The sequence below is a fragment of the Marmota flaviventris genome, chromosome 12, assembly GCF_047511675.1.
Source record: "Marmota flaviventris isolate mMarFla1 chromosome 12, mMarFla1.hap1, whole genome shotgun sequence".
In the NCBI taxonomy this organism is placed as follows: Eukaryota; Metazoa; Chordata; class Mammalia; order Rodentia; family Sciuridae; genus Marmota; species Marmota flaviventris.
In genome coordinates this window covers 7,670,911-7,815,089 of record NC_092509.1, presented here as the reverse complement: position 1 = coordinate 7,815,089, position 144,179 = coordinate 7,670,911, and positions in this window count along the sequence as shown.

Sequence of the window (144,179 nt, the reverse complement as noted above, 5' to 3'; positions counted from 1 at the left end):
GATTAAGGCTAGTCTTAGGGCAAGGATGAGGGATAGTGGTCACTTTAGACTCAGGGCTAGGATTGGTGCTAGGGCTAATATCAGGTGTAGGGTTATGGTTAAAGATATTTTTAGGGTTAGGCTTATAGCTACAACTAGTATAAGGGTTAGGTTTAGGGTAAGGGTCAGGTTTAGAGCTCAGGGAATTATTAGGATTACATTTGGCTTAGGTAAGTATTCAGGTTCTCAGATTAGCATTAGGGTTAGGGTTAGGGTATAGTTAGGGTATGTTTTAAGGTTCAGGTTTGATTTAGGGTAATTGATCCAGTTCACATTAGAGATAAGGCTCGGGTTAGGCTTAGGGTTAGCATTAGGGTAAGGTTTATGGTTAGGGTAATTGATAGGTTTAGAACTATAGTTATGGTTACATATATGCCTTGAGTTAGGATTAGATTTAGTGTTAGAACTAGGTTTAGGGTTATGTTTAGGGTTATGTTTAGCATAAAGTTTAGGTTTTGAGATAGGTTTAGGGCTAGGTTTAGGGTTAAGTCTAGGGATAGGATTACGGTAGGTTTAGGGTTAGGGTGGTGTTTTGAACTAGGATGAGTGTTAGGATATAAGTCAGGAACAGGGTTATTTTTAAGATTATGATTAGGACTTGAATTAGGGCTAGGGTTAGATCTAGTGCTAGGGTTTGGTTTAAGTTAAGGTTAGTGTTAGGCCTGTTGCTTGGTTTTGTTTTAGTGCTATGGTTAGGCTTAGAGCTAGTTTTATGATTAGCTTTAGTATTAGGGCTAGAGTTATGGTAAGGTTTAGGATTAAGGCTAGATTTAAGGCTAGGATTAGGGCTAGGTTTTGTGTTAGGTTTAGGGCAATAATTAGGGCTATGAATAATGTCAGGTCTAGGTTTATAGTTAGTGATATTTTTAGGATGAGGTTTATGGCAAGGTCAAATTAAAGTGTTACTTTTAGGGAAAGGGTCAGATTAAGACCTGGGGTATTATTAGTGTCAGGGTCAGGCTTTGGGTTTGTGTTAGGTTAAGTTTTAGTGTTAAGGCTCAAATTAGCATTAAGGTTAGAAATAGGGTTAGGGTAATGGGTAGTGTTAGGTTTAGGGTTAGGTTTGGTTTAAGGTAATGGATATGGTTAGGGTTAGTGATAGGTTTAGGTTTAGGTCTAGTGTTAGGATTAGGTTTAGGTATAGGGTAATGTGTAGAGCTAGGGTTAGCATTAGGGTAATTTATAGGTTTATACCTAGAGTTAGGGGTAGGATAAAGGTTAGGATTAGGGCTAGAGTTAGCATTAGGATCAGGTTTAGGGCGAGGGTTACACTTATGATTAGGTTTAGGGTATGGTATACGGTTTGAGCTAGGATTTTTGATATGGCTAAGATTAATTTATGGTTTGGTCTACAGTTATGATTATAGTTAGTGTAACAGTTAGGGCTAGGGTTATCATTAGGGTTAGGTTAATAGGTTTAGATGTCAGGTTAAATGTAGTGTTAGGTTTAGGTTAGCATTAGGTTTACGTTTAGAATTAGGGTTATCATTTGAGCTAGCTTAGGTTTAGGGTTAGGGTTAGGTTCACAGTTAGTTCTAGGGTTAGTTTCGTTTAGGGTTAGGGTAGGTTTAACTTTAGGTTTAGTGTCATCATTAGGGTTAAGTTTAGGGTTAGATTAATGGGTAGGGTTCAAGCTAGGTTTAGAGCTTGGGTTAAGGTTAGGATTAGGGCTGGGGTTAAGTTTAGTTTTTGACCTTGGTTTAATGTTAGGGTTAGATTAAGTGTAAGGGTTAGGGATTGAGCTAGTTTTAGGCCTAGGGCAATGAATAATGTAAGAATCAAGATTACAATTTGTTAGATTTAGGGTTAGTGTTTAAGATTATTGTTTATGGTTATTCATTGCCCTAACACTAGCCATAATTCTAATCCCAAAACTAGCCATAATCTGAGCCCTAAACCTAGCTTTAAAACTAACTCTAGGTTTTAGATTAGGTTAGGGATAGTGTAGGCCTATGGCTAATATAAGAACTAGGGTTACGATTAAGTCTAGTTTTAGGGTTAGGTTTAGGGCTAGGTCTAGTGTTAGGGTTAGGTTATGATTAGATTGATGATTCGAAATAGGGTTAGTGTTAGGGTGAGAGTCATGGTCAGTGTTAGATTTAGGGTTAGGGATAACACTAGAAATAAGGCTAGAGTTATGGGTAGGTGTAGGGTTAGGTTTTGTGTTAGGGTTAGGGCAAGAATTAGGACTAGGTCTAATGTCAGGTCTGAGGTTACTGTTAGGTTAGTGTTAGGGTTACGGCTAGAGCTCAGTTTTGTTTTAGAGCTACAGCTAGGTTTAGAACTAGTTTTAGGATTAGCGATAGTGTTCGGGCTAGTGGTAGGGTGATGATCAGTTTTAGGATTATATTTAGAGTTATAAATAGATCTAGGGTGAGGACTTGGGTTAGGTTTAGTGGTTAGGTTAGGGCTAGTGTTAGGGTTATGGTAACAGATGAGTTAGCACTAGAAATAGGTCTGGGGCAAGATTTAGAGTTAGTATTAGGGGTAGGGTTAGAGTTAGGGTTACAATTAGCAGTAAATTAGGGCTAGGATTAGAGCTAGGTTTAGTGTTAGGGTTAGGGTTATGGATAGTGTTAGTGTTAGTGTTGGATTAGGGTTAGGATTAGGGTTAGGGGAAGGGATGTGGTTAAACCTAGGTTCAGAACTAGGGCGAGGGTTGAAATTACAGATTGGACTAGGGTTAGGGTTCAGGTTAGGATTAAGTCTAGGTTTAGGGCTAGGATGAGGGCTTGGGTTTGTGTTAGGTTTAGGGCAATAATTAGGTCTATGTCTAATGTCAGTTAGGGTTCCGCTTAGGGATAGTGTTAAGGTTAGGTTTATGGCTAGGTCTATTGTAAGGGTTAGGTTTTGGAAAGGGTGCAGTTTAAAGTTAGTTGTATTGTTAGGGTAAGTGTCTAGGGTTTGGTTTAGGTTATGGTTTAGGTTTAGGGCTTGATTTAGCATTAGGGTTAGGGATTGGGTTAGAGTAATTAATAAGGTTAGGTTTAATGTTCAGGTTAGTTTTAGGAAATGGATAGGGTTAGTATTAGGGATATGTTTAGAGTTAGGCCTAGGGTTAGCTTTTGGATTAGGCTTATGTTTAGGGTAATGGATAGGTTTAGGACTAGGGTTATGTGATTAGGATTAGGGCTAGGGTTAGGGTTAGGGTTAAGCCTAGTGTTAGTGTTAGGGTTAGGTTTGGGGTAAGTGTTAGGGTTTGCTCTATGGTTAGGGCTAGGACAATCGTTAGGGTTAATGTGACATTTAGTTTTAGGGTTAGGGTTAAGTTTAGAGCTAGGTTTAGCATTAGGTTTGGGTTATGTTTAGGTAAATGGATAGAGTTAGAACTAGGGTTTGGCCTTGGTTATGGTTAGGATTAGGACTAGGGTTAGGGTTAGTTTTGGGTTAGGTCTAGATTTATATTTGGGCAAGGGTTATTGTTTGAGCTAGGGTTAGGGTTAAGGAAAGGGTTAGGGTTAGGATTAGGTCTAGGGTTAGGGTTAGGGTTACGCTTAGAGCTAGGTTTTGTGTGAGGTTTGGGGCTAACATTAGGGCTATATGTAATGTAAGACCTAGAGTTAGGGTTATGGGCTAGGTCTATTGTTAGGGTTATGGCTAGATTTTGGGTTAGCATAAAATTTAGAGCTAAGATTTGTGTTAGAGAAAGGGACAGTGGTTGGGTTAGGGTTATTGCCAGAATTACGACTAGGTTTAGGTCTACATGTAGAGGTAGTGTTTCGGTTAGTTTAAGAGTTATTGTTAAGGCTAAGGCTATGTTTTTGTTTAGGTCTAGAGCTAGAGTTATCATGCTATTTTGGAGTAGGTTTTTTTCTAGTTCGAGTGTTAGGGTTAGGTTTATGTATAGGGTTACCCATAGGGCTAGTGTTAGGGTTCAGTTTAGGGTTAGGGTCAGTTTTAATCCTAGGGTAAGAGTTAGGGTCAGATTAAGGGTCAGGGTTAGTGTTAGTATTTGGGTTAAGGTTAGAGCTAGAATGAGGGCTAGGTTTAGGACTAATAATAGTGTTATCATTTGGGGTAGGTTAAGGATTAGGGTTAGGGCAAGGGTAGCATTCAGGTGAAGGTTTGGCTTATGGTAAAGGAGAGGGTTAGAGCTAGGGTTAGGTATAGGTCTAGGTTTTGTTTAGGGTTATGTTTAAAGCTAGTTTTAGGTCTCGGATTTAGCTAGCTCTTTTGTTAGCACAGGGCTATGGCTAATATAAGAACTGGTGTTACGATTAGGGCTAGTTTTAGGGTTAAGGGTAGAGCTAGGTCTAGTGTTCGGGTTAAGTTTAGTGTTAGTGTGATGTTTAGAGCTAGGGTTATTGTTAGGGTCTGAGTTAGGGTTAGAGTAAATTCTAGAGTTAGGGTTAGTACTAGGGCTAGTGTTAGGGCTAGGTATAAGCTTAGGTTTTAGTTTAGGTTAAGAATTAGCATTAAGCCTATGACTCGGTTTTGTTTGATTGCTAGGGCTAGGGTTAGAGCTAGTTTTCCAATTAGCATTAGGGTTAGGGCTAGTGTTAGGGTGAGGCTTAGACTTAGGATTAGGGTTTGATTGAGATTAGGGTTAGGTCTAGGTATAGGACTATGGCAAAAGTAGGAATGGGGTTGGGGCTAGGTTTAGGTCTAGGGTTTGTGTTATGGTAAGGGAGAGATTTAGAACTAGGGTTAGTGCTAGTGTGAGAGATAGGGTTAGGGTTACAGTTAGGGTTAGGTTTAGGACTAAATTTGTGCTAGGATTAGCACTAGGGTTAGTGTTAGGGCGAGGCCTATGTTTAGCGCTAGGGTTAGGATTAGGATTAGTGTAAGGTATGATGTTATAGCTAGGTTTAGGGCGAGGTACAAAATAGGGTTAGGGCTAGGGTTGGGGTTAAGGTTAGTATTAAATCTAGGTTTAGGGCTAGGATTAGGGCTAGGTTTGGGGCTAGGATTAGGGTTCGGTTTTGTGTGAGGGTTATATTTAGAATTAGTGCTAGCACTAATGTCAGGTCTAGGTTTATGGTTTAGTTTTAGGGTTAGGTTTATGGCTAGTTCTAGTGTAAGGTTTAGGTTGAGGCTTAGGGTCAGGTTTAGAGATAGGTTTTATAAGGTCACTGTCATGATTAAGGTTTGAGTTAGGTTAAGGTTTAGGATCTGGGCTTTCATTAGTGTTAGGGTTAGTATTAAGGTTAGGGTAATGTTTATGTTTATGTTTAGGTTTCAGGTTAGATTTAGGGTAATGGACAAAGTTAGGGTTAGAGATAGGGTTAGGGTTATCCTAAAATTAGCATTAGGTTTAGGGTTATGGTTAGGGTAATGGATAGGGCTAGAGCTAGGTTTAGGGCTAGGATTATGGTTAGGATTAAGGCTAGGGTTAGGTTTAGGGTTATGGCAAGTTTTAGTTTAGGGTTAAGTTTAGGGTAATGGTTAGGGCTCTGGTTAAGTTTAGGAGTAAAACAGGCGAAGGGATCAGATTAGTGCTAGGTTTTGGGTTAGGTTAGGACTAGGATTAGGGCTATGATTAATGTAAGAACTAGGGTTGTGATTAGGGCTACTTTTAGGGTTAGGGTTAGGGGTAGGTGTAGTTTTATGGTTAGGTATAATTTTAGGGTGATCGGAGAGCTATAGTTAGTGCTAAGGTCAGAATCAGGGTCAAGGTTAGTTTTAGGGTTAGGGTAGGATTTGAATTAGGGCTCGGGTTAGGGCTAGGTGTGGGTTAAGTTTTGGTTTATGTTAAGGGTTGGAGTTAGGGCTATAGCTCGATTATTTTAAGGCTAGGACTAGGTTAGGGGTAGTTTTAGGATTAGCATTAGTGTTAGGGCTTGATTTATTGTGAGGTTTAGGTTTAGGGTTGGGGTTAGATTTAGAGTTATGGTTAGATCTAGGGTTAGGACTTGGGCTAGGTTTAGGGCTAAGTGTAGAGCAAATGTTAGGGTTATGGTAAAGGATATGGTTAGAACTAGGAATAGGGCTAGGGCTATAGATAGAGTTAGTATTAGTGCAAGAGTTAGGATTAGGTTTAGGGCTAAATTAGGGCTAGGATCAGGTCTTGGATTAGTGTAAGGCTTAAATCTAGGGTTAGAGTTAGGGTTAGATTTAGGGGAAGGGTTGGGGTTATATCTAGATTCAGATATAGGGCAAGGGATAAATTTAGGGATAGGGCTAGAGTTAGGGTTCGGGTTGGGATCAAGACTAGGTTTAGGGCTAGAATGAAGGCAAGCATTTGTGTTAGGGTAATGGCAAGAATTAGGGCTAGGGCTAATATCAGGTATAGGGTTATGGTTAGGGATAGTTTTAAGGTAAGGTTCATGGCTAGGTCTATATTCAGAGTTAGGTTTAGGGTAAGGTTCAGGTTTACACCGAGGGGTATTATAATGGTCAGGGCAGGTTTGGGTTTGGATTAGGTTGAGGTTTAGGGTAAGCGCTCAAATTAGCATTAGGGTTAGAGTTAGGGTTAGTGTAAGGGATAGGGTGAGGTTTTGGCTTCAGGTTAGGTTTAGGCTTCATGTTAGGTTTAGGTTAATGGATAGGGTTAGGGTTAGGCCTAGGGTTAGCATTAGGTTTATGGTTATTGTTTGGGTAATTGATCAATTTAGAGCTATGTTTAGGGCTAGGATTATGTTTAGGATTAGGGCTAGAGTTAGGGTTAGGGTTATTGTTAAGGCTAGGGTTACGGTTAGGGTTAAGATGAGGATATGAGTTAGGGTTTAATCTAGTGCTAAGGCTAGAGTTAGGTTTAGGGTTAGGTCAAGGGTTCGTGTTAGTATTAGGTTTAGGGCTAGGTTTAGGCTTAGTGTTAGGCTTAGTTTTTTTCTTACCGTTAGGTTAAGGGTAAGGCTCATGGATTTAGTCAGTGTTAGGGCTAGGTTGAGGGTTCAGGTTAGAATCAGAGCTAGGGATAAAGGTAGATTTAAAGTTATTAGAGCTAGGGTTAGCATTAGGTTTATGGTTATGGTTAGGTTAAGGATAGAGTAGAGCTAGGATTTGGGCTATGTTTACGGTTAGGATTAGGGCTAGGATTAGGGTAGGGTTTGGGCTAGGGTTTGTTTACCATAAGGATTAGGGTTTGAGCCAGAGATAGGGCAAGGGCTATGTTTTGGGTTAGGTTCAGCGTTAGGTCTAGGGATAAGATTACAGTAGGTTTAGGGTTAGGGTTAGGGTTAGGGCTACGTTTATCATTGGCTTAGGTTAAGGGTTAGGATAACGGATATGGTTAGATGTAAGTTTAGGTTTCGGTTTAGGGTTAGATTTAGTTTTAGGGTTAAGGTGAAGGCATGGTTAGGTTCAGGTTTCTAGTACAGATTAGGATTTGAGCTAGAGTTAGGGCTATGGCAAGTGTTAGGTTTAGTGTTATGTCTAGGGTTAGTTTTCCAGTTAGGGTTAGGGTTAGGTTTAGGGTTATGGCTAGGGTTATCAATAGGGTTAGTTATAGGGTTAGTGTAATGTGTATGTTCAGAGTTAGGTTTAGGGATAGGGTTAAGTTTAGTGTTAGGGATAGGGTTAGGGTTAGAGTTAGGGATAAGTCTAAGTTTATATTTATGGAAAGAGTTAGGCATTGAGTAAATTTAGGACTAAGGCTACATTTAGGATTAGGATTAGGATTAGGGCTAGGGTTAGGGTTAGTGTTGCACCTAGGGCTAGGTTTAGGCCTAGGATTCACTCTAGGTTTTGAGTTAGGTTAAGGTGTAGGGTTAGGGCTATGGGTAATGTAAGAGCTATGATTATGATTAGGGCTAGTTGTAGGGTTAGGGTTATGGCTAGGTCTAGTGTTAGGTTTAGATTTTCAGTTAGGGTCAGGTTTAGAGTTAGCTTAGTGTTAAATGAAGGATCCATGTTCAGGTTAGCGTTAGGGTTAAGGTTAAAGCCAGAATTAGGACTAGGTTTATGTCTAGGGGTAGGGTTAGACTTTGCATTAGGTTAAGGGTTATTGTTAGGGTTAGAGTTAGTGTTAAAGGTAGAATTAGGGCTCAGATTCTGGCTAGTTTTTGGGTTAGCATTAGGGCTAGGGTTAGGGCAATGAATAATGAAAGAATCAGGATTACAATTAAGTTAGATTTAGGGTTAGTGTTTAAGATTATTGTTTATGGTTGGGTTTAAGGTTAGGATGAATTCAGAGTTAGGGTTATTGTTAGGTAGGAGTCAGGGACAGGGTTAGTTTTAGGATTAGGACTCAAATTAGGGCTGGGTTTACTGTTAGGGTTTGGTTTAAGGTAGGAGTGGTGTTTTAGAGCTAGGGTGAGTTTTAGGTTGTAAGTCAGGGTCAGGGTAAGTTTTAAGATTAGGGTTAGGACTCAAATTAGGGCTAGGATTTGTTCTAGATGTAATTTAGGATTTGTTTTAAGTTGAGGATTAGGGTTAGGTTTATTGCTCGGTTTTGTTTGAGTTCCAGGGTTAGGGTTAGCACTAGTTTTATGATGAGTATTAGGGTTAGGTCTACTGTTAGGCTTATCCTTATGGTTACAGTTATATTTAGAGTTAGGCTTAGATCTAGGGTTAGGCTAGGACTAAGGATAGAGAAAGGGTTAGGTCTAGGCTTAGGGCTAGGTTTAGTGTTACGGTAAGGGATAGGGTTAGAACTAGGACTAGGCCTAGTGTGAGAGTTAGAGTTTGTCTTAGGGCTAGGATTAGGGTTAGGGTTTAGATAAGGGTTAAGTTAAGGCCAGGATTAGGGCTAGAGTTAGTGTTTAGTTTAGGTCTAGCAGTAGGGTTACAGTTAGTTTTATGTTTAGGATAAGGTATAGTGTTATACCTATGTTTAGAAGTAGGGTTAGGGTTAGAGTAGGGATAGGGATAGGTGTAGAGTTAGGGTTATTATTAAGGCTAGGTTTAGGGCTAGGATGAGGGCTAGGGTTGTTTTTTTTTTTTTTAGGTTTAGGGCTGGGATGAGGGCTAGGGCTAATATCAGATCTAGGGTTATGGTTAAAGATAATTTAGGGTTAAGTTTAATTCTACAAATAGTGTAAGGTTTAGGGTTAGGGTAAGGGTCAGTTTTAGGGCTAGGGGAAATTTTAAGGTTAGAGTCAAGGTTAAGGCTTGGTTTAAGTTAGGATTTAGGTTTAGGGCTCGAATTAGCATTAGGGTTAGAGGTAGGGTAATGATAGTGTTTAGTTTAGGCTTCAGGTTAGGTTTAGGGTAATTGATAGGGTTAGCATTAGCAATAGGGTTAGGGTTAGGCTTAGGGTTAGCATTAGGGTAAGGGTTATAGTTATATTAGTGGGTCAGATTAGAGCTTAGGTTAGAACCAGGGTTAAGGTTAGGAATAGGTCTTGAGTTATGGTTAGGGTTAGGTTTAGAACTAGGATTAGTTTTGGGTTATGGTTAGTGTAAGGGCTCGGGTTTGAGCTAGGGTTATGGCTAGGGAGAGGGTTAGTTTTAGGGTTAGGCCTAGGGATAGGATTATGGTAGAGTTAGTGTTAGGGTTAGGGTTAGGGCTAGGGTTATCATTAAGGTTAGGTTTATGGTTAGGGTAATGGATAGGGTTAGATATAGGGTTAGGTTTAGAGTTAGATTTTGGTTTAGGGTTAGGATTAGGGCTATGGTTATGTTTAGGCTTATGGTTAGGTTTAGGGTTTGAGTTAGGGTTAGGGCTATGCCGAGTGTTAAATTTAGGATTATGTCTAGGGTCAGTTTTCCAGTTAGTTTAGCCCCTAATCCTATAACTAGCCCAAATCATAACCCTAGTCTGTACATTGGGTGTAACTTTAAACCTAGCCCTAACTCTAACCAAAACCTAGCTGTAAACTGAGACCTAACCTTAGCTTTAACCCTTACACTAACTTTAACATTAGCCCTAACCCTAACCCTAAACCTAGCCCTAACCCTAGTTCTAACCCTATCCCTTACCCTATGTTAATGCTAACCCTAATGATAACACTAGTCTTAACCTTAAACCTTACTTTAATCCAAACCCTAACCCTATTAGTAGTCCTAAACTTAGCCCTCATTCTAGCTCTAACCATAACCCAAACCTGACACTTATTCTGACCCTACGGTAACTGTAGGTCTAAATCTGACCCTAACCTTAAACCGAACCCTAACACTAGCACTAGCAATAAACCTATACCTTAACCTAATCCTAACCCGAACCCTAGAACTAATCCTATCCCTTACCCTAAGCCAAACTCCAACCTTTATGCTAACCCTAGTCCTAACCCTAATCCTTAGCCTAACACAAAATCCTAACTTTATTACTAGTCCTAATCCTAGCCATCATTCTAGTTATAATCATAACCCAAACACTAACCATAACCCTGACCCTAACCATAAACCAAACTCTAACATTAGCCCTACCTGTAAACCTATACCTAAACCTAATACTAATTCTAGCCATATCTCTCACCCACAACCTAAACAAACCTACCGCTAGCCCTAATGATAACCCTTAACCTAACCCAAACACAAACCCAACATCTAGATCTAACCAATCCTAATTTAGGCTCTATCCCTAACCATAATCCTAATCCAAATACAGACCCTGACACTAACACAACCTTAACTTTAAAACTGACCCTAACCAAAACACAAACCTAACACTAGACCTGGCCATAACCCTAACCATAACCCTAGTCCTTAAATACCCATAGCCCTAACCCTAGATCTAAACCTAACACAAAATCTAGCCCTACTCCTAGGCCTAAACCTAGCCCTAAGCATAACCCTAACCCTAATGGTATCCCTCATGCTAATCCTAACCCTCAACTTAGACCGAAACCTAACTAAAACCCTAACCATAACTCTAAACATAACCCTAGCCCTATTCCTAAACCTAACGCTAACCCTAGCCATAATCATAATGTTAATACTAACCCTAATACGATCTCTATAATTATCCATTACAATAAACCTAACTCTAAACCTAATGATAACCCTAGCTCTAACTCTAACTGTAAACCTAATCCTAGACCTAACCCTAAACCTAATGATAACCCTAGCTCTAACTCTAACTGTAAACCTAATCGTAGACCTAACCCTAAACCTAAATCTCATCATAGCCCTAACCATAGATCAAATCCTAAACTATACTCTAACTAACCCTAGCCCAAATCCTAACAGTAACCCTAAACCTAAAACTACCCCTAACCCTAACTTCACATCTAATCCTATCCATTAACCTAACTCTAAAGGTAACCTTAGCCCTAACCCTAACCTTAATTGGAAATCTAACCCTAGACATAACACTAAACCTAACTCTCACCCTAGCACTAACCTTAGTTTAAAACCTAACCTATATCATAAACCTAACCCAAACACTAACCCTAGTCCTATCCCTAACCCTAACCCTAACTCTAGCCCTAATCCTAACCAAAACACTAGCACTAACCCTAGCTCTAATGCTATCCATTACCCTAACAATAACCATAACACAAATGCTAACCCTAGGCCTAACCCTAACCCTATAACTATCCCTAACCATACCCATTATCCTAATCTTAACCTGAATCCTAAATTTAAATCTATCCATTACCCTAAACCTAACTCTAACCCAAACCCTAATTTGAGCCCTAACACTAAAACTTAACCTAACCCATAACCGAAACCTGAAGCTGACCTTAAAAAACACCTAATTCTAAACTTGATCCTTTCCCTAAACACAACCCTTATACAAGACTTAGCCATGAAACTAACCCTATAACTACCCCTAGCCATAACCCTAAACCTGAGATTATCCCTATCCCTAAAATTTTCCCTAAAACCAACAAAAGCCTTAGTCCTCATCCTAACACCAAATCTAGCCCTAATCTTAACCCAATCCTAACCCTCTCCCTAAACCTAATTCTAATCATCGCCCTAACCCTAAACCTAGCTATAACCCCATCTCTTCCCCTAAACCTAATCCTAAATCTAACCCTAAACATAACCCTAAAATTAGGCCTAACCCTAACACCAATCCTAGACCTATTCCTAGGCCTAGTTTAGCCCTAACCCTAATCCTAACCCTAGCCTTAAGACTAAATCTAATTCTTGCCTGGCCCTATTTCTAGTTCTAACCATATCCCTTACCATAACCTTAGCCTTAGCCCTAAAACATAACTGAGATATAGCACTAACCCTAATCCTTAACTTAAACCAAATCCTAACCCTTCATCTAGCCCTAAGCCTATCCCTAATTCAAGTCCTATCCCTAACCTAAAACTAACCCTGAACCTGACTCTGAACCTAACACTAATTGTAGCTCAAAACATCAACCTAAAATTAAACCTAATCCTAAAACTAGACTTAGTCCTTACTGTAACCCTAAAATTAGCCCCAATCATAACCGTAGTTCTTACATTAGCCATATCACTAACACTAGCCCTAACAAAACCCAAAACCTAGCCCTAATCTGAGCCCAAACCCTAGCTTTAACCCTAGCTCTAAACCTAAATGTAGCTCTAACCCTTACCCTAAACCTAACCCTAACTTTAATCCTTACACTAACCCTAAACCTAACCCTAAACCTAGCCCTAATCCTAACCAAAACCCTAGCCCTAACCCTAGCTCTAACCCTTTCCAATTCCCTAACCCGAACCCTAACCCTAATGCTAACCCTCAGCCTAACCCTAACACATTCCCTAACCCTAACCTATCCATTTTCCTAAACATAACCCTAATGCAAAAGCTAACCTAATACTGGACCTAGACATAACAATAACCCTAAAACTAGCCCCAATTTTAACCCTAGTTCTTACATTAGCCGTAGACCTAAGGCTAACACAAAACATAGCCCTAATCCGAGCCCTAACACTAGCTTTAACACTAACCCTGGCCCTAATGCTAACCCTCACCCTAAGCCTAGCCCTAACCCAAGCCCTACCCCTAGCACTAACCCTGTCCCATACCCTAAGCCAAACTCTAACCCTAAAGCTACCTAGTTTTAACTTAATCCTTAGCTTAACCCAAACCCTAACTCTATTACTAGTCCTAACACTAGCTCTCAATCTAGCTCTAGCCCGATCCAAAACCCTAAATATAACCCTGACCCTTATTCTGACCCTAATACTAACCATAGGTCTAAACCTGACCCTAGCCCTAAACAGACCCCTAACATTGGTGCTACCTGTAACCCTATACCTATACCTAACCCTAACACTAGATCTAGATCTACACCTAATCCTTCATCTAGCAATAACTGTAGCCCTAGCCGAAAACAAAAACCTTGCCCTAGCCCTAACAATAACCCTTAACCTAACCCAAACACTAACTCTACCCCTAGACCTAACTCTAGTCCTAATGCTGGATCTACTCATAAACCTAACCCTAACCCAAACACTGACCCTTACCCTAACAAAAACCCTAGCTCAAAACCTTTTTCTAACCGAAAACCTAACACTAAACTAGACCTAGCCATATCACTAATGCTAAAACTAGCCATAACCATAAGCCAAAGCCTACCTCTAACTCTGTCCATTACCCTAACCCTAACACTAACCCTAATGCTAATGCTAGCCCTGACCCTAACCATGACTCTAATCCTAAACCTCATCCTAGTGCAAATCTTAGCTCAATCCCTAACCCTTAAACATAACCTAAAGCTAACACTAACCCTTGGCCTAAACCTAACCCTAGCCCTAATCCTAACCTTAAACCTAGCCATAACTCTAGCTCTAACCATACCCATTACCCTAACCCTAACCCTAACCCTAATGATAACCTTAACCCTAACCCTAGACATAGCCACAAACCTAAACCTTTGCATAGACATAACCCTAGCTCACACTCTAACCATAACACTAAACTTAACCCTACACGTATCCCTAACACTACCCTTAAGCCGAAACCTAATACTAAACTTAACCCTAACCTGACACCAAACCCTATCCAATACCCTAAACCTAATGATAACACTAGCCCTAATCCTAACACTAACCTTGACGATAACCTTAACTGTAACCTAGGCCTAACCCTAAACCTAACATTCGCCCTCTTGGTAACCCTATCTCAAACCATAAACCATACTCTAAACCTAAACCTAACGCTATTCCTGGACCTAACCCTTGCCCTAACCCTACCTCAAGGCCTCATACTAACAATAACCCTTGTCCTAACCCTAGTTCTAACCCTCTCCATTACCCTAAACATAACCCTTACTCTAATGCTAACCCTAGGACTACATCTAACCCTTTTACTAAATCTAAACCTATCTACTACCCTACACCTAACCTGAACCCTAAACCTAACCGTATCATACCATATCCCTAACCCTAATGCTAATTGGAGCCCTAATCCTAAACCCTAACCTAAACCAAAACCGAAACCTGATTCTAACCCTAATCATACCCCCAGCTTTAAACCTAACCCTTATCCTAGCCCTAGCCATAAATCTAAGCCTCAATCTATCCCTAACTGTAACCCTAGATTTGACACTAGCCCTAACCCTAATTCTTGCCATAACCCTAACACAAACCCTAGCCCTCATTCTAGCCCTAAACCTAGCCTTATTACTAACCCAAAACATAATCCTAGCCCTAACCATAATTCTAACCTTCGACCTAGCCCTAACACTAGATATAACCCCATCCCTTCCCCTAAACCTAACCCTATCCCTAAACCTAAACCTAAGCCTAAAACTAGGCCTAAACCCAGCACAAAGCCTAGACCTAATCCTAGCCCTAATTTAGACCTAAACCTAGCCTTAAGACTAACTAACTCTCACCCTAGTCCTATTCCTAGTTCTATCCCCAACCGTTACCATAACCCTAAAACTTGCCCAAACGTTAGCCCTAACTAAAGCCCTAGCCCTAATCCTACATTTAATCCTAACTCTAAATGTAAGCCTAAACCTAAGCCTAAATCTCTCACTAACACAAGCTATAACACTAACACTAATGCTAAAACTAGCCCTAACCTAGCCCAAGCCCTACAACAAAACAGAGCCATAGCCCTAACCCTAACACTTAACCTAAACCAAACCCAAGGCCTACACATAGCCCTAAACCTAGCTCTGTTTGAGTTCTATCCCTAACCCTAAAACTAACCCTGACCCTTACTCTGACCCTACACTAACTCTAGCTCTAATCATCACCCAAAATCTAAACCGAACCCAAACTCTAGACCTAGCCCTAACCCTAACCCTAAAACTAGTCCTAATAGTATCCCTAGTTCTTACATTAGCTGTAGCCCTAACCCTAGCACTACCCTAACCTAAAACCTATCCTAATCAGAGCCCTAACACTAGCTTTAACACTAACAGTAACTGTAACCCTAGATCTAACACTTACACTAAATCTAATGCTAACCTAACCCTTGAAATAACCCAAAACCTAGCACTAACCCTAGCCCTAATCCTAACAATAACCCTAGCCCTAAACCTACCTCTAATCCTATCATTACCTTAACACTAACCCTAACCCTAATGCTAACCCTAGGATAACCCTAACCCTATTCCTAACCCTAAACCTACCCATTACACTAAAACTAACCTGAACCCTAAACATAACCATGTCTATAAACCTAAACCTAATGTTAACTCCAATGCTAATTTGAGCCCTAACCTTAAACATTAACCTAATCCAACCAGAAACCTTGATGGTAACCCTAGACCTATTCCTAATTCTTGGGCTAAACAAATATTAACCCTATTAATAGTCCTAAACCTAGATCTAACTCTAGCTCTAACCCTATCCAAAACCCTAAACCTAACCTTCACCCTTATTCTAACCATAACACAACTGACCATAACCTTAAACCAAACCCTAACACTAGCCTTACTGGTAACCTTATACCTAAACCTAAACCTAACATTATCCCTAGGTCTAAAAATAATTTAAAATCTAGCCTTATCTTTAGCTCTAGACCTAAACAAAAACCTAGCGTTAGCCCTCACAGTAACCCTTAACCTAACCCAAACACTACCTCTACTTCTAGACCTAAACCTAGACCTAATTCTGGAAATAACCCTAACCCAAACACTGTCCCTTTCTGTAACACAAATACTAGCTCTAAATGTTATGCTAACCCCAAATCTAGCCATAACCCTAACAAGAACTAATTATAACCCTAACTCTAGATCTTACATTACATATACCCCTAATGTTAGCCCCAAACCTCACACAAAATCTAGCTCTAAGCGTAAGCCTAACCCTAACCCTAGACCTAACACTAACCCTAACCCTTGCCTTAATCCTAACCCTAGCTCAAACACTAACCCTTGACCAAATATAAATATAGACCTAACCCTAACCCTAACGCTAACCCTAGTCTTAATGCTAACCATAACCAAGGCCAAACCCTAGTTCTAACTCTATCCATTTACCTAAATATAACCCTAACCCTAACACTAAACCTAGCTCTAAACTTAACCCTAAACCTAGATGTCACACTAAGCCTAACCATTGCCTTAGCCCTGATCATAGCTCAAACCCTAACACTTACCCTAAACCTAACCCTAACACTAACACTAGGCTTAACCCTAACCCTAACCCTAGCCCTAATCCTAACCACATAACCCTAGACCTAAACCTATCCATTACCCTAAACATAAGCCTAATCCAAATACTAATCCTAGGCCTAACTCTAAACCTATCTCTAACACTAACCCTATCCATTTCCTAAAACTAACCTGAACACTAAACCTAACCTTATTAATTATTCTAACCCAATCCCTAACCCTAATGATAAATCAAGCCCTAAACCTAAAGTAAAACCTAAACCAAACCCTAAACAAGCCACTTACCCTAACAATACACCTAGCTTAAAACTGCATCCTTTCCGGAAACCTAACCCTTTCAATAGACCTAGCCAGAAACCTAACCTTAACACTATCCCTAAGCATAACCCTAACTGACATTACCCATAGACCTAATTCTCACCCTAAACCTTACACAAACCCAAGCCCTCATCCTAGCCCTAAACCTAGCCTTAATCCTAATCTGAACCCTAACCCTAGCCCAATCCGTAATTTCAACCCTCAACCTAGTTCTGAACCTAGGTATAACCACATCCCTTCCCCTAACCCTAACCCTAACACTAATCCAACACTAACACTAGTGCTAACCCTAAACCTAAACCTAACACTATCCTTAGCTCTAATCCTAGCCCTATTTTAGTGCTAATCGTAGCCCTAACTCTAACCCTACCCCTAAGACTAACTCTAACTCTTGCCCTAGACCTATTTCTAGTACTAATTCTATCTGTTACCATAACACTAACACTAGCCCTAACCTAACCCCTATGCCTAGCCCAAGTCCTAACCATAAATCTAAACATAACTCTAAATATAATCCTAAACCTAAGCCTGAACCTCACCATACCACTAGCCCTAAAACTATCGCTAATCCTAAAACTAGTTCTAAACCTAGCTGTAGCTCTAAAACAAAACTGAGCCCTAGCCCTAACCCTAACACTAACCTAACAGTAACCTCAGACTTGACATTAGACCTAGCCCTAATACTTGCTCTAACCCTAACACAAAACCTAACCCTACACCTACCCATAACTCTAGCATTATTTATAGGGTTATCCCTAACCCTAAAACTAACACTGACCTTGACTCTGACCATAACACTAACCCTATTTCAAATCATCACTCTAATTATAACCTAACCCTAACACTAGACCTAGCCCTATACCTAACCCTAAAACTAGCCATAATTGTAACCCTAGTTCTTATATTAGCCATAGCCCTAATTTAACCCTAACCTAATATAAATCCTAGCCCTAACCCTTACCCTAACACTAGCTTTAACTCTAACCTAACTCTAAACATAATTCTAACCCTAGCCTTAATCCTAACCATAACCCTAGCCCTAACTCCAGCTCTAATGCTATCATTACCTTAACCCTAACTCTAACCCTTATACTAATCTTAGGAAAACCCTAACTCTATCCATAACCATAACCCTATTCATTACTATAAACCCAACCTGAACCCTAAATGTAACCATATCCATTATCCTAACCCTAAACATAATTCTAACCTAATTTGAGCCCTAAACCTAAAACTTGACCTAAACAAACCCTAACAGTTACCCTGACCCTAATAATACCCCTATCTACAAAAGTGACCCTAACCCTCAAACTGAACCTTACATTATACATAGCCATAAACCTAAGCCTGAAACTATCCCTAACCATTACCCTAGACCTAACATTAGTCCTAGCCCTAATGTTAGCCCATATGCTAAAAAAAGCCATAATCCTGGCCCTAAGCCTAGACTTATTCCAAACCTTAACCCTATCACTAGTCCTAATCCTAAAGTGAACCCTAACCCTAGCCCTTAACCTAGCTATATTATACCGTACCCTAACCCTAATTCTAACCCTAGCTCTAAAACAAGACCAAGCCCTGATACTAAACCTAGCTCTAATCCTAGACCTAATTTAGCCCTAACCCTAAATCTAATCATATCTCTAGCCCTATAACTAACTCTAAATCTTGCCCTAGCCCTATCCCTAGTTCTAACATTATCCCTTACCATGACCCAAAACCTAGCCCTAACCCTAGCCCCAAACTTAGCCCTAGCCCTAAACCTAGATCTAACCCTCACTCTAAATCTAACCCTAAACTGAAACCTATAACTCACCCTAACACTATCCCTAATCCTAATGCTAATTTGAAAACTATACCTCACCATAGGCACAACATTCAAGCAAAACTGAGCTACAGCTCTAATCCTAAATCTTAACGTAAACCAAACCCTAACACTACGCCTAGCCCTTACCCTAGCCATAATTTGAGTCCTAAACCTAACTGTACAACTAATAATGACCCTGACTCTGATGCTAAAACTAAACTTAGCTCTAAACATCACCCTAACCCTAACCTAACCGGAACACTAAACCTAGCCCTAACCCTGATCCTAAAACTAGACCTAATTGTAATGCCAGGTCTTACATTAGAAATAGCCCTAACCCTAACACAAAACCTAGCCTTAATCTGAACCCTACACCTAGCTTTAACCATAACACTAACACTAAACCTAACCCTAAACCTAGCTCTAACACTATCCCTTACCCTATGCCAACCCTCACCCGAATTCTACTCTAGTCTTAACCCTAATCATTAGCCTACCCTAAAACCTAACTCTGTTACTAGTCCTAAACCTAGGCCTCATTCTATCTCTTACCCTAACGCCAAACCCTAAGCCTATCCCTGACCCTTATTCTGACCCTAACACTAACCCTAGATCTAAGCCTTAAACTAACCCTAAACAAAACACTAACACTAGCCCTATGGGTAAACCTATACCTAAACCTAACCACAACATTAATACTAGACCTAAACTTAATCCTAAATATAGTCATAACTCTAGCCATAGCCCTAAACAATAACCTAGCTCCAGCACTAACAATAACCCATTAGTCTAATGCAATGACTACCAATACCCCTAGAACTAACCCTAGTAAAATTGTGCTACTAACCATAAATTCAATGCTAATCTGAACACTGACCCTTACCCTAACACAAACCCTAGCTCTAAACCTTATCCTAACCCAAAACAAACCCTAACACTAGACCTATCCATAACCCTAACCTTAAAACTAGCCATAACCATAATCCTATTTCTTACATTACCCATAATCCTAACACTAGCCATAAACCTCCTCCAAAAACCTAGCCCTAAATGTAGCACTAAAATTACCTGTAAACCTAATCCTAACTTTAGACCTAGTCCTAACCGTCACACTTGTCTAACCCTAAACTTAGCTCAAACTCTCTTACCCTAATTGTAACCCTAATGCTAACCCTAACCCTAAAACTTGCCCTAATCCTAACTGTAACCATAGCAGAACTCCCACCTCAAATTCTTTGCATTACCTTAAATATAACACTAACACTAATGCTAACCCTAGCCCTAACTAACCCTAATTCTAACCATATCCCTGACTTTAACCCTAAAACTCGCCCTAGGCCTAACCATAAACATTTAACCTAAACCTAACCCTAACACTAACCCTAGGCCTAACCCTAACCCTAGTCCTAATCCTAACTTTAACCCAATCCCTAACACTAGCACTAACTCTATCCATTACCCTACACATAAGCCTATCCCAAATGCTAACCCTAGTCCTAAACCTAGCACTAACATTAAAACTAACCCTATACATTACTCTATACCTAACCTGAACCCCAAAACCAATCCTATTCATTACTCTAACCCTAATCCTAATGCTAATTTGAGCCCTAACCCTAAACTTTAACCTAAAGAAAAAACTAACCAGGATTTGACCTGAATAATATGCCCAGCTCTAAAGCTGACCCTTACCCTAAACCTAACACTTACATTAGACCTAGCCATAAACCTAACCCTAACCATAACCCTAGACCTGACATTAGTCCTAGCACTAATTCTAGCCCTTACCTTAACACAAAACCTAGCCCTCATCCTAGCCCTAAACCTAGCCTTAATCCTAATCCAAACCCTCACCCTGGCTCTATCCTAATTTTAACCCTCAAATGAACCCTGAAACTAACTATGAGCCCATCACATCCCCTAAAACAAACCCTAACCCTAACAATTACACAAACCCTAACCATAGCCTTAACCATAGGCCTAACACTAACTCTAGTGCTAATCCTAGCCCTAATTTAGGGCTAACCCTAACCCTACCCCTACCCCTAGTCCTAAGACTAACTCACTCTCACCCTAGCCCTATTTTTATTTCTAACCCTATCCATTACCTTAGCCCTAACCTTAGCCTTCATCATAGCCATAGCCCTCACCCTAGATCTAACCATATCTATAAATCTAATCCTAAAATTAAGCCTAAACCTCATCCTACCACTAGCCCTAATACCATTGCTAATCCTAAAACTAGCCCTAACCCTAGTCCTAGCCCTAAAACAAAACCGAGTCATTGCTCTAACACTAATCCTTAACCTAAACCAAACCCTAATCCTACAACTAGCCATAACCCTAGCTCTAATTCAAGTCCTAGGCCTAAAACTAACCATAGCACTAAATATCGCCCTAACCCTAAATCTAATGCTGACAGCAGACCAGCCCAAATCCCATTCTGAAAACTAACCATAATAATAAACATAGTTCTTACATTGGAATAGCCCTAACTCTAGCCTTAACCCTAACACAAAATAGCCCTAATCTGAGCCCTAACACTAGATTTAACCCTAACCCTAACCCTAACACTAGTCCTAAACCTAACCCTAATTCTAGCCCTAACCATATCCCTTACCCTAAGCCAAAACCTATCCATAATACTAACCCTAGTCCTAACCCTAATCCTTAGCCTAACCATATTTCTAGTCCTAACACAAGCACTCATTTTAGCTCTGATTCTAACCCAAAACCTAACCTTCACCTTCACCCTTATTCTGACACTAACACTAAGTATAGGACTAAACCTGAACCTAAACTTAAACCGAACCCTGAAACAAGCCTTATAGTAACCATATACCTAAACCTCACCCTAACCTAGGGTGAGGTTTAGGTATAAACCAAATCCTAAATCTAGCAATAATTTTAGTCCTAGACCTAAACAAACTTAGTCCTAGCCCTAACAATAACCCTTAACCTAAAACAAACACTAACCCTACCCCTAACCTAACCTTGTCCTAATTCTGGCTTTCACCCTAACCCTAACTCTAACCTGAACACTGACCTTGCCTTTAACAGTAGACCTATCTCTATACCTGAGCCTAACCAACATCTAAACCTAACACTAGACCTAGCTATAACTCTAACCCTAATACTTGCCCTAATCATAACCCTAGCTCTTATATTACCTATAGCCCTAACCCTAGGCCTAATCCTAACAGAAAACCTAGATATTATCGTAGGCCTAAACCTAGCCTTAGGCATAACCCTAACACAAACCATAGCCCTAACACTACCCTAACCTTCGCCTTAGTCCTAACCCTGGCTCAAAACCTAACACTTATCCTAAATGTAAACCTACACCTATCACTAAGTCTAACCCTACACCTAGCCCTAATCCTAACCTTAACTCTAGCACTAAACCTAGCTCTAAAGATACCCATTACCCTACACATAACCCTAACTCTATTGATAACCCTAGGACTAACACTAACTCTAAACCTAACTAGAAAAGTAATCCTAGACCTAACCCTAAACCTTACCATCAACATAGACCTAACCCTAGCTCAAACCCTAACCCTTATCATAAACCTAACCATAGACCTAACCCTAGCTCAAACCCTAACCCTTATCATAAACCTAACCATAGCCTAAACCTCAATCTAACTCTAACCGTAAACCTAAACCTACATCTAAACATATCCATTATCCTAAGCCTAACACTACCCCTAGTGATGACTGTAGCCCTAATCCTAACCCTAACCTTAACCGTATTGTAATCTTATCCCTAGACCTAACCCTAAACCTAACCCTCGCCCTAGCCCTAAACCTAGCTCAAAATACAACTCTTACACTAAACATAACCCTAACCCTAACCCTAGATCGAACCCTAACCCTAACCCTAACTCAAAACCTATTTCTAACCATATACCTCCCACTAAGCTTAGCTCTAACCCTATCCATTATCCTAACCATAACTCTGACCCTTATGCAAACTCTAGACCTATTGCTAACCCTAAACTTATCAATAACCCTAAACCTAAACTGAGCCCTAAACAAAATCCTATCATTACCCTAACTCTGACCCTAAAGCTAATTAGAGCCCTAACCCTAAACCCTAACTTCAAACAAAATCTAACCCTGAACCTTACCCTAATCATTCCCCTAGCTCTAAACCTGACCCTTACCCTAAACCTAACCATTACACTAGAACTAGCTATAAAACATTCTAAATCTATCCCCAACCCTAACCCTAGACCTGATATTAGCACTAGCACTAATCCTAGCTCTAACACTAACACAAGCCCCAGGGCTTATCCTAGCCCTAAACCCAGCCTTACTCCTAACCCTAACCCTAACCTTCAGCCTAACCCTAACTCTAACCCTAGCCCTAATCTTATCCCTAATTTACACCTATCCATAATGTTAGCCCTAACCCTAGCCCTACCACTAACTCTAACTCTCACCCTTGCCCCATCCCTATTTCTAAACCTATACCTTACTGCAACAATAATCATAGCCCTAAACCTAGCCCTATCCTTAGACCTAGTACTAACCTATGTCTAACTCTAACTCTACATCTAACTTTAACCCTAAGCCTAAACCTAAACCTAACACTATCCCTAACCTTCATGCTAATACTAAAACTAGTTCCAATCATAGCCCTATCCCTAAAACAAATCTGAGACATAGCCCTAAACCCAAACCATAACCTAAACCAAACCCTAAGCCTAACCCTAAACTTATCTCTAATTCGTGTTTTAACCTGAACCAAAAACTAAACCCTGACCCTGAATCCGACCATAACACTAACTCTACCTCTAAATGCCACCCTAACCCTAAACCTAAACCTAACACTAGACCTAGCCCCAAACCTAAACCTAAATTTAGCTTTAAATATAACCCTGGTACTTACATTAACCATAACCCTAACCCTAGCACTAACTTAACACAAAACCTAGCCCTAATTCAAGACCTAACCCAACCTTTAACAATGAGACTAATCCTAACCCTAGTCCTAATCATAACCATAACCTTAGCCCTAACCCTAGCTTTAACCCTATCTATCGCCATAACTATAACCCTAACACTAATGCTAACCCTAGGCCTAAACCTAACCCTATCCCTAATTCTAACCCTATCCATTACCCTAAACCAAACCTAAACCCTAAATCTCACCCTATCATTACCCTAACCCTAACCTTAATGCTAATTCAAGCCCTAAACTTAAATCATAGCCTATCCCAAACCCTAACCAAGGCTCTGACCCTAATTATAGCCCTAGCTCTAAACCTGAGCTAAAACTAAGCATAACCCTTACACTACCTGTATCCATAAACCTAACCCTAATTCTATCTTTAACTATAACCCTAGACCCTAGACCTGATATTAGTCCTAGCCCTAACACTAGCCCTACCCTAAAAAACACCCTATCTCTCATCCTAGCACTAAAATCATAACCCTAACCCTAACCATATGCCTAATCCTAATTCTAACCCTCACCCAAACTCTGAACCTAGATATAATGCTAACCCTTACCCTAAATTCAATGCTAATCTGAACACTAACCCTAAACCTAATGCTAGGCCTAAGATGAACAATAACTCTAGCCCAAATTCTAGCCCTAATTTAACCCTATCCCTAACCCTAACCATAGCCTTAAGACTAACTCTAACTTTCACACAAGCCCTATCCCTAGTTCTAACCCTATCATTACTGTAACCCTAATCCTAGCTCTAATCGTAGCCATAAACCTTGCCCTGTCCTTATTCCTAGCCATAACCTAGATCTATCCCTAACTCTGAATCTAACACTAACCCTTAAAGCTTAAGCCTAAAATAAACACTAGCCCTAACCCTAATGCTACTCGAAAAACTAGCCCTTATATTGACCCTAGCAGTAAATCAAAACCAAGCAATAGCCCTAATACTAAACCTTAACTTTAACCAATTTCTAATACTACACCTAGACCTAATTCAAGTCCTAATTTTAACCTTAATTCTACCCAGACTCTGACTCATATCCTAACACTCACCCTAGCTCTAAACACCATCCTAACCTTAAATCAAACACTTACAGTAACCCTATCTGTAATTTGAATCCTAACCCTCTCACTTGCCTAGCCCTAACCTTAGCTCAAACTCTAACTCTTACCCTAAATGTAACCATAACCGTAAGCCTAATGCTAATACTTTACCTAATTGTAACTGTAACCATATCACAAATCCTACCTCAAATTCTATCCATCATCTTAAATATAACCCTAACTCTATGCTAACCCTAGCCCTAACCCTAACCCTAATTCTAACCATAGCCCTGACTGTAACACTAACCTTGCCCTAGCCCTAACCATAAACACTTAACCAAATCCTAACCCTAATACTAACCCTAGGCTTAACCCTAACTTTAACCCAATCCCTAACACTAGCACTAACTCTCTCGATTACCCTACACATAAGCCTATCCCAAATGCTATCCCTAGGCCTAAACCTAGCACTATCCCTAAAACTAACCCTATACATTACTCTATACCTAACCTGAACCCTAAACCTAATCCTATTCATTACTCTAACCTTAACCCTAATGCTAATTTGAACCCTAACCCTAAACCTTAACCTAAAGTAAACCCTAACCTGGAATTTGACAATAATAATACACCAAGCTCTAAAACAGACCCTTACACTAAACCTAACCCTTACACTAGACCTAGCCATAAATCTAACCCTAATCATAACCCTAGACCTGACATTAGTCCTAGCCCTAATTCTATCCCTTACCCTAACACAAAACCTAGCCCTCATCCTAGCCCTAAACCTAGCCTTAATCCTAATCCAAACCCTCACCCTGGCCCTATCCCTAATTTTAACCCTCGAACGAGCCCTGAACCTAACTATAAGCCCAACACATCCCCTAAAACTAATCCTAACCCTAACAAATACACAAACCCTAACCATAGCCTTCACCATAGGAGTAACACTAACACTAACTCTATCTAGCGCTAATCCTAGCCCTAATTTAGCCCTAACCCTAACCCTACCCCTAACCATAGTCCTAAGACTAACTCACTCTCACCCTAGCCCTATTTTTATTTCTAAATCTATCTGTTTCCTTAGCCCTAACCTTAGCCCTCATCGTAGCCATAGCCCTCACCCTAGATCTAACCATATCTATAAATCTAAACCTAAAGTTAAGCCTAAACCTCACCCTACCACTAGCCCTAATACCATTGCTAATCCTAAAACTAGCCCTAACCCTAGTCCTAGCCCTAAAACAAAACGGAGCCATTGCTCTAACACTAATCCTTAACTTAAACCAAACCCTAATCCTACAAGTAGCCATAACCCTAGCTCTAATTCAAATCCTAGGCCTAAACCTATCCATAGCTCTAAATATCACCCTAACCATTAAGCTAATGCTGACACTAGAGTAGCCAAAATCCCATCCCTAAACTAACCCTAATCATAAACATAGTTCTTACATTGGAATATCCCTAACTCTAGCCATAACCCTAACACAAAAATAGCCCTAATCTGAGCCCTAACACTAGATTTAACCATAACTCTAATCCTAGACCTAAACCTAACCCTAATTATAGCCCTAACTTTATCCCTTACCCTAAGCCAATCCCTATACATAATTCTAACCTTAGTCCTAATCCTAATCCTTAGCCTAACCCTATTTCTAGTCCTAACACAAGCACTCATTCTAGCTCTAATTCTAACCCCAAACCTAACCCTAACCTTCACCCTTATTCTGACACTAACACTAATTATAGGCCTAAACCTGAACCTAACTCTAAACTGAACCCTGAAGCAAGCCTTATAGTAACCTTATAACTAAACCTCACCCTAACACTAGCCCTAAATGTAAACCAAATCCTAAATCTAGCAATAATTCTAGCCCTAGACCCCCCAAAAAACTTAGTCCTAGCCCTAACAATAACCCTTAACCTAAAACAAACACTAACCCTACCCCTAACCTAACCTTGTCCTAATTCTGGCTTTCACCCTAACCCTAACTCTAACCTGAACACTGACCTTGCCTTTAACAGTAGACCTATCTCTATACCTGAGCCTAACCAACATCTAAACTTAACACTAGACCTAGCCATAACTCTAACCCTAATACTAGCCCTAATCATAACCCTAGCTCTTATATTACCCAGAGCCCTAACCATTGGCCTAAACCTAACACAAAACCTAGATCTTATCTTAGGCCTTAACCTAGCCTTAGGTGTAACCCTAACAAAAACCATAGCCCTAAAAATACCCTAACCTTCACCTTAGTCCTAACCCTGGCTCAAATCCTAACCCTTACACTAAATATACACCTACACCTATCCCTAAATCTAACCCTAAACCTAGCCCTAATCCTAACCTTAACTCTAGCACTAAACCTAGCTCTAAAGATACCCATTACCCTAACCATAACCCTAACTTTATTGATAACACTAGGACTAATTCTAACCCTAAACCTAACCATAAAACTAATCCTCGAGCTATCCCTTAACCTCACCCTCACCATAGACCTAACCCTAGCTCAAGCCCTAACCCTTATAATAAACCTAACCCTAACCATAGCCCTAACCCTAAGCCTAAACCTCAATCTAACTCTAACCATAAACCTAAACCTATATCTAATCATATCCATTACCCTAACCCTAACATTACCCCTAATGATGACCGTAGCCCTAATCCTAACCCTAACCCTAACCGTACTGTAATCTTCTCCCTAGACCTAACCCTAAACCTAACTCTCACCCTAGCCCTAAACCTTGCTCAACACCCCACTCTTACACTAAACATAACCATAACCCTATCCCTAACCCTAGATCGAACCCTAACCATAACCCTAACTCAAGACCTATTTCTAACCATAAATCTCGCCCTAAGCTTAGCTCTAACCCTATCCATTATCCTAACCATAACTCTGACCCTTATGCAAACTCTAGACCTATTGCTAACCCTAACCTTATCAATAACCCTAAACCTAAACTGAACCCTAAAAAAAAATCTATCATTACCCTAACCCTGACCCTAAAGCTAATTAGAGCCCTAACCCTAAACCCTATCCTCAAACAAACTCTAACCCTGAACCTTACCCTAATAATTCCCTTAGCTCTAAACCTGACCCTTACCCTAAACCTAACCATTACACTAGACCTAGCCATAAAACATTCTAAATCTACCCGACCGTAACCCTAGACCTGACATTAGCACTAACTTAATCCTAGCTCTAACACTAACACAAACCCCAGGGCTTATCCTAGCCCTAAACCTAGCCTTAATCCTAACCCTAACCCTAACCTTCGGCCTAAACCTAACTCTAACCCTAGCCCTAATCTTACCCCTAATTTACACCTATCCCTAACCTTAGCCCTATCCCTATCCCTAAGACTAACTCTAACTTTCACACTAGCCCTACCCTAGTTATAACCCTATCCATTACTGTAACCCTGGCCCTAGCTCTAATCCTAGCCATAAACCTTGCCCTGTCCTTATTCCTAGCTGTAACCCTAGATCTATCCCTAACTCTAAATCTAACACTAACCCTAAGCCTAACATAAACACTAGCCCTAACCCTAATGCTACTCAAAACACTAGCCCTATCCCTGACCCTAGCAGTAAATCAAAACCAAGCAATAGCCCTAATACGAAACCTTAACTTTAACCAAATTCTAATACTACACCTAGATATAACCCTAGCCCTAATTCGAGTCCTAATTTTAACATTAATTCAACCCAAACTCTGACTCATATCCTAACACTCACCCTAGCTCTAAACACTATCCTAACCTTAAACCAAACACTTACAGTAACCCTAGCTGTAATTTGAGTCCTAACCTTAACCTTAAAACTAACCCTAACCCTGACTAAAACCTTACACTAACAGTAGCTGTAAATATCACCCTAACATTAAACCTAATCCTAACACTAGAGGTCTAACTGCTAACCATAACCCTAAATTTAACCCTAATTTTATCCCTAGTTCTTATATTAGCTGTCACTCTAACCCTAGCCCTAAACCTAACACAAAAACTTGCCCTAATCTGAGCTCTAAACCTAGCTTTACCCCTAACCCTAGCCCTAACCATAGAACTAGCTCTATCCCTTACCCTAAGACAAACCCTAACACTAATTCTAATCCTAATTCTAACCCTAATCCTTAATGAAACCTAATTTTAATCCTATTACTAGTCCTAACTCTAGCCCTCAATCTAGCTCTAACCATAACCGAAACCCTAACCCTAACTCTGACCCTTATTCTGACCCTAACACTAATCGTAGGTCTAAACCTTAACCTAACCCTAAACCAAACACTAACACTAGCCCTAGACCTAAACCTAATTCTAAATCTAGCCATAATTCTAGCCCTAGACCTAAAAAAAAACATAGACCTAGCCCTAATAATAACCCTTAGCCTAAGCCAAACACTAACTCTTCTCCTAGACCTAACCCTAGTCCTAATTCTGGCTTTAATTCTAACCATAATCCTAATCTGAACACTGACCCTGACATTAACGCTAGCTCTAAACATCACCCTAACCCTGAAACTATACTTAGCCCTAACATTAACCCTAAAACTAGCCCTAATTATAACAAGTTCTTAATTTAGCCATAGCCCTAACCTATTGCAAACCTAATTCTAATCCTACCCCTAACTTGTCTTTAACCCTAAAGCTAACCCTAATGCTAACCATAGCCCTAACCCTAAGCATAAGTCTAACCTTAGATCCAATCCTAAGCATAACCTAAGCCAACTCTAGCTCTAACACTATCCATTACCCTAAGGATAACCCTAACCCTTATACTAACCCTAGACCAAACCCTAATCCTATGCCAATCCCTAAACCTATCCATTTCCCTACACCTAACTTGAACCCTAAACCTAAAACTATCGTTAACTTATCACTAAACCTAATGCTAATTTGAGCCCTAAACATAAACCATAAACTAACGTAAACCCTAATGCTGACCCTAATAATATCCCCAGCTATAAACCTGACTCTAACCATAAACTTAACCCTTAAAATAGACCTAGATATAAGCCTAATGCTAAAACTATCCCTAAATCTAACCCTACACCTGACATTAGACCTAGTTCTAACCCTAGTCCTAACCCTAACACAAACCTTAACCCACATCCTAGACTTAATCCTCACCTTTATCATAACCCTTACCCTAACCTTAACTCTAATTCTAAATCTCATCCTATCCCTAAAACTAGGTATAAATTCATCCCTTACCCTAAACCTAACCCTAATCCAAACCCTAACACTAAACCTAGCCCTAACCCTAGGCCTAACTCTTAATGTTAACACTTGCCCTAATCCCAGACCTAACTTATGCCAATCCCTAACACTAAACATAACTCTAGCCCTAAGACTAACTATAATTCTTGCCTTAGACCTATAGAGTAGTTCTAAACTTTTCCCTAACCAGCACCCTAAACCTAGACCTAAACTTAGCCCTAACCCTATTTCTAGCCCTAATACAAAACTGAGTTATAGCCCTAATCTTAACCCTTAACCTAAACTAAACTCTAAACTTGCACCTAGCCCTAACCCTACCATAACCCTATCCCTAATTCTAGTCCTAACCTGAAAACTAACCCTTACCCTGACTCTGACCCTAACACTAATCCTAGCTCTGAAATCATTGTAACTGTAAATCTAACCCTAACACTAGACCTAGCCTTAACCCTAACCTTATAACTAGTGCTAATCAGAACCTTACATTGTACATTAGCCATAGTCTTAACCCTAGCCTTAACCTAACCCCAAACCTAGCCTTAATCAGAGTCCTTATCCTAGCTTTAACCCTTAACTTAAACCTAACACTAACTCAAACAAAATCCCTAATTCTATACATAACCCTAGCCCTAAACTTAGGTCTAACTCTATCCATTACCCTAATGAAAACCCTGACACTTATGTTAACCCCAGGCCTAACCCTAACCCTTCCCATTACACTAAACAAAAACTAAACCCTAAACCTAACACTGTTATTACTCTAACCCTAAATCTAATGCTAATTTGACCCCTAAACTTAAACCCTAACCTAACCCAAACCCTAACCTTGATTCTGACCCTAATAATAACCCTAGCTCTAAAAATGACCCTTACACTAAACCTAACCCTTACACTGGACCAAGCCATAAACCTAACAATAAATGTATCCCTAATTGTAACCCTAGACCTGACATTAGCCCTAGACCTAATACTAACTCTGAACCTAGTACAAACACTAGCCCTCATCCTACCCCTAAACCCTAGCCTTAATCAAAACCTTAACCCTAACCCTTGCCCGAACTCTAATACTAACCCTCGCCAGGCCCTCAATCTTGCTATAACCCATTCCTTTAAACTAAACCTAACCCTACACTAACCCTAATCCTAGGCCTAAACCTAACACTAACCATAGACCTAATTTAGCTGTATCCCTAACCATAACCCTAAACCCAGCCATAAGATGAACTCTCTCACACTAGCCCTATCACTAGTTCTAAACCTATTCCTTACCATAAACATAACCCTAACCCTAACCATTGTCCTAACCCTTGCCCTATTCTTAGCCCTAGCACTAACCTTAGATCAACACCTATCTCTAAATCTAACCCTAATCTGAAGCCTAAGCCTAATCCAAACACTAGCCCTAAGCCTAACACTAATCCTAAAACTAGCCCTAACCCTAGCTCTAGCCTAAAACAAAACTGAGCTATAGCTCTAACACTAATCCTTAAACTAAACGAAACCCTAACACTAGACCTAATTCGAGTTTTACGCCAAACCCTAAAACTAACTCTGACCCTGACTCTGACACTAATATTAACCCTAGCTCTAAACATCACCCTGACCTTAAACCTAACCCTAACACTCAACCTAGCCCTAACCTTAACCCTAAAATTAGCACTAAATGTAACTCAAGTACTTACATTAGCCATAACCCAACCATAGCACTAACTTAACCTGAAACCTAGCCATAATCTGACCCCTATCCTGTGCTTTAAACCTAACCCAAGCTCTAATCATATCCCTAGTCCTAATCATAACCATAACCGTAGCCCCAACCCTAGTTTAACCCTATCCATTAAATAAACATAACCTAACACTAATGCTAACCCTTGGTCTCAACTTAATGCTATCTCTAATTCTATTTCTATCCATAACCCTAAACATATCCTGGGCCCTAATACTAACCCTATCATTACTCTAACCCTAACCCTAATGCTAATTCAATCCCTAACTTTAGACATTAACCTATCTTAATCCTTAACCCAAACCTTGTCCATAAAAATACCCCTAGCCCTAAACCTAAGCATATCCCTAAACCTAACCCTTAAGCTAGACATAGCCATAATTCTAAACATAAAATTATCTTTAAACATAATTCTAGACCTGAAATTAGCTGTACTCCAAATCCTAGCCCCAAACCTAAAACAAGCACTAGCCCTCATCCCAGCACTAAACCTAGCCTTAATCATAATGCTAACCATAACCAAAGCTCTAACTCTAATTCTAAATATTACCCTACCTCTAAACCTAGCTATAACATTATCCCTTAACCTAAACTTAATACTAACTCAGACCCTAATCTTTATTTAAGCTGAACACTAACAGTAACACTAATTCTAGCCCTAATTTATCCATTTTCCTAATCAAGACCTAAGACTAACTCTAACTCACACTAGCCCTATCCCTAGTTTTAACCCTATTACATACCATTATCTCACCCTAGCCCTAATCCTTGCCCTATCCTCAGTCCTAACCCTAAACCTAGATATAACCCTAAATCTAAATCTAACCCTAAACCTAAGCTTAAGCCTAACACTAACACCAGCCCTAACCCTAACGCTAATCATAAAATTAGCACTAACCCTAATCCTAGCAGTAAAATAAAATCAAGCATTGGCCCTAAGCCTACCTTAACTTAAACCACAGTAACACTACAACTAGAATTAATCCTAGCCCTAAATTCGACTCCTAACCCTAACCTTAAAAGTAACCCTGACACAGACTCGTATCCTAACACTCACCCTAGATCTAGACCCCATCCTTACCTTAAACTGAAACCTACCAGTAACCCTATCCCTAATTCGAGTCCTAACCCTAACTCTGACCCTAATTCATATCTTAACACTAACCCTAGCTCTAAATATCACTCTAACCTTAAACCTAACCCTAACACTAGACCTACACTTAAACCTAACCCTAAAACTAACCCTAAGGGTAACCCTAGTTCTTACATTAGCCATTTTCCTAACCCTAGCCCTAACCCTACAACAAAAACTTGCCCTAATTATAGCTCTAAACCTAGCTTTAACCCTAAACCTAACCCTAACCCTAGCTCTATCCATATCCTTTACCCTAAGCAAAACTGTAACCCTAATGGTAACCCTAGAACTATTCCTAATTATTAGGCTAACTAAAATTTGAACCCTTTTAATAGTCCTGACTAGCCCTCATTCTAGCTCTAATCTTATCTGAAACCCTAACGCTAAAGCTGACCCTTATTCTGACACAAACAATAACCCTAGGTCTAAACCTGAACCTAAGCATAGAGCAAAACCTAACACTGGCCCTACCAGTAACCTTATAATTAAACCTAACCCTAACCCTATCAATAAGACTAAAGCTAACTCTCACACGAGCCCTATCCCTAGATTTAACACTATTCCTTACCATAATCCAAAACCTAGGCCTAAAGGTAGCAATAATGCTTGCCCTACCCTTAGTCCTTGCCCTAACCCTATTTCTAACCCTAATGCTAAATCTAAACCTAACACTAACACTAGCCCTAACCCTAAGCCTAACACTAACAATAGCCCTAACACTAATGTTAATCATAAAACTAGACGTAACCCTAACCCTAGAAGTAAAACAAAACTGAGCAAGGGCCCTAATCCTAAACCTTAACATAAACCACTCTAAAAGTACATCTAGACCTAACTCTAGCCCTAAATTCGACTCGTAAACCTAACCTTAAATCTAAACCAGAAACAGACTCATATCCTAAAGTTCACCTTCGCTCTTGACCCCATCCTAACCTTAAACAAATCCTAACAGTAACCCCATCACTAATTCAAGTCCAAACCCTAACCCTGACCCTGACTCATATCCTAACACTAACCCTAGCTCTAAATATCACCCTAACCTTAAACCTAACCCTAACACTAGACCTACCCCAAACCCTAACCCTAAAACTAACCCTAATTGTAACCCTAGTTCTAACATTAGCCAATGCCATAACCTTAGCCCTAACCCTACAACAAAACAAGCCCTAATCCAAGCTCTAAACCTATCTTTAACCCTAACCATACCTCTAACCCTAACCCTAGCTGTAACATTATCCCTTACCCTAAGCAAAACCCTAACCCTAATGGTAACCCTAGACCTATCCCTAATCCTTAGGCTAACCAAAATCCTAACCCCATTAATAGTTCTGACCCTAGCCCTCATTTTAGCTCTAATCCTATCTGAAACTCTAATTCTAACCCTGACCCTTATTCTGACACTAACAATAAACTTAGGTCTAAACCTGACCCTAACCCTAGACCAAACTCTAACACTGGCACTACCGATAAACTTATTCCTAAACCTAACTCTACCACTAGCCTTAGACCTAAATCTAATCCTAAATCTAGCCTTAACTCTAGCCCTGGACCTAAACAAAAACCTAGTCCTAGCCCTAACAATAACCCTTACCCTAACCCAAACACTCCCGATACCCATAGACCTAAAACTAGTCCTAATTCTGGCTATAACCCTAACACTAACTCTAACCTGAACACTGACCAGACTTTAACTGTAAACCTACCTCTAAACCTGACCCTAACTGAAAATATAAACCTAACACTAGACTTAGCCATAACAATAACCCTAAAACTAGCCCTACTCATATCCCTAGTTCTTACATTACCCACAGCCCTAACACTATGCCTAAACCTAACACAAAACCTAGAGCTTATCCTAGGCCTTAACCTAGCCCTATGCATAACCCTAACCCTAACCCTAACTTAACCCTAGCCTTAGTCCCAACTCTAGCTCAATGCCTATCACTTACCATAAACATAAACCTAGAAATATCCGTAAATCTAACCCTAAACCTAGCCCAAATACTAACCTTAACCCTAGCCCTAACCCTAGCTCTAAACCTACAAAATACTCTAAACCTAACCCTAAACCTATTAGTAACCCTAGCCTTAACCCTAACCATAACCCTAACCCTAACCAGAAATCTAAACCTGGACCTAACTCTAAACCAAACACTCGCTATAACCCTAACCCTAGCTCAAAACCTAAATTTTACCATAAACCTAAACATAAATTTTACCATAGCCCTAAACTTAAATCTAACCCTAACCCTAACCCTAAACCTAAATCTAACCTTATCCATTACACTAAACCTAACACTAACCCTAATGATAATCCTAGCCCTAACCCTAACTCTAACCCGAAAACTTCAGTCATTCTATCCCTAGACCTAACCTTTAACCTAACCCTTTATCTAGTCCTACTGATAGCTTATAACCTAACCCTTACACTACACATAACCATAAACATAACCCTAATTCTAACCCTTACCCAAACCCAAACTCAAGACCTAATCCTAACTATAAACCTAGCCCTAAACTAAACTCTAATTGTACCCATTACCCTAAACATAAATCTTACCCTAATGCTAACCCTAGGCGTAACACTAACCCTATTACTTACCCCAACCCTATCAATTTTCCTAAACCTAACCTGAAACCTAAACCTAACCCTATTATTACAATAACTCTAATCCTAATGCCAATTTGAGCACTAACCCTAAACTCAAACCTAAAATAAACCCTAACTCTGAAAATGACCCTAATAATTTCCCTAGCTCTAAACCTGACCCTTTTCCTAAACCTATCCCTTACACTAGACCTAGCAAAAAACCTAAGCTTAAAAATTATCCCTAATGGTAACCCTAGACCTGACATTAGCCATAGCCATAATCCTAGCCCTAACATTAAAACAAACCCTAGCTCTTGTCTTAGCCCTAAACATAGCCTTAATCCTAACCCTAACCCTAAACCTGGGCCTAACCCTAACAATAATCATAACCCTAATCTTAGCCCTAATTTAGCTGTGTCCCTAACCCTAATCCTAACCGAGCCCTAAGACTAAGTCTAACTCTCACCCTTTCCCTAAAACTAGTTCTAACCCTATCCCTTACAGGAACTCTAATCCTACCTCTAACCTTAGGCCTAAATCTAGACCTTTTCTTAGCCCTAGCCCTAACCCTAGATGTAAATTTAAATCTAAATCTAACCCTAAATATAAGTTTAAATCTAAACCTAACACTAGCCCTAACCCTAACCCCAATGCTAATCCTAAAACCAGTCCTAACTCTAGCCTTAGCCCTAATACAAAACCAAGCCATAGCCCTAACCCTGACCCTTAACCTAAACCAAACCTTAACCGTAAACCTAGCCATAAAATTAGCCCTAATTTGAGTTATAAGCCAAAAACTAAAACTAACCCTAACCCTGACCTAACCCTAAACCTGGCTCTAAACATCACTCTAACCCTAACCCTAAATCTAACACTAGACTTAGCCCTAGCCCTAACCATAAAACTAGCCTTAATCGTAACCTTTGTACTTATATTAGACCTAACCCTAACCCTAGCCTGAAGTTAACCCAAAACCTAGCCAGAATCTCTGCCCTAACTGAAGCTTTAACCTTAAACCTAACCTTAACTATAACACTAGCACTAATTATAACCATAACCCTTGCCATAACCTTAACTCTAAACTTATCCATTACCATAACCCTAACCATAACCCTAATGCTAACCCTAGGTTTAACCTAATCCTATCCCTACTCATAACCCTATTCATTACCCTAAACCTAACCTGAAACCTAAACCTAATCCTATCAACATCCAAATTTTAACCCTAATGCTAATTTGAGCCCTAACTTAAAACCTTAACCTATCCCAAACACTATTAGTGTTTATTATTAGTGACCCTGGCCCTAATAATACCCTTAGCTCTAAATCTGACCTTAACCTTAAACCTACCATTACACTAGATGTAGCCGTAAACCTAACCCTAAAACTATGTTTAACCATAATGCTGGATTTGAAATTAGCCCTAGCCCTAAACCAAACCATAACCCAAGTATTAACCCTAATTCTAACCCTTGCCCTAGCCCTAAGCCTAGCTATAACCCTATCCCTTACCATAAACCTAACCATAACTCTAAACCTAACCCTAACCCATCGCCCTAACACAAGGCCTAAAAATAACACTAAGCCTAGCACTAATCCTAGCCCTAATTTAGTCCTATCCAAAACCTAGCCTTAGCCTTAAGACTAACTCTTGCCCTAGCCCTATCGCTAGTTCTATCCCTAGTCCTAGCCCTAATCCTAACTCTAAATATGAACCTAACTCTAAATTTAACTGCAAACATAAGCCTAAACCAAACTCTAACTTAGTCCTAACAATAATGCTAATCCTAAAATTTGAATTACGCCTAGCCCTAGTCATAAAACAAAACCAAGCCATAGCCCTAACACTAAGCCTTATTCTAAACCAAACTCTAAGCTACAATTAGCCCTAACCCTAACTCTAAAACTAACCCTGAACCTGATGCTGACCATAATACTAATACTAGCTCTAAACATTACCCTAACCTTAAATTCAGCCTAGCACTAGACCTAGCTTTAACCCTAACCATAAAATTAGCCCTAATCATAACCCTAGTTCATACATTATTCATTGACCTAAACCTACTCCTAACCCTAACACAAATCCTTCCAGTAATTTAAGCCCTAACACTAGATTTAACCTAAATCTTAACCCTCACACTAGCCCTTACCCTAACCCTAGCCCTAACCCTTTCCCTTTCCCAAAGCAAAACCCTAACCCAAATGCTAACCCTAGTATTAATCCTTAGTCCAACTTATACTCTAACCATATTACTAGTCCTAACCCTAGCCCTCATTCTAGCTCTAAACCTAACCCTGATCTTTATTCTGACCCTAACACTAACCCTGGGTCTAAACCTGACCCTATCCCTAAACCAAACCCTAACACTAACCCTACCGGTAACCCTATATCTATATTTAACCCTAACACTAGCCCTAGACCTAAAGCTAATCTTAAAAAAAAGCTATAACTCTAGGCCTAGACTTAAACAAAAACCTAGCTGTAGCCCTCACAATAACCCTTAACCTAAACCAAACACTAGCCCTATGCCTAGACCTAAACCTAGTCCTAATTCGGGCTATAACCCTAACCCTAACCCTAACACTGACTCTTACCCTAACACTAAACTTAGCTCGAAACCGGACCATAACCCAAAACCTAGACCTAACAATAGTCCTAGCCATAATCCTAACCCTAAAACTAGCCCTAAACAAAACCCTAGCTCTTTTTTTTTAGAATACTTTTTTTCTTTAATTTTTATTGTTAGTTGTTCAAAATATTACATAGTTCTTGACAAATCATATTTCACACTTTGATTCAAGTGGGTTATGAACTCCCATTTTTACCCCATATACAGATTGCAGCATCACATCAGTTACACATCCACTGTTTTACATATTGCTATACTAGTGTCTGTTGTATTCTGCTGCCTTTCCTATCCTCTACTATCCCCCATCCCCTCCCCTCCCATCTTCTCTCTCTACCCCATCTACTGTAATTCATTTCTCCCCCCTTGTTTTTTTTTCCCCTTTCCCCTCACTTCCTCTTGTATGTAATTTTGTATAACCATGAGGGTCTCCTTCCATTTCCATGCAATTTCCCTTCTCTTTCCTTTTCCCTCCCACCTCTCACCCCTGTTTAATGTTAATCTTCTTCTCATGTTCTTCCTCCCAACTCTGTTCATAGTTACTCTCCTTATATCAAAGAAAACATTTGGCATTTGTTTTTTTAGGGATAGGCTAGCTTCACATAGCATAATCTGTTCTAATGTCATCCATTTCTCTGCAAATTCTATGATTTTGTCATTTTTTAATGCAGAGTAATACCTCATTGTGTATAACTGCCACATTTTTTAATCCATTCGTCTATTAAAGGGCATCTAGGTTGGTTCCACAGTCTTGCTATTGTGAATTGTGCTGCTATGAACATCGATGTAGCAGTATCCCTGTAGCATGCTCTTTTTAGGTCTTTAGGGAATAGACCGAGAAGGGGAATAGCTGGGTCAAATGGTGGTTCCATTCCCAGCTTTCCAAGAAATCTCCATACTGCTTTCCAAATTGGCTGCACCAATTTGCAGTCCCACCAGCAATGTACAAGTGTACCCTTTTCCCCAAATCCTCGCCAGCACTTGTTGTTGTTTGACTTCATAATGGCTGCCAATCTTACTGGAGTGAGATGGTATCTTAGGGTGGTTTTGATTTGCCTTTCTCTGACTGCTAGAGATGGTGAGCATTTTTTCATGTACTTATTGATTGATTGTATGTCCTCCTCTGAGAAGTGTCTGTTCAGGTCCTTGGTCCATTTGTTGATTGGGTTATTCATTTTCTTATTGTTTAATTTTTTGAGTTCTTTGTATACTCTGGGTATTAGGGCTCTATCTGAAGTGTGAGGAGTAAAGATTTGTTCCCAGGATGTAGGCTCCCTATTTACCTCTCTTATTGTTTCTTTTGCTGAGAAAAACTTTTTAGTTTGAGTAAGTCCCATTTGTTGATTCTAGTTATTAACTCTTGTGCTATGGGTGTCCTATTGAGGAATTTGGAGCCCGGCCCCACAGTATGTAGATCGTAGTCAACTTTTTCTTTTATCAGACGCCATGTCTCTGATTTGATATCAAGCTCCTTGATCCATTTTGAATTAACTTTTGTGCATGGCGAGAGAAAGGGATTTAGTTTCATTTTGTTGCATATGGATTTCCAGTTTTCCAGCACCATTTGTTGAAGATGCTATCCTTCCTCCATTTCATGCTTTTAGCCCCTTTATCAAATATAAGATAGTTGTAGTTTTGTGGATTGGTCTTTGTGTCCTCTATTCTGTATCATTGGTCCACCTGCCTGTTTTGGTACCAGTACCATGCTGTTTTTGTAACTATTGCTCTGTAGTATAGTTTGAGGTCTGGTATCACTATACCGCCTGATTCACACTTCCTGCTTAGAGTTGTTTTTGTTATTCTGGGTCTTTTATTTTTCCATATGAATTTCATAATTGCTTTACCTATTTCTACAAGAAATGCCGTTGGGATTTTGATTGGCATTGCTTTAAACCTATAGAGAACTTTTGGTAATATCGCCATTTTGATGATGTTAGTTCTGCTTATCCATGAACAGGGTATATTTTTCCATCTTCTAAGATCTTCTTCTATTTCTCTATTTAGGGTTCTGTAGTTTTCATTGTATAAGTCTTTCACCTCTTTTGTTAGGTTGATTCCCAAGTATTTTATTTTATTTTTTTGAGGATATTTGAATGGAGTGGTTGTCCTCATTTCCGTTTCAGAGGATTTGTCGCTGATATACAGGAATGCCTTTGATTTATGCATGTTGATTTTATATCCTTCCACTTTGCTGAATTCATTTATTAGCTCTAATAGTTTCTTTGTAGACCCTTTTGGGTCTGCTAGGTATAGAATCATGTCACCTGCAAATAGTGATAATTTAAGTTCTTCTTTTCCTATTTTTATGCCTTTAATTTCTTTCGTCTGTCTAATTGCTCTGGCCAGTGTTTCGAGAACTATGTTGAACAGAAGTGGTGAGAGAGGGCATCTCTGTCTTGTTCCAGATTTTAGAGGGAATGCCTTCAAGTTTTCTCCATTCAGAATGATGCTAGCCTGAGGCTTAGCATAGATTGCTTTTACAATATTGAGGTATGTTCCTGTTATCCCTAGTTTTTCTAGAGTTTTGAACATAAAGCGATGCTGCACTTTGTTGAATGTTTTTTCTGCATCTATCGAGATGATCATTTGGTTCTTATTTTTAAGTCTATTCATGTGGTGAATAACATTTATTGATTTCTGTATATTGAACCATCCTTGCATCCCAGGGATGAATCCTACTTGGTCATGGTGCACAATTTTTTTTTGATATGTTTCTGTATCAATTCGCCATAATTTTATTGAGGATTTTTGCATCTAGGTTCATTAGAGATATTGGTCTGTAGTTTTCTTTCTTTAAGTATCTTTGTCTGGTTTAGGAATCAGGGTGATGTTGGCCTCGTAGAATGAATTTGGAAGTTCTTCCTCTTTTTCTATTTCCTGAAATAACTTGAAAAGTATTGGTATTAGTTCCTCTTTAAAGGTTTTGTAAAACTCTGCTGTATAATCATCCAGTCATGGGCTTTTCTTAGTTGGTAGTCTTTTGATGGTTTCTCCTATTTCCTCAATTGATATTCAACTGTTTTGGTTGTCTATATCCTCCTGACTCAATTTGGGCAGATCATATGACTTAAGAAGTTTATCTATGCCTTCACTATCTTCTCTTTTATTGGAGTATAAGGATTCAAAATAATTTCTGATTATCTTCTGTATTTCTGACGTGTCTGTTGTGATATTGCCTTTTTCATCCTGTATGCTAGTAATTTGAGTTCTCTCTCTTCTTCTCTTTGTTAGCATGGCTAAGGGTCTGTCGATTTTATTTATTTTTTCAAAGAACCAACTTTTAGTTTTATCAATTTTTTCAATTGTTTCTTTTGTTTTGATTTCATTAATTTCAGCTCTGATTTTAATTATTTTTTGCCTTCTACTTCTTTTGCTGTTGTTTTGCTCTTCTTTTTCTAGGATTTTGAGATGAAGTATGAGATCCTTTATTTGTTGTTTTTTTCTTTTTTTAAGGAATGAACTCCAAGCAATGAATTTTCCTCTTAGAACTGTTTTCAATGTGTCCCATAGATTCCGATATGTTGTGTCTGTGTTTTCATTTATCTCTAAGAATTTTTTAATTTCCTCCTTGATGTCTTCTATAACCCATTGATCATTCAGTAACCTATTGTTCATTCTCGAAGCGATGTATTCTTTTTCCTTCCTTCTTTTATCATTGATTTTCAGTTTCATTCCATTATGATCAGATAAGATGCATGGTATTATCTCTACTCCTTTATATTGTCTAAGAGTTGCCCTGTGACATAATATATGATCTATTTTTGAGAAGGATCCATGTGCTGCTGAGAAAAAAGTGTAACTGCTTGATGTTGGGTGGTATATTCTATATATGTCGATTAAGTCTAGGTTATTAATTGTGTTATTGAGTTCTATAGTTTCCTTATTCAACTTTTGTTTGGAATATCTGTCCAGTGGTGAGAGAGGTGTGTTGAAGTCTCCCATGATTATTGTATGGTGGTCTATTAGACTCTTGAACTTGAGAAGAGTTTGTTTTGTGAAGATAGCTGCACCATTGTTTGGGGCATATATATTTGTGATTGTTATGTCTTGTTGGTGCATGGTTCCCTTGAGCAGTATGTAGTGTCCCTCTTTCTCCCTTTTGATTAACTTTGGCTTGAAATCTATTTTATTTGATACGAGTATAGACACTCCTGCTTGTTTCCAAAGTCCATATGAGTGATATGATTTTTCCCAACCTTTCACCTTCAGTCTATGTATGTCTTTTCCTATCAAACGCATCTCCTGTAGGCAGCATATTTTTGGGTCATGTTTTGTGATCCATTCTACTAGCCTGTGTCTCTTAATTGGTGAGTTTAAGCCATTAACATTTAGGGTTATTATTGAGATATGGGTTGTTTTTCCAGCCATATTTGTTTATTTATGTTACTAAACATGGTTTGTTTCCTCTTTGATTACTTTCCCCCCTTTACTGTACTACCTCCCACTGTTGGTTTTCATTGTTATTTTCCATTTCCTCTTCCTGTAATATTTTGCCGAGGATTTTTTTGAGAGATGGTTTTCTAGCTGCAAATTCTTTTAACTTTTGTTTATCGTGGAAGGTTTTAATTTCATCCTCCATCCTGAAGCTTAATTTCGCTGGATACACAATTCTTGGTTGGAACCCATTTTCTTTCAGTGTTTGAAATATGTTATTTCAGGATCTTCTAGCATTCAGAGTCTGTGTTGAAAGATCAGCTGTTATCCTGATTGGTTTACCCCTAAATGTGATCTGCTTCCTTTCTCTTGTAGCTTTTAAAATTCTCTCCTTATTCTGTATGTTGGGCATCTTCATTATAATGTGTCTAGGTGTGGATCTCTTATGATTTTGCACATTCGGCGTCCTGTAGGCTTCTAGGATTTGGGATTCTGTCTCATTCTTAAAGTCTGGGAAGTTTTCTCGTATTATTTCATTGAATAGATTGCTCATTCCTTTGGTTTGGACCTCTATACCTTTCTGTATCCCAATGACTCTTAAGTTTGATCTCTTTATGTTATCCCATATTTCTTGGATGTTCTGCTCATGGTTTCTTAACAGTCTTGCTAAGCGGTCTATGTTCTTTTTAAGTTGAAATACTTTGTCTTCATTGTCTGATGTTCTATCGTCTCAGTGTTCTACTCTGCTGGTAGTATTCTCAATTGAGTTTTTAAGTTGGTTTATTGCTTCCTGCATTTCTAGGATTTCTGTTTGTTTGTTTTTTATAACCTCTATCTCCCTGTATAGTTGATCTTTTGCTTCTTGGATTTGTTTATGTAATTCATTGTTGATGTGGTCTTTCTTTGTCTGATTTTGCTGTCTGATGTCTTCCTTGAGACTCCAGATCATCTGAAGCATATATATCCTGAATTCTTTATCTGACATTCCATCGGCTGCAGATATTACCTCTTCTAACGTTGAGTTGACCTGCATTGCTTGTGGTCCTTTCTTTCCTTGTCTCTTCATACTGTTCACATTTCTTTCTACTTGGTGAAACTGTTGTGTTACTGAATTTTCCCCCTATATATTTATATTGCTCTTGTATAGTTGCAAAGTGTCCCTCGCAGGTGCGGGTGGTGACTCTGCCCCTCTTCCAATTGGGGCAATGTGCCTACCATGCTGGTAGGCTGCTGGGCCTGTTCTGCCGGTCGGTAGCAGGTCCGCCTGTCTTGCAGGCGCAGGCGGCGGCTCTGCCCCTCTCTGGTTGCTGGGTCTGTTCTGTCGGTGGTCACAGTTCTGCCTACTTTGCAGGTGTGGGCAGCAGCTCTGCCCCTCTGCAGGCCCCTGGGCCTGTTCTGCCAGTGGGTTGCAGGTCCGCCTATCTTGCAGGCGTGGTTGGCAGCTCTGCCCCTCAGCAGGCCGCTGGGCCTGTTCTGTCAGTGGTCACAGTTCTGCCTACCTTACAGGTGCTCCACAAGCCTAGCTCTTATGTTACCTATAGTTCTAACCCTAGCTGTAAACCTAACATAAAACCTAGCCCTAATCCTATGCCCAAACTTAGTCCTAAGCATAACCCTAACCCTGATGATTGCTCTAACACTAACCCTAACCCTAACCCATGCCTTAGACCTAACCCTAGCTAAAGTAAAACCCTTTCTCTAAACATAACACTAGCCCCATCCTAAACCCTAACCCTAATTCTAGCTCTAAATCCTAACTTTAATCCTATCCCAAACTTTAGCTCTAACCCTATCCATTACCCTTACACTAACACTAATTATAACCCTATCCCTAACACTAAACCTAACCTTAAAAATAAATGTAACCCTAGAACTAACCCGAAACCTAAACTTTGCAATAGCCCTAACCTTAGCCGAAACATTAAGCCTTACACTAAACCTAATCCTAACACTAGCCCTAACCCATACCCTAACCAAAACCCTAACCCTACCTCTAATATTATGCATTACCATAAACTTAACCCTAACCTTAATTAAAACCCTAGCCATAACCCTAACCCTAAACCAAACCATAACCTTAAACATAACCCTAGACCTAAACTTAAACCTAACCCTCACCCTAGCTCTAACCCTAGCTCAAATACTAATCTTTACTCTAACCTAACCATAAACCTAGCCCTAACCCTAACACTTACCCTAACCCTAATACTTACCATAAACCAAACCCTAGCCCTATCCATCAACCTAACCCTAATCCTAGACTTAATCCAAACCATAACCTATGCCTAACCTGAGCTCTAAACCTATTCATTTCACTAGACATAACCCTAACTCTATTGCTAATCCTAACCCTATCACTAAACCTAACCCATTCTTTACCCTAAACCTTAACAGAAACCGAAACATAACCATATCCATTACCCTAACCCTAAACCTAAACCGACAACTAACTCAAGCCTTAACCGTAAACTTTAACCTAAACCAAATGCCAACCCTGACTATAACCCTAATAAAACCCCTAGCTCTAAACCTGACCCTTACACTAAACATAACTCACTAGAACTAGGCATAACCTAATCCTAAATCTAACTCTAACCATAACCCTAGACCTGACATTAGTCCTAGCCCTAGTCTTAGCCCTAAACCTAACAGAAAAGCTAGCCATCATTCTAGCTCTAAACCTACCTTAATTCTACACTGAACACTAACACTAATCCTAATCCTAATTCTAACCCTTATCCTAAACCTAAAGCTAACTGTAACACCACCCATTCCTCTAAACTTAACTTTGACCCCAATGCTAACCCTAAACCTAGCCCTATCCCTAGGCCTAAACCCAACACTAACCCTAGCCCTAATCCTAGCCCTAATTTAGCTGTAACACTAATCCTAACCTAAGCCTGGTACTAAGTCTAAAACTAACTCTCTTCCTATCTGTATCCCTAGTTCTAACCCTATCCCTTCCAGAACCCTAACCTAGCCCTAACCCTAGTCATAGATCTAACCTTAAATCTAAATCTAACCCTAACCCTAATCCTAAACCTCATTCTAACACTAGCCCTAACTCTAACACTAATCAAAAATCTAGCCCTAACACTAGCCCTAGCCCTAAAACAAAACTGAGCCATAGCCCAAACACTAAACCTTAACTTAAACCAAACCCTAACCTTACACCTAGCCCTAACCCTAAAACTAACCTTTACCTTGACTCTGACCCTAACACTAAACCTAGACCCATACATCGCCCTCACCCTAAACCTATGCTTTGCATTCATCAGCATAGGGCTACATTCACAAGGAACAAATCAGAGAGTGCCCACAGAGAACTGATTGAGTGTGTGAAGTTTCAAGCAGCTAACACCAACACTGTTTGTTATACAGCTCCACTTCCAATTACACATATAAGTCAAGATGAAGTGAAACCTTAAAACACAAACTGTTCTGACAGTGAACCATGAACCGAGAAGGCCCAAACATGGGGAATATAGTAAGGCTAAGTAAAAGATGAATCCTCCCTGGATCAAAGAAATTTGAACAAAACTAACTCTAAACCCAACACTAATTCTAAACCTAGCCCTAAACCTAACCCTAACCCTAACCCTAAGCTGTTTAGAGAACCTTTGATTATAGAAGACTCAAACTGGGGGTGCCTTGTAGGGCAAGGTAACAGATGAATACTGCCCAATATAAAAAAAAAATCTGACAAAATAATTGGGTGGTGTTTTAGTACATGCCTATTTCCCCTGTATTTTTCCTAAAGTGCTGTTGGATAATGTTCTTTTCATTGCCATGGCTTTGGAAAACTTTCACTAGGAAGAAACCAGAGAGTGCCCACAGAGAACTGATTGAGTGTGTGAAATTTCAAGCAGCTAGCACCAACCCTGTTTGATTACCAGCTCCATTTCCATTTACCCATATAGGACAACTTGAAGTGAAACTTTAAAATACAAACTGTTCCTGACAGTGAACAATTGAAATTAGAAGGCCCCAAACTGGGGAACATAATAAGGCTAGGTAAAAGAGAAATCCTGCCCAGTATCAAATAAATTTGAACAAAAATAACTCTAACCCTAACACTAGTTCTAACTCTAGTCCTAAATCTAACACTAATCCTAAACCTATCCTGTTTATAGAGCTTTGATCATAAAATTTCCAAACTTGGGGAACCCAGGGCAGCAAGCTAGTAGATGAATCCTGTGCAGTATCAAACAAATCTGACCAAATAATTGGGGGGATGTAGTTCAGGACATGCATATTTCCCTGATTTCTCATAGAGTGCTCTTGGATAAAGGTGTTTTTGCATACTGTGCTTAGAACTACTTTTACAAGGAAGAAACCACAGAATGTCCACAGAGAACAGATTGAGTGTGTGAAGTTTCAAGCAGCTAGCAGAAACCCTGTTTGATTTATAGCTCCATTTACATTTATCTGTATAGGTTCAAATGAAGTGAAACCTTGAAACTCAAACTGTTCCTGACAGTGAACTTTGAACCAAGAAGGCCCCAAACTGGTGAACATAATAAGGCTAGGTAAAAGATGACTCCTGCCCAACATCAAAGAAATTTGAACAAAACTAACTCTAACCCCAACACTCGCTCTTACACTAGCCCTAACCCTAAAACTAAAACTAACCCTAACCTGTTTAGAGAACCTTCGATCAAAGAAATTCCAAACTTGTGGAGACTAGTGGGGAATGCTAACAGATGAATCCTGTGCAGTATCAAAGAAATCTGACCAAAAGACTGGGGGACATAGTTCAGTACATGCATATTTTCCTCTTGTCTCCTAAAGTGCTCTCAGATAAAGTTTTTTTTTTTTTTTTTTTTTTTCATGATTCAGCTTTGGGAAACTTTCACAAGGAAGAAATCAGAGAGTACTGACAGGGAATTGATTGAGTATGTGAAGTGTCAAGCAGCTAGCACCAACACTTTTTGATTTCAAGCTCCATTTCCATTTACCCATAGAGATCAAAATGTTGTGAGCCCTTAAAATATACAGTGTCCCTGACAGTGAACACTTGAATTGAGAATGTCCAAAACTGGGGAATTTAACAAGGGTAAGGAAAAGATGAATATTGCCCAGTATTAAATAAATTTGAACAAATCTAACTGTAACTCTAATGCTAGATTTGACTCTATCCCCAATGGTAACCCTAAGCTGTTTAGAGAAGTTATGATCATAGAAGTCTCAAAATTGGGGATTCTAATGGGTAAAGCTAGTAGATGAATCCTGCACAGTATCAGAGAAATATGACCAAATAATTGGGGAATGTATTTCAATATATTTATATTTCCCTTTTTCTCCTAAAGTGCTCTCAGATAAACTTGCCTTTCATGCTTCAGCTTAGAGCGATATTCACAACGCACAAATCAGAGAGTGCCCACAGAGAACTGATTGAGTGTGTGAAGTTTGATGCAGCTAGCAGCAACCCTGTTTGATTTCTAACTCCAATTCCATTTAGGTCACAATGAAGTGAAACCTTAAAATAGAAACTGTTCCTGAAAGTGAACCATTGAATCTTGAAGGCCCAAACTTGGGGAGCCTACTAAGGAAAGGTCAAGGATGAATCCGGTACAGTATCAAAGTAATCCAACAAAAAATTTTGAAGCTCTTTCAGTACATGAGTATTCTGCTTGCTCCTAATTCACTCAGAGATAAAGCTGTTTCTTTCTAATTCAGATTAGGGCTACTTAGACAGGAAACAAACCAGAAAATCCTCTCTGAGAACTGATTGAGTGTGTGATGATTCAAGCAGCTAGCCCAAACCCTGTTTGATTTCCAGCTTCATTTTCATTCACCCCTATAGGGCAAAAAGAAGAGAAACATGAAAATTGAAACTGTTCCTGAAAGCAAACCCTTTATGTAGGAGGCCCAAACATTTGGAGTATACTCAAAATAGGAAAAAGATGAATCCTGGAGAGTATCATAGAAATTTGTAAACAAAACTAACTATAACTTTAACACTAGGTCTAATCCTAGTCCTAACACTAACCTTAATCTGTTTAGAGTCCCTTTGATCCTAGTAGTCCCACACTTGTGAAGTCAAGTGGGGCAGGCTAACAGATGAATCTTTCACAGTATCAAAGAAATCTGACCAAATAATTGGGGGAGGTAGTTCAGCACATGCATATTTCCATTTTCTCCTAACGTGCTCTCACATAAAGTTGCTTTGCATGCTTCCACTTAGGGATACTTTCACAAAGAATAAACCAGAGAATGCCCATAGAGAACTGATTGAGTGTGAGAGGTTTGAAGTAGCAAGCACCAACCCTGTTTGATTTCCAGTTCCATTTCCACTTACCCACATAGGTCAAAATAAAGTGAAAACTTAAAATACAAACTGTTCCAGACAGCTAACCCTTGACCCAAGAGCCCCAAACCTAGGAAATATTGTAAGGCTATGTAAAAGTTGAATCCTGCCCAATATCAAAGAAATTTGAACAAAACTAAATCTAACAAAACACTAGCTGTAAACCTAGCCCTAACCTAATACTAAACCTAACCTAACCTGTTTAGAGAACCATTGATCATAGTAGTCTGCAAATAAAGGAGCCTAGTGGGGCAAGCTAACAGATAAATCCTGTGCAGTATCAAAGAAATCTGACCAAGTAATTGTGGGAGGTATTTTAGTACATTCATATTTCCCTTTTTCTTCCTAATGTGCTCTTTCTTAAATTATTTTTTCATCTTCAGTTTAGGGTACTTTCACAAGGAACAAACCAGAGAATGCACACAGAGAGCTAATTGAGTGTGTGAAGTTTCAAGCAGCTAGTACTAACCCTGTTTGATTTAAAGCTCCATTTTCATTCATGTTTATAGACCATAATAAAGTGAAACCTAAAAATTCAAACTGTTACTGACAGTGAACTGGGATACTTTGAAGGTCCAAACTTGGGGATCCTACTAAGGCTAATAAAAGTATGAATCCTAGTAAAAGTATGAATCAAGGAAAAAAAGTTGAAGCTTGCTCCTAAAGTGCTCACAGATAAAGCTGTTTCTTTCTACTTCACCTTTGGGCTACTTCCACAAGAAACAAATGAGAGAATGCGCACTGAGAACTGATTGAGTGTGTGAAGTTTCAAGCAGCTAGCACAAACCCTGTTTGAGTTCCAGCTCCATTTCCCTTCACCTCTATAGGGCAAAATGAAATGAAACATGAAAATTAAAACTACTCCTAAGAGTAACTCCTTTTACCTAGGAGACCCAAACATGGGGCATATACTAAGAATAGGAAAAAAGATGAATCCTGCCCAGTATCAAAGAAGTTGAAAAAAACTAACTCTAACCATAACACTAGCTCTAACCCTTGCCCTAACTCTAACCATAACCATAACCATAACCTGTTAAGAGAAGCTTTGATCATAAAAGTTTCAAACTTGGGGAGACTAGTGGGGCAAGCTTACAGATGAATTCTGCACAGTATCAAAAATATGACCAAATAATTGGGGGGTGATATTTCACTACATGCATATTGCCCTATTTTCTCCTAAAGTGATTGTGGATAAATTAGTTTTGAATGCTTCATCTTACAGCTACTTTCACAAGGAAGAAACCAGAGAGTTCCCAAAGACAACTGATTGAGTATGTGAAGTTTCATCCAGCTAGCACCAACCCTCTGATTTCTAGCTCCATTTGCATTTACTCATCTAGGTCCAAATGAAGTGAGACATTAAAAACAAACTATTTCCAACAGCGAACCATTGAACAAAGAAGGCCCCAAACTGGGGCACATGATAAGCCTAGGTAAAAGATGAATCCTTCCCAGTATCAAAGAAATTTGAACAAAACAAACTATTACACTAATACTATCTCTAAATCTAGCCCTAACCCTAATCATAAACCTAATCCTAACCTGTTTAGAAAATCATTGATCCTAGATGTCCCAAATGTAGGGAGCTTAATTGGGCAAGCTAACAGATGAATCCTGTGCAGCATCTAAGAAATCTGACCAAATAATTGGGGGAGATAGTTCAGTACATGCCTATTTTCTTGTTTTCCCCTAAAGTATTCTCAGATAAAGTTGCTTTGCATGCTTCAGCTTAGCGTTACATTCACAAGGAACAAACCAGAGAGTGCACACAGAGAACTTATTGAGTGTGAGATGTTTCAATCAGCTAGCACCAACCCTCTTTGATTTCGAGCTCCATTTCCATTTACCATATAGGTCAAAATGAGGTGAAACTTCAAAACAAAAACTGTTACTGTCAGCGAACCATTGAACTGAGAAGGCCCAAACCTGGGGAACATAGTAAGGATAGGTAAAAGATGAATCTTGCCCAGTTTCAAGAAAATTTGATCAAAACTAACTCTAAACCTAACACTAGGTCTAAATCTAGCCCTAATCCTAACTATAATCTTAACCCTAACCTGTTTAGATAACCTTTGATCATAGAAGTCCCAAAGTTGTGAAGCCTACTGGGGTAAGATAAGAGATGAAAAATTCACAGTATCAAAGTAATCTGACCAAATAATTGTGGGAGGTAGTTCATTACATGCTTATTTCCCTGTTGTCTCCTAAAGTGCTCTAGGATAAAGTTGATTTTGCATGCTTCTCCTTCGGCCAATATTCAATAGAAAGAAAGCAGAGAGTGCTCGCAAAGAACTAATTGAGTGTGTGACGTATCAAGCAGCTAGTACCAACCCTGTTTGATTTCCAGCTTCATTGTCATTGACACCTATAGGCCATAATGAAGTGACACCTAAAAATTGAAACTGTTCCTGTCAGTGAACCATTGAACTTAAAGGCCCCAAATTGGGGATCCTATTGAGGATAGGTAAAAGATGAATCCTGTACAGTATCAAAGTAATTCGACCAAAAATATTGAAGATTGTTCCTAAAGAACTCACAGATGAAGCTATTTCTTTCTATTTTATCATAGGGCTACTTCCTCAAGAAACAAACCAGAAAATACACACTGAGAACTGATTGAGTGTGTGAAATTTCAAGCAAACTTTCAAACCAACTCAGTTTGATTTCAAGCTCTATTTCCATTTACCCATATAGGTCAAAATGAAGTGAAAAGTTAAAATACAAACTGTTCCTGGCACCAAACCACTGAACCCAGAAGGTCCAAACCTGGGGAGACAGTGAGGATAGGGAAAAGATGAAACCATCCCAGTATCAAAGAAATTTAAACAAAAATATCTCTAACACTAGCTTTAAACCTAACCCTAACCCTAACCATAACCATAACCCTTACCTGTATAGAAAACCATTGATCCTAGATGTCTCAAACTTGGGGAGCCCAGTGGGACAAGTTATAGATGAATACTGCACAGTATCAAAGAAATCTGCTCAATCATTGGGAGACTTATTTCAATACATACATATTTCTGTGTTTTCTCCTTAAGGGCTCTCAGATACAGTTGCTTTTTCATGCTTCAGCTTTGGCCTACCTTCAAAAGAAAGAGACCAGAAAGTGCCCATTGAGAACTGATTTGTGAAGTTTCAAGCACCTCCTACCAACCCTGTTTGATTTCCAGCTCAATTTTCATCCACATCAATAAGCCATAATGAAGGAAAATCTCAACATACAAACTGTTCCTGATAGCAAACCATTGAACCAAGAAGGCCCAAACATGTGGAGCATAGTATGGCTAAGTAAAAGATGAATCTTGCTCAATATCATAGAAATTTGAAGAAAACTAGGGCCATGCTGGAGCTCTCTGTGCAGATGGAAGGCTCGGCTGTGTGGTTGCTCTTGGCTCAGTCAGAAGTTGGAAGTCTCTGCCGCACATGAGCTCTCTGCACAGACAGAAGTCTCAGCTGTGCATGTGCTCTCAGCTCAGATGGAAATCTCGGCCATGCATGAGCTCTCTGCAAAGATGGAAGTCTCAGCTGCACATGTGCTCTCAGCTCAGACGGAAGTCTCAGCCATGTGTGAACTCTTGGTGCAGAGAGAAATCTTGGCTGCGGGTTCGCTCTGGGCTCAGACAGAAGTCTCAGCTGTGCAGGCGCTCTCGGTGCCGAGGATAGGTAGCACAGAACACAGAGGCTTGGCTTGTGGGTCACCAGGCCAAGCTCTGGACACGGCCAAAGGTCACCCAAGAACCACCCACTTCACCAAACACCCTACACAGGTAACAGATGGAATCAATCTTGGAAAACCTTACTCACCATCTATCAATGGCCATGGGTACCAGCTCAGTTCTGTAGCTGCTCAGATACCCGGTTTCCAACTCCCCTACCTCCAGCTGTGATAACTAGGGATAGGGCTAGTGTGAGAGTTAGAGTTAATCTTAGGGCTATGGTTAGTATTAGAATTAAGGATAGGGTTAATTTAGGGCTAGGATTAGGGCTAGGGTTATTGTTCAGCTTAGATCTAGTGTTACTGTTAGGTTTAGTATTAAGTTTATGGTAAGGGATGGTTTTATAACTAGGTTTAGTGGGATGGTGAGGGTTAGAATTAGGTTAGAGCTATGGTTAAGGTTAGAGTTATGATTAGGGCTAGGTTTTGGGCTAGGATGAGGGCTAGGGTTTGTTTTAGGTTTAGGGCTAGGATTAGGGTTATGGTTAAAGATAATTTTAATGTTAGGTTTATGGCTACATGTAGTGTAAGGGTTAGTTTTAGGGTTAGGGTCAGGTTGAGAGCGAGACCTATTTTTACAGTCAAGGTCTGGGTTAGGGTTTGGGATAGGTTAAGTTTTAAATTTAGGGCTCAAATTAGCATTAGGGTTAGTTTTAGGTTAATGATAGGGTGAGGTTTAGAGTCTAGGTTTGGGTTAGGGTAATGGAATGGGTTAGGATTAGGGATAGGTTTAGGACTAGGTTTAGCATTTGAGTTAGGGTTATGTTTATTGCAATGGATAGGGTTAGAGCTAGGGTTAGGGCTAGGGTTATGTTTATGATTAGGGCTGGAGTTAGGGTTAGGATTAGTGTTAAAACTTGGGTTATGGCTCGGATTAGGGCTACGTTTTGTGTTAAATTAGTGCTAGAGTTTGGATTTTGGCTAATGTAAGTACCAGGGTTATGTTTAGGGCTAAATTTAGGGTTAGAATTAAGGCTATGTCTAGTGTTACATTTAGGTTTAGGATTAGGGTTATGTTTAGAGCTAGGGTTAGTGTTATGGTCAGAGTCAGGGTCAGGGTTAGTTTTAGTGTTCAGATTAAAACTCAAATAAGGTTTAGGGTTAGAGTAAGTGTTTGGTTTAGGTTAAGGGTTAGGGTTAGGACAATCATACAGTTTTGTTTTAGGGCTAGGGCTACGGTTAGGGCTAGTTTTAGGATTAGCATTAGGGTTAGGGCTAGTGTGAGAATTAGAGTTAATGATATGGCTAAAATTATATTTAGGGTTTGGGATAGGGATAAGTTAGGGCTAGGATTAGGGCTAGAGTTAGTGTTTAGCTAAGCCCTAGCGATAGGGATAGGGTTAGGTTTAAGTTTAGGATAAAGAATGGTGTTATAGCTAGGTTTAGATATAGGGTGAGGGTTAGAGTTAGGGTTAGGGCTAGGGCTGGAGTTAGGGTTATGATTAAAGCTAGGTTTAGGTCTAGCCTGAGGGATAGTGTTCATTTTAGATTCAGGGCTAGGATTAGTGCTAGGGCTAATATCAGGTCTAGGGTTATGGTTAAAGATATTTTTTAGGGTTAGGCTTATGGATACGTCTAGTGTAAGGGTTAGGTTTAGGGTAATGTTCAGGTTTAGAGCTCGGGGAATTATTAGGATTAGGATATGGTTTTGGTAAGGATTTAGGTTTACAGCTCAAAATAGCATTAGGGTTAGGGTTAGGGTATAGTTAGGGTTTGTTTTAAGGTTCAGGTTTGGTTTAGGGTAATTGATCTGGTTAGCATTAGAGATAGGGCTAGGGTTAGGCTTAGGGTTAGCATTAGGGTAAGAGTTATAGTTAGGGTAATTGATTGGGTTAGAACTAAAGTTATGGTTAGGAATATGCCTTGAGTTATGGTTAGAGTTAGTGTTAGAACTAGGTATAGGGTTAGGTTTGGGGTTATGTTTAGCATAAAGTTTAGGTTTTGAGCTAGGTTTAGGGTTAAGTCTAGGGATAGGATTACGGTAAGTTTAGGGTTAGGGTGGTGTTTTGAACTAGGATGAGTGTTAGGATATAAGTCAGGTACAGGGTTATTTTTTTTTCTTTTTTTATTGGTTGTTCAAAACATTACAAAGCTCTTGACATATCATATTTTATACATTAGATTCAAGTGGGTTATGAACTCTCATTTTTACCCCAAATACAGATTGCAGAATCACATCGGTTACACATCCACATTTTTACATGATGCCATATTAGTGACTGCTGTATTCTGCTACCTTTCCTATTCTCTCCTATCCCCCCTCCCCTCCCCTCCCATCTTCTCTCTCTACCCCATCTACTACAATTCATTTCTCTCCTTGTTTTATCCCCATTCCCCTCACAACCACTTATATGTAATTTTGTGTAACAATGAGGCTCTCCTTCCATTTCCATGCAATTTCCCTTTTCTCTCCCTTTCCCTTCCACCTCATGTCTCTGTTGAATGTTAGTCTTTTCCTCCTGCTCTTCCTCCCTGCTCTGTTCTTAGTTGCTCTCTTTGTATCAAAGAAGATATTTGGCATTTATTTTTAAGGGATTGGCTAGCTTCACTTAGCATAATCTGCTCTAATGCCATCCATTTCCCTGCAAATTCCATGATTTTGTCATTTTTTAGTGCTGCGTACTACTCCATTGTGTATAAATGCCATGTTTTTTTATCCATTCATCTATTGAAGGACATCTGGGTTGGTTCCACAGTCTAGCTATTGTGAATTGTGCTGCTATGAACATTGATGTGGCAGTATCCCTGTAGTACACTCTTTTAAGGTCTTCAGGGAATAGTCTGAGAAGGGCAATAGCTGGGTCAAATGGTGGTTCCATTCACAGCTTTCCAAGGAATCTCCATACTGCTTTCCAAATTGGCCGCACCAATTTTCAGTCCCACCAGCAATGTATAAGAGTACTCTTTTCCCCACATCCTCGCCAGCACTTGTTGTTGTTTGACTTCAAAATGGCTGCCAATCTTACTGGAGTGAGATGGTATCTTAGGGTGGTTTTGATTTGCATTTCTCTGACTGTCAGAGATGGTGAGCTTTTTTTCATTTACTTGTTGATTGACTGTCTGTCCTCCTGTGAGAAGTGTCTGTTCAGGTCTTTGGCCCATTTGTTGATTGGGTTATTTGTTTTCCTATTGTTAATTTATTGAGTTCTTTGTATACTCTGGATATTAGGGCTCTATCTGAAGTGTGAGGAGTAAAAATTGTTCCCAGGATGTAGTCTCCCTATTTACTTCTCTTATTGTTTCTCTTGCTGAGAAAAAAAAACTTTTTAGTTTGAGTAAGTCCCATTTGTTGATTCTAGTTATTAACTCTTGTACTATGGGTGTCCTATTAAGGAATTTGGAGCTCGACCCAACAATATGTAGATCGGAGCCAACTTTTTCTTCTATCAGGCACAGACTCTCTGATTTGATATCAAGCTCTTTGATCCATTTTGAGTTAACTTTTGTGCATGGCAAGAGAAAGGGATTCAGTTTCATTTTGTTGCATATGGATTTCCAGTTTTCGAGCACCATTTGTTGAAGATGCTATCCTTTCTCCATTGCATGCTTTTAGCCCCTTTATCAAATATAAAATAGTTGTAATTTTGTGGATTTGTCTTTGTGTCCTCTATTCTGTACCATTGGTCCACCCTCCTGTTTTGGTACAAGTACCATGCTGTTTTTGTTACTATTGCTCTGTAGTATAGTTTGAAATCTTGTATTGCTATACCGCCTGACTCACACTTCCTGATTAGAATTGCTTTTGCTATTCTGGGTCTTTGTTTTTCCATATGAATTTCATAATTGCTTTATCCATTTCTACAAGAAATGCCCTTGAGATTTTGATTGGCATTGCATTGAACCTATAGAGAACTTTGGGTAATATTGCCATTTTGATGATGTTAGTTCTTCCTATCCATAAACAGGGTATATTTTTCCATCTTCTAAGGTCTTCTTCTATTTCTCTCTTTAGGGTTCTGTGGTTTTCATTGTATAAATTTTTCACCTCTTTTGTTAGGTTGATCCCCAAGTATTTATTTATTTTTTTGAGGATATTGTGAATGGGGTGGTTGTCTTCAGGACTTGAATTAGGGCTAGGGTTAGATCTAGTGCTAGGATTTGGTTTAAGTTAAGGTTAGTGTTAGGACTGTTGCTCGGTTTTGTTGTAGTGCTATTATTACTGTTAGGCCTAGTTTTATGATTAGCTTTAGGATTGTGCTAGGGTTATGGTTAGGTTTAGGATTAAGGCTAGATTTAATGCTAGGATTAGGGCTAGGTTTTGTGTTAAGTTTAGGGCAACAATTAGGGCTATGACTAATGTCAAGTCTAGGTTTATAGTTAGTGATATTTTTAGGGTTAGGTTTATGGCTAGGTCAAATTAAAGTGTTATGTTTAGGGAAACGGTCAGATTAAGAGCTGTGGTATTATTAGGGTCAGGGTCAGTCTTTGGGTTTAGGTTAGGTTATGTTTTAGTGTTAAGGCTCAAATTAGCATTAAGGTTAGAGTTAGGGTTAGGGTAAAGGTGAGTGTTAGGTTTAGGGTTAGGTTCAGTTTAAGGTAATGAATATGGTTAGGGTTTGTGATAGGTTTAGGGTTAGGCCTAGGGTTAGCATTAGGGTTCTAGTTATCATTAGGGTAATTTATAGTTTTAGACCTAGGGTTAGGGGTAGGATAATGGTTAGGATTAGGGTTAGAGTTAGTGTTAGGGTCAGGTTAGGGTGAGGATTACACTTAGGATTAGGTTTAGGGTAAAGTTTAGGGTTTGAGCTAGGATTTTTGCTATGGCTAAGATTAATTTATGGTTTGTTCTAGGGTTATGGTCATGGTTAGTGTAACGGTTAGGGCTAGGGTTATCATTATGGTTAGGTTAATAGGTTTAGATGTCAGGTTAAATGTAGTGTTAGGTTTAGGTTAGCGTTAGGATTAGGTTTAGGATTAGGGTTAGCATTTGTGCTCGCTTAGGTTTAGGGTTAGGGTTAGATTCACTGTTTTTTCTAGGGTTAGGTTTATGTTTAGGGTTAGGGTAGGTTTAGCTTTAGGTCTAGTGTTATTTTTAGGGTTAAGTTTAGGTTTAGAGTAATGGGTAGGGTTCAAGCTAGGGTTAGGGCTTGGGTTAAGGTTAGGATTAGGGCTGGGGTTATGTTTAGGGTTTGACCTTGGGTTAGTGTTAGGGTTAGATTAAGTGTAAGTGTTAGGGATTGAGTTAGTTTTAGGGCTAGGGTGAGCGTTAGATTACAGTCTTGGCTAGGGTAGGTTTATGGTTAGGTTTAGGTCTAGGTTTAGCATTAGTTTTAAGGTTATTCTTAGTATAATGGATAGAATTAGAGCTAGGGTTTGGGCTATGTTTACAGTTAGGATTAGGGCTAGAATTATCGTGAGGTTTAGGGTTTGGGCTATGGTTATTTTATGGTAAGGTTTAGTGTTTGAGCTAGGGTTAGGGCTAGAACGAGGGTTAGGGTTAGGGTTAGGGGTAAGTTTTAGGGTTAGAGTTATGCTTAGGGTTTGGTTTAGGGCTGTAATTAGGTCTGGGTTTTTCGTGAGCTTTAGAGCTATTGTAAGGTATATGGGTAATTTAAGAGCTAGAGTTATGGTAATGGCTATATTTAGAGTTCATCTCATGTTAGTGTAAGTTTTTGGCATAGGATAAGGTTTAGAGCTAGGATTTCTCTTAGGGTAAATGTCAGGGTTCAGGTTAGGATTAGGATTCGATTTAGATCCAGAGGAGGACTAGGGATAGGTCTAGGGGTAGAGTTAGTGTTTGGTTTAAGTTAAGGGTTATTGTTATGGCTAAGGCTAGGGTTATGGCTATATTTAGGATTAGGTTTAGGTCTAGGGCTAGTGTTATTGTTAGGTTTAGGTTTAGGGATAATGGTACGGCTAGTGTTAGTTTTCGGATAAGGGTTAGGGTCATTTTTAAACCTATGTTTAGTGTTAGGGTCAGAATAAGGGTCAGGGTACAGTTAGGGTTTGGGTTTAGAGCTAGAATGCGGGTTAGGATTAGGACTAGTAATAGAGTTAGGGTTTGTGGGTAGGCATAGAATTTGAGTTAGGACTAGGGTAGCAACAATGTGAGGGTTTGACTAAGTGTAAGAAAAAGAGTTAGAACTGGGACCAGGACTAGTGATCGGGTTAGGGTTAGGGCCAGGGTTAGGATTAGGGTTAAAACTAGGGTTAGGCTTTGGATTAGGGCTAGGTTTTGTTTAGGTTTAGGGCTATGGCTAATTTAAGAACTGGCATTTCGATTAGGGCTAGTTTTAGGGTGAGGTTTACGACAATGTCTAGTGTTAGGATTAGGTTTAGGGCTAGGGTGATGTGTAGAGCTAGGGTCAGTCTTAAGGTCATAGTCAGGGTTAGTATTAGTTTTAGGGTTAGGATTAGGACTCGAATTAGGGCTAGGATTAGGGCTAGCTGTAGGGTTAGTGTTTGGTTTAGGTTAAGGGTTAGCATCAGTAAAATGGTTCGGTTTTGCTTGAGAGCTAGGGCTTGGGTTGGGACTAGTTTTCAAATTAGCGTTAGGGTTAGAGCTAGTGTTAGGGTGTGGTTTAGGCTTAGGATTAGTGTTAGATTTAGAGTTAGGGTTAGATCTAGATTTAGGCCTACAGCAAAGTTTAGGGCTAGTGTTAGGTCTAGAATTTGAGTTGTTATAAGGGATAGGGTTAGAACTAGTGATAGGGCTAGGACGAGAGTTAGAGTTAGTGTAAGGATTAGATTTAGGGTAAGAATTAGGGCTTAATTAGAGCTAGAATTAGAGCTAGGGTTAGTATTAAGGCTGAGCCTAGGTTTATGGCTAGGGTTATGGTTATGGTTATGGTTAGGTATGATGTTACAGTTAGCTTTTGAACTAGGGCAAAGGTTAAAATTAGGTTTAGGTCTACGGTTAGGGTTAGGTTTAGAATTAAGGCTAAGATTAGGGCTAGGATTAGGGCTAGAATTTGTTTTAGTTTTAGGGCTTCATTAGGGCTACGGCTAATGATAGGTCTAGGGTTATGGTTAGAGATAGTTTTAGGGTTAAGATCATTAGGGTTAGGATTAGGTTAATGGATATGATTAGGTTTAGGTTTCAGGTTAGGTTTTGGGTAATGTATAAGTTTAGGGTTAGGAATAGGTTTAGTGTTATCCTAGAGTTAGCACTAGGGTTAGGATTACAATTAGGGTAATGGATAGGGTTACAGCTCGGGTTAGGGCTAGGTTTATGGTTAGGATTAAGGCTAGGTTTATAGTTAGGTACTGGGTTATATCAGGGGTTAGGGTTAGGGTTAGGCTTAGGTTTTCGGTAAGGGTTAGGGCTAGAATTAGGGTTATGTTTAGGGTTAAAGATAGTGTGACAGCTCTGATTATGGATAGGTTTTGGGTTAGGTTGGGGTAAGGTTTAGGGCTACAGCCAATGTAAGAACTAGGGTTACTATTAGAACTAATTTTAGGGCTAGGGTTAAGGCTGGGTCTAGGGTTAGTTTTAGTTTTATGTTTTGAGTGATGTTTAGAGCTAGGGTTAGTGTTAGGTTCAGAGTCAAGGTCAGAGTTTGTTTTAGGGTTAGAGATAGGACTCAAATTAGAGCTAGGTTTAGGCCTAGGTGTAGGCATAGGGTTTGGTTTATGTTAAAGGCTAGGGATAGGGCTATGGCTAGGTTGTTTAATAGGGCTAGGTCTAGGTTAGGGCTAGTTTTAGCTCATGCATTAGTGTTTCGGCTTGTGTTAGTGAGAGGTTTAGCTTAGGGTTAGGGTTAGATTTAGAGTTAGGGTTTGATATAGGATTAGGGCTAGAGTTAAGGTCAGGGCTAATGTAAAGGCAAGTGATAGGATTATGGTAAGGGATAGGGTTAGAACTAGAAATTGGGCTAGGGAGAGAGTTAGAGTTAGTCTGAAGGCTAGGGTTAGGTTAGGTTTAGGGCTAAATTAGGGCTAGGATTAGGTCTAGTGTTTGTACTAGGGTTATACCTAGTTTAGGCTTAGGTTTAGGTTTAGGGATAGGTATGGATTAGGAAAAGGGATGGGGTTAAAGATAGTTTTAGGGCTAGGTCAAAGGTTAGAATTTTGCATAAGACTAGGGTTATGGTTTGATTACAGATAGTATTAGGGCTAGCATTAACATTATGATTAGGGCTAGAATTAGCATTAGGTTTAGGGATAGGGCTAGGGTTATGTTTAGCGTTCGTTTTGGGGTTTTATCTAGGGTTAGGTCTAAGGCAAGGGTTAGGGTTAGCATGAGGGCTAGGCTTAAGGTAAGGGATAAGGTTAGGTTTGGGTTAGGGTTACAGTTTGGGCTAGATTTAGGCCTAGGATGAGGGCTAGGTTTTGTGTTAGGTTTAGAGCTAGTTTTAGTGCTATGGTCATGTAAGTGTTATGTTTACAGTTATGACTAGGTCTAGTGTTAGGTTTAGGTTTCGGTTAGGGTCAATTTTATAGCTAGGGTTAGTGTTATTGTCAGGGTTCTGTGTTTGGATTAGGGTTAGGGTTAGGGCTAGAGCCAGAATTAGGATTGATTAGGTCTAGAGTTAAGGTTATTTTTTGACTTAGGTTAAGGGTTATCATTAGAGCTAGGGCTAGTTTTTTTGTTTAGGTCTTGGTTATAGATATGGCTAGATTTAGGATTAGGTTTAATCTACGGCTAGTGTTAGGATTAGGTTTAGATATAGGGTTATGGGTAGGGCTAGAGTTAGGGTTTAAGTTCAGTATCAGAATAAGGGTCAGGGTTAGGGTTAGAATTTGGGTTATGGTTATATCAAGAATGAGGGCTAAGTTTAGGACTCATAATAGGGTTATGGTTTGGGTTAGATTAAGGATTAGTTTTAGGACTAGGGTTAGCATTAGGGTTGGGGTTTGGCTAGGGTAAAGTATAAGGTTATAGCTAGGGTTAGAGTTAGGTTTCAGGTTAGGGTTAGGGCTATGTTAGGGTTAGGGTTAGGGTGAAAACTAGGGTTAGTTATCAGAATTGGGCTAGGTTTGTTTAGCATTAGTTTTAAGGTTACGGGTAATGTATGATCTAGGGTTATTATTAGAACTAGTTTTAGAATTAGGGTTAGGACTAGGTCTAGTGTTAGGTTAACATTTAAGTTTAGGGTGATGTTTAGAGTTAGGGTTAGTGTTAATGTCAGAGCCAGGTTTAGGGGTAGTTTTAGGGTTAAGATTCCAACTCAAATTAGGTCTAGGCTTAGGGCTAGATATAAAGTTAGGGTTTGGTTTAGGTAAAAGTTTAGGGTTAGTGTTATGGCTCAGTTTTGTTTTAGGGCTAAGCCTATGTTTAGGGGTAGTATTAGGATTCGCATTAGGGTTAGGGCTAGTGTTAGGGTTAGTTTTAGTTGTAGAATTAGGGTTAGATTTAGAGGTAGGTTTAGATCTAGGGTTAGGGCAAGGTGTAAGGTTAGGGCTAGGGTTATCCTAGGCTATAGCTAGGAATAAAGTTATGGTAAGTGATAGGGTTAGAATTAGGGCTAGGGCTAGGGCTAGGGCAAGAGTTATAGTTAGTCTTAAAGCTATGATTAGGGTTAGGTTTAGGATTAGGGCTAGGGTTAGTGTTAGGGTTAGTCCTAGGGTTAAGGTTAGGGCTAGGTAGAGTGTTAGGGTTAGGGTTTGGTTTAGGTTTAGGGTAAGCAATGGGTTATAACTAGGTTTAGGGCTAGGGAAAGGGTTAGAATTAGGGTTAGTGTTATGATTAAGGCTAGGTTTGGGGCTAGGAGGAGAGCTAGTGTTCATGTTAGGGTTAGGGCTAGGATTAGAGCTAGGGCTAATGTCAGGTCTAGGGTTACAGTTAGAGATAGTTTCCTGTTTATGTTTATGATTAGATCTAGTGTAAGGGTTAGATTTAGGTTAAGGATCAAGTTTACAGCTAATGTGTATTATTAGGGTCAGTGTTTGGCTTAAGGTTTGGCTTAGTTTAAGGTTTATGTTTAGGGCTCGGATTAGCATTAGGTTTAGAGTTAGGGTTAGGGTAAGGAATAGGCTTAGGGTTAGGGTTCAGGTTAATTTTAGGGCAATGGATAGGTTTAGGGATTGTGACAGGGTTAGGGTTAAGCCTAGAGTTAGCATCAGGGTTAGGATTATGGTTAGGCTAATGGATAGAATTAGAGCTAGGGTTAGGGCTAGGGTTATCGTTAGGATTAGGGTTAGGATTAGGGTAGTTGATATAATTAGAGCTATGGTTAGGGCTATGGTTAATGTTAGGATTAGGGCTAGTGTTCGGTTTGGTTTTGGGACAGGGCTAGGGTCATATTAAGGGTAAAGATTAGTCTTTGAACGATGGTTAGGTCTAAAGGCTTTGGGTTAGGGTTAGGGCTAGGGATAGGTTTAGGGATACACTTAGGCCTATGTTTAGGCCTAAAATTAGGGCTAGGTTTTGTGTTAGTTTAGGCCTAGGTTTAGGGCCATGGGTAATATAAGAGCTAGGGTTATGATTAAGGCTAGTTTTAGGGTTAGGGTTAGGGCTAGGTCTAGTGTTAGGATTAGGTTTGTTTTAGAGTGAGCTTTGGAGCTAGGATTATGTTAGGGTCAGGGCGAGTGTTCAGGTTAGAGATTGGGTTAGCTTTAGTGTTAGTGTTAGGTTAGCATTAGGGTTATGGTTAGGGTTTGTCTTAGTGTTAGGTTTAGGGTTAGGAATAGAGTTATGGTTAGCTTTAGGGTTAGTGTAAGTGACAGAGTTACAGTTAGGGTAAGGGTTAGGTTTAGGGTTAGGCTTAGGGTAAAGATTAGAGTTAGGGTTAGCATCAAGGTTAATTTAGGGTTAGGGTTAGGGTTAATATTAGTGTTTGGGTTAAGTTTAGGTTTAGGTTTAGGGTTACGGTTAGGGAGAGCTTTAGGGTTAGTATTATGGTTAGTTTTATGGTTAGGGTTAGTGTTAAAATTAGGGTTAGGTTTAGTGTATGGTTAGGGTTAGGGTTAGGGTTATTGCTTGGGTTAGTGTTAAGGATAAAGTATGAGGTAGGGTAGGTGTTATGTTAGGGTTAGGGTTCAGTTAGGGTTAGGGTTATGGTAAGGGTTAGGGTTAAGTTTATGGTTGGGGATAGGTTTGTGGTTAGGATTAGAGTTAGGGTTAATGTTACGGTTAGGGTTAGGGTTAGCATTAGGGTTTGTGTTAGGGTTAGGGTTAGGGTTAGGTTAGGGTTAGTGTTAAGTTTAGCGTTAGGGTTAGGTTTAGGGATGGTGTTAGGGTTTGGTTTAGGGATAGGGTTAGTGTTTGTATTAGGGTTATGTTTAGTGTTTGGTAAGGATGAGGGTTAGAGTTAGATTACAGTGAGGATTAGGGTTGGGTTACAGTTTGTGTTAGGGTTAGAGATAGTTAATGTTAGTGTTAGTGTTAGTGTTAGGGTTAGCGTTAGGATTAGTGTTAGTGTTAAGGTTAGGATTTGGTTTAGGATTAGTGTTAGTGTCAGGGTTATGGTTTGGGTTAGGGTGGGGCTTAGTGTAATGGTTAGGGTTAGTGTTAGGTTTAGTGTTATGATTATGGTTAGGGTTAGGGTTAGTGTTTGGTTTAGGGTAAGGTTTAGGTTTAGGGTAAGTGTTAGTGTTAGGGTTAGGTTTACTGTTAGTGTTAGGATTAGGTTTTGGGTTAAGTTTAGGGTTAGATTTCGTATTAGTGTTAGGATTAGTGTTAGTGTTATGGTTTGTGCTACAGTTAGTATTAAGGTTAGTGTTAGGTTTAGTGTTAGTGTTAGGGTTTGGGTTAGAGTTAGTGTTAGGGTTAGGGTTAGTGTTATAATTCGGGTTAGGCTTAGGGTTATGGTTCATCTTAGGGTAAGGTTTAGGGTTAGTGTAATGGCTAGGGTAAGGGTTAACGTTAGAATTAATGTTAGTGTTAATGTTAGGGTAAGGTTTAGGGTTAGGGATCATGATAAGATTAGGAAGAGGTATGGGTTAGTGTTTGGGTTAGAGTTGTGGTTAGGGTTAAGTTTAGTGTTAGGTTTAGTGTTACTGTTAAGTTTAGTGTTAGGGTATAAGTTAGGATTAGGTTAAGGCTTAAGGTTAGTTTAGTTTTAGGGTTAGGTTTAGAATTAAAGTTAGGATAAGGGTTAGGATTAGTGTTAGCGTTAGGGTTATGTTTAGGATCATGTTAGGGTTAGGCTTAGTGTTAGTGTTAAATTTTGCATTATATTTAGGCTTAGTGTTAATGAAAGGGTAGGGTTAGGATTAGGGTGAGTTTTAGCATTAGGGTTAGGGTTAAGTTTAGGGTTAGTGTTAGGGTTAAGGTAAGGGTTAGGATTAGTGGTAGGTTTAGTGTTAGGTTTAGAATTAGGGTTTTTGTGAAGGTTAGGTTTAGGGTGAGTTTTAGGATTAAGGTTAGGGTTAGGGTTAGTGTTAGTTTTAGAGTTACAGTAAGGGTTAGTTATACTGTTAGGGATATGGATAGGTTTAGAGTTAGTGTTATGGTTACAGTTATGTTTAGGGTTCATGTTATGGTTAGGTTTAGGTTTAGGGTTAAGGTTAGTGATAGGGTTAGGTTTATGGTTAAGGTTCGTGTTAGGGTAAGGGTTAGGGTTAGGGTTAGTGTTAGAATTATGTTTAGGATTTGAGTTAGGATTAGGGTTATAGTTATTGTTAGGTTTAGGGTTACAGTTAGAGTTAGGGTTAGGGTTAGGTTTAGGCTTAAGTTTAGGGTTACTGTTAGGCTTAATTTAAGGGTTCGGTTTAGGTTTAGGATTAATGTTAGTGTTCAAATTAGGGTTTGTGTTAGGATTCGGGTTAGGGTGAGTGTTAATGTTATGGTTATGGTTAGGGTTAGTGTTAGTGTTATGGTTATGGTTAGGGTTAGTTTTATGCTTAGTGTTATTGTTAGGGTAAGGGTTATGTTTAGGGTTAGTGTTAGTGTTAGGGCCAGTGTTAGGGTTTGGGTTAGTTAGGGTTAGGGTTAGGGTTAGGGTTAGGGTTAGGGTTACGGATAAGATTGGGTTATAATTAGAGTTAAAATTAGGATTAGGTTTTGTGTTTAGATTATGATTAGTTTTAGAGTTAGAGTTAATGTTCATGTTAGGGTTAGGGGTAGAGTTAGTGTGAGTGTTAATGTAGGGTTAGGTTTATTCTTAGGGTTAGGGTTAGTGTTAGGTTTGGGGTTATGTTTAGGGTTAGAATTAGTGATATGTTTTAGTTAGGGGTTAGGTTTATTTTTAGGGTTAGGGTTAGTGTTATGGTTGGTGTTAGTGTTAGGCTTAGAGTTAGGGTTAGTGTTAGGGTTAATGTTAGTGTTAGGGTTAGACTTAGGGTTCGTGTTAGAGTTAGGTTTATGTTTTGGATTAGGGTTAGTGTTAGGGTTAGGGTTAGAGTTAGGTTTCAGGTTGTGTTTAGGGTTAGGTTTCAGGTTATTGTTAGTTTTAGAGTTAGGGTTAGCGTTAAGTTTAAGGTTCTTTTTAGGGTTTAGTTTAGTTTTAGGGCTAGTGTTAGGGTTAGATTTAGTGTTTGGGTTAGTGTCATGGTGAGTGTTAGGGTTAAGGTTAGGGTTAGGGTTAGGGTAAGGGATAGCATTAGGGTTAGGTTTAGTGTTAGTGTTTGTGTTAGTGTTAGGGTTAGTGTTTATTATACTGTTAGGGTTAGTGAAATGTTTACAGTTAGTTTTTGGTTTAGGGTTAGGTTTAGGGTTAGTGTTATAATTAGTGTTAGGGATAGGGTTAATATTAGTGATAGGGTTGGGTTTAGGTTTGAGGTTAATTGATGGTAAGGGTTAGGGTTAGGGATAGGGTTAGGATTAGAGTTAGTTTTATAGTTATGGTTATTGTTAAGTTTAGTGTTAGTGTTAGAGTAAAAGTAAGGTTTAGGATTAGGGTTAGAGTTAGTCTTAGAGTTTGTGTTGGGCTTCGTGTTAGGGTTAGTGTTATTGTTAGGGTTAAGTTTGTGTTAGGGTTAGGGTTAGAGTTAATTTTAGTCTTAGGGTGAGGGATAGGTTTAGAGTTAGTGTGAGGTTTAGCGTTAGGGTTAGGGGTCTGGTTATATTTAGGATTAGGTTTATGATTAGTGTAGTGTTAGGTTTATAGTTAGGGTTGGAGTTAGAGTAAGTGTTAGGTTTAGGGTTAGTGTTAGGTTTAGTATTAGGTTAATGTTAGGGTTAAAGTTAGATAGAATTAGGGTTAGGATTATGGTTAGGGTTACAGTTAGGGTTGGGGTTATGGTTTGTGTTAGGGTTAGGGTTACAAATAAGACAAGGGTTATATTCAGGGTTCTAATTAGGATTAGGTTTAGTTTTAGGAGTATGGTTAGGTTTAGAGTTAGAGTGAATGTTATTGTTAGGGTTAGTGTTAGCGTTAGTGTTAGGGTTATGGTTAGGATTAGGTTTAGTGATAGTTTGGGTGATATGGTTATGGTTAGAATTAGTGATAGGATTATGTTTGGGGTTAGGTTATTGTTAGGGTTAGGGTTACAGTTAGTGTTAGGGTTAGGGTTAGGGTTAGTGTTAAGCTTAGGGTTAGGGTTAGACATCAAGTTCGTATTAGAGTTAAGACTACGGGTTGTATTAGTGTTAGTGTTAGGGTCAGGGTTAGCGGTAGGTTTAGCATTGGGATTAGGGTTAGGGTTAGTTTTAGGGTTAGGGATAGAGTTAGGATTAGTTTAGGTATAGGGTTAGGGTTAAGTTTAAGTTTCATGTTAGGGTTAAGTTAAGGGTTAGGATTAGGGTTAGTTTTAGTGATAGGCTTAGAATTATTGTTTGTGTTAGTGTTAGGGTTACAGTGAGTTTTAGTGTTAGGGTGAAAGAATTAGAGTTAGGTTTAGTTTTAGTGTTTGTGTTAGCGTTAGGGTTAGGGCTTATTATAGTATTTGGTTTAGGGATATGTTTAGAGTTAGTGTTAGGCTTAGGGTTAGGTTTAGGTTTTGTGTTATGATTAGTGTTAGGGTTATGGTTAAGGGTAGTGATAGGATTAGGGTTAAGGTTAGTGTTAGATTAAGGTTTAGGGTTAGTGTTAGTGTTGGGTTAGGGTTAGTGTTAGGGTTAAGTTTAGGGTTTGAGTTAGGATTTGGGTTATGGGTATTGTTAGGGATAGGGTTACATTTAGGATTAGGATATGGTTAGGGTTAATGTTAGTGTTAAATTTTGTGTTAGGTTAAGGGTTAAGATTAAGTTTAGGGTTAGGGTTATATTTAGGGTTAGAATTAGGGTTAGGTTTAGTGTTAGGGTTACGGTAATGTTTAGAGTTAGAGTTAGTGTTAGTGTTAAGGTTAGGGGTAGGGTTTGTGTTAGTGTTAGTGTTTGGGTTTGGGTTATTGTTAGGGTTAGGATTAGGGTTAGACTTAGTGTTATGGTTAGTGTTACAGTTAGGGTTAAAATTAAAGTTAGTGTTAAGTTTAGGGTAGGTTTAAGATTAGGGTTAGTGTTAGAGTTAGGGTTAGAATTAGGTTTAGGGTTAGGTTAAGGGTTAGAGTTAGTGTTAGTGTTAGGGTTAACTTTAGTGTTAGTGTTAGGGTTAGGTTTAGAGTTATGGTTAGGTTTTGTGTTAGGGTTAGTGTTACGGATATTGTTAGGGTTAGGGTTATGGTTAGAATTATGATTAGGGTTATGGTTAGTGTTAGCGTTAGGCTTAGATTTAGGTTTAGGTTTAGGGTAAGTGTTTGTTTTAGGGTTTAGGTTACTGTTAATATTAGGGTTAGGGTTCGGGTTGGGATTGTGGTTAGGATTAGCATTAGGTTGGGGTTATGGTTAGGGTTAGTTTTAGGGCTAATGTTAAGGTCAGGGTTAGTGTTAGGGTTCAGGTAAGTGTAGGGTTCTGTTCGGGTTGTTTTAGGGTTAAGGGTAATGTTAGCTTTAGCATTAGGGTTAGGGTTAGTGTTAGGGTTATTGTTAAGTTTAGAGTTAGTGTTAGGGTTAGGTTTAATGTTACTGTTAGAGTTAGGGTTATGGTTAGGTTTAGGTTCAGTGTTAGGGTTAGGGGTAGTGGCAGGGTTATGGTTAGTCTTAGGTTTAGTGTTAGGGTTACCGTTAGGTTTAAGGTTAGGTTTAGGGTTAGTATTAGGGTTAGTGTTAGGGTTAGTGATAGGTTTAGGTTTAGTGTTTGAGTTAGGGTTATGGTTTGGGTTAGGGATAGTTCTAGGGTTATTGTTAGTATTAGGGTTTGGGTTAGGGTTAGTGTTAGTGTTAAACTTTGTATTAGAGTTAGTGTTAGGGTTAGGTTTATGGTTTTGGTTAGTGTTAGGGTTAGGTTTAGGGATAAGTTTAAGGTTAATGATACAGTTATGGTGAGGGTTATGTTTATGGTTAGGGTTAGAGTTAGGTTTAGGGTTTACCTTCGGGTTAGGTTTAGCGTGTTAGGGTTAGGGTTATGTTTAGGTTTGGCATTACTGTTTGTTTTAGGGTTAAGGTTAGGGTTAAGGATAGTGTTAGGGTTAATGATAGGTTTAGAATTAGTGTTACGGTTAGGGTTATGGTTAGTGTTATGTTTAGGGTTAGGGTTAGGTTTAGGGTTTGTATTAGTGTTACGTTTATGGTTATGGTTAGCCTTAGGGTTAGGGTTAGGGTTAGGATTAGTTTTGGGGTTAGGGTTAGGATTAGGGTTAGTTTTAAAGTGAAGGTTGGATTTAGGTTTTGGGTTAGGGTTAGGTTTCATGTTAGTGTTAGGGTTAGGTTTTTCTTAGGGTCAGAGTTCAGGTTTAAGTTAAGGTTAGAGATAGGGTTAGTGTTAAGGTTACAGATAGGCTTAGGTTTAAATTTTGGGTTAGGGTTAGGTTTAAGTTTAGTGTTAGTGTTAGTGTTAGGTTTAGGGTTAGTGATAGGGTCAGTGTGAGGTTAGGTTTAAGGGTAGGATTAGGGTTAGGGTTAGGGTTAGTTAGGGTTTGTGTTAGGATTACTGTTAGGGTTAGTTTGAGGGTTAGGGCTGGGGTTGGGTTAGGGTTAATGTTAGAGTTAGGGTTAGGGTTTGTGTTACGGTTAGTGTTAGGGTTATGGTTAGGTTTAAAATTAGGGTTAGTGTTTCTTTCAGGGTTAGGTTTAAGAATAGGGTTAGTGTTAGGTTTAGCTTTAGCGTTATGTTTATGGTTAAAGTTAAGTTTAGCATTAGGCTTCGGCTTAGGGTTAGTTTTAGGTTTAATGTTATTGTTAGGGTTAGTGTTAGTGTTAGGTTTATGATTAGTGTTAGTTTGGTGTTAGCATTAGGGTTATTGTTATGTTTAGGTTTATGTTTATTGGTCGGGTTAGGGTAAGGTTTAGTGTTAGGTAAGATTTAGGGTTAGGGTTAGGGTTAGGGTTAGTGTTAGAGTTAGGCTTTGCATTAGAGTTAGGGTTAGGGTTAGTGATAGAGTTAGTGTTAGGGTTTGTGTTAGGGTTAGGATTAGTAGTAGGGTTAGGGTTACAGTTAGCATCAGGGTTAGGGTTAGGATTAGTGTTACGGTTAGTGTTAGGTTCAGAATTAGAATTAGGTTTAGTGTTAGGTTTAGGGTTATGGTTTGTTTTTGGTTAGAGTTAGGGTTAGTGTTAGTGTTAGGGTTACAGTTAGGATTAGGATTAGTGTTAGGTTTAGTGTTAGAGTTAGGGGTGCATTGGGGTTTGTCTTAGGGTTAGTGTTAGTGTTAGGGTTAGTGTTAGATTTAGAGATAGGGTAAGTGTGAGTGTTAGTGTTAGTTTTAGAGTTAGAGATAATGTTAGGGTTAGGGAGATTTTTAAGTTTAGTCTTAGCTTTAGGATTAATGTTAGGGTTGGTGATACTGTTAGGGTTAAAATTAGCATTAGTCTTAGGTTCAGGGATAGGGTTAGGTTTAGGGTTAGGATTAAGGTTATGTTTAGTGTTGGGGTTAGTGTAAAGGTAAAGTTTAGGTATAAGGGTAGGGTTAGATTAAGAGTTAGGGTTAGTATTAGGGTTGGTGTTAATGTTAGGTTCAGGTTTAGAATTTGTGTTAGGTTTAGGGTTAGGTTAAGGGATTTTGTAAGGTTTAGGTTTAGGTTTATGGTTAGTGTTATATAAAGGATTAGGTTTAGATTTAGGATTACAATTTGGTTTAGGGTTAGTGTAAAGTTTAGGTTTAGGGTTAGGGTTAGGGTTTGTGTTAGGTTTAAGTTTAGGTTTCGGGTTATGATAGGTTTAGGTTTAGGGTTACAGTTATGAATAAGATTTAGTTTAAATTTAGGGTTATGGTTAGTGTTAGGTTTAGGTTTAGGTTTAGAGTTAGTGATAGTGTTAGGATTGGGGTTAGGTTTTGTGTTAGGATTCAGGTTAGGGTTAGTGTTAATATTAGTGATAGAGTTAAGTTTAGGGTTATTGTTAGGTAAGAGTTACGGTTAGGGTTAGGTTACGTTTAGGGTTATGGTTTGGATTAGGGTTTTTTTAGGGTTAGGGTTAGGGTTACTGTTAGGTTTAGGATTAGGGTTAGTGTTAGGGTTAGTTTTAGGGTTAGGATTAGGATAGGTTTAGTGTTAGGTTTATGGTTAGTGTTAGGTTTAGGTTTAGGGTTAGGGTTAGTTTAGGGTTAGGGTTAGGGTAAGGATTTGTGTTAGGATTAGATTTAGGGTTAGGTTTAGATCAGTGTTAGGGTTTAGGTTACGTTTAGGGTTAAGGTACATTTTAGGGTTAGGGTTAGAATTAGAGATAGGGTTAGGGTAAGAGTTAAATTATTGTTAGAGTTAAGGTTAGGGTTATGTTAGGGTTAGGGTTAGGGTTTGTGTTAGGTTTAGGGTTAGTGTTATGGTTATTGTTAGCGTTAGGGTTAGATTTGGGTTAAGTTGGGGTTAGGTTAGGGTTAGGTTTATGGTTTGGTTAGGGTTTGTGTTAGGTTTACAGTTAGTGTTATGGTTATGGTTAGGGTTAGTGTTAGGTTTAGAATTGGGGTTTGGATTATGGTTTGTGTTATCACTAGGGTTCGGGTTAGGTTTAAATTTATGGTTAGGATTATGATTAGAGTTAGCATTATGATTACGTTTAGTATTAGTGTTAGGGTTACGGTTAGGGTTAGTGTTAGGTTTTGGGTTAGAGTTAGGGTGAGTGTTAGTGTGAGGGTTAGGGTTAGGGTTATTGTTAGTGATAGGTTTTGGGTTCAGGATAAAGTTATTGTTAGGGTTAGGGTTAGGGTTAGTATTAGGGTTAGTGTTAGTGTTACGATTTAGTTTAGGGTTAGTGTTAGGGTTGGTTTTAGGTTAGGGTTAGCGTTATAGTTTTTGTTAAGGTTAGGGTTAGAGTTACAGTTAAGCATAGGGTTAGTGTTAGAGTTAGGGTTAGGATTAGAGTTTTGGTTGGGTTAGGGTTAGTGTTAGGTTAAGTGTTCAGTTAAGAGTTAGGGTGACGGTTAGTGTTAGTTTTACGGTTAGGTTTAGGGTTCAATTTATGTTTGGTATTAGGCTTACAATTAGTGTTAGGGTAAAGTTTAGGGTTTGTGTTTGTGTTAGGGTTTGGGTTCCGGTTAGGTTTAAAGTTACTGTTAGGATTTGGTTTAGGGTTAGTTTTAGCGTAGGGTAAGGTTGGGGTAAGGGTTAGGATTAGGGTTTGGGTTAAGTTTAGATTTAGGTTTAGGTTTAGTGTTAGGGTTAGGGTTAAGGTTACTTTTCGGGTTAGGGTTAGGTTAGTGTTAGGTTAAAATATGGGTTGTGTTATGGTTAGATTTGGAGTTGGGGTTAGGGTTAGTGTTTGTTTTAGGGTTAGAGTTAGGGTTAAGTTTAATTTTAGCGTTAGAGTAGTGTTATGTTTAGGTTAGGGATAGAGCAGGGTTAGGCTTAGGGATTAGATAGGGTTATGGTTATGGTTAGGGTTATGGTTTCTGCTAGTTTTAGGGTTACGTTTAAGGTTAGTGTTAGGGTTAGTGTTATGATTAATATTAGGGTTAGTGTTAGGTTTAGGGTTTGTCTTACAGTTAGGGTTAGGTTTAGGGTTAGGGTTAAAGTTAGAATTAGGTTTAGGGTTAGGATTAGGGTTTTTGTTAGGGTTAGGGTTAGGTTGAGGGTTAGGATTTGTGTTATGATTAGTGTTAGAGTTAGGTTTAGGCTTACGGTTAGGATTAGGGTTAAAGTTAAATTTAGGGTTAGGGTTTGGGTTAGTGTTAGTTTTAGGGTTAGGGTTATGGTGAGTGTAAGGGTTAGGGTTACATTTATTGAACGGTTATGGTTCAAGTTTGGGTTAGGGTTAAAGTTAGTTTTAGCGTTAGGTTTAGTGTTAGTGTTAGGTTTAGTGTTATGTTTAAGGTTGGAGTAAGGGTTGTGGTTAGTGTTCAGGTTAGGGTTATTTTTAGGGTTAAGGATAGGGTTCTGGTTAGGTTTAGGTTTAGTTTTAGTTTTAGGGTTAGAGTTAGGGTTAGGTTTATGGTTAGTGTTCAGGTAAGCATTAGCGTTAGCATTAGGGTTAGTGTTAGGGTTAGTGTTAGGATTAGGGTTAGGGCTAGGGTTAGAGTTAGGGTTAGTGTCAGCGTTTATATTAGGGTTAGAATTAGTGTTATGATTAAGATTACATTTAGTTTTAGGGGTTTTGTTAGTGTTTTGGATAGATTTAGTGTTTCGGTTATGGTTAGGATTAGGGTTAGGTTTAGGGTTAAGGTTAGGCTTAGGGTTAGGTTAGGGTTATGTTTTGGTTAGGGTTAGGGTTTGTTTTAGGGTAAGATTTAGGGTAAGGCTTAGGGTTAGTGTCAGTGTTAGTGTTAGTGTTAGGGTTAGGGTTAAAGTTAGTTTTAGAATTAGGGTTAAGGTTAGGTTAGGATTAGGGTTAGGGTTAAAGTTATTGTTTGGGTTAGGGTTAGGGTCTGTGTTAGATTTATGATTAGGGTTAGGGTTATGGTAGGGTTAGTTTTAGGGTTACAGATAGGTTTAGGGTTAGTGTTAGGGTTCAGGTTAGTGTTAGGATTAGTTTTAGGGTTAGGGTTAGAGTTAGGGTTAGGGTTAGATTTAGGATTAGGGTTAGTGTTTGTGTTCGGGTTATGGTTAAGGTTAGGTTAGGGTTAGGGTTAGTGTTAGGTTTTGGTTTGGGGTTAGGATAAGTGTTCACATTAGGGTAAGTTTTACTAGTTTTGTAAGGGTTAAGGTTAGGTTTAGTTTTAGGGCTAGGGTTAGGTTTATTGTTATGGTTAGGGTTAAGTTAAGGGTTTTGTTTATGCTTAGGGTTAGTGTTAGTGTTATGGTTAGTGTTATATTTATATTAGTGTTAGAATTAGTGTTAGGATTGAGGTTACATTTGGGATTAGGGTTTTTGTTAGGGTTTCTGATTGCCCTAGGGTTTTGATTATGGATAGGATTAAGGTTAGGGTTAGGGTTAGATTTAGGGTTAGGTTAGGGTTATGGTTAGGGTTTTTATAGGGATAGAGTTAGGGTAATGGTTAGGGTCAGGGACAGAGTTAGTGTTAAGGTTAGGGTTAGGGATTGTGTTAGATTTAGAGGTAGGTTTAGATTTAGGTTTAGGGATTGGTTTAGGGTCAGCATTATTGTTAGTGTTATTGTTAGGGATAGGGTTATGGTTAGGATTAGCTTTAGGTTTAGGTTTTGGGTAGGAGTTAGTGTTAGGTTTAGTGTTAGGTTTAGGGTTTGGGTTAGAGTTAGTGATAGGGTTATGTTTGGATTAGGGTTAGAGTTAGGGTTAGGATTAGAGTTAGTGTCAGGGTTAAGGGTAGGGTTAGGGTTAGTGTTAGGATTAGGTTTAGGATTAGGGTTAGTGTTAGTGTTAGAGTTAGGGTTAGGTTTAGGGTTAGTGTTAAAGTTAGGGTTAGTGTTAGGTTTAGGGTTAGGTTTATGGTTAGTGTTAATCATAGGGTTAGAGTTAGGTTTAGGGTTAGTATTAGGTAAGAGTTAGGGTTAGTGTTAGGGTATAGTTTTGGGTTAGTTAATGGTTTAGTTTTACAATTAGGGTGAGGTTCAGGGATATGGATCAGGTTAGTGTTGGTTTAATAGTTAGGATTAGGGTTAGTGTTAGGGTGAGTGTTAGGGTTAGGGTTATGGTTGGTGTTAGGTTGAGGGTTAGGGTTATGGTTTGTGTTAGTGTTAGAGTTAGGGTTACATTTTGATTAGTTTTAGAGTTAGGGTTAAGGTTAGAGTTAGGGTTAGTGATAGGGTTAAGAATAGGTTTAGGCTAAGGGTTAGGCTTAGGGTTAGGGTTAGGGTTAGAGTAAGGGTTAGGGTGTTAGGGTAAGGGTTAGGGTTAGGGATAGGGTTTGGAGTGGGTTTAGGATTAGTGTTAATGATAGGGTTAAAATTAGTGTTAGATAGGTTTAGGGTTAATTTTAGTGTTATTCTTAGGGTTAGGATTAGGTTTAGGGTAAGTTATAGGGGTAGGGTTCGTGTAAGTTATAGGGTTCAATGTAGGGTTTGGGTTAGGGTTTGTGTTAGGGGTAGGGTTCGGGTTAGAGTTAGGGTTTTTGTTAGATTTACTGTTAGGGTTAATGCTAGTGTTAGTGTTATGGTTAGTGTTAGGGTTAGTTGTACTGTTAGGGTTATAATTAGGGTTAGTTTTAGGATTAGGGTTAGTGTTTTGGTTAGTTTTCATGTTATAGTTAGTGTTAGTGTTAGATTTAGGGTTAGGGATAGGTTTAGGATTAGTGTTAGAGTTAAAATTAGGGTTAGTGTTATGGTTAGGGTTAGAGTTAGGGTTAGGGGTACTGTTAGGGGGAGAATTAGTGTTAGGTTTAGGGTTAGGGTTATTGTTTGGGTTAGGGTTCCTGTTATGGTTATGGTTAGGATTAGGGTTAGTCTTAGTGTTAGGTTAAGGGTTAGGGATACATTTAGGATTAGTGTTATGGTTAAAATTAGAGTTAGTGTTACGCTTAGGGTTAGGGTTAAGTTTAAGGTTAATGTTAGGTTTAGGGCAGGTGTAGGGTTAGTGTTAGGTTTAGGGTTAGGTAAGGGTTAGAGTTAAGGTTATGTTAGGTTTAGGGTTGTGGTTTGTGTTAGGATTTGTGTTAAGATTAGGGTTAGGGTTAGGTTTTGTGTTAGGTTTAGGGTTAGATTATGGGTTTGTGTTAGGGTTACTCTTAGAGTTAGTGTTAGGTTTCATGTTATGGTTAGGGTAGGTTTAGTGTTAGGGTTAGGTGTAAGTTTTTGGTTAGGGATAGGGTTAGATTTAGGATTAGTGTTGCGCTTAGGGTTAGAATTAGTTTTAGGGTTTGTGTTAGGGTTAGCGTTAGAGATAGTGTTAGGGATAGGGTTAGGGTTAGGGTGAGGTTTAGAGTAAGGATTAGGGTTATGGTTATGGTTAAAATTAGTTATGTTTAGAGTTATTGTTAGGGTTAATGTTAGGTTTAGTTTTAAGTTTAGGGTTAGTGTTAGTGTTTTGGTTAAAATTAGGTTTAGGGTTATGGTTGATGTTAGGTTTAAGTTTTGTGTTATGGTTAGGTTTAGGGTTAATACTAGGGTTTGGGTTAGGGTTATGTTTCCAGTTAGGGTTAGTGTCAGAGTTACGGTTCGGTTTAGGTTAGAGATAGTGTTAGGTTTAGAGTTATGGTTAGGTTAACGGTTTGTGTTAGGTTAAGGATTAGGTTTGGGATTTGTTATAAGGTTAGGTTTAGGGTTACAGTTGGATTAAGGTTAGCATTAGGGTTAGGGTTAGGTTTAGGTTTAGTGTTGGGGTTAAGGGTAGGGTTAGTGTTAAAATTAAGGTTAGTGTTAGGTTTAGGGTTAGGGTTAGTGATAGGGTTAGGATTATGTTTAGGGTTACCATTAGGGTTAGGGTTATATTTAGTGTTTGTGGTAATGTTAAATTTAGGGTTAGGATTAGGTAAAGGTTAGGGTTATGGTTAGGGTTATGGTTAGGATTATGGTTTGGTTTAGGGTTGGTTTTAGGGTTACGATTAGGATTAGGGATAGAGGTAGGGTTAGGGTTAGGATTACACTTAGGGTGAGGGTTAGGGTCCATGTTTGTATATGGTTAGTGTTAGTGTAAAGGATAGAGTTAGATTTAGTGTTTAGTTTATGGTTAGATTTAGGATTAGTGTTAGGGTTATTATATTTACGGTTAATGTTATATAAGTGTTAGGGTTAGGATTAGGGTTTGGGATGTGGTTAGGATTAGGGTTAGTGTTAGTGTTAGGGATAGTGTTAGAATTAGGGTTAGAGTTTGTTTTAGGGTAAGGTTCAGCATTAGGATAAGGTTTAGGTTTATGTTATGGTTATAATTAGATTTAGTTTTAGTGTTAGTGTTAGCGTTAGGGTTAGGATTAGGGTTAGGGTTAGTGTTAGGTTTAGCTTTAGGTTTAGGATTAGGTTTAGGGTTAAGGTTAGGATTAGGGTTAGTTTTAGGGTTTGTTTTAGGGTTCGGGATAGAGTTCATGTTAGCAATAGGATTAGGGTCAGTGTTAGGGTTAGGGTTAGGCTTTGGCTTAGTGTTAGGTTTAGTGTTAATGTAATGGTTAATTTAGGATTAGGGTTAGTGTAGGGTTAGGTTTAATGTAAATTAAGGTTAGGATTAGTGTTAAGTTAGTGTTAGGGTTGTAGTTAAGTTTATGTTTTATGTTATGTTTAGTGTTAGTGTTAGGATTAGGGTTAGGGTTGTGGTTAGGATTACGGTTAGTGTTAGTGTTAGGGATAGTGTTAGGGTTAGGATTAGCATTAATGATAGGTTTAGGTTCAGTGTTAGGATAAGGTTTAGGTTTAGGGTTATAATTAGAGTTAGTGTTAGTGTTAGGGTTAGGGTAAGTTAGGGTTGGGTTAGGGTTAGTGTTAAGATTAGGGTTAAGTTAGGGTTAGGGTTAGGATTAGGTTTAGGGTTAGGGATAGTGTCAGGTTTGGGGTTAGGTTTGGGTTTAAAATTCGTGTTAAATATCGGGTTAGGTTTGGATTTAGGTTAGGGTTAGGGTTTGGCATAGGGTTGTTTTAGGGTTAGCACTAGGGTTAGTGTTAGGTTTAGGTTATGGTTAGTGTCTGGGTTAAAGCTAGGGTTAACGTTAGTGTTTGGTATGGCATTATAATTAGATTTAGGTTTAGAGTTAGGGTTAGGATTAGGGTTAATGTTAGGTTTAGAGTTAGGTTTAGTTTTAATGTAAGGGTTAGGATTAGGTACAGTTAGGGTTATGGTTCAGTTTAGGTTTTGGGTTAGGGTTAGGTTTGATGGTACTTTTAGGTTTAGGGTTACTGTTAGAGTTAGATAAGGGTTGGGGTTAGTGTTAGGGTTAGTGTTATGGTTAGGATTAGGGTTAGGTTTAGGGTTAGTATTATGTTTCGCGTTACAGTTAGGGTTAAGCATAATGTTAGGGTTAGGTTTAAGGTTAGGTTTAGGTTTGGGGTAAGGGTTAGGGTTACTGTTAGGGTTAGATTTAGAGTTCATGTTAGGGTTAGGATTAGTGTAAGGTTTAGGGTTAGAGTTAGTGTTTGGGTTAGGTTTAGGGTTAGGGTTAGGGTTATAGTTTGATTTAGGTTTAGGATTAGTGTTACTGTTAGGATAGTGTTAGTTTAGGGTTAGTATAGGGTTATGGTAATGGTTATGGTTAGGCTTTGTGTTACAGTTAGAGTTAGGTTAGGGTTAGTGTTAGGTTTAGTGTTAGGGTTAGGATTAGGGATAGTGTTAGTGTTAGGGTTAGGGTTAAGGTAAGTTTCAGGGTTAGGGTTAGGGTTAGGGTTATGATTAGAGTTAGTGTTACCTTAGGAGTTAGTGTTAGGGTGAGTTTTAGGCTTAGGGTTAGGGATAGGTTTAAAGTTACTGTTAGGTTTAGGTTTAGTGTTATGGTTATGGTTAATGTTATGATTAGGATTAGGGTTAGGTTTTAGTTTAGGGTTACGATTAAGTTAGGGTTAGGGTTAGTGTTAGGGTAAGGATTAGGGTCTGGGTTAAGTTTTGTAGTAGGTTTAGGGTTAGGGTTAGGTTTACAGTTAGTGTTAAGATTTTGGTTATGGTCAGGGTTAGGGTTACAGTTTGTTTTAGGGTTAGATTTAGGGTTAGGGTTAGTGTTAGGTTTAGGGTTAGGCTGAAGCTTAGGGTTAGAAATAGGGTTAGTGTTAGTGTTAGGGATAAGTTTAAGTTTTGGATTAGCTTTAGTGTTAGTGTTAGGAGTAGGGTTAGAGATAGTGTTAGGATTAGGGATAGATTTAGGGTTAGGGTAGGGTTATGGTAAGTGTTATGGTTAGTGTTAGGCTTAGTGTTAGGGTTAGTTTTAGATTTAGGATTAGGGTTATATTTAGGGTTAGTTTTAGGGTTAGGCTTAGGGTTTGGGTTAGGTTTAGGGTTAGTGTTAGAGTTAGGCTTAGGGTCAGGGTTAGTGTTAATATTAGTGTTAGGTTCATGGATATGTTTTGTATTAGGATAAGTGTTAGGTTTAGGGTTTATGTTAGGGTTAGTGATAAGGTTAGTCTTGGGGTTATGGTTAGTATCAGAGTTAGGTTGAGGCTTAGGATTAGGTTTAGGTTAGTTTTAGGTTACGGGTAGGATAGGGTTAGTGTTAGTGTTGCAGTTAGTGTTAGGGTTAGGGTTAGGATTACAGTGTTTGTTACGTTTAGGGTTAGGGTGAGAGTTAGGGTTAGAGGTAAGTTTAGGGCATGTGTTAGTGTTAGTTTTAGGGTTAAAGTAAAAGATAGTGTTAGGGTTTGGGATATGTTTAGGGTTACTTTTAGGTTTAGGGTTAGGGCTACAATTAGTGTTACGGTAGGATTAGGGTTTGGTTAATGTTACGGTTAGGGTTAGGATTAAGTTTAATTTTTGGGTTAGGGTTAGGGTTATGGTTCGGGTTAGGGTTATGGTTAGTTTTAGAATTAGAGATAGGGTTAGTGTTATGGTAAGTATTAGGTTAATGTTAGGGTAAATATTATGGTTTGTGGTAGGTAAGGTTTAGCTTTAGGTTCTCTGTAAGGGTTAGGGTTAAAAATAGGTTTAGTGTTAGTGTTACGGTTAGGGTTATTGTTATGTTTAGAGTTATGGTTAGGTTTAGGATTAGTGTTTGGTTTAGTGTTATACTTAGGTGTAGGGTTTGTTAGTGTTAGAGTTAGGGTTAGTGTTACAGTTAGGGTTATCTTTAGGAAGAGGGTTAGGTTGAGGCTTATGGTTTGGGTTAGGGTTAGTTTTACAGTTATGGAAAGGATAGGTATAGTGTTAGGTTTAAGGTTAGTGTTAGTGTTAGTTTTAGTGTTAGGGTTAGGATTAGTGACAAGGTTAGTGTTGGGGTTAGGGTTAGTGTTAGATTAGCGTTAGAGTTAGTGTTAGGTTTAGTGTTTGTGTTAGGGTTAGGGTTACGGTTAGGTAAGGGTTAGGGTTAGTGTTAGGATATGGTTAGGGTTATGTAAGCTATAGGGTTTTTTTTAGGTTTATGGTTATGGTTATGGTTAGGGTTAGGTTAACATTATGTTTATGGTTAGGGTTATGGTTAGGTTAGCATTAGGGTTATTGTTAGTGTTAGGGTTAGTGTTAGGTTTACGTTTAGTTTTAGTGTTAGGGTTATGGTTAGTTTTAGTGTTAGAGTTAGTTTTAGGTTTAGTGTTAGGGTTATGGTTAGTTTTAGGGTTAGTCTTAGGGTTAGGGTTAAGGTTAGTTTTAATTTTAGGTTTAGTGTTACGGTTAGTGTTAGGTTTATGGTTATGATTAGGATTCGTGTTAGGGTTAGGTTGAGGGTTAATGTTAGGGTTAGGTTGAGGGTTAATGTTAGGGTTAGGTTTAGGGATAGGGTTAGAGTTAGTGTTAATTTTAGGTTTAGGTTTAGGGTTAGTGTTAGGTTTACAGTTATAATTAGGATTCGTGTTAGGGTTAGGTTGAGGGTTTTGTTAGGTTTAGGTTTTGGGATAGGGTGAGGTTTCGGTCTAGCGTTACGTTTAGCTTTATGGTTAGGTTTAGAATTAGTTTGGGGATAGTGTTTGACTTAGATTTTGGGTTAGTATAGGGTTAGAGATAGAGTTAGTGTTATGGTTAGGGTTTGGGTTAAGGTGAGGCTTAAATTTAGTGTTAGGATAAAGTTAGGTTTAGGGTTACAGTAAGTGTTAGGGTTAGGCTTAGAGTTAGGCATAGAGTTATGGTTAGGATTATGTTTAGGTTTAGGTTTAGGATTAAGGTTAGTGTTGGATTTCAAGTTACTATTAGGATTACGGTTTGTGTTAGGGTTAGTTTTAGGGTTTGTGTTAGGGTTAGGTTTAGGGTTATTGTTAGGGATAGGGCTAAGTTTAGTGTTAGGGTTAGGTTTAGGTTTAGGTTTAGGTTTAGGTTATAGTTAGGGCTATTGTTAGGGTTAGGTCCAGGTTGGGTTTTGGTTTAGGGAAAGAGTTAGGGTTAGTGTTAGTGATATGTTAGGGATAGGGTTAGAGTTATTGTTATGGATAGGGTTAGGATTAGGGTTAGGTTTAGGGTTAGGAATAGTGTTATGGTTAGTATTAGGTTTAGTGTTAGTGTTAGGGTAAGTGTTAAGTTAATGTTTAGGGTAAGGGTTATGATTAGGGTTTGGCTTACATTTAAAATTAGTGTTAGTGTAGGGTTAGGTTTAGGGTTAGTGTTAGGGTTAGGGATAGGATTTGTTTTAGGTTTATGGATAGTATTATGTTTAAGATTATGGTTACAGTAGCATTAGGGTTATGGTTACGGTTAGGTTAGTCTTAGGGTTCAAGATAGGGTTAGGGTTGATGTTATGGTTAGGTTTAGAGTTAGGTTTAGGTTTGGGTTAGGGTTAGGGTTAGTATTCTTCTTAGGGTTAAAACTAGGGTTAGCGTCAGCTTTAGATTTAAAGTTAGGTTTAGGGTTAGGGTTAGTGTTAGGGTTAGGATTATATTTAGGTTTAGGATTAGTGTTAGGATTAGGGTTATGTTTAGTGTTACCTTATGGTTAGAATTAGTGTGAGGGTTAGAGTTAGGCTTAAGATTAGGGTTGTTGTCAGGGTTAGTTTTATGCTTAGAGTTAGGGTTAGTTTTAGGCTTAGGGTTAGAGTTAAAGTTGGGGTTAGTGTTAGTGTTATGGTTAGGGATGGGGTGTTGTTAGGGTTAGAGTTAGGTTTAGGGTTATGGTTTGTGTTAGGATTAGTTATGGTTAGTGTTAGTGTTATGGTTAGGGTTAGGGTAAAATTTTGGTATAGGTTTGGGTTAAGGTTAGAGTTAGTATTAGTTTTAGGGTTAGTGTTAGTGTTAGGGTTACATTTTAGGTTAGTGTTAGCTTTAGGTTTAGGGTTTGTTTTGGGGTTAAGGTTAGGGTTGTGGTTAGGGTAATGATAAAGTTTAGGATTAGGGTTAGAGTTAGGTGTAGGGTTCAGGTTCGGTTAGGGTTAGTGTTAGGTTTAGGGTTAGTGTTAGGGTTAGGGTAAGGTTTAGGGTTAAGATTAGTTCAAGGGTTAGGGATAGAATTTGGGTTAAATTAGGGTTAGGGTTAGATTTATGGTTCATGTTGGCATTAAGGTTAGGGTTCGTGTAAGGTTTAGGTTTAGGCTTAGGGTTAGGGTTAGGGTTAGTGTTAGGGTTAGGTTTAGGTTTAGGGTTATATTTAGTGTTAGGTTTAGGGTGAGGGTTAGTGTTAGTTTTAGGGTTGGAATTAGGGTTAATGTTAGGGTTATGATAAGTGTTAGGGATAAGACTAGTGTTAGGTTTAGGATTAGGGTTTGGTTTACATTAGGGTTAGGGTTCAACTTATGGTTCATTTTAGGATTAAGGTTAGGGTTTGTGTAAGGTTTAGGTTAAGGTTGAGGTTACGGTTAGTGTTTGGTTTAGGTTTGGTGTTAGGGTTATATTTAGTGTTAGTGTTATTATTAGGGTTAGGATTAGGGTTTGTGTTAGGTTTAGGATTAGAGTTATTGTTAGTGTTACAGTTAGGATTAGGGTTAGGGTTAAGTTTATTGTTTGGGTTAGGGTTAGTGTTAGGTTTAAGGTTAGGGTTAGGGTGAGGCTTAGGGTTAGTGTCAGGGTGATGGTTAGTTTTAGGGTTAGGATTAGGGTTGTGGTTAGTGTTAGGGTTTGGTTAGGTTAAGGTTAATATTTAGTTTGGGGTAAGTGTTAGTGTTATGGTTAGGGTTAATGTTATGGATAGGGTTAGTGTTAGGTGTTAGGTTTGTGTTTGGGTTAGGATTAGGGTTACGGTTTCTGTTAGGGATAGGTTTAGATTTAATTTTAGGTATTGGTTTAGGATGAGGGTTAGAGTTAGGTTTAGGGTTAGGGTTAATGTTAGTGTTATGTTAGTGTTAGTGTTAGGGTTAGGGTTAGGTTTAGGGTAAGGGTTAGGTTTAGGATTATATTAACTGTTAATATTAGGGTTATAGTGAAAGTTAGGTTAGGGTTAGGGTTAGGGTTAAGGGTAGGGTTAGAGTTAGGGTTAGGGGTAGGATTAGGGTTAGTGTTAGGGTTATTGTTAAGGTTATGGTTATTTTTAGGGTTAGCATTAGTATTTGGGTTTGGGTTATAGTTAGGTTTAGGGTTAGTGTTATTGTTTGAATCAGGGTTAGTATTAGGTTTCACATTAGGTTTAGGGAGTGGGTTAGGGCTAGGGTTCGGTTAGGTAAAGGTTAGTTTTAGGGTTAGGTTAGGTTTAGTGTTTGGGTTTGGGTTAGGGTTTGTTTTAGAATTAGGGTTAGGGTTAGGGTTAGGGTTACATTAGTGTTAGGGTGAGGGTTATGGTTAGAATTCAGGTTAGGGTTACTTTTAGGGTTATTGTTATGGTTAGGGTTAATGTCATGTTTAGGAAAGGGTTATTTAGTCTTAACCCTAACTCAAACCCTAACTCTGACCCTAAAATCAACAGTAAACTTAGCCCTAAAACTAAACTTAAACCTAAACCTAACTTTAACAATAAAGCTAACTTTACATGTAACCCAATCCATTACCCTAAACCTAATCCTAACCCTAATGAAAACCCTAGCCCTAACCATAAAGCAAACCCTGACCATAACACTAAACCTAAACCTTGTCCTAGATCCAACCCTAGCTCAAAAACCTAAACTTTACCCTATATATAAACCTAACCCTAAACCTAAGTTGGATTAATAGCTCTAACCCAAAACCTAACCTAACTCTAGCACTAATCCTAACCTAACCCTAGCCCTAACAATAGATCTAACCCTATATATAATCCTTATGATAAATCTAATCCTAATGCTAACCCTAGGCATAACCCTAACCCTTTTGCTAACCCTAATGCTCTCCAAACCCTAAACCTACCCTGAAACCTAAACCTAACCCAATCAATTACCATAACCCTAACACTAACCCTAATGCTCATTTGAGACCTATCCCTAAAACTTAACCTAAAAAAAACCCTAACACTGATCCTGATCCTAAAAATACACCTAGCTCTAAACCTGACCCTTACCCAAAGCCTAACCCTTACACTAGGCATAGACACAAACCTAACCCTAAATATACTACAAACTGTAACACTAGACCTGACATTACCCCTAGCCCTAATTCTAGATCTAAACCTACAACAAACCCTAGCCCTCATCCTAGCCCTTAACCTAGCCTTTATCATAATCCTAACCCTAACCCTAGCCCTAACCCTAATTCTAACCCTCACCCTGCCTGTATACCTAGCTATAACACCATAACTTATCCTAAAATTAACTATAACCCTAGCCCTAACACTAGGCCAAAGCTGAACACTAACCCTAGCCCTAATCCAAGCCCTAACTTAGCCCTATCCATAAAACTAACCAAAACCCTAGCCCTAAGACTAACTCTAACTCTCACCCTAACCTTAGCCCTACTTCTAACCCTATCTGTTACCGTAAACATAACCCTAGCCCTAACCCTTGCCCAATAGTTAGACCTAGCCATAATCATACATCTAACGCTAAATCCAAATCTAACCCTAAGCCTAACACTAATACTAGCCCTAACCCTAATGATAATCTTATAACTAGCCCAAAGCCTAAAACAAAACTGAGCAACAGCCCTAACACTAAACTTTAACTTAAACCAAACCCTAACACTATACCTAGAGAAAACTCTAGCCCTAATTCAAGTCCTAACCCTAACCTTAAAATTTACCCTGACCCTGACTCATATCCTAACACTGACCCTAGCTCTAAAGACCATGCTAAAATTAAACCAAACCCTAACAGTAACCCTAGCCCTAATTTAAGTCATAACCCTAACCTTCAAGCACACCCTGAGCTGACTGATATCCTAAAAGACACCCTAGCTCTAAACACAGCCCTCACCTTAAACCGAACACCAAGAGTAACCATAGCGCTTATCTAAAACGAACACTAGACCTAACCATAACCCTAACCCTACAGCTAGCCCTGAACATAACCCTATCTCTTACATTACCCATAGCCCTAACCCTAGCCCTAAACGTAACACAAAAGTTACAGCTAGTCCTAGGCCTAAATCAAGCCTTAAGCATAAACCTAACCCTAACCCTAACCCTAGCAGTAACCCTAACCTAACCCTCGTCTTAGTCCTAATCCTAGCTCAAAGCCTAAACATTTCTCTAAACATAAACCTAAACCTGTCCCTCATTATAACCCTAACCCTATCCCTAATTCTAAACTTAACCCTAGCCCTACACCTAGCTCTAAACCTACTCATTACTTTAAACCTAAACCTAACCATATTGATAATCCTAGGCTTAATGCTAAACCTAAGACTAACTGGAAACTAACCCTAGACCTAACCTAAAATCTCACACTTGCCATAGACCTAACCCTAGCTCAAACCCTAACCCTTACTATAAACCTAAACATAACCATAGCCCTAACTCTAAGCCTAAACCTCAGTCTAACTTTAAACATAGCCCTAAATCTACATCTAACCATATACATTATGCTAAACCTATCCCTATCCCTAATGATGTCCCTAGCCCTAATCCTAACCCTAACCCTATGAGTACTATAATCTTATCTCTAGAATTAACCCTAAACCTAACCCTCACCATAGCCCTAACCACAGATCAAAACCAACCCCTTATGCTAAACATAAACCTAAGCCTAACCCTAGTTTTAACCCTAACCCTAACCCTAATTCAAGACCTCTTCTTAACCATAAACCTAGCCCTAAACATAACTCTAATCCTATCCATTATAGTAACCATAACCCTTACCTTAATGTGAACCCTAGGCCTAACCTTAAACCTATTGCTAACCCTAAACCTATCAATTACCCTAAACCTAATGCTAACTCTAAACAAAACCTATCATTACCCTAACCCACACCCTAGTGCTAATTCAAGCCCTAACCCTAAAACCTAACATCAAATAAACTCTAACACTGACCCTGATCCTAATAAATCTCATAGCTCTAAGGATGACTTTTATACTAAACCTAACCCTTACACTAGACCTAGCCATAAACACTAATCCTAAAACTATCCCCAACCATAAGCTTAGACCTGACATTAGCCATAGCCTTAATCCTAGCCCTAAACCTAACACAAACCCCAGCCCTAAACCTAGCCTTAATCCTAACCCTAAACCTAACTTTAGGCCTAACTCAGGAACTTACCCTAGCCCTAATCTTAGCATTAATTTAGTCCTATTCATAACCCTAGCTCAAACCCTAGCCCTACGACTAACTCTCACCCTAGCCCCATCCCTAGTTCTAACCCTATCACTTACAGGAACCCTAATTCTAGCCCTAAATCCAGCTCTAACCGTAGCCCTATCATTAGCTCTAGCCCTAACCTAGATCTAATTTTAACTCTAAATCAAACACTAACCCTAAGCCTAACCTTCACCATAACTCTAAATCTAACTTTAACCTTAGCCCTAAAACAAAACTGAGCCATAGCTCTAACTCTAACCCTTAACCTAAACAAACCCTTAACTCTAAACATAACCTTAGCTCTAATTCTAGTTTTAAGCTGAAAGCTAGAACTAACACTTACCCTGACTTGACCATAATACTAACCCTAGTCTAAACATCACCCTAACCCTAACCCTAAACCTAACACTAGACCTACCACTAACCCTAACCCTAAATTTAACCCTAATTGTAACCCTGATACTAACATTCGCCTTACCCCTAACCCTAGCACTAACTTAACCCAAAACCTAGCCCAAATCCAAGAACTAACCCGAGCTTTAACCCTAAACCTAATCCTAATGCTAACCCTCATGAAAACCATTACCATAGCCCTAAACATATCCCTAAACCTATCCATTGCAATAACCATAACTCTAGGCCTAAACCTAACCCTATCCCTAATCCTAAACATATGCATTATTCTAAACCAAACCTAAACCCTAAACCTCATATTATAATTACACTAACACTAACCATGATGCTAATTCGAGTCCTAACTTTAAACCTTATCCTATCCCAAACTTCTAACCCAGACCTTGACCCTAGATCGAAACCTGACCCTAAACCTAAACCTAACCTTTCATTATAGGTAGACATGAACCTAACCCTAAAAGTATCTTTAACCGTAACCCTAGATCTGATATTAGCCCTAGGCTTAATCCTAGCCCTAACACTAAAATAAATCATAGCCCTCATCCTAGCCCCAAACCTAGCCTTAATCATTACCCTAACCCTAACCTAACCGTTGCCCTAACCCTAATTCTAACATTCACCTTATCTCTAAGCCTAGCTATAATGCCATTCCTTATCCTAAACTTAAACCTAACCCTAACCCTAACTCTAGGCCTCAGGTAAACACTAAACCTAGCCCTAATCCTAGCCCTAATTTAACCCTATCCCTAACCCTAACCCTAACCCTAGCCCTAAGACTAACTCTAACTCTCACAGTAGCCCTGTCCCTTCTACTAACACTATCCATTACCGTAATCCTAAACCTAGCCCTAAACCTAGCCATAACCATTGCCAAATCCTTATTCCTAGTCCTAACCCTAGATCTAACCTTAACTCTAATTCTAATCCTAACCCTAAACCTAAGCCTAACATTAACACTGGCCTTAGCCCAAATGCTAATCATAAAACTAGCAATAACACTAACCCTTCCAGTAAAACAAAATTGAGCAAGAGCCCTAACCCGAAACCTTAACTTAAACCAAACCTTAAAACTACACCTAGACCTTAACCTAGCCCTAATTGGAGTCCTAATCTTAACCTTAATACTATCCCTAACTCTGACTCATGTCCTAACAATCACTTAGCTCTAAACACCACCCTAACCTTAAACCGAACCCTTACAGTAATCCTAGCCTTAATTCGAGTCCTAACCCTAATCCTAAAACTAAACCTGACCCTGACTATTAACCTAACACTAACACTAGCTCTATATTTCACCCTACCATTAAACATAATCCTAACACTAGAGATTTAACCCTTAACCATAACCCTAAAACTAACCCTATATACCATAGCAGTCATTCTAGCTCTTACCATAACCCAAACCCTAACCCTAACTCTGACCCTTATTCTGACCCTAACACTAATCATAGGTCTAAACCTGAACCTAACCCTAAACCGAACCCTAACATTAGCCCTCTTCGTAACCTTATACCTAAACCTAACCCTAACACTAGCCCTAGACCTAAAGCTAATCCTAAACTATCCATAACTCTAGCCCTAGACCTAAAGAAAAACTTAGCTTTAGCCCTAATAATAACCCTTAGCATAAAGCCAAAAACTAACACTTCCACTAGTTTTAAACCTAGTCCTAATTCTGACTTTACCATTAACCATACCCTAAACTGAAAACTGGCCCTGATATTAACACTAACCCTATCTCTAAACATCAACCTAACCCGAAAACTAACCATAAAACTATACTTAGCTCTCTATTTAACTCTAAACTTAGCCCTAATAATAAAAAAATTCTTACATTTACCATAGCATTAACCTATTGCAATATCTAGCCCTAACATAAGACCTACCCTAGCTTTAACACTAAAGCTAACCATAACCCTAAACTTAGCCCTAAACCTAAACCCAGGCCTAACCCTAGACCTAATCCTAAGGATAACACTAGCCCTACTAAATTACCCTAATGATAACCCTAAGCCTTATGCTAACCATAGACTGAACCCTAATCCTATACTTAACCCTAACCCTATCCATTGCCCTACACCTAACCTCAACTTTAAACCTAAAACTATCATTAACCTATTGATAACCATAATGATAACTTGAGCCTTAACCCTAAACCTTAATCTAATAAAAACCCTATCCTGACCCTTACCCCAATAATACCCATAGCTCTAAACCTGACCCTAACAAGAATCCTGACCATTAAAATAGACCTAGCTATAAACCTAACCCTAAAACTCCCCCTAACTGTTACCCTAGACCTGACATTAGCCCTTGCTCTAATCCTGGTCCTAATCCTACTAAAAACCTTAGCCCACATTCTAGCTATAAACCTCATCTTAATCATAAATGTAACCATAACCAAACCCTAACTCTAATCCTCACCCTAGTGCTAAAAGTAGCTATAATCCCATCCCTTAACCTAAACCTAACCCTAACCCTAACCCTAACATTAACACTAACCCTAGCCCTCAACCAAGGCCTAACCCTAACACTAACCATATTCTTAATCACAGCCCTAATTTAGCCCTAACCCTAACCCAACCCTAACCCTAGTCCTACGACTAACTCAAACTCTTGCCCTAGCCTTATACCTATTTCTAACCCTATCCCTTACCATCAGACAATATCTAGCCTTAAACTTAGCCCTAATCCTAGCCCTACACTTACCCCTAGCTCAAAGCCTAGATCTAAACCTAAATCTAAATATAAGCCTAAACCTAAGAATAAACCTCACACTAACACTAGTGCTAATTCTAAAACTAGCCCTAACTCTAACCTTAGCCCTAAAACAAAACCAAATCATAACCATAACCCTAAAACTAGCCCTAATCCTATCTCTAATTCTAGTCCTGACATTGACCTGAAAACTAATCTGGACTCTGACTCTGACCCTAACATTAAACCTAGCTCTAAACATCATCATAACCGCAAATTTAAACCTAACACTTGACATAGCCCTATCCCTGACCCTACCAATAGCTCTAATCATAATGCTGCTTTGTACATTAGCCATAGCCTTAACCCTAGCCCTAACCTAACACAAAACCTAGGCTCAATCCAAGTCCTAAACCAAGTTTTTTTAATATGTATTTTTTTTAGTTTTTGGTGGACACAACATCTTTATTTTATTGGTATGTGGTGCTGAGAATCAAACCCAGCGCCCTGCACATGGCAGGTGAGCACGCTACTTCTTGAGCCACATCCTCAGGCACTAAACCTAGCTTTAACCCTAAACGTAAATGTAAACCTAACGCACGAAAAGCCCTAATCCAATACATAACCATACCCTAATCTTAGGTCTAACCCCATCCATTACCCTAATGATAACTCATTATGCTAAACCTAGGCCTAACCCTAATCCTATCTATTACACTAAACCACACCTACACACTAAACTACCAAAAACCAAAGCCCTAAACCTATTCAAAATCCTACCCCTAAACTTATTTCTAACCCTATCCATTACCCTAATGATAACACTGATGCTAACCCTAGGCCTAACCATAACCCTATCCATTACACTAAACCACACCTAAACCTTAAACCTAATACTTTCATTACCTTAACCCGAATCCCTAATGTTAATTCAAGCCCTAAACATAAACCCTAACCTAACACAAACCCTCACCTTGATCCTGACCCTAAATATAACCCTAGTTCTAAATCTGACCCTTAGTATACACCTAACACAAAATCTATCCCTAACTGTAACACTAGACCTGACATTAGCCCTAGCCCTAATACTAGCCCTAATCCTAACACAAACATTAGCCATCATCCTGGCCCTAAACCTAACTTTAATCATAACCATAAACCTAATCCAGACGTAAACCTAATACTAACCCTTGCCCTAGTCCTCAAACTAGCTATAACCCAATACCTTACCCTAAATGTAATCCTAACTACAACCCTAACCCAAGGCCTAAACCTAACACTAACACTAGCCCTAATTTAGCCCTATCCCTAAGCCTAACCCTAACCCTAACCCTAGCTCTAAGACTAACTCTAACTCTCATACTAGCCCTATCACTAGTTCTAACCCTATCCCTTACCATAATCCTACACCTAACCCAAACATTAGTCTTAACCCTTGCCCTATCCTTAGCCCTAGCCCTAAACATAGATCAAAACCTAACTCTAAATCTAACCTTAACCCGAAGCCTAAACCTAACCCTTATAAATACATTTATATTTAGACTCTGTGTCTACAGGTGCTGGCTTCAATTATTATTTAAAATATAGTCATTAGTTTCATAAAATGCATACAATTTCTGGTAGTGTATAGAGAACTAAGGGTCAGGGGTAGGATTCTATGTTAAGGGGGAGAGGAATGAGGGTATGTGATTAATCTAACTTAGCAACTTTGGAGGAGAACTCTAATGACTAGACGGGGGATTCTTGGAAGAAGATATAAATTCAAACTGCTTGTCTATATTCATAAAATTACCCAATGTATGAATAGTAAAAGTTAGGAGGCTGAAAGTGGGATAGAGGTAGGAAGAAAAAATAAGAAAAATAACAAGGAAATAAAGAAAGAGAGAGAGAAAGAAAATAAGAGCAAATAAACAAGTGGTGAGATGGGGCCTATGCAATTCCTCTAAATTATTCAATTCTAGCAATTCAGTTCTTAATGTCCGATTTCATGGAGAGTACTTGGTCAAAAGCTTGTGTGAAAAATCTTGATTTATCACAGCTGGAGGTAGGGGAGTTGGAAACCGGGTACCTGATAAGCTGCAGAACCCAGCTTGTAGCCATGCCCAATGATAGATGGCGAGTAAGGTTTTGCAAGATGGATTCCATCTATTACACATGTATGGTGTTTGGAGAGGTGGGTGGTTCTGGAGTGACCTTGTGCTGTGTCCACAGCTCGTTCTGGTGATTCTCAAGCAAAGACTCCGTGTTCTGTGCTGCCTTCCGTGTGTGCAGAGAGCGCCTGTGTGGCTGAGAGTGCTGTCAGCGCCCAGAGAAACTGCACAGCCCAGCCTTCCATCTGCGCCGAGAGCACCCATGCGGCCCTAGATTTCTTCAAATTTCTATGGTACTGGGAAGGATTCATCTTTTACTTAGCCTTATTATGCTCCACAGGTTTGAGCCTTGTCGGTTCAATGGTTCACTGTCAGGAACAGTTTGTATTTTGGGTTTCCCTTCATTATGGCTTATTGATGTGAATGAAAATTGAGCTGGAAATCAAATAGGGTTCGCCAGAGGTGTTTGAAACTTCACACAATTAGTTCTCAGTGGGCACTCTCTAGTTTCTTTCTTTTGAAGGTAGACCAAAGATGAAGCATGCAAAAGAAACTCTATCCGAGAGCCCCTAAGGAGAAAACAGAGAGACATGTATGTACAGAAATAAGTCTCCCAAGAATTTGATCAGATTTCATTGATATTACACACTATTCATCTTTTAGATTGCTCCTCTAGGCTCCGCAAGGTTGGCACTTCTAGGATCAATGGTTCTCTAAACAGGTAAGTGTTAGTGTTAGGTTTAGGGTTAGGGCTAGCTTTAGAGATAGTGTTAGGGTTAGCGTTTGTTTTCTTTAAATTTCTATGATACTGGGAAGATTTATCTTTTACCTAGCCTCACTATGGGCCCCAGTTTGGGGCCTTCTTGGTTCAAAGGTTCGCTGTTGGAAATATTTTGTTGTTAATATCTCACTTCATTTTGACCTATATAAGAAAATGAGAATGGAGCTGGAAATCAGAGGGTTGGTGCTAGCTGGTTGGAACTTCACATACTCAATCAGTTGTCTGTGGGCACTCTCTGGTTTCTTCCTTATAACAGTAGCGATAAGCTGAAGCATGCAAAACAAGTTTATCCAAGAGCACTTTAGGAGAAAACAGGGCAATATGCATGTACTGAAATACCTCCCCCAAATATTTGGTCAGATTTCTTTGATACTGCGCAGGATTCATATGTAAGCTTGCCACAATAGTCTCCCCAAGTTTAAAATATTATGATCAAAGGTTCTCTTAACAGGTTAGGCTTAGTGTTATGGTTAGAGTTAGGGTTAGAACTAGTGTTAGGGTTAGTGTTAGTTTTTTTCAACTTTATGAATACTGGGCAGGATTTATCTTTTTTCTACTCTTAGTATGCTACCCATATTTGGGCCTCCTAGTAACAGTGTTTGCTCTCAGGAGTAGCTTTAGTTTTCATCTATCACCTCATTTTGCCCTATAAGGGTGAATGGAAATGGAGCTGGACTCAAACAGGGTTTGTACTACCTGCTTGAAACTTCACACACTCAACCAGTTCTCAGGGCACATGCTCTCCTTTTTTTTTTTTTCTTGTGGGAGTAGTCCAAAGCTTAATTAGAAAGAAACAGCTTTATCTGTGAGCACTTTAGGAGCAAGCTTCAATTTTTTTTTTTTGCATGGTTTACTTTGATATTGTACAGGATTCATCCTTTTCCTAGTCTTAGTATGATCCCCAAGTTTGAGTTTTCAAGGTTTGCCAGTTCACTGTCAGGAACAGTTTGAATTTTTAGATTTCACTTTATTATGGTCTATAGACGTGAATGAAAATGGAGCTGGAAATCAAACAAAGCTAGTACTAGCTGCTTGAAACTTCACACACTCAATCAGCTCTCTGTGGGCACTCTCTTTTTGTTCCTTGTGCAAGTACCTTAAACTGAAGCATGAAAAAATTATTTACCCAAGTGCACATTAGGAGAAAACAGGGAAATATGCACGTAATGAAATACCTCCCCCAGTTATTTGGTCAGATTTCTTTGATACTGCACAGGATTCATCTGTTAGCTTGCCCCAATGGGCTCCTTTATTTGGGGACTACTCTGATCAATGGTTTTCTAAACAGGTTAGGTTAGATTGTGTATTAGTGTAGGGATAGATTTACAGCTAATATTTCGTTAGATTTAGTTTTGTTCAAATTTCTTTGATACTGAGCAGGATTCAACTTTTACCTAGCCTTACTATATTATTTAGGTTTGGACCTCTTACGTCAAGGGTTTGCACTCCCGAACAGTTTGTATTTTAAGTTTTCATTTCATTTTGACCTATGAGTGTAAATGGAAATGGAGCTGTAAATCCAACAGGGTTGGTGCTAGCTACTTCAATGCTCACACACTCTATCAGTTTTCTATGGGCATTATCTGATTTATTCCTTGTAAAAGTATCCCTAAGCTGAACCATGCAAATCAACTTTATGTGAGAGCACTTTAGGAGAAATCAGGGAAATATGCATGTACTGAACTACCTCCCCAATTATTTGGTCAGACTTCTTTGATATTGTGAAAGATTCATCTGTTCACTTACCCAACTTGGCCACCCAAGTGTGGGACTTCTAGCATCAGAGGGACTTTAACAGGTTAAAGTTAGTGTTAGGGTTAGTGTTAGGACTAGGATTAGACCTAGTGTTAAGATAAGAGTAACTTTGCTTTTAAAATTTCTTTGATACTGTGCAGGATTCATCTCTTTATATTTTGACTATACTCCAAATGTTTGGGCCTCCTACATAAAGGGTTTTATTTCAGTAACAGTTTCAATTTTCAGGTTTCTCTTCTTTTCTACATGTAGGGGTAAATGTAATAAAGCTGAAAATCAAACAGTGTTTGGGCTATCTGCTTGAATCTTCACACAATCCATCAATTTTCAGTGAGCATAATCTGGTGTTTTCCATGGAAGTAGCCCTAAGATGAAGTAAAAAGTAACAGCTTTATCTCTGGGTGCATTAAGAGAAAGCAGAATACACATGTAATGAAAGAGCTTCAAATTTTTTTGGTTGGACTAATTTGATACTGTACAGGATTCATCCTTGACCTAGCCTTAGTAGGCTCCCCACGTTTGGGCCTTCAAGGATTAATGGTTCAGTGTCAGGGACAGTTTGAATTTTTAGGTTTCACTTTATTAGTGCCTATAGGTGTGAATGCAATAGAGCTGGAAATGAAACAGTGTTGGTGCTATCTGCATGAAATATCACACACTCAATTAGCCCTTGTGGGCACTCTTTGGTTTTTCTTTGTGAAAGTACCTTAAGCTGAAGCATGAAATACAATTTATCCAAGAGCACTTTAAGGAAAAATAAAACAGGAAAATATGAATGTACTAAAATACCTCCCCCAATTTTCCTCAAATTTCTTTGATACTGCACAAGATTTATCTGTTAAGTTGTGCCATTAGGCTCCCCAAGTTTGGGACTTCTATGATCATAGGTACTCTAAACAGGTTAGAATTAGTTTAGGGTTGGGTTAGATACAGTGTTAGAGTGAGTTTTGTTCAAATTCATTTGATACTTGGCATAATTTGTCTTTTACCTTGATTTACTATTTTCCCCAGTTTGGGGCCTTATCCCTTCAATTGTTGCTGTCAGGAACAGTTTGTATTTTAAGGTTTCCTTCATTTTTACCGATATGGGTAAATGAAAATGGAACTTGAAATCAAACAGGGTTGGTGCTTTCTGCTTAAAACTGCATACATTCAATCAGTTCTGTGTGGGCACTCTGGTTTCTTCTTTGTGAACGTTTCCCAAAGCTGAAGCATGCAAAAACATCTTTATTCAAAAGTACTGTTGGAGATAACAGGGAAAAAATACATGTAGTGAACTACCTCCCCAAATTATTTGTTCAGATTTCTTTGACACTCTTTAAACCTAACAGAAAAACTAGCCCTAATCTGAGTCGTAACCCTAGATGTAAACATAAACCTAAACCTAGCCCTAGTTCTAACCCTACCCCTAATCCTATCCCTAACCATAGCTCTAACTCTATCACTTACCCTAAGCTAATCCCTATATATAATGCTAGCCTTAGTCCTAATCCTAATCCATAGCCTAATCCAAACCCTAACACTATTACTAATCCTAACCCTAGCCCTTATTCTAGCTCTAACCCTAACTCGAATCTTTACCCTAATACAAACCCTCAGGCTAAATCTGATCCTAACCTTAAACCAGACCCTAAAACTAGCTCTACCTGTAACCTTATACCTAAACCCAAGCCTAACACTAGATCTAGACCTAAGACTAATCCTCAATATAGCCATAATTCTAGACCTACACCTAAAAAATCCCTGAGCCCTAGCCCTAATGTAATTCTTAACCTAAAGTGAACACTAACCCCATCCCTAGACCTAAACCGAGTCCTAATTCTGGCTTTCAGCCTAAACCTAACTCTAACCTGAACACTGACCTTAACACTAACACTAAACCTAGCTCTAAGCCTGAACCTAACCCAAAACCTAAAACTAGCACTAGACATAGCCATAACCCTAACCCTAAAACTACCTCTAAACAGAACCCTAGATCTTACATTACATATAGCCTTTACCCTGGGCCTAAACCTAACAAAAACCCTAGCACTATTTTGAGGCCTAATCCTATGCTAAAAACAACCATAATCCTAAATGTAGCCCTAACCCTAACCCTCGCCTTAGACCTAACCCTAGCTCAAAGCCTAACCCTTATCCTAAACAAAACCCTAGGCCTATTCATAAACATAAACCTAACCCTAGCCCTAATTCTAAACTTAACCCTTGTACTAACCCTAGCTCTAAACCTAACATTACCCTAACCCTAACCCTAACCCTCACATTAATAATAATCCTAGCCCTAAACCTAACCCTATCCATAACCCTAATCTTAAACCTAACCCTCGACTTAACCCTAAACCTAACCCTTGCCATAAACTTAGCCCTAAACCATAGCATAAATAAAAAACTAAACCTATCCCTGAACCTAAATTTAACCATAACCTAAACTTAACCTTAAAACTAATCTTACATCTAATCCCATACATTACTCTAAAACTAGCCCTAACCCTAATGAAAACCCTATCCCTAACCCTAATCATAACCATAACCCTAACCTAGTGCCGCAGTCTGGCTGGGCACAATCAGAAGCCACTTGTCAAAAGAAACTAACTTTATTTTTAGAACCAAACACGCCAAACAAACCAGCCTCTCGGGAAAAACCCTCAGAACCTCAACTGCCACCACCGGCTTTCCACAAGCCTCTCTCTCCCCCCACTAGCTTCTTTCCACCTCCCACAATCCTCCTGCTCTTGAGGCCGATTGGCTGGGTCACGTGGGCAGAGCCAAAAAGTCCCCCAATGAGCAGCTCCGTGGTCTGAAAGGGCAGGGAAACAGTCCAATGAGCATCACCGCAGAGGAGCCAATCAGCTAGATGTTGCTGGGGCCGCTGTGAGCCAATCATCAGCCGGCAGCTGGATTGCTGGCAGCTGGAAGTTTGCTGGGGCCCCTTCGGCTGTGGCTCTCAACATCTCCCCCTCTCTGTTTAAACAACAAGCATGTGGCTTAGGGACCGTGCCTGTTAGGCAGTCCAATTCAACATATGGTCCTTACCCGTCATCGGATGAACTGACCTCTAGGCGTCAGCCTCCTGTCTTAGGTTGGTACCACTGCAATTGGATCATACCCGTCACTGACTACCGGTCCAGCATACAGCTATACTTGTGGATAGGCCTTTGCACCAGTGGGGGGGTGAGTTTCTTTGCCTCACCTCTGTTGGCCCCCAAATTTTAGACCATCACTAGTAGAGGAGGATGCAAAATGCCATGACATTAAGCCAATTGAGGGCTCCTTTGAAAAATTGTACCACCGGTGACATCATCAGCAAAAATACCCCAACACTACCACAAGTCGCTGCACCAACAGATAGTTCAAAATGCATACAGGTGAGCTCACAATGTGTCCAGGCAAGTTCTGCAAGCAGTTCAGTGATGGCTACTGTAGAAGCTGTAGATTGGTTTTATCTTTGACTTCACCAGCACTGGGATGAAGATAGGAATTCTGGCAATAATGGCTAAAGAAAAAATTATGTAACATTACAGAAGGCACTAAAAGAAAACAATTTTCTTAACAATTTACATTGTCTTCACCGGCACTGGGATGAAGATAGGAATTCTGGCAATAATGGCTAAAGAAAAAATTATGTAACATTACAGAAGGCACTAAAAGAAAACAATTTTCTTAACAATTTACATTATCTTTAAGAGAATTATTAAATATAATGAAAAGGAAAGGTGAAAGTAAACAAACAGATCTGTTAACCTTCTTTTTTGTTTACATATTAAAACAATCCTCAACAGTTGTTTACCCAATTTAAATTAAACCATATAAATCAAGTGAAAAAAAAATATTTGGATCCATATTATCATGAGCGCTCATCATATATGATATATGGACATACGTACATATAACACAAAACACAAGTGTGCACACATAATATAATACATACAACACATAACATTATAGTAAAGGCCTTATAACTTTTTACAGGTGAAATCTCCATTGCAATGTTTAAAAACTCTATAATCAAAAAATAGAACTGATCAGCAAAACATTAACCTAGGTATGTATGAGCTCAAAAAACAAAATAGAACTTCATGATATGGCAAAGGGCAATAATAAAATAGATATTGAAAAAAGCATCCTGGTTCTGTTGCAGATGTAAGAATAGCCAAACTGGAGTTTTGGATATCAGTTGTTATGGATTTGAGCCAAATCATCTTCTTTTTGGTCTGTAGAAATCGCTTTAGTTAATCTTTCTGGAATCCAAATCGGCTGCTGTTCTCCCTGTGGAAACACATAAACAGACCCCCGACTCCAGACAATCACTGGGTCAGGACCTTGGTTAATCTCTCTGGAATCCAAATCGGCTGCTGTTCTCCCTGTGGAAACACACAAACAGACCCCCGACTCCAGACAATTACTGGGTCAGGACCTTTCCATTGTCCTGTTAGAATATCCTTCCAAAGTACCTTGGGCTTATGCACATTTTTTGGACACATATGCCTTTCCGCAGCACTAAGTCCTGATGAATCCAAATTTAAAAAGTTTAGAGTAAAAAGGGTTATTTTAAGTTTATCTTTGGGGAATATATACCCCTTCCCAATTCCTTCTTTTTGCTTTAATAAGTACATTTTAATAGTTTGATGAGCTCTTTCAACTATGCCTTGTCCCTGTGGATTGTATGGGATTCCTGTTATATGAGTAATGCCAAATGTTGAGCAAAATTGTTTAAAAGAGGTAGAAGTATAACCAGGGGCATTATCTGTTTTTAACTGTTTTGGAACACCCACAGTGGCAAAATTTTGTAAGCAGTGAGCTATAATATCTTTAGTTTTTTCTCCGGCATGAAGGGAGCCCATCAAAAATCCAGAAGAAGTATCAACTGTAACATGCAAATATTTTAATTTTCCAAATTCTGGCAAGTGTGTGATGTCCATCTGCCAAATATGGTTAGGTATCAATCCTCTAGGATTGACTCCAAGATTAACTTGTGGTAAAAAGTCACACAATTTTGACATTGTTTTATTATTTGTCCAGCTTGTTCCTTAGTTATTTTAAAACGCTTTTGTAAAGTATTAGCATTGACATGGAACTTTTTATGAAAATTTATAGCTTCTTCTAGTGTAGAGAAAATATGTATGTCATGTGTAGTTTTATCTGCTAAATCATTGCCCAAACTAAGGGCTCCAGGCAATCCTGTATGTGCCCTGATATGTCCTATAAAGAATGGATCTTTTCTGTCCCAGATTAGACTTTGTATAGTGGAAAGCAAAGAGAAAACAGTAGAAGAAGGGGAAATCCTACCAGCATCTTCAAGAGATACTATAGCATTAACTACATACTGACTATCAGAAAATAAATTAAATACAGAATCTTTAAACATCACAAAAGCTTGTAAAACTGCATTAAGCTCTACCTTTTGAGCTGATTGTTTGGGTACTAAAAATGTAAAAGTTTGATCAGGGGTAACTACTGCTGCTGTACCATTATTTGACCCATCAGTGAATATATTTGGAGCATTCATGATAGGTGTTTTTCTTGTCATTTTTGGAAAAATTACAGGATGCAATGACCAAAAAGACAATAAAGGATTACATGGTAAGTGGTTATCAAATGAAACATTAGATTTGCACATGATTATTGCCCAAGTATTTAACTCATTAGCTAACTCATCAATTTGATTCATAGTATATGGAGTAATAATTTTATTGGGAGAAATTCCAAACACTCCCTTTGCTGCTTTTATTCCTTTGAGTATTAATTGTCCTACAGCCTCAGGATACCTAGTAAGAATAGTGTTAGGAGAATAAGATAAATGTATCCATAATAATGGACCTTCTTGCCAAAATACTCCTGTAGGAATATTTTTTGTTGGTAGTACAATAAATAATAAAGGCAAACTTATATCAATTCTATCCAAATGCATATTTTCCATATATGTTTCAATGATTTTTAATGCCTTTCTTGCTTCAGGCGTTAACATTCAGGGTGAATTTGGATCTGATGGACCTTTTAGGATATCAAATAAAGGTCCCAACTCTCCTGTTGGTATACCTAAATAAGGCCTTATCCAATTTATGTCTCCTAATAACTTTTGAAAGTCATTAAGTGATTTGAGTTGATCTACTCGTATTTGAATTTTTGGTGGACGGACCATGGTTGAGGATAATAGAACTCCTAAATAATTAATTGGAAAATTTAATTGTACTTTATCTATTGCTATCTCTAGATTATAATTTTTTAATAAGTTTGTAAGTGTGGCATAACATTCTAGCAATGTGTTTTTATCTTTGTGTGCTAATAATACATCATCCATATAGTGAAATATTTGTAGTTCAGGATTTTGATTTCTAAGTGGCTGGATTGCTTTGTTAACATAAATTTGACACATAGTTGGGCTGTTAGCCATCCCTTGAGGGAGTACTTTCCATTCATATCTCTGATCAGGACCTTCATGATTCAGTGCAGGGATAGTAAATGCAAAACGTGGACTATCCTCGGGATGAATTGGAATTTAAAAAAAACAATCTTTAATATCTATAACTAAAACATACCAGGTTTTTGGCAAAGCAGACAACTGAGGAATCCCTGATTGAGCAGGTCCCATAATAACCATCTCATTATTAATGGCTCTTAAATCTTGCAATAATCTCCATTTACCAGATTTCTTTTTGATGACAAAAATGGGAGTATTATGGGGAGATACAGAAGGTTGTATATGTCCTTCTGCTAATTGTTGTTTGACCAGGTCATGGGCTGCTTGTATCTTTTCTTTAGTCAGGGGCCACTGAGGAACCCATACTGGTCTTTCTGATTTCCAAGTAATTTTTATTGTCTCAGTGGCCCTTTCTGAAAATCCAACCCATGTCTTTCTGTTCCTTGATCTATTTGTATTGGTGCTGCTATACCTTGTTCTTGTTTTTCTAATCTTTTTCCTTTCCTATAACCTTGTCTAGTCATAATAGTGGGTGCATTTTGGTTGATGTTATTTGTTAATGTCAAACCTAATTGATTTAGGACATCTCATCCCCATAAATTTACGGGAAGATGATCCAATACATATGGCTGTATAGTTCCTTCACATCCTTCAGGATCCTTCCAATCTAATACCATTGCACTTCTATGGGGATTAGTTGCCACTCCTAGGCCTCGAAGCGTTTGAGTGGCTTGTTGTAATGGCCAATGTTTTGGCCATTCTTGACGAGAGATGATGCTAAGGTCTGCACCTGTATCCAGTAGTCCATTAAATTCATGTCCTTGAATATTTAGTTTTAGCATGGGCGAGAATCTAAATTTAAAGAAAGCATAGCCCAGTCTACACCTGTGGAGCCTAATCCCTTGGAACCTCTTTCTACAGTGCGACTGGAAAATTTATCATGTAGGCTGGGTATTATTAGTAACTGTGCTATTCTATCTCCTGGTGAAATTACTGATATACCCTTTGGAGAACTGGCTATAATTTTTATTTCACCTTCATAATCGGGATCAATTACCCCAGGACTTATCATAAGTCCTTTTAGAGTAGAAGAGCTGCGTCCCAATAATAAGCCTACTGTTCCTTTGGGAAGAGGTCCTTTCACCCCTGTGGGAATGATTTGAACTCCCATCTCTGGAGTTAGTACTGCTCTGGCGGAGGCGCAGATGTCCAACCCTGTGCTCCCTCTGGTTTGTCTGATGAGGGATCTGATGGACAATGTGTCCTGAGCACTACCCTGATGGGGTTGCTGGGTTCTTCCAGTGCTCCGTATATTTGTGGTTTTGGGCCCCGGAGCATTGGGCCCCCTTGTCCATTTTTTGGCAATGGAGCCTGATGCCTTTATCCACGATATCGTGGATAAACACCTGGTCCTTGTTCATTTTTTGATAATGGAGTACCCTCTATGGTGGTTTGAGAATGGCATTCATTAGCCCAATGTCTCCCTCTACGGCATCGTGGGCAAATACCTGGCATTCTACTCCTTGGATACCTAGTTTTGTTAAACCCTCCTCCAATGGGGCAATTCCTTTTAAAATGTCCTGTTTGTTCACAATTGTAGCATGTTCTTGGCCTGGCATCTAAAGCCTGTTTTACTTCAGCTGCCACAATTTGCCCTTGTTCATTAATGTCTCTGGCATCTAAAGCCTGTTTTACTGCAGCTGCCACGACTTGCTCTTGTTTATTAATGTCTCTACATAATTTAATATATGTGTTTAAATCTTCATGTTTCCATGGTCTAATGATATCTCTGCACCAACGATTCGCTTGCTCATAAGCCAGGTGTTTTAGTAATGGCATTGCTTGTTCTGTATTCCCAAAAACTCTGGTAGCTGTTTGAATAAGCCTATCTACAAATTCAGCATAAGGTTTATTAGCTCCTTGTATTACCTTAGATAATTGACCTTGTAAACCTCCATGTCCTTGTAAAGTCTTCCATGCCTTAATTGCATCTGCAGCAATTTGTGCGTATACGCCAGGATCATATGCAATTTGTTGCTGCTGATCCTCATAAGGTCCCTTTCCTAACAACATATCTAGATTTCTCTGAGGATAACCAGCTGCTGCATTTCGCCTAGCCGTCTACTTGCAAAATTCCTCATTGGCAACCTTCCATAACAGGTATTGTCCTCCATTTAGCACAGCTTTACACATATTAGCCCAATCTGCTGGCGTCATGTTCAAGTTGTTAATGGATTCGACCATGCTTACAGTGAAGGGTGCTTGAGGACCATAGGTTGTTACAGCCTCTTTTAGCTGCTTCACTGTTTTGAAATTTAAAACTTGGTAAAATTGCTGCCCTCCTGCCTCAAATACAGGGCATGTTAATATTTGAGATCTTGTCTCAGGATCCCAACTATCAACTGCGGGGGTTGGGGACCTCCCAGCATATGGAGGTGGCCTTGTTAGTTGGACACTTACGTCCTCTGGTGATAGAAAGGTGTTAGTAGCAGTCTCCTGTTGTAACTTTCCCCCTGATGGCTTTTTCTGTTTTACACTTTCTTTCTCTGTCTGACTAACTTGAGAGGCCTTCTCTTTTACTTGAATCTTTTCCTCTGTCTGACTAACTTGAGAGACCTTCTTTTTTACTTGAATCTTTTCCTCTGTCTGACTAACTTGAGAGACCTTCTCTTTTACTTGAATCATTATGTCTTCTCCTTCCTCTACCATTGTCTGAACTGAAGGCTTTGGACTAAGCAAACAAGATACGAACGTCCACAATGGCAATGTGCCAACTGGCAGAGTCCCTGGGCTTTTCTTTTCTATTATTTTTAAATCTTCACCATGATGGTTCCATTGTGATATATTTAACAACTCCTCCTTAAAAAGCCATGGGCTACATTTTTGTATTGTATCAACGTATGCCCTGACTGTTCTTGATTTTACTGAGATGCCTCCTTCCTCTAACAATTTACTTAACACTCTTTCAGTTTGTTTTTTACTAATTTCTGATCCCGTATTTCTACTATAATACAACCCAACAAGATGACGCCAAACAAAACCGAGACAGAATGAAATAAAAAGGGAACAACAAAAAGTCATTATAGCCTTTCTATCCTCCTGACATGTGCATCCGTCCTTTCTCCCTATCTGTTCCTCAGACGTAAATAGTTTTTCCTCAGATGTGAGCGGTTTTTCTTCGGTCTCACTCATCTCCAGGGACAGGCAACTTAAAACAAAAGTGAAACAAAATAACAAAAGAAGAATCTTAAAATGGCTACCCATCCTCTCGCCCTGCCCTCAGGGGCGAGCAGTTTCACTTACCCTCAGTCGCTCCCCGTGCGAGCCACCAAATGCCGCAGTCTGGCTGGGCACAATCAGAAGCCACTTGTCAAAAGAAACTAACTTTATTTTTAGAACCAAACACGCCAAACAAACCAGCCTCTCGGGAAAAACCCTCAGAGCCTCAACTGCCACCACCGGCTTTCCACAAGCCTCTCTCTCCCCCCACTAGCTTCTTTCCACCTCCCACAATCCTCCTGCTCTTGAGGCCGATTGGCTGGGTCACGTGGGCAGAGCCAAAAAGTCCCCCAATGAGCAGCTCCGTGGTCTGAAAGGGCAGGGAAACAGTCCAATGAGCATCACCGCAGAGGAGCCAATCAGCTAGATGTTGCTGGGGCCGCTGTGAGCCAATCATCAGCCGGCAGCTGGATTGCTGGCAGCTGGAAGTTTGCTGGGGCCCCTTCGGCTGTGGCTCTCAACAACCTAGAACTACAACTAAACCTAAAACTCCCCCTAGCCCTAACCGTAGCTTAAACCCTAAACATTACACTGACCCTGACCCTACCCGTAGCTCTATTCATAACCCTAACACTAGCCCTAACCCTAATATTAAACTTAGCCCTAATCCTAGCCTTAATATAGCCCTATTCCTAACCCTAACTATTACCCTAGAATTAAGATTAACTATGATTCTCACACAAGACCTATGCTTATTCTAATACTATAACTTACTATAACCCTAACCCAAGCCCTAACCTTAGTCATAATCCTTAGCCCTAGCACTAACCTATCTTTAAAACTAACCGTATCCTAAGGCCTCAGCCTAAACCTGAAAAGAGCTCTAACCCTAATGCTACTCCTAAAATTAGCCCTAACCCTAGCCCTAGCCCTAAAAGAAAACTGAGCCATACCCCTAACACTAACCCTTACCCTAGGCCAAACCCTAACCCTACACCAGCCCTAACCCTAGCCCTAATTTGAAACCTAACCCTAACCCTAAACCTAACCATGACCCTGACTCATATCCAAACACTAAACCTAGCTCTAAACATCACCCTAAACTTAAACCTAACCCTAACACTAAGCCTAGCCCTAAAACTGACCATAATCCTAACCCTATTTCTTACAATAGCCATATCCATAACACTAGCCCTAAACCTAATACAAAATTATCCCTAATCCAAGTTCTAACTCGAGCTGTAACCATAAACCTAAATCTAAACCTAGTCCTAACCTTAGCTCTAACCCTATCGCTTACCCTAAGCCAAACCCTCACCCTGATGCTAACCGTATTCTTAGCAGTGATCCTTAGCCTAATCAAAACCTAACTCTACAACTAGTCCCAACCCTAGCCTTCATTCTTGATCTAACCATAACCCGAAACCTAACCCAATCCCTGACCATTATTCTGACCTAACACTAATCTTAGCTCTAAATCTAAACCTATCCCTAAACCGAACCCTAACACTAGCCCTACTGGTAACCTTATATCTACACCTAACACTAACACTAGCTCTAGACCTAAACCTAATCCTAAATCTAGCCATAACTATAGCTCTAGACCTAAAGACAAAATAGACCTAGCCTTAACAATAACCCTTAATCTAACCCAAACCCTAACCCTACCTCTAGACCTAACCCTAGTCCTAATTCTGCCTATAACCCTAACCATTACCATACCTGAACACTGTCCTTGACACTAACATTAACCCTAGCTCTAAATTTCACCCTAACCCTAAAACTAACCCTGAAACTACATCTAGCCCTAACATTAACCATAAAACTAGTCTTAATCATTACACTAGTTCTTACATTAGCCATAGCTCTAACCTATCACAAAACCTAGCCCTAATCCAAGCCCTACCTTAGGATTAAACCCTAAAGCTAACCTTAACAATAACCCTAGCCCTAACTATAACCCTAAGCCTAACCCTAGACCTAATCCTAACCATAAACGTAGCTGTAACCCTAGCTTTAACCCTATTTATTACCCTATGATAACTATAATCCTTATGCTAACCTTAGGCAGAAACCTAATCCTAGCACTAGCCTTAATCCTATTAACCTAAACCTAACCTGAACCCTAAATCTAACTGTGTCCTTACCCAATCCCTAAATGTAAGACTAATTAGACCCCTAAAACTAAACCTTAATCTAAACCCAACCCTAAACTTGACCCTGACTCTAATAATACAGATACTTCTAAACCTAACCATAACAAGAAACCTAAACTTTCAATAGACCTAGCCATAAACCTAACCCTAAATCTATTCATAACCATACGCTAGACCTGAAATTAGCCCTAACTCTAATCTAGCCCTAACCCTAATACAAAACTTAGGGCACATCCTAGCAAGGAACCTCACCTAGGTCTAGTGTAAGAGTCAGGTTTAGGTTAAAGGTCAGCTTTAGGGCTAGGGTTATTATTAGGGTCAGGATCAGGGTCAGAGTTAGCATTTGGTTTAGCTAAAAGTTTAGGGTTAAGGCTCAAATTAGCATTAGGTTTAGGTTTTGGATTAGGGTAATGGATAAAATTTAGTTTAGGTTTTAGTTAAGGTTTAGGGTAATGGATGAGTTAGGTTTAGCAATTGGGTTAGGATTACCATTAGGGTTATAGTTATGTTTAGTGTAATGGAGAGGTGTAGAGCTATGTATTGTTATGGTTTGGATTAACTCTAGGATTAGGGCTAGGTTTAGGGATAGGGTTAGGGTGTGATTTAGGGTAAGTTTTAGGGTTAGGGAAAGTGTTATGTTTAGGGGTAGGGTTATAGTTAAGTCAGGGTAAGGATTAGTGTTTGAGCTAGGGTTAGGGCTAGGGCGAGGGTTATGTTTAGTTTTGGAGTAGGGTAAAATTAAGGCTACATTTAGGGCAAGGATAAGGGCTAGGGTTTGTGTTAGGGTTAGGTCTCGGATTATGGCTAGGGTTAATATCACGTCTAGGGTTAAGGTTAGGAATAGTTTAAGGGTTAGTTTTATGGCTAGGACTATCGTAAGGTTTAGACAGGGTAAGAGTCAGGTTTATACCTAGGGGAATTATAAGGGTCACGGTTAGTATTAGGGTTTGGTTTACTTTTGAGGTTAGAGTTAGGGCTCAAATTAGAATTTGGGTTAGGGTTAGTGTAATAATTGGATTAGGTTTAGGTTAGGCTAATTGATAGGTTTATGGATAGTGATAGGGTTAGGGTTAATCCTAGGGTTAGATTTATGGTAAGGGTTATGTTTAGGGTAATGAGTACAGTTAGAGTTAAGTTTAGGGCTAGGGATATGGTTAAAATTAGGTCTTGTGTTAGGGTTAAGGTGAGGGTTAGACCTAGGATTAGGTTTAGGGTTTTAGCATAAGGGTTAGGTTCTGAGCTATGGTTAGGGCTAGGCTGAGAGTTAGGTTTAGACTTAGGTCTAGGGATAGGATTATGTTAAATTTTGGGTTACGGTTGGTGTTAGGGTTAGACTTAGGTTTAGTGTTGGGGTCAGAATAAGGATCAGGGTTAGGGTTAGGTTTGGGATAGTGTTAGAGCTAAAACAAAGGCTAGAGTTAGGACTATTAATAGGGTTAGGGTTTTTGTTAGTCTAAAGACTAGAGATAGGTCTAGGGTTACTCTTCAGTTTAGGATTTCACTTAGGGTAAAGGACTGATTTAGATCTAGAGTTAGGGTTATGGTGAGGGTTAGAGTTAGAGTTAAAGCTAGGTTTAGGGCTCAGTTTTTGGCTACTTTTGTGTTAGGGTTAAGGCTAGGATTAGGGCAATGGCTAATATAAGAACTAGGGTTACCTTTAGGGTTAGTTTTAGGGTTAGGATTAGGAGTAGTTTGAGTGCTAGTGTTAGGTTTAAGGTTAAGTTGATATTTATAGCTACGGTTCTTGTTAGGATAGGAGTCAGGGTCAGGGTTAGTTTTAGGGTTAGTGTTAAGACTTGAATTAGGGCTATTGTTAATGTTAGTGTTCGGTTTGAGTTTAGGACAGGGTTTAGATCTAGGGTGAGTGTTAGGATATGAGTTAGTGTCAGGGTTAGTTTTTAGGTGAGGCTTGGTACTCTAATTAGGGCTAGGTTTAGGTCTAGGTGAAGTGTTAGTGTTTGGTTTAAGTTAAGGTTTAGGGTTAGGGCTATTGCTCGGTTTTGGATTACCGCTAGGATTGGGTTAGGGCTAGTTTTACTATTATCATTAGTGTTAGGGCTAGTGTTAGTTTTAGGCTTAGACTTAGGTTTAAGGTTAGATTTAGATATGATTAGGGCTTGGACTAACTTTCTGGCAACTGTTAGGGCTAGTGTTAGGTTTATGGTAGCAGATAGGGATAGAACTAGCACTAGGGCTAGGGCAAGAGTTAGAGTTAGTCTTAGGGCTAGAGTTAGGATAGGGTTAGAGATAGAGCTAAATTGGGGCTAGGATTAGGGTAGGTTTTGTGTTTAGCTTAAGCCAATGGTTAGGGTTACGTTTAAATTTAGGGTAAGGGATGACATTATAGGTAGGTTTAGAGGTAGGTTGAGGGTTAGAATTAGGGTTAGGTGTAGGGCTAGATGCCTAGCACTCGAATTAGAGCTCAGGATATGGCTAGTTATGGGTTAGGGTTTGGTTTAGGTTAAGATTTAGGGTTAGAACAATGGCTAGGTTTTATTTTAGGGCTAGAGCTTGGATTAGGGCTAGTATTAGGATTAGGAATATTGTTAGAGCTAGTTGTAGAATGAGGTTTAGGCTTAAGTTTAGGGTTAGATTTAGTGTTATGATTAGATCTAGGGTTAGGGCTAAGGCTAGCGTTAGTGCTCAGGTTAGGTCTATTGTGAGGGTTATGGTAACGAACAGGGTTATAAATAGAAGTAGGGCTAGGGTGTGATTTAGAGTTAGTCTTAGGGCTAGGGTTAGGGATAGTGTTAAGGATAGGGTTCAAATAGGGCTAGGATTAGTGCTATGATTAGTGTTAGGGTTAGGCCTATGGTTAGGGCTAGGGTTAGGTTTAGTTTTAGGGGAAGGGTTGGGGTTATATAGCTAGGTTCAGTGCTAGGGTGAGGGTTATATTTAGGGATAGGGATAGGGTTCGGGTTCAGGTTAGGATTAAGTAAGTTTAGGGCTAGGATGAGGGCTAGGGTTTGCGTTAGTGTTAGGGCTAGGATTAGGGTTAGGAATAATGTCAGGTCTAGGGTTATGGTTAGGGATAGTGATAGGGATAGGTCTATGGCTAGGTCTAGTGTAAGGGTTAGGTTTAGTGTAGGGCTCAGGTATAGAGCTAGGTTATTATTAGGGTCAGAGTATGAGTTAGGGTTTGGTTTGTGTTAAGGTGTAAGGTTAAGACTCAAAATAGCATTAGGATTAGGGTTGTGTTTTGCGTAATGGATAGAGTTAGGTTTACAGTTCAGGTTAGGTTTAGAGTAAAATATAGGGTTAGTGTTAGGGATAGGGTTAGGGTTAGGCCGAGGGTTAGCATTTGGTATAAGCTAGCGAAATGAATAGATTTAGTGCTAGTGTTAGGGCTTAGGTAAATGTTAGGATTTGGGTTACTCCTAGGGTTAGTGATAGGGTTCAGTTTAGTGTAAGTGTTAGGGGTTGAGCTGGTTTTAGGCCTAGGGCAAGGGTTAGGTTTAGAATCAGGGTTACAATTAGGGCTAAAGTTAGGGTTAGGGTTAGGGTTAGGGCTAGGGTTAGCATTAGGGTTAGGGTTCTGTTTAAGATAATGGATAAAATTAGAGCTTTTATTTGGGCTATGGTTACACTTAGGATTAGGGATAGAGTTAGGGTTAGGTTTAGTGCTAGGGTTATGTTTAGAGTAACGGTTAGAGTTTGAGTTAGGGTTAGGGCTAGGGCAAGCATTAGGTTTATTGTTCGTGCTAGGGTTAGGGTTAAGGTTATGCTTAGTTCTAGGATTAGGGCTTGTATTAGGGCTAGGTTTTGTGTGAGGTTTATGGCTAGTGTTAGGGCTATGGGTAATGTAAGAGCTAGGGTTATGTTTATGGCTATTTTTTTGGGTTAGGGTTATAGATATGTCTAGTGTTAGGTTTAAGTTTTGAGAAAGGATAAGTATTAGAGACAGGATTTGTGTTATGGTAAGCATCAGTGTTCGGGTTCGCATTGGGTTTATTGTTAGGGCTAGAATTAGTACTAGGGTTAGGTGTAGTGCTAGGGTTAATCTTCATATTAGGTTAATGGTTATTTTAGGGCTAGGGCTAGGTTTTTGTTTAGGACTAGGGCTAGAGTTATGGCTATATTTAGGATTAAGTTTAGGTCTAGTACTAGTGTTATGGTAAGGGTTAGGTATAGGTTTACTGGTAGGTCTAGTGTTAGGTTTCGGTTTAGTGTTTAGGTCAGGCTTTGTACTAGGGTTAGCAATAGGGTCAGAATAAGGTAATTGTTAGGCTTAGGCTTCGGGTTAGGTTAGAGATATAATGAGGGCTAGGATTAGGACTAGTAACATAGTGTTTGGGGTAAGCCAAGGATTAGGTTAAAAGTAGGGTAGCATTGGGATGTGAGTTTGGCTTAGGGTAAGGAATAGGTTTAGAGTTAGGGTTTGGATTAATGTTAGGGTTAGGGTTAGGGTTAGGTTTAGGGTTAAAGCTAGGGTAGAGGCTCAGATTAGCGCTAGATTTTGTTTTAGGATTAGGACTATGGCTAGGATTACGACTAAAGTTAGGGCTAGTGTTAGAATTAGGGAATAGATAAGGATGGTACTAGAAATAGGTCTAGGGCTAGTGTTAGTGTTAGTCTTAGGGCTAGGGATAGAGTTAGCGTTACAGTTAGCAATAAATTAGGGCTAGGATTTGAGATATGGTTAGTGTTAGGATTAGGCCTAGGGTTAGGGCTAGGGTTATTGTTAGTGGTAGCGTTAGGGTTAGGGTTAGGGATAGGGGAAAGGATGTGGTTATATCTAGGTTCAGAACTAGGGCGAGTGTTGAAATTAGGGTTTGGGATAGGGTTAGTGTTCGTGTTAGGATTAAGGCTAGGTTTATGATTAGGATGAGGGCACGGGTTTGTGTTAGGTTTAAGGCAAGAGTAAGGTAGAGTGCTAATGTCAGGTCTAGGGTTACATTTAGGGATACTGTTAAGGTTAGTTTTATGTCTAGGTCTTGTTTAAAGGTTATGTTTAGGGTAAGGGTCAGTTTAGAGCTACGTGTGTTATTAGAGTCAGGGTCTTGCTCAGATTTTGATTTAGGTTTTGGTTCATTTTTAGGGCTCGAATTAGCATTAGGGTGAGGTTTAGAGTTAGGATTAGAGTAACTGATAGTGTTAGGTTTAGTGTTCATTTTAGGTTTAGGTAAGGATAAGGTTAATATTAGCGAAAGGTTTGGGGTTAGGCCTAAATGGATAGGGTTACATTTAGGTTTAGGACTAGGGTTAGTGTTTGGTTTAGCATTAACTGTTAGAGTTTTGCCGCAGTCTGGCTGGGCACAAAATCACGAGCCACTCACAGCCTTGTAGATTCAAACAGCAATTCTTTATTCCCAAACTCACACCGGCACTCTACAAACACGTTCTGGGGGAATTCACGTTCTGGGCCAAATTCACGTTCTGGGCAAAATCCCAAATACTCTCTGAATCCCAGGAGATCTCAAGGAGCAGGTGCACCTGAAGCAGCCAGATACGCCCTATTCCCAGCAGGGTACACCTTAAACCTGGAACAGCCCTAAACCTGGATTGTCCTAAACCAGGAAAGCCCTAAACCCTGATCCGCCCTAAAGCCGGATCCGCCCTGGTCCTTGAGCAAGGTTACCTTACATGCAATGTCACTGCAAATGACCTGGGTCATGCCATGTGTCATACCTATTTGGCAATGGCCCTCAGCAGAGTTTGTGCTAGGATTAGGACTAGGGCAAATGTTAGGTTTATGGTTAGGTCTAGGGTTAAGTTTACAGTTAGGGTTAGAGTAGGTTTAGGGTTAGGGCTAGTTTTATCATGATGTTTATAATTAGGGTTATGGTAATGGGTGTGGTTAGAGATATGTTTAGAGCTATGTTTGGGTTAGGGTTATGTTTAGGGTAATGGATAGGTTTAGGTCTAGGATTATGGTTAGTATTAGGGTTAGGGTTAGTTTTAGGTCTAGGGTTAGTGTTAGGGTTATGTTTAGGTTAAGTGTTAGGGTTTGAGCTATGGTTAGGGCTAAGTTGATTTTTAGGGTTGGTGTCAGGTCTAGGTTTAGGATTAGGGTTAAGTTTAAGTCTAGGGTTATCATTAGGGTTACTGTTATGTTTAGGGTAATGGATAGGGATAGCGCTAGAGTTAGGGCTAGGATTATGGTTAGGATTAATTCTATTGTTAGGTTTAGGTTTAGGGCCAGATTTAGGGTTAGGGTTAGATTTAGGGTAATGGTTAGGGCTAAGGTTAGGTTTAAAACGATGTGTAGGGATCAGTTTAGGGATAGATTTTGTGTTAGGTTAAGGCTATGGCTAATGTAAGAACTAGAGTTATGATTAGGGCTACATTTAGGGTTACAGTTAGGGCTAGTACTAGTTTTAGGTTTACATATACTTTTAGTGCGATGTTAGAGATAGGGTTAGTTTGATGTTAGACACAGGCTCAAGGTTAGTTTTAGGGTTAGGTTAGGACTGGAATTAGGGCTAAGTTTAGGGATAGGTGTAGGGTTAGGTTTTGGTTTAGATTAAGTGTTAGGGTTAGGGTTATGGCTCAGTTTTGTTTTAGGGTTTGAACTAGATTAGGGTAGTTGTAAGATTAGTGTTACTGTTAGAGCTAGTGTAAGTGTGAGATTTAGGCTTAAAGTTATGGTTGGACTTAGAGTTATGGTTACTTCTAGGGTTAGGGCTAGGGCTAATGTTAGGGCTAAGGTTAGGGCAAGTGTTAGGGTTATGGTAAGGGATAGGGTTAGATCTGGGAATATGGCTAGGACAAGAGTCAGTGTTATTCTTAGTGGTAGTGGTAGGATTAGGGTTAAATTAGGTCTAGGATCAGGTGTAGGATTAGTTTAAGTGTTAAGTCTAGAGTTAGAGTTAGGGTTAGATTTGGGATAAGGGATGGGATTATAGCGAGGTTCAGAATTAGGCTGAGTGATAAAATTAGGGATAGGGCTAGAGTTCTGGTTCAGGTTAGGATCAAAGCTAGGTTTAGGGCTAGGATGAGGGCTAGCTTTTGTGTTAGGGTTATGGCAAGAATTAGGGCTAGGTCTAAATCAAGTATAGGGTTATGGTTAGGGATAGTTTTTGGGTAAGATTTATGGCTAGGTCTAGTTAAGAGTTAGGTTTTTTGTGAGGTTCAAGTTGAGAGCTACGCGATAGTCAGAGTCAGGTTTTGGGTTTGTGTTAGGTTGAGGTTTAGGGTTATGGCTCAAATTAGCATTAGGTTTGAGTTAGGGCTAGGGCAATGGATAAGGTTAGGTTTAGGGTTCAGGTTTGGTTTAGGGCTCAGGTTAGATTTAGGGTAATGGACAGGGTTAAGGTAAGTCCTAGGTTTAGCATTAGGTTTATTTAGGATTAAAGCTAGGGTAGGGCTTGGGTTAGGGCTAGGTTTTGCAATAGGTTAGGGCTATGGCAAATGTAAGAACTTAGCTATCATAGGGCTAGTTTTAGGGTTAATATTAGACCTAAGTATAGTTTTAGGTTTAGGTTTAGTGTTAGAGTGATGTTTAGAGCTAGGCTTAGTGTTGGTGTCAGGGTCAGTGTTCAGTTTAGGGTTATGGTTAATGTAAAAGCAGTATTAGGACTAGGGATTAGATTAGGGAAAAGGTTAGTTTTCGGCTTTAGCCTAAGGGTTATTATTAGGGCTAGGGCTAGGTTTTTCTTTAGGTCTAGGCACAGAGTTACGGATAGATTATGATTAGGTTTAGGTCTAGGGCTAGTGATAGTGCTAGATTTAGGTATAAGTTTACCATCAAGGCTAGTATTAGTGTTCAGTTTAGGGTTAGGTTCAGGTTTAGACCTATGATTACTGTTAGGGTCAGAATAAGGGTTAGACTTAGCGTTAGGGTTTGGTTTGTGGTAGAGCTAGAATGAGGCCTAGGGTTAGTGTATGGGTTAGATTAAAGATTAGGTCTAACCTAATCCTAAGCCTAATTCATAACCTTACCCAAACCCTAACCCTATGGGTTAGGTTAAGGATTAGGATTAGGATTACGATTAGGATTAGCATTAGGTTTAGGGTTTGGCATAGGGTAAGGGAAAGAGTTAGAGATAGGATTAGGACTAGGGTTGGGGTTAAAGCTAGGTTCATGGCTCGGGTTAGGGCTAGTTTCTGTGTTAGAATTATGGCTAAGTTTAGAGCAATGACTAATGGAAGAACTATGGTTTTAGGGTTAGTTTTTGGGTGATGGTTAGGGATTAAACCTCTAGTGTTAGGATCACGTTTAAGGTTAGGGTGAAATTTAGAGCTGTGTTAGTGTTAGATTAATAGTGAGGGTCAGGTTTACTTTTAGGGTTAGGGTTAGGACTCGAATTAAGGCTAGGGTTACTGTAAGGGTTTGTTTTAGGGTTAGGGTGGTGTTTAGAGCTAGGGTGAGTGTCAGGATGTGAGTCAGAGTTAGGATTAGTATCAAGGTTAAGATTAGGACTCTAATTAGGGCTAGGGTTAGGTCTAGGTGTAGTGTTAAGGTTTGGTTTATGTTAAGGTTTAGGGTTAGCAGTATTGCTCGGGTTTGTTTTACTGTAAGGGTTAGGGTTAGTACTATATTTATGATTAGCATTAGGGCTAGGGCTAGTGTTAATGTTAGGCTTAGGCTTAGGCTTAGAGTTAGCTTTAGAGTTAGGGTTAGATCTAGGTTTAGGAATAGGAATAAAGATTAGGCAATGGTTATTGCTAGGTTAGGGCTAGGGTTAGGACTAGAGTTAGGATTACGGTAATGGATAGGGTTAGAAGTAGGTATAGGGCTAGTGTGAGAGTTAGAGTTAGTCTTAGTGCTAGAGTTAGTGTTACGGTTAGGGATATGGTAAAATTAGGGCTAGAATTTGAGCTAGGGTTAGTTTTCACCTTAGGCCTAGTGTTAGGGTTAGGGTTAGGGTTAAGTTTAGGGTAAGGAATGGCATTATAGCTAGGTTTTGAGAGGGTGAGAGTTAGAATTAGGTTTAGGGCTATTATTAGGGTTAGGGTTATGATTAAGGCTAGGTTTGGGGCTAGGATGAGGGCTATGTTTTATTTTAGTGTTATGGCTAGGATTAGGGCTGGGGCTAACATCAGATCTAGGGTTATGTTTGAAGATAGTTTTACAGTTAGGTTTATGGCTACATGTGATATAAGTGTTAGGTTTAGAGTTAGGGTCAGGTTTAGAGCTAGGTGTATTATTAGAGTCATGTTCTGTGTTAGAAATTTGAAATAGTTTAAGGTTTAAAGTTAGGGCTTGAATTATCATTATGGTTCGTGTTAGTGTAATTGTAGGGGGAGATTTAGGGTTTAGGTTTGGTTTAGAATAATGCATATGTTTAGGATTAGGGATAGGGTTAAGTTTAGGCCTACGGTTATGGTTAAGGCAATGGATAGGGTTAGAGATAGGGTTAGGGCTAGGGTTATGATTTTGATTAGGGATAGGTTTAGGATTAGGTTTAGGGTTAAAACTCAGGTTAGGGCTTGGTTTTGGGCTAGGTTTGGGGTTAACAGTGCTAGGGTTAGGGGTATGGCTAATGTAGGTACCAGGTTACAATTAGGGTTAAATTTAGGTTTAGGGTTAGTGGTAGGTCTAGTTTAGGTTTAGGGTTAGGGTTAGGGTGATGTTTAGACTAGGGTTAGTATTGTGGTCAGTGTCAGGGTCACTGTTAATTCTAGTTTTCATCTTAAAACTAGAATTAGCACTAAGTTTAGGGTTAGGGTTAAGGGTTCACCTAGGTTAAGGGTGAGTTTTAGGGCTATGGCTTGGTTTTATTTTAGGGCTAGTGTTAGATTTAGAGTTAGGGTTAGGCTTAGGATTAGGTTTTGATTTAGAGTTAAAATTAGATCTAGGTTAGGGCTACAGCTAATGATAGGGCTAGGATTAGGGCTAGGGTTTGGGCTAGGATTAGGGTTCTGGTAAGGAATAGTGTTCGAACTAGGGATTGGGCTAGGGTGGGAGTTAGATTTAGTCTTTAGGCTAGGGTTAGGGCTAGGTTTAGGAATAGGACTAAATTAGGGCTAAAATTACGGCTAGGGTTAATTTTGGGTTTAGGCCTAAAGTTAGGTTTAGGTTTAGGATTAATGCTTGGTTTAGGGCTAGGATAAGGCCTTGGGTTTGTGTTAGATTTAGGACTAGGATTAGAGCTATGGCTAATGTCAGGTCTAAGGTTAGGGTTGGGGATAGTTTTAGGATCAGGATTATGGCTAGGTATAGTGTAAGGGTTAGGTTTAATGTAAATTCAGCCTTAGAGCTAGGAGGCTTATTAGGGTCATTGTCATTATTAGAGTTTGCTTGAGGTTAGGGTCTATGGTTAGGGCTTGAGTTAGCACTAGTGTGTGAGTTAGGTACTGATAGGGTTTTATTTAGTGTTTACATTAGTTTTAGGGTAATTGATAGGATTAGGGTTAATGATAGGCTTAAGTTTTGGCTTAGGGTTCACATTAGGGTAAGGGTTATGGTTAGTATAATGGATGGAATTAGAGCTAAGATTAGGGCTAGGTTTCTGGTTCGGAATAGGTCTTGAATTAGCGTTACGGTTAGGGTTAAAACTAGGGTTAGGCTTAGGTTTATGTTTAGCAAAAGGATTAGGTTTTGAGCTAGGGTTAGGGTTAGGGTGAGGGTTAGGTTTAGGGTTACTTCTAGGGATAAGATTATAGTACTCATAGGATTAGGGTTAGGATTAGGGCTAGTGACATCATTAGGGATAGGGTTATGGTTAGGGTAATGTATACAATTAGATATATATTTAGAGCTATGTTTAATGTTAGATTGATGTTTAGGCTTAGAGTTAGGGCTATGGCTATATTTAGGTTTATAGTAAGGCTTAGGGTTTGAGATAGGGTTTGGTCTGTGTATGGCAAGTGTGAGATTTAAAGTTAGGTCTATGGTTAGTTTTTCAGTTAGATTTAGGTTTAGCATTAAGCCTAGAATTATCAATAAGTTTAGGTTTAGGTTTAGAGTAATTGGTCAGTTTAGAGCTAGGTTTAAGGCTATGGTTAAGTTTAGGATTAGGGTAGTGTTAGGGTTAGATTGAGGGATAGGTGTAGGTTTATATTTAGAATAATGTTTAGGCTTTGAGCTAGGATTGGGACTAAGGCGAGAGTAAGGTTAGGGTTAGGGCTAGGGTTAGAATTAGGGTTATGCTTAAGGTTTGATTTAGGCTTAGGATTAGCTGTAGGTTTTGTGCTAGGTTTAGGGCTAGGGTTATGGCTATGGGTAATGTTAGAGCTAGTGTTATGTTGAGGGCTAGTTGTAGGTTTAGGGTTATGGCTAGGTCTAGTGTTATGTTTAGATTTTTGGTAGGGTCAGATTTAGAGACAGGTTTACTCTAAAGGCAGAGTCTGTGTTTGGGTTAGAGTTAGTGTTAGGGTTACAGTCCGAATTAGGACTATGTTAAGTCTAGGGTTAGGTTAGTGTTATTGTTAGGGCTAGAGCTAGGTTTATGTTTAGATCTAGGAGAAGAGTTAAGGCTATATTTAGGATTTGCTTTAGGTCTAGGGCTAGTGTTAGGGTTTGCTCTAGGGTTAGGGTCAGCTTTAGACCTAGGGATAGGGTAATAATAAGGGTGAGGGTTAGTGTTAGAGTTTTAGATAGGGTTAGAGCTAGAATGATGGCTACGGTTAAGACTATTAATAGGGTTAGAGTTTTGGTTAACCTAAGAATTAGAGATCGGTCTAGGGTTACCATTAGGGTTAGGTTTTTTTCTTAGGTTAAGGGATAGCCTTAGAGCTAGGGTTAATGCTAGAGTTAGGGTTAGGTTTAGGGTTAAATATAAATATATTTTGAGCTCGGATTAGGGCTAGTTTTTGTATTAGGATTAGGGTTAGATTTTTGCATTGGCTAATATAAGAGCCAGGGTTACAATTAGGGTTAGTTTTAGGGTTAGAGTTAGGGGTAGGTCTAGTGTTAGGTTTAGGTTTAAGGTTAGGTTAATATTTAGAGCTAGGGTTATTGTTAGGATATGAGAAAGCATCAAGATTAGTTTTAGGGTTAGGATTAGCACTCAAATAAGGGCTAGGGTTACTGTTTGGTTTAAGGTGAGGGCTGTGTTTAGAGCTAGGGTGACTGTTAGGATATCAGTCAGGTCAGGGTTTGCTTTAAGTTTAGGGTTATGACTTGAATTAGGGCTAGGGTTGCTTTTAGGTTTTGGTTTAAGTTTAGGGTTGCCTTTAGAGATAGGGTCAGTTTTAGAATATGAGTCAGGGTCAGGGTAAGTTTTAAGGTTAGGTTTAGGACTCAAATTAGGCTAGGATTGCGTCTAGGTGTACTGTTATGTTTTGGTTTAAGTTAATTTTTAGTGTTAGGGCTGTTGCTCAGTTTTGTTTTAAGTCCTAGGTTTAGGGTTTGGGCTAGTTATAAGATTAGCATTAGGTTTAGGGCTAGTATTAGTGTTAGGCTTAGGTTTTTGTTAGGGTTAGATTTGGATTTAGCATTAGATCTAGGATTAGGGTTAGGTCTAAATATAGGGCAAGGGTCAGGGCTAGGGTTATGGTTACTATAACAGATAGGGTTAGAACTAGGGCTAGGACTAGGGTGAGAGTTAAAGTTAATCTTAGGCCTAGGGTTTTGGTTAGTTTTAGGGATAGGGCTATGTTAGGGCTAGGGGTTGTGATCAGCTTATGCCTAGTGTTAGGGCTAGGGTTATAGTTAATTTTAGGGTATGGTGTGTTGTTATAGCTAGGATTAGAGGTAGGGTGAGGGTTAGAATTTGGTTTAGGACTAGGATTAGGGTTAGGGTTATTATTAAGACTAAGTTCATGGCTAGGATGATGCACAGGGTTACTTGTAGGTTTAGGTCTAGAATTAGGGCTAGGGTTTATGTCAGCCTAGTGTTACAGTTTGGGGTAGATTTAGAGTTATGTTTGTGTCTAGGTCTAGTGTAAGTTTTAGGCTTAGGGTAAGGGTCAGGTTTAGAGCTAGGTGTATTTTTAGGGTCAGGATCAGGGTTAGGGTTTGTTTTAGGTTAAGGTTTAGGGATAGTGCTAAAATGAGCATTAGGGTTAGGGCAATTGATTGTGTTAGTTTTAGGTTTCAGGGAAGGTTTAGGGCAATGGAGAGCTTTAGGGTTAGCAAAAGGGTTAGGATTATGCCTAGGGTTAGCATTAGGATTAGGGTTATCATAAGGATGATACATCGGGTTAGAGCTATGGTTAGGGCTATGGTTAGGTTACGATTAGGGATAGAGTCAGGTTAGGTTTTGAGTTAGGACAAGTAACCCTAGCTTAGGGTAGGGTTAGGGTTTGATTTAGGGTAAAGGTTACGTTTTGTGCTAGGATTAGGTCTAGGACAAGGGTTAGGCTTAGTGATGTGGTCAGTGTTAGGTTTAGGGTTAGGGCTAGGGTTTTCATTAGGGTTAGCATTAGGTTTAGGGTAATAGATTGGGTTAGATATAACGTTAGCTTTATGGTTAAGGTTAGGTTTAGATTTAGGTTTCATTTTAGGGCTAGGTTTACTGTTGGTTTTAATTTAAAATTCAGGTTTTGAGTTAGGGTTAAGGCTACGGCAAGTTGTAGGTTTAGGGATAGGTCTAGGGATCAGTTTATGGATTGGTTGGGCTTTCGGTTAGGGTTAAGGATAGGGTTATTATTAGGGTTAGGGTTAGAGTTAGGCTAATGCCTAGGGTTAGATAGTTTTAGGTTTAGGGTTAAGGTTAAGATTAGGGCTATGGTTAGGGTTATGGTTAGGAATAGTGCTAGGGTCATGTTTGGGCGAAGGGTTAGTCTTTGAGGTAGGGTTAGGACTAAGGTGAGGGTTAGGGTTAGGGTTAGGACTGGGGTTAAGGTTAGGGTGAGGGTTATGCTTAGGGTAGGTTTAGGCCTCAATTAGGGTTAAAGTTATTTAAGTTTTGTGTTAGATTTAGGCATAGGGTTAGTGCTATGTGTAATGTCAGCTCTAGGGTTGTGATTAGAGCTAGTTTTAGGGTTATGCTTAACCCTAGGTCTAGTGTTACATTTAGGTTTGGGTTAGGGTCAGGTTTATAGCTAGGTTTAAAGTTACTGTCAGGGCCAGTGTTCAGTTTAAAGTTATGGTTAGGGTGAAAGCCAGAATGGGACTAGGGTTAGGTCTAGTGGTAGGTTTAGTGTTTGGTTTAGAATAAGGGTTATTTTTAGGGCTAGGACTATGTTTATGTTTAGGTCAAGGGCTAGAGTAGTAGCTAGATTTAGGATTAGGTTTAGGTATGTAGCTAGTGTTAGTGTTAGGATTAGGTATAAGTTTACTGGTAGGGCTAGTTTCAGGTTTCAGTTTCATTTTAGGGTCAAATTTAGACCTATAATTAGTGTTAGGGTCAGAATAAGGGTGAAGGTTAGGGTGAGGTTTTAGGTTAGGGTTAGATCTAGAATTTGGCTAGTGTTAGGACTAGTAATAGGGTTATTGTTTGGGTTTGGCTAAGAATTAGGATTAGGACTAGAGTTAGCATTATGAATAGGGTTTGTTTTGGGGTAATGGATAGGATTAGAGCTAGGGTTAGGGCTAGGATTAGGGTTAGGTTTAGGGCTAGTTTTAGGTTTAGGGTTAGGGTTAAATCTAGTCTTAGGGCATGGATTAGTGCTATTTTTATGTTAGAGTTAGTGCTAGGTTTTGGCTAAGGCCAATGTAAGAACTAGGGTTATGATTAGGATTAGTTTTAGGGTTAGGGTTACGGTTAGGTCTAGTGTTAGCATTAGTTTTAGGGTTAGTGTGATATTTAGAGCTAGGCTTTGTGTTTGGATATGCGTCAGAGTGAGGGTTAGTTTTAGGCCTAGACTCGAATTAGAGCTTGGTTATGGCTAGTTATTGGTTAGGGTTTGGTTTAGTTTAAGATTTAGGGTTAGAACAATGGCTAGGTTTAGGGGTAGGGTTAAGGTTAGGGTTCAAATAGGGCTTGGTTTAGCGCTATGATTAGTGTTAGGGTTAGGCATATGGTTAGGGCTAAGGTTAGGGTTAGTTTTAGGGGAAAGTTTGGGGTTATATAGCTAGGTTCAGTGTTAGGACAAGGTTTATATTTAGGGATAGGGCTAGGTGAGGGTTTCGTTTAGGATTAAGTCTAGGTTTAGGGCTAGGATTAGGTCTAGGGTTTGTGTTAGGGTTAGGTCTAGAATAAGGGCTAGGGCTAATATCAGGTCTAGGGTTATGGTTAGGGATAGAGTTAGCGATATGTTTATGGCTAGGTCTGGTGTAAGGATTAGGTTTAGCATAGGGGTCAGGTATAGAGCTAGATTATTATTACGGTCAGAGTATGGGTTAAGGATTGGTTTGGGTTAATGTTTAAGGATAGGGCTCAAATTAGCATTAGGGTTAGGGTTAGGGTTAGAGTAATGGATAAAATTAGGTTTACACTTTAGGTTAGGTTTAGAGTAATATATAGGGTCAGTGTTAGGCATAGGATTCGGGTTAGGCCTAGAGTAAATATTTGGTTTAGGCTTATATTTAGATTAATAAGTATGTTTAGTGCTAGTGTTAGGGCTTAGGTTAAAGTTAGGATTAGGGCTAGGTTTTGGGTTACAACTTGGGCTAGTGTTAGGGTTAGTTTTAGTGTAAGTGTTAGGGTTTGAGCTAGGGTTAGGGCTAGGGCGAGGTTTATGTTTAGAGTCAGGGCTACAGTTAGGGTTAGGGTTAGGGTTAGGGCTAGGTTTAGCATTTGGTTTATGGTTATGTCTAAGGTAATGGATAAAGTTAGAGCTAGAATTTGGGCTATGGTTTCAGATAGGGTGAGGGATAGGGTTAGAGTTACGGTTAGAGCTAGGGTTATGTTTAGAGTAAGGGTTAGAATTTGAGCTAGGGTTTGATCTAGGGCAAGCATTAGGCTTAGGGTTTGTGCTAGGGTTAGGGTTAAGGTTATGCTTAGGTCTAGGTTTAGGGCTTGTATATGGGCTAGGTTTTGTATGAGGTTTATGGCTAGTGCTATATCTATGGATAATGTAAGAACTAGGGTTATGGTTATGGCTCGTTTTTTTTTGTTGTTGTTGTTGTTGTTTTGTTTTTTTGTATTAGTGTTATACATATGTCTATTGTTAGGTTTAAGTTTTCGGTTAGGATAAGGTTTAGAACTAGGGTTTGTGTTAGTGTAAGCATCAGGGTTTGGTTAGGTTTCGTGTTAAGGTTAGAGACAGAATTAGGGATAGGTTTGGGACTAGTAATTGAGTTAGGGCTTGGGGTAAGCTAAGTGTTAGGTTTAGAACTAGGGTAGCATTAGGGTGAGAGTTTTGCTTAGAATATGTTTAGAGCTAGAGTTTGGATTAGTGTTAGGATTAGGGTTAGGGTTAGTGTTAAAGATAGAATTGAGGATCAGATTAGCACTAGGTTTTGTGTTAGGGTTAGGCCTCTTTCTAATATAAGAACTAGCTTTACAGTTAGAGGGAGTTTTAGGTTTAGGATTAGGGCTAGGTCTAGTGAGTGGTTTAGATTTAGGGTTAGGGTGATGTTTAGAGGTAGGGTTAGTTTTAGGGTCAGAGTCAGGGTCAGTATTAGTTGTAGGGATAGGGTTAGGACTAGATGTAGCATTAGGATTTGGTATAGGTTAAGGGTTAGGATTAGGGCTGTGGCTTAATTTTGTTTGTCGGCTATGGCTAGGGTTAGGGCTAGTTTTCTAATTTGAATTAGGTTTAGGGCTAGAGTTAGGGTGAGGTTTAGGTTTATAATTAAAGTAGATTTAGAGTTAGGGTTAGTTCTAGGTTTAGGACTATGGCTAGGTTTAGGGCTAAGGTTAGGGCTAGTGTTAGGGTTAGGCAATAGATAAGGTTAGTACTAGAAATAGGTCTTGGGCTACAATTAGAGTTATTCTTAGGGCTAAGTTTAGAGTTACGGTTACAGTTAGCAATAAATTAGGGCTAGGTTTAGTGATAGAGATAGTGTTAGGGTTAGGGATAGTGATGGGGAAAGGATGTGGTTATACCTAGGTTCAGAAATAGGGCGAGGGTTGAACTTAGGGTTTGGGCTAGGGTTAGGGTTCGGGTTAGGGTTAAAGCTAGGTTTAAGGCTAGGATGAGGGCTCGGCTTTGTGTTATGTTTAAGGCAAGAATTAGGTAGAGTTCTAATATCAGGTCTAAGGATACGGTTAGGGATACTTTTAGTGTTAGTTTTATGGCTAGGTCTAGTTTAAGGGTTATGTTTCGGGTAAGGATCAGGTTTAGAGCTAGGTGTCTTTTTAGAGGCAGTGTCTTGTTCAGAGTTTGAGTTAAGTTTGGGATTAGTTTTAGTTCTCAAATTAGCAATAGGGTTATGTTAGGGTTTGAGTAATTAATAGGGTTAGGTTTAATGTTCATGTTGGTTTTAGGTAAGAATAAGGTTAGTGTTAGTGATAGGTTTAGGGTTAAGCCTAAATGGATAGCGTTAGATTTATGTTTGGGACTAGGGTTAGTGTTAGGTTTAGCATAACTGTGAGGATTTGAGCTAGGATTATGACTACTGCAAGGGTTAGTTTTATGGTTTGTTCTAAGGTTAGGTTTAAAGTTAGGGTTAGTGTAGATTTAGAGTTAGGACAAGGGTTAAGTTTACAGATAGGGTTAGAATAGTTTTAGGTTTAGGGTAGTGTTATCATGACATTTATAGTTAGGGTTAGGGTAATGGGTAGGGTAAGAATTATATTTAGAGCTATGTTTGGGTTAGGCTTATGTTTAGGGTAATGGATAGGTTAGGAATAGGTTTATAGTTAGGATAAGTTCTAGTTTTAGGGTTAGGGTTAGGTCTAGGGTTAGCGTTATGGTTAGGTTTAGGGTAAGTGTTAGGGTTTGAGCTATGGTTAGGGTTATCGTGATGTTAGGTTTAGTGTCAGGTCTAGGTTTAGGATTAGAGTTAAGTTTAGGGCTAGGTTTAGCACTAGGATTAGGGTTATGTTTAGGGTAATGGATAATATTAGAGCTAGAGTTAGGGTAAGGATTATGGTTAGTATTAAGTCTAGGGTTAGGTTTACGGTTAGGGCCATTTTTAGGTTTAGGGTTAGTTTTAGACTAATGATTAAGTTTAGGGTTAGGGTTAGCATTAAAACGAGGTGAGTTAGAGTTAGGGTTATATTTGGGGGAAGGGATGGGGTTATAGCAAGGTTCAGAACTAGGGTGAGGGATAAAATGAGGGATATGGCTAGAGTTAGGGTTTGGGTTAGGATCAAGACTAGTTATAGGTCTAGGGTGTGGGCTAGCATTTGTGTTAGGTTTATGGCAAGAATTGGGGCTAGGGCTAATATCAGGTCTAGGGTTATGTTTAGGAATAGTTTTTTTGTAAGATTTATGGCTAGGTTTAGTGTCAGATTTAGGTTTATGGTGAGGTTCAAGTTGAGAGCTAGGGTATTATAATAGAGTCAGGTTTTGGGTTTGTGTTAGGTTGAGGTTTAGTGTTATGGCTCAAATTAGCATTAGGTTTGAGTTAGAGTTAGGATAATGGATAAGGTTAGGTTTAGGCTTCAGTTTAGGTTTAGGGCTCAGATTAGGTTTCGGGTAATGGATAGGGTTAGTGTTCGGCCTAGGGTTAGCATTAGGTTTATGGTTATCATTAGGGTAATGGATAGGGTTAGATCTAGGATTAGGGCTAGGGTTATGTTTAGGATTAAGGCTATATTTAGGGTTAGGGTTAAGGCTAGGGTTAGTTTTAGAATATGGGTTAGGGTTTGAGCTAGGTTTAGAGCTAAGGATAGGGTTAGGTTTAGGATTAGGTCTAGGATTAGGATTAGGTTTACCATTAGGGTTAAGGGTATGGACAGGTTTAGACCTTGAGTTAGGGGTCTTAGGGTTAGGTTTAGATTTAGGACTAGGGTTAGTGTTAAGTTTAGCAAAATTGTTAGGGTTTGAGCTAGGTTTAGGACTATGGCAAGGTTTAGGTTTATTGTTAGGTGTAGGGTTAGGTTTACAGTTAGTGTTAGAGTAGGTTTAGGGTTAGGGTTAATGTTATCGTGATGTTCATGGTTACGGTCAGGGTAATTGATGGGTTTAGAGCTAAGGCTAAGTCTAGTTTTAAGTTTAGGAGTAGGGCTAGGGCTAGGGTTAGGTTTAGGGTTAGGCTTATCATTTTCTTATGGTTAGGTTAAGGGTAAGGGTCAGGGATTGAGTAAGTGTTAGGGCTAGGTTGAGGCTTCAGGTTAGAATCAGGACTAGGGATAGAGTAAGGGTTAGGGTTATGGTTAGGGCTAGGTTTAGCATTAGGTTTAGTGTTATGATTAGGGTAATGAGTAGAGTTAGAGGTAGAGTTTGGCAAATGTTTATAGTTAGGATTCGGGCTAGGATTGAGATTAGGGTTTGGGATAGGTTTATGGTTAGTGTAATGGCTAGGGTTTGAGCTAGTGTTAATTCTAGGGCTAGATCAAGGATTAGGTTCAGCCTTAGGTCTAGGGACAGGATTATGATAGGTTTAGGTTTAGAGTTAAATTTAGGGCTAGGGTTAACATTAGGTTTAGGATAAGGATTAGGGTAATGGATATGGTTAGATGTATGTTTACATTTAGGTTAATGGTAAGATTTAGTTTTCAGATTAAGTTAAGGCTACGGTTATGTTTAGGTTTATGGTATGGGTTAGTTTCTGAGCTAGGGTTAGGGCCATGGAGAGTGTTACTTTTAGGGTTAGGTCCACTGTTAGTTTTCTGGTTAGGGTTAGGGTTTTGTTTTGGGTTAAGCCTAGGGTTATCAATACTGTTAGGTATAGGATTAGGTAAGGTGTATGTTTTGAGCTAGGTTTAGGGCTAGGGTTAAGTTTAGGGTTTGGGCTAGGGATAGGGTTGCGGTTTTGCTTAGGGATAGGATTATGCCTTGAATTCACTCTAGGTTTTGTGTTAGTTTAAAGCATAGAGTTAGAGCTATGGTTAATGTAAGAGCTAGGATTATGATTAGGGCTAGTTGTAGGGTTAGGGTTATGGCTATGTGTAGTGTTAGGTTTAGGTTGTTTGGTTAGGGTAAGGTTTAGAGATAGATTTAGTGTTAAAGGCAGGGTCAGTGTTCAGTTTAGAGTGAGAGTTCAGGTTAAAGCCAGAATTGGGACTAGGTTTATGTCTAGGGGAGTGTTAGTCTTTACGTTAATTTAAGGGTTATTGTTACGGCTAAGGCTAGGTTTTTGTGTAGGTCTAGAGCTAGAATTAAAGCTAGATTTAGGATTAGGTTTAGGCCTAGAGCTAGGGATAGGGTCTGGTTTAGGTATAAGTTTACTGGTAGGGCTAGTGTTATGGTTTTGTCTAGCTTTAGAGTCATGTTTAGACCTAGGTTAGTGTTATGGTCAGAATAAGGGTCAGGGTTATGGTTAAGGTTTGGGATAAGGTTAGAGCTAGAATGAGGGCTAGGGTTAGGACTCTTAATATGGCAAGAGTTTTCATTACCCTGTGGAATAGGGATAGGTCTAGTGTTACCATTATTGTTAGAGTTTTTCTTAGGTTTAAGGATAGGGTTAAACCTAGTGTTAGCAGTAGGGGTAGGGTTAGGTTTAGGGTTAAAGGTAGGTTTAGGGCTCCAATTAGGGCTAGTTTTTGTGTTAGTGTTAGGGCTAGGGTTAGGGCAACAGGTAAAGTAAGAACCAGGGTTACAATTAGGGTTAGCTTTAGAGTCAGGGTTAGGGGTAGTTCTAGTGTTAGTGTTAGACTTACGGTTAAGGTGATATTTAGAGGCAGAGTTATGTTTAGGATAAGAGTCAGGGTCAGGGTTAGCTTTAGGGTTTGAATTAAGACTCGAATTAGGGCTAGGTTTACTGTTAGGGTTTGGTTTAAGGTTAACATCATTTTTAGAGCTAGGGTGGGTATTAGGATATGAATCAGGGTCAGTGTTAGTTTTAAGGTTATGGTTAGGAATCAATTAGGGATAGGATTAGTTCTTATAGTAGTTTCAGGTTTGGTTTAATTTAAGGTTTAGGGTTAGGTCTATTGCTCAATTTTTTTTTTTTAGTCTCGGGTTACGGTTAGGGCTACTTTTACAATTAGTATTACGGTTAGGGCTAGTGTTAGTTTTAGGCTTAGACATTGGGTTAGGGTTATATTTATAGTTGGGTTTAGATCTATGATTAAGCTAAAATTAATGATGGGGCTAGGGTTAGGGCCAGGGTTAAAGTTATGGTAAGGCATAGGGTTAGATCTAGGGATAGGGCTAGTGTGAGATTTAGAGTTAGTTATAGGGCTAAAATTAGAGTTAGGGATTTGCATAGGGGTAATTAGGGCTAGGATTATTGCTAGTGTTAGTGTTCAGCTTAGGCCTAGTGGTAAGAATAGGGTTAGGTTTAAGTTTAGGATAAAGAATGGCGTTATAGCTAGGTTTAGATGTATGGTGAATTTTAGAGTTACAGTTAGGGTTCGGGTTGAGGTTAGGGTTATGATTAAGGCAAGGTTTAAGTCTAGGAGAAGGGCTAGTGTTTATTTTATATTCAGGGCTACGATTAGTGCTAGGGCTAATATCAGGTCTCAGGTTATGGTTAAAGATAGTTTTAGGGTTAGGCTTATGGCTACGACTAGTGAAGGGTTAGGATTCGGGTAAGTGTCAGGTTTAGAGCTCAGGGAATTATTAGGAAAAGTATTTGGCTTAGGTAAGGATTTAGGTTTATGGCTCAAATTAGCATTAAGGTTAGGGTTAGGGTATAGTTAGGGTTTGTTTTAAGGTTCATGTTTGGTTTATGGTAATGTATACGGTTAGCGTTAGTGATAGGGTTAGTTTAGAATTAGGGTTAGCATTAGGGTAAGGGTTATGGTTAGGGTAATTTATATGGTAGAGGTTAGATTAGAACTAGAGTTATGGTTAGGAATATGCCTTGAGTTAGTGTTATAGTTAGTATTAAATTTAGAGTTAGGGTTAGGGTTAGTGTTATGTATAGCATAAAGGTTAGTTTTTGAGCTAGGGTTATGGCAGGGTTTAGGGTTAGGTCTAGGGATAAGATAATGGTAGGTTTAATATTAGTATTAGAGTTAGGGCTAGGGTTATCATTAACATTAGGGTTAGGGTTAAGGTAATGGATAGGGGTAGTTAGGGTTTAGATTTGGTTTAGATTTAGAATTAGTGATAGTTTTAGGATTAGAACTATGGTTATGTTTAGGTTTATGGTTAGGTTTATGGTTCGATATAGAGTTAGGGCTATGATGAATGTTAATTTTAGGGTTATGTCTCTGGTTAGTTTTCCAGTTAGGGTTGGGATTAACATAAGGGTTCTGGACAGGATTATCATTAAGTTTAGGTTTAGGGTTAGGGTAATTTGTAGGTTAAATCTAGGTTTTGGGCTAGGTTAAGTTTAGGATTTGGGCTAGGTTTAGAGTGAGAGGTAGGGATTGGTCTAGGTTTATGTTAAGGTAAAAGTTATGCTTTGAATATTTTAGGACTAACTTGAGGGCTAGGGTTACGTGTAGGGCTAGTGTTAGGTTTAGGGTTATGCCTAAGGCTAGGCTTAGGCCTAAAATTAGCACTATGTTTAGTGTTAGGTTTAGGCCTAGGGTAAGGCCTATGGGTAATATAAGATCTAGGGTTATGATTAGGGCTATTTTTAGGGTTAGGGTTATGGCTGGGTCTAGAATTAGGTTTAGGTGTTGGTTAGTTTTAGGTTTGGAGGTAGGTTTATTGTTAAAGGCAGGGTCAGTGTTTGGGTTAGAGGTAAAGTTAGGGTTACAGCCAGAATTAGGACTAGGTTTAAGTCTAGGGTTTGAGTTAGTGTTTGGGTGAGGTAAAGGTTTTTATTAGGGCTAGGGCTAGGATTTTGTTTAGGTCTAGAGCTAGAGTTCAGGGTAGATTGGGGATTGGGTTTAGGTCTATAGATAGTGGTAGAGTTAGGTTTAGGCATAAGGTTACAAGTAGGGCTAGTGTTAGGGTTTGGTTTAGGGTTAGGGTCAGGTTTAGCCCTAGGGTATATATTATGTTCAGAATAAGTGTCAGCGTTGGGGTTAGGGTTTGGGATAACATTAGAGCTAGAATGAGATCTAGGGTTAGTGCTATTAATATGGTTAGTATTTGGTTAGCCTAAGGATTAAGGATAGGTCTAGGGTTACCATTAGGTTTAAGGTTTTGCTCAGGGTAAGGTATAGTGTTAGGGCTAGGGTTAGGTTTATGGTTAGGGTTAAAGCTAGGTTTAGGGCTCAGATTAGGACTAGTTTTTATGTGAGGTTTAAGGCTAGGGTTAGGGCAATGGCTAATATAAGAACTAGGGTTACAATTAGGGTTAGAGGTAGGGATAGGTCAAGTGTTAGGGTTAGGTTTAATATTTGGGTGATATTTATAGCTAGGTTTAGTGTTAGGATATCAGTCAAGTCAGGGTTAGTTTTAGGGTTAGGGTTAGAACCCGAATTAGGGATAGGGTTACTGTTAGGTTTCAGTTTAAGTTTAGGATGGTGTTTAGAACTAGGATGAGTGTTAGAATGTAATTCAGGTTCAGAGTTATTTTTAAGGTTATGATTAGGACTCGAATTAGGGCTAGAGTTAGATCTAGATGTAGTGCTTGCATTTGTTTTAAAAGTTAAGTTTAGTGTTAGGCCTGTTTCTCGATTTTGTTTTACTGTTATCATTAGGGTTAGAGCTAGTTTTATGATTAGCTTTAGGGTTGGGGGTAGGGTTAGGGTTAGGTTTAGTATAACACTAGATTCAAGGATTGGGCTAGGTTTTGTGTTAGGTATTGTTCAAGATTTAATGGTAGAACTAATGTCAGGTCAAGATTTATATTAAGTGATATTTTTAGGGTTACGTTTATGGCTAGGTCAAATTAAAGTGTTAAGTTTAGGGAAAGGGTCAGAGTAAAAGCTGGGGTATTATTAGGGTCAGAGTCAGGCTTCGGGTTTGGGTTAAGTTAAAGTTTAGGTTTAAGCCTCAAATTAGCATTAAGGTTAGAATTAGGGTTAAGGTAATAGATACTGTTAGGTTTAGGTTTCAGGTTAGGTTTAAGATAGTGATAGTTTGAGGATTAGTCTTAGGGTTAGCATTAGGGTTATGGTTATCATTAGGGTAAATTATAAGGTTATACCTAGGGTTAGGGCTAGGGTTATGGTTAAAATGAGGGCTAGAATTAGGGTTAGGGTCCAGCTTAAGGCAAGGGTTACAGTTAGGATTATGTTTAGGGTTTGAACTAGGATTTTTGCTATGGCTAAGATTTATTTAGAGTTTGGTCTAGGTTATGGTCAGGGTTACTGTCACATTTATGGCAAGGGTTATCATTAGGGTTAGGGTAACAGGTTTAGATGTCAGGTTAAAGATAGGTTCAGGTTTAGGTTAGCCTGAGGTTTAGGTTTAGAATTAGGTTTAGGATTTGAGCTAACATAGATTTAGGGTTAGGGATTAGGTTCACTATTATCTCTAGGATCAGGTTTTGGTTTAGGGTTAGGGTACATTTCCCTTTAGGTCTAGTGTTATCATTAGGGTTAAGTTTAGGATTTGGGTAATGGGTAGGGTTCGAACTAGGGTTTGGGCTAGGTTTAAGGTTAGGATTAGGGCTAGGGTTAGGGCTATGGTTAGGCCATGGGTTAGTGTTAGTGTTAGGTTAAGTGTAATGGTTAGGGATTGAGCTAGGTTTAGGGCTAAGTTGAGGGTTAGGGTTACAGTCAGGGCCAGGGTAGGGTTTGGGTTAGGTTTAGGGCTAGAGTTAGCATTAGTTTTAGGGTTATGATTTGTGTAATGGATAGAGTTAGAGCTAGGCTTTGGTCTATGTTTACAGTTAGAATTAGGGCTAAAGTTAGTGAGGCTTAGAGTTTTGGCTAGGGTTATATTTAGGGTAAAGTTTAGGGTTTGAGCTAGAGTTAGGGCTAGAACAAGGGTTAGGGTTAGGTTTAGGGTTAGGGCTAGTTTTAGGGTTAGGGTTATGCTTAGGGTTAGTTTTAGGGCTGTAATTATGGCTAGGTTTTGTGTGAGGTTTAGGGCTTGTGTTAGGTTTATGGGAATTTAAGAGCTACAATTATGTTTATGGCTACATTTAGAGTTCGTCTAGTGTTAGGGTTTGTTTTTTGGGTTAGGACAATGTTTAGAATTAGGGTTTTTGTTAGGGTAAGTGTCAGGGTTCAGGTTAGGATCAGATTTAGTGTTAGAATGAGGACTAGGGTAGGTCTATGGATAGAGTGTTTGGTTTGGTTAAGGGATGTTGTTAGGGCTAAGGTTACGGTTATGGCTACGTTAAGGATTACGTTTAGGTCTATTGCTACTGTTAGTGTTAGGTTTAGGTTTAGGGTTACTGGTAAGGCTAGTGTTACATTTTGGATACAATTTAGGGTTTAAACCTAGGTTTAGTGTTAGAGTCAGAATAAGGCTCAGGGTTAGGGTTAGTGTTTGGATTAAATTTACAGCTTAAATGAGGGCTAAGGTTAGTTTAGTAATGGAGTTAAGGTTTGGGGTAGGCATAGAATTAGGGTTGGGACTATGTTAGAGATAGGGTAAGGGTTTGACTAAGTGTAAACATAGAGTTAGAGCTAGGATTAGGACTAGGGATAAGACTAGGGTTAGAGCCAATGTTAGGGGTAGGGTTAAAGTTAGGGTTAAGCTTGAATTATGGCTAGGTTTTGTGTTAGGTTTAGGGCTATGGCTAATTTAAAAACTGGCATTATGATTAGGGCTAGTTTTAGGGTTAGGTATAGAGTGAGGTCTAGTGTAGATTAGGTATAGAGTGAGGTCTAGTGTAGGATTAGGTTTAGGGATAGGGTGATGTGTAGAACTAGGGTTAGTGTTAAGGTCAGAGTTAGTGTTAGTATTAGTTCTAGTGTTAGGGTTAGGTCTCAAATTAGGTCTAGGTTTAGGACTAGGTGTAGGGTTAGGTTTTGGTTTAGGTTAAGGTTTAGAGTCACTGCTATGGCTCGGTTATGCTTGAGGGCTAGGGCTAGGGTTAGGGCTAATTTTCAAATTAGCATTAGGGTTAGAGCTAGTGTTATGGTGTGGTTTAGGCATAGTTTAAGGGTTATATTTAGAGATAAGGTAGATCTAGGTTTAGGACTTCAGTGAAGGTTAGGGGTAGGGTTAGGTCTAGGGTTTGAATTATCATAAGGGATAGTGTAAGAACTAGGGCTATTGGTAGGGCGAGAGTTACAGTGAGTCTTATTGTTAGGTTTAGATATAGGGTTAAAAGTATGGCTTAATTAGGGCTAGGATTAGAGCTAGGGTTAGTATTAAAGCTGAGCCTACGTTTATGGCTAGGCTTATGGTTATGCTTATGGATTGATATGATGTTATGGCTAGCTTTAGAACTAGGGCAAGGTTTAAAATTAAGTTTAGTTCTATGGTTAATTAGGGTTAGGTTTAGGATTAAGACTAAGGTTATGGCTAGGATTCGGGCTAGATTTTGTTCTAGTCTTAGGGCTTCATTAGTGCTAGGGCTAATGTCAGGTCTAGGTTATGGTTAGAGATAATTTTAGGGTTAAGCTTATTAGTGTTAGGATTAAATTTATGGATATGGTTAGGTTTAGGGTTCAGGTTAGGTTTATGTTAATGTACAGGTTTATGGTTAGGAAAAAGTTCAGTGTTATCCTAGGGTTAGGATTAGGATTAGGGTAATGGATAGGGTTACAGCTGTGGTTAGGGCTAGGTTTATTGTTAGGATTAAGGCTAGGGTTAGGGTTAGGTTTTGGGTAAAGGCAAGGGTAAGGTTTATGGTTATGTTTAGGGTAAGTGTTAGAGCTAGAATTAGGATTTTGGTTAGGGTTAAAGTTAGTGTTAGGGCTCTGATTAGGGATAGGTTTTGGGTTAGATTAGGGCTAGATTTTGGGCTTCAGCTAATGTTAGAACTAAGGTTATGAGTAGAACTTGTTTTAGGGTTAGGGTTATGGCTAGGTATAGGGTTAGGTTTAGATATAGGTTTTGAGTGATGTTCAGAGCTAGGGTTAGTGTTAGGGTCAGAGTCAGGGTCAGGGTTTGTTTTAGGGTTAGGTATTGGACTCAAATTAGTTTTAGCTTTAGGGCTAGGTGTAGGTTTAGGGTTTGGTTTATGTTAAAGGTTATGGTTAGGGCTATGGCTTGGTTATTGATTAGGGCTAGTGCTAGGTTAAGTATAGTTTTAGGATTAGCATTATTATTTCAGCTTGTTTTAGTGAGAGGTTTAGCTTAGGGTTAGGGTTTGATTTAGAGTTAGGCTTAGATATAAGATTAGGACTAGAGCTAGGGTTAGGGCTAATGTAAAGGCAAGTGATAGGAATATGGTAAGGGATTGTGTTAGCACTAGAAATATGACTAGTGCGAGAGTTAGAGTTAGTCTTAGGGCTAGGGTTAGGTTGGGTTTAGGGGTAAAGTAGGGCTAGGATTACGTCTAGCATTTGTATTGGGGTTAGACATAGGTTTAGGTTTGGGGTTAGGTTTAGGTTTAGAGGAAGGGATGGGGTTAGAGCTAGTTTTAGAGTTAGGTTGAAGGTTAGAATTTTGGTTAGGGGTAGGGTTATGGTTTGGTTTAATAATAAGGCTAGGTTTAGGGCTAGGATGTGGGCTCTGGTTTGTTTTAGGGTTATGGCAAGAATTAGGGCTTGGGCTAGAATCAGGTCTAGGCTTACGTTAGGGGTACATTGAGGGTTAGATTTATGTCTAGGTCTAGTGTAAGGGTTAGATTTAGGGTAAGGGTCAGGTTTAGAGCTAGGGGTATTATTACAGTTAGAATCAGGTTTCAGGTTTGGTTTATGTTAGGGTTTAGGTTTAGACTTGAATTAGCATTAGGGTTTGGTTAGGGTAATGATAGGTTTAGGTTTAGGGTTCTTGTTAGGTGTAGGGTAATTGATAGGGTTAGAGTTAGCAAAAGGGTTAGGGTTATGCCTATGGTTATATTTGTGTTACGATTGAAGCTTGATTTGTGGTTTGGATGAGGGCTAGGTTTTGTGTTAGGGTTAGGGCAAGTTTAAGAGATAATGATAATGTCAGGTTTTGGGTTACAGCTATGGATAGTTATATGGTTAGATTCATGGCTAGTTCTAATAGTAGGTTTAGGGTAAGGGCCATGTTAAGGGTAAGGTGTATTTTTAGGGTCAGGGTCAGGATTCAGTTTTGTGTTAGATTAATTATTAGGATTACACCTCAAATTAGCATTAGGGTTAAAATTAGCCTTAGGTTAATTGATAGGTTTAGGTTTAGGATTTAGGTTAAAATTAGCATAATTCGTAGGTTTAGGGTTATTGATAGGGTTAGGTTTAGGCCTAGGGTTCGCATTTGGGTTAGGGTTATATTTAAGGTAATGAATAGCATTAGAACTAGGGTTAGGCCTAGAGTTTTAGATAGAATTAGGGCTAGAGTTAGGGTTAGGTTTAGGGCTAGGGCTATGTTTAGGTTTAGGGTACAGGATATGTTTTGAGGTAGGGTTAGAGCTAGGGTGAGTGTTAGGTTTAGGATTATGTCTAGGGTTAGATTTATGGTTAATGTAAGGGTTAGTGTTAGGGTTAGGGCTAAGGTTATCTTTAGAGTTAGGTTAATGGATAGGGTTCAATGTCAGGTTAGGATTAGGCGTAGTTTTAGGTTTAGGGTTAGTGTTAGGGTTAGGGCTAAGATTATCATTAGAGTTAGTGTAATGGATAGGGTTAGATTTCTGGTTAAGTTTGGGGTAGTTTTAAGTTTAGGGTTAGTGTTAGGGATTGGGCTAGGGTTAGTGTTAGAGTCAGCGTTGGGATTTTATCTAGGGTTAAGACTATGATGAGGGTTAGGTTTAGGGTTAGGTCTAGGATTAGGTTCACAATTAGGATTAGAGCTAGGGTTATCATTAGGGTTAAGGTTCTGTTTAGGGCATTGGATAAATTTAGAGATAGTATTAGGGTTAGTGTTAACATAATGATTAGGGGTAGGATTAGCATTTGGTTTAAGGCTAGGGCTAGGGTAAAGTTTAGGTTTCGGTTTGGAGTTTTATCTAGGGTTAGGTCTAAGGCGTGCATTAGGGTTAGCGTGAGGGTTAGGCTTAGGATAAGGGATAAGGTTAGGTTAGGGTTAGGATTTTACTTTGAGCTAGATTTAGTCCTAGGATTAGGGCTAGGTTTTGTGTTAGGTTTAGAGCTAGTTTAAGTGCTATGGTAATGTAAGGATTATGTTTACGGTTATGGCTAGTTCTACTGTTAGGTTTAGGTTTCGGTTAGGGTCAGTTTTATAGCTAGGTTAATTTTTAGTGTCAGGGTCTGTGTTTGGATTAGGGTTAGGGTTAGGGCTAGAGCCAGAATTAGGATTGGTTAGGTCTAGAGGTAAGGTTAGTGTTTGGCTTAGGTTAAGGATTATCATTAGAGCTAGGCCTAGGTTTTTGTTTAGGTCTTAGCTAAAGATATGTCTATATTTAGGATTAGGTTTAATCTAGGGCTAGTTTTAGGGTTAGGTTTATATATAGGAAAAAGCATAGGGCTAGTGTTAGGGTTTGGTTTAGGTTCAGGGTCAGAAAAAGGGTCAGGGATTGGGTTAGAATTTGGGTTATGGTTATAACAAGAATGAGGTCTAGGGTTAGGACTAGTAATAGGGTTAGCTTTTGGGTTAGACTAAGGACTAGTTTTAGGACTAGTGTTAGCATTAGGGTTGGGGTTTGGCTAGGGTAAAGTATAAGGTTAGAGCTAGGGTTAGAACTAGGGTTCGGGTTAGGGTTAGGGATAGTGTTAGGGATAGGGTTAGGGTGAAAGCTAGGGTTAGGTATCAGATTTGGGCTAGGTTTGGGTTAGCATAAGGTTTAAGGCTATGGCTAATGTAGGATCTAGGTTTATAATTAGAACTAGTTTTAGAATTAGGGTTAGGACCAGGTCTAGTGTTAGGTTAAGGTTTAGGTTTAGGGTGATGTTTAGAGGTAGGGTTAGTGTTAATGTCAGAGACAGGTTTTGGGGTAGATTTAGGGTTAAGTTTAGGACTCAAATTAGGGCTAGGCTTAGGGCTAGTTATAAGGTAAGGATTTGGTTTAGGTAAAAGTTAATGTTATTGTTATGGCTTAGTTTTGTTTTAGGTCTAAACCTATGCTTAGAGCTAGTATTAGTATTATTGTTGGGGTTAGAGCTAGTGTTAGGGTTAGGTTTAGTTTTATAGTTAGTATTAGATTTAGAGTTAGGTTTAGATCTACGGATAGGGCAAAATGTAAGGTTTGGGCTAGGGTTAATGTAGGCTCTGGTGAGGAATAAGATTATGGTAAATGATAGAGTTAGAATTAGGGCTAGGGCTAGGGCGAGAGTTATAGTTAGTCTTAAAGCTATGATTAGGGTTAGGTTTAGGGTTAGGGCTAGGTGTAGTGTTAGGGTTAGTCCTAGTGTTAAGGTTAGGGCTAGGTTTAATGTTAATGTTAAGGTCTGGGTTATGTTTAGGGTAAGCAATGGGGTTATAACTAGGTTTAGGTCTAGGGAAAGGGTTACAATTACGGTTAGGGTTATGATTAAGGCTAAATTTTATTCTAGGCTAAGAGCTAGTGTTTGTGTTTGGGTTAGGGCTAGGATTAGAGCTAGGGCTATTTTCATGTTTTGGGTTACATTAGAGAGAGGTTTTGGTTTATGTTTATGGTTAGGTCTAGGGTAAGGGTTAGATTTAGGTTAAGGGTGAAGTTTAAAGCTATGTGTATTATTAGGTTCAGTATTTGGCTTAAGGTTTGGTTTAGGTTAATGTTTAGGTTTAGGGCTCGAATTAGCATTAGGGTTAGAGTTAGGGTTAGGGTAATGAATAGGCTTAGGATTAGGGTTCAGGTTAGTTTTAGGGCAATGGATAGGTTTAGGGATTGTGATAAGGTTAGGGTTAAGCCTAGGATTAGCATTACAGTTAGTGTTGTGGTTAGCATAGTGGATAGAATTAGAGCTAGGTTTAGGGCTAGGCTTATGGTTATGATTAGAGTTAGGGTTAGGGTAGTTGATATGATTAGAACTATGTTTAGGGCTATGGTTAATGTTAGGATTAGAGCTAGTGTTAGGTTTGGCTTTGGGATACGGCTAGGGTTATGTTAAGGGTAAAGGTTAGGTTTTGACCTAGGTTTAGGTCTAAAGCGAGGCTTAGTGTTAGGGTTAGGGCTAGGGTTAGGTTTAGGTTTACACTTAGGGCAATGTTCAAGCATAAAATTAGGGATAGGTTTTGTGTTAGTTTAGGCCTAGTGTTAGGGCCATGGGTAATATAAGAGCTAGGGTTATGATTAGGGCTAGTTTTAGGGTTAGGGTTATGGCTAGGTCTAGTGTTAGGATTAGGTTTGTTTTAGAGTGTGCTTTGGAGTTAGGATTATGTTAGGGTCAGGGCCAGTGTTCAGGTTAGAGTTAGTGTTGGGTTTAGTGCCAGAATTAAGACTAGGATTAGGTCTAGGTGTATGGTTTGTTTTTGAGTTAGGTTAAGGGTTATTGTTAGGGCTAGGGCTAGGTTGTTGTTAAGGTCTAGGGCTAGAGATATGGCTAGATTTAGGATTAGGTTTAAGTCTAGGGCTAGTGTTAGGTTTAGGTTTAAGTATATGATTACCTGTAGCACTAATGTTAGGGTTTGGTTTCGGGTTAGGTAGGGAAATAGGTTAGGGTTAGGGATAAGTTTAGGGTTAGGCCTAGGGTTACCATTAGAGTTATGGTTATGATTAGGGTAATGGATAGGGTTAGAGTTAGTGATAGGGCTATTGTTATGGTTAGAATTCTGGCTAGGGTTAGGGTAAATTTTTTGACTATGTTCTGGGTTAGGGTTAGGTTTAGGGTTAGGTTTAAAGGTAGGGTTAAGGCTCGGATTAGGGCTTGGTTTTGGGTTTGGTTAGGGCTATGATTAGGACTATGGTAATGTATGAACTAGTGTTGCAATTAGTGCTAGTTTTAGGGTAAGGGTTAGGGCTTGGTCTAGTGTTATTGTTAGGTTTAGGGTTAGGGTGATGTTTAGAGCAAGGGTTATTGTTAGGGTTAGTTTCAGATTCAGGGTTAGTTTTCGGGTTAGGGTTAAAACTCGAATTATGGCTAAAGTTAGTAGTAGTTGTACGGTTAGGGTTTGGTTTAAGTTAAGGCTTAGGTATATACCTTGGTTTTGTTTTAGGGCTAGGGCTATGGTTATGGCTAGATTAGGGATTAGCATCAGGGTTAGGGCTAGTGTTAGGTTGAGGTTTAGGCTTAGGGTGAGGGATACATTTAGAGTTAGTGTTAGATCTAGGGTTAGGGTAGGGCTAGAACTTGGGTTAGGGTGAGGGTTAGGTTATGGTAATGAATATGGTTAGAACTAGGGATTCGGTAGGGTGAGAATTAGAGTCAGTCATGGTAGTAGTCTTAGGGTTAGGTTTAGGTTTAGGGCTAAATTAGGGCTAGGATTAGAGCTAGGGTTAGGACAAGGGTTAGGGCTAAATTGGGCTAGGATTAGGACTAGGGTTAGTGTTAGAGTTAGGGCTAGGATTAGGGCTAGAGTTAGGGTTAGGTTTAGAGCTATATTAGTGCTTAGGATTAGGGTAGGGTTAGTGTTGGGGTCAGGCTACATTAGGGCTAGTATTAAGGCTAGGGTTAGTGTTAGGGTTAGACTAAGGGGTTGGGCTAGAGTTAGGGTTAGCATTGGTGTTAAGGTAAATTTTAGGGAAATGGGTGGGGTTATAGCTAGTTTTAGGTATAGGGTGAGCTTTAGAATTAGGATTAGGCCTAGGGTTATGTTTCAGTTTAGGATTAAGTCTATGTTTAGGGCTAGGTTAAGGTCTAGGTTTTCTGTTAGGGTTATGGCTAGGACCAGGTCTAGGGCTAATAACAGGTCTAGGGTTAATGTTAAAAATAGTTTTAGGGTTAGGTTAAGATTAGGTCTATTGTAAGAGTTAGGTTTAGGATAAAGTTCAGCTTTAGGGCTAGGATTATTATTAGGGTCAGGAACAGTGTCAAAATTAGCATTTGGATTAGCTAAAGGTTTAGAGTTAAGGCGTGAATTAGCATTAGGGTTAGGTTTAGGATAAGGGTAATGGATAAGGTTTAGTTTAGGTTTCAGTAGAGGTTTAGGGTAATGGATGAGTTAGGTTTAGCATTCGGGTTATTGTTACCATTAGTGTTAAGGTTATGTTTAGTGTAATGGAGAGGTGTAGAGCTAGGGTTAGGGCTAGGTTATGGTTTGGATCAACTCTAGGATTAGGGCTATGTTTAGGAATAGAATAGTGGTGTGATTTAGGGTAAGTTTTAGAGTTAGGGTAAGTGTTAATTTTAGGGCTAGGGTTATAGTTAAGTTAGGGTAAGGGTTAGTGTTTGAACTAGAATTAGGACAAGGCGAGGGTTAGGTTGAGGTTTAGGTCTAGGTTTACATTTATAGTTAGAGTTAGGTTTAGTGTCAGGGATGGGGTTTTAATTAGGGTTAGGGTTAGGGTAATGGATATGTTTAGAGCTAAATTTCAGACTAGGTTTAATGTTAGGATTACAGCTAGGGTTAGGTTTAGGCTTTAGGATAGATCTAGGGTTATGTTTAGTGTAAAGGTTAGGGTTAGATCTAAGGCGAGGCATAGGTTAGTGCTAGGTTTAGGGCTAGGGTTAGGGTTAGGGTTATGCTCAGAGCTATGTTTAGGCCTAGGTATTGACCTAGGTTTTATGTTATGTTTAGGGCTAGGATTAGGACTATAGTTAATGTAAGAGCTAGGGTTATGTTTAGGGCTAATTTTAGGGTTAGGGTTATGTCTAGGTCTAGTGTTATGTCTAGGTTGTGAGTTAGTGTCATGTTTAAAGCTAGGTTCAGTGTTAGAATTAGGGTCAGTTTTTGGGATAGAGTTAGGGTTAGCATTAGAGCCAGAATTAGGACTAGGTTTAGGTGTAGGTGTAAGGTAAGTGTTCAGTTTAGTTTAAGGGTTATTGTTAGTGCTAGTGCTAGGTTTTTGTTTAGGTCTAGGTCTAGATTTATAACTATATTTAGGATTAACTTTGGGTCTACGTCTAGTGTTAGGCTTATGTATAGGTATAGGGTTACCAGTAGGGCTAGTGTTAAGGTTTGCTTTAGGGTTAGGGTCAGGTTTAGACCTAGAGTTACTGTTAGGGTCATATGAGGGTCAGGGATAGGTTTAGAGGTAGAATGAGGGTTAGGGTTAAGACTAGTATTATGATTAGAGTTTAAGTTAGGCTAAGGATTAGAATTAAGATTAGGGTTAGCATTTGGGTTAGGGTTTGGCTTAGTGTAAGGAATAAGGTTAGGGCTCGGGTTAAGATTAGAGTTAGGCCTAGTATTATGGTTAATGCTAAGGTTAGGGCTAGAATTAGGTGTAGAATTTGTGTTAGGGTTAGGGCTACGGTTAGGACAATGTCTAATGTATGAACTAGGGTTATGAATAAGGCTAGTTTCAGGGTTCGGTTAAGACTAGATATAGTGTTAATGTTAATTTTAGGTTACGGTGGTGTTTAGAGCTGGAATTAGTGTTAGGGTCAGTGTCAGGGTCAGTGTTAATTTTAGAGTTAATTTTAGCGTTAGTTGTAGGGTTAGGGTTTGATTTAGGTTAAGGGTTAAGATATGGGCTATGGCTTGATTTTGGTTTATGGCTAGGGCTAGGGTAGGGCATATTTTAGGATTAGCATTATGGTTAGGGGTAGTGGTCCTGTTTGGTTTAGGCTTATATTAGAGTTATTTAGAGTTAGGTTTAGATTTAGACTGAGGCTTAGATCTAGGGTAAGGATTAAGGTTAAGGATAGAACTAGGGCTAGGGCTAGGGCAAGAGTTCCAGTTAGTCTTATGGCTAGGTTTAGGGTTAGGTTAGGATTAAATAAAGGCTAGTATTAGCACTAGGCTTTGTGTTAGGCCTAGGTTTAGGGTGAGGGTTAGGGTTAGGTTTAGGTTTATTGTTAGTTTTGTGGTATAGGATGAGATTATATGTAGGTTTAGGACTAGGATGAAGAATAGAACTGGGGTTAGGGCTCGGGTTATTGTTCAGGCTAGGATTAAGCCTAGGTTTAGTGCTAGGATTATGGCTAGAGGTAATTTCAAGTCTAGTGTTATGGTTAAAATAGTTTTAGGTTTAGGTTTATGGCTACGTCTAGTGTAAGGGTTAGGTTAGGGTTAGGTTCAGGGTTAGGTTCAGGTTTAGAGCTAAGGGTACTCTTAGTGTCAGGGTCATGATTAGTGTTTTGGATAGGTTAAGGTTTAATGTTTGGGCTCAAATTAGCATTAGAGTTAGGATTAGAGTAAAGATAGTGTTAGTTTTAGGTTTCACGTTAGGTTTAGTGTAATGGATAGGGTAAGGATTAGTGATACAATTAGGTTTAGGCCCAGGTTTAGCATTAGGGACAGGGTTATGGTTAGGATAATGGATAGTGTTAGAGATAGGGGTACAACTAAGGTTATTTTTATGATTATTGATAGGGTTAGGCTTAGGGTTAGGGTTAGGGTTAAATCTAGGTTTACAGCTAGGGTTATAGTTACGATTAGTGATAGGGATATGTTTAGGGGTAAATCTAGGGATAGTGCTCAGAATAAGGCTAGGTTTGGGGTTAAATTAAGGCTAGGTTTAGTGTAGCCGCTAATGTAAATACCTGGGTTGTGATTAGGGCTAATTTTAGGTTTAGGGTTAGGGCTAGGTCTATTGTTATGTTTAGGCATAGGGTAAGGGTGATGTTTAGAGCTAGGGTTAGTGTTAAGGTCAGAGTCAGATTCAGGGTTAGTTTTAGGGTTTGGCTTAGAACTCGAATTATGGATAGAGTTATGGCTAGTGTAGGGTGAGGGCTTAGTTTTTATTAAGGGTTAGGGTTAGGTCTATAGCTTGGTTTTGTTTTAGGGCTAGGATTAGAGCTAGTTTTAGGATTAGCCTTAGGGTTATGGCTAGTGTTAGGTTTCGTTAGGCTAAGGTTTATGGTTAGATTTAGAGTTAGGGTTAGATCTAGGGTTTCTTCTAGGACTATGAATAGGGCGAGTATTAGACCTATGGTTTGGGCTAGGATTATGGTTCCAGTAAAGTATAGGGTTAGAACTAGTGTTAGGACTAAGGTGATATTTAGAGTTAGTCTTTTGGCTAGGGTTAGGGTTAAGGTTAGGGATAGGGCTAAATTAGATATAAGATTAGGGCTAGGGGTAGTGTTAGAGTTAGGCCTAGGGTTATGGTTAGGATTATAATTAATGCTATGTTTAGGGCTAGGATAAGGTCTAGGTTTTGTGTTAGGGTTAGGGCTACTATCAAGACTAGGGCTAATATCAAGCCTAGGTTTATGCTTAGGGATATTTTTGGGGTTAGTTTTATGGCTAAGTCTAGTATAAGGGTTAGGTATAGGGTAAGAGTGAGGTTTAGAGCTAGGGGAATTATTGGGGTCAGTGTTAGTGTTATGGTTAGCTTTAGGTTTGAGTTTAGGGTTAGGGCTCGTATTATCATTAGAGTTAGGGTTAGGGTAATAATTGTATTAGGTCTAGGATTCAGGGTAGGTATAGGATAATTGATAAGTTTGGGGATAGTGATATGTTTAGGGTTAGGCTTAGGGTTAACATTAGGGTAAGGATTATGTTTAGGTTAATGATACAGCTAGACTTAAGTTTAGGGCAAGTGTTATGGTTAGAATTAGGTCTTGATTTAGGGTTAGGGTGAGGGTTAGAACTAGGGTTAGTTTAAGGTTATGTTTAGTGTAAGGGTTAGGTTCTGAGCTATAGTTAGTGCTAGGCTCAGTGTTAGGTTCAGGATTAGGTCTAGGGATAGGATTACAGTAGATTTTGGTTTAGGGTTATGGTTAGGATTAGACCTAAGATTAATGGTAAGGTCAGTAGAAGGGTCAGGGTTAGTGTTAGAGTTTTGGATAGGGTTAGATCTAGAATGAGTGCAAGGTTAAGGGCTATTAATAATGTTAGTGTTTTGGTTAGCTTAAGGATAAGGAATCGGTCTAGGGTTACCCTTAGGTTTAATGTTTTGCTTAAGTAAGGGATTGGTTTAGAGCTAGTTTATGGTTAGAGTTAGGGTTAAACCTGGGTTTAGGACTCGGATTAGGCATAGGTTTTGTGTTAGGGTTAGGGCTAGGGGTAGGGCAATGGCTAATGTAAGAACTAGGATTACCATTAGGGTTAGTTTTATTGTTAGGTTATGGGTTAGGTTTGGTGATAGGGTTATGTTTAAGGTTAGGGTGATATTTTTAGCTAGGGTTCATGTTCGAATAGGAATCAGGGTCAGGCTTAGTTTTAGGGTTAGAGTTAGAACTCAAATTAGGGCTAGGGTTAATGTTAGGGTTCAGTTTAAGGTGAGGGTGGTGTTTAGAGCTAGGGTGAGTGTTAGGATATGAGTCAGTATCAGGGTTGGTTTTAGGGTTTGGGTTAGGATTCAAACTAGGGCTAGGGTTAGGTCTAGTAGTAGTGTTATAGTTTGGTTTAAGTAAAGGTTTTGAGTTAGGGTTTTTTTTATTCAGTCCTATGGTTTGGGTTAGGGCTAGTGTTAGTGTTAGGCTTAGGCTTAGTGTTAGGGTTAAATTTGGCATTAGGGTTAGACCTAGGGTGAAGGCTAGAACTAAGGATAGGTAGGGCAAGGGTTATGGCTAGGTTTAGGGTTATTGTAAGGGATATGGTTAGAACTAGGGATAGAGCTAGGGCGAGAGATAGTCTTAGGACTAGGATTAGGGTTAGGGTTAGGGTTATAGATAGGGCTAAATTAGGGCAGGTATTAGGGCTACGTTTAGTGTTTAGTTTAAGCCTAGATTTAGGGTTAGTGTTAGGGTTAGGGTTAGAGTTTAGTGTTAGCGTTTAGAGTTTAGGTTTAGCGTTCAGGCAATGTTTTTGGTAATGGATGGATTTACAGCTAGGTTTAGAAATAGGGTGAGGGTTATAATTATGGTTAGGCTGTGGTTATGGTAAGGCTTTTGATTAAGCCTAGGTTTAGGACTAGGATGAGTGCTAGGGATTTTTTTTAGGGTTAGGGTTAGGGCTAGGATTAGTGTGAGGGCTAATTTCAGGTCCAGAATTATGGTTAAAGATAGTTTTAGGATAAGGATTATGGGTACGTCTAGTGTAAGGGTTAAGTTTAGGGTTAGCATCAGGTTTAGAGCTAGGGGTATTATTAGGGTCAAGTTCTGGGTTAGGGTTGGGGATATGTTAAGGTTTAAACTTAGGGCTTGAATTAGCATTAGGGTTAGGGTTATGGTTATGGTAATGGATAGTTAGAAATCAGTTTAGGGCTCTGGTTATGGTTATGATTAGGGTTAGGTTTTGGGTTAAGGTAGTGCTAGGGTTAGGTTTAGGGCTAAGGTAAGTACTAGGGTTATGCTTATGGCTAATTTTAGTGTTTTAGGACTAGGTTTACTGGTTTACTGTTAGGTTTAGGTTTATGTTTAGGGTGATGTTTAGACCTCGGGTTAGTGTTATGGTCAGAGTAAGGGTCAGGGCTACTTTTAGGGTTTGGCTTAAAACTCGAATTAGGGGTGGGTTTAGGGCTAGGTGTAGGGTTAGGGGTTGGTTTTGGTTAAGGGTTATGGTTAGAGCTTTGGCTTCGTTTGGTTTTAGGGCTAGGATTAGGGTTAATGAAATTTTTAGGATTAGTGTTAGGGTTAGGGCTAGTCTTAGATTTAGGCTTAGGCTTCGGTTTAGGGTTAAATTTAGAGTTAGGTTTTTATCTAAGTTTAGTGCTAGGGCTAAGGATAGGGAAAGGGTTAGGACTTGAATTTGGGATAGGGTTAGGTTTATGGGAAGGGATAGGATTAGAATGAGTGATAGGGCCAGTGTGAGAGTTAAAGTTATTCTTAGGGCTAGGGTTAGAGTTAGGTTTAGGGATATGGCTAAATTATGGCTAGGGTTAAGGTTAGGGATAGGGTTAGAGCTAGTTTTCGAATTAGCATCAGGGTTTGGACAATTTTTGGCTTATGCATGGAGTTAGGGTTAGATTTAAAGTTAGGTTAGGATCTAGAGTTAAAGCTAGGGCTAAGGATAGGGCAGTTGTGATGAAAAGGGTGAGGTTTAGATTTAGGCTTACAATTAGGTTAAGGGATTTGCTTTTGGCTAGGTTTAGGGCTATGGCAAGGGTTAGTATTAGGGTTAGGGCTAGAATTAGGGTTAGGGTTATGATTAAGGCTAGGTTTATGGCTAGGATGAGGTTTAGGGTTTGTGTTATTGTTAGATATAATATTATGGCTAGGGCTAATGTCAGGTCTAGGGTTATAGTTAGGGCTAGATTTAGTGTTAGGTTTATGGCTTCATCCAGTGTAAGGATAAGGTTTAGGTTAAGATTCAGGTTTATGTCTAGGGTTATATTTAGGGTCAGGGTCAGGTTTAGGTTTTGGGTTAAGTTAGGGTTTTGGTTTAGTGTAATGACAGCATTAGTTTTAGGATTTAGATTTGGTTTAGTGTAATGGATAGGATTAGGATTAGACCTAGGGTTAGCTTAAGAGTTAGGGTTATTGTTAGTGTAATGGATAGGTTTAGACCTAAGGTAAGGGCTAGGGTTATGTATAGGATTAGGGCTAGTTTTGGGTTAGGCTTAGGTTTAAGTTTAGGATTAAGGCTAGGTTTACTACTCGGTTTAAAGATAGGTTTTGGGTTAAGTTTAGGGCTAGGCTTAAGGCTATGGCTAATGTATGAAGCAGGGTTATGATTAGCACTAGTTACAGTGTTAGGGTTAGTGCTATGTCTAGTGTTAGGTTGAGATTTACAGTGATGATGGTGTTTAGAGCCAGGGATAGTGTTAGAGTCAGGGTCAGGGTTAGTTTTTGGGTTAGGGTT